The sequence below is a fragment of the Zosterops lateralis genome, assembly GCF_965231275.1.
Source record: "Zosterops lateralis genome assembly, chromosome: 13".
NCBI lineage: Eukaryota > Metazoa > Chordata > Aves > Passeriformes > Zosteropidae > Zosterops > Zosterops lateralis.
In genome coordinates this window covers 7,508,485-7,627,167 of record NC_139773.1, presented here as the reverse complement: position 1 = coordinate 7,627,167, position 118,683 = coordinate 7,508,485, and the positions used below count along the sequence as shown (strand labels likewise).

The 118,683-nt window shown below is 39.9% G+C and overlaps 2 protein-coding genes across 3 annotated transcripts; both read right to left on the bottom strand.

Moving 5' to 3' along the window:
* Positions 1 to 2,337: 2,337 nt before the first annotated feature.
* On the bottom strand, positions 2,338 to 25,365 carry LOC310914711 (pygopus homolog 1-like). Of its 2 annotated transcripts, XM_083871067.1 has the most exons (10): positions 25,266 to 25,365; positions 20,845 to 20,930; positions 8,470 to 8,617; positions 7,974 to 8,107; positions 7,146 to 7,386; positions 6,242 to 6,393; positions 5,535 to 5,644; positions 4,680 to 4,833; positions 3,499 to 3,604; positions 2,338 to 2,472 (listed from the first exon to the last, which is right to left on the bottom strand). In XM_083871067.1, exons 1-10 carry the CDS (start codon positions 25,312 to 25,314, stop codon positions 2,363 to 2,365), a joined length of 1,290 nt encoding a protein of 429 aa, XP_083727193.1. In that variant the 5' UTR covers positions 25,315 to 25,365; the 3' UTR covers positions 2,338 to 2,362. The 2 variants fall into 2 exon arrangements, with proteins under 2 accessions (XP_083727193.1, XP_083727192.1); XM_083871066.1 differs by lacking the exons at positions 2,338 to 2,472; positions 3,499 to 3,604; positions 4,680 to 4,833; ... (3 more) ...; positions 7,974 to 8,107; positions 8,470 to 8,617 and adding an exon at positions 14,962 to 19,075.
* A 15,425-nt stretch (positions 25,366 to 40,790) lies between these two features.
* PRTG (protogenin) lies at positions 40,791 to 116,679 on the bottom strand (the record flags this gene model as incomplete). The annotated part of the gene is made up of 21 exons (XM_083870652.1): positions 40,791 to 41,075; positions 42,162 to 42,266; positions 43,213 to 43,378; positions 44,332 to 44,452; positions 45,017 to 45,199; positions 48,890 to 49,060; positions 49,828 to 49,955; positions 51,617 to 51,803; positions 52,346 to 52,441; positions 76,789 to 76,977; positions 77,875 to 78,180; positions 79,223 to 79,387; positions 83,316 to 83,563; positions 84,173 to 84,332; positions 84,906 to 85,064; positions 86,199 to 86,336; positions 86,629 to 86,762; positions 87,761 to 87,905; positions 115,093 to 115,431; positions 115,803 to 115,956; positions 116,149 to 116,679. The coding sequence occupies 21 exons, from the start codon at positions 116,677 to 116,679 to the stop codon at positions 40,791 to 40,793; spliced, it is 4,110 nt and encodes a 1,369-aa protein (XP_083726778.1).
* Between the last annotated feature and the right edge of the window lie 2,004 nt (positions 116,680 to 118,683).

Below are 118,683 nucleotides of genomic sequence, written 5' to 3'. Positions count from 1 at the left end.
GTCCAACCCAAAGGTTCTGTATTAAAAACAAATCTTTGATTCATCTAGCCTCAGGTGGAAAAACGATGACTGGGAATTAACAAATTTGGAAATTCTCCTCAAAGTGCAGGCCCTGCTGCTTCAGGGCAAACTGTCCCAAAGAGCCTCTCAGGCTGGGGACAAGGCAGCTCTCAACCCCCACCCCTGCTCCTGGACCACATCTCAGCAACAGGCACTGTACAAACAGAGCAGATCCAAAATAACAGAGCTTTAGACCCCAACAGTGCTCTGATACTGGAACAAAAAATTAATGCCAGATGACAACAACAGGCCTCAGTAATAAAGTCAATGTCTTACTCAAGTTTTATCTAAGATAGCGACTTAAAGTGTTGGCTTCATGTCTTATATGACTGAGAAAGAAAAAAGCCTTCACTGCACTTCTGAACAGCAGGCTGTAACTGGCTTGTTCAGCAGCACTAGGGAGGTACCTTAGAGAAGTTTTACATCAGGCTTATCAATACAGCGCTAGAGCACGTTCCATTAACACACCAAGAAGTATTTGTCATATGATAATTCACTCTGTACAGAGAAAAAAAATAAAATAAAAAATAAAAATACATGCATGTGAACATGAGGGAGGAAGCACTGTCACTTGTACTTTTCGCTAGGGCTCTATTTTTCATATTCCTGTATCTTAGAGAAAAGGTCAGAACTAAATCAAATCACCCACAGTCTCACTCTATTCCTACTCTCGTCCATATTTTTATTACCCATACTAACTATTTCTGCCACACATATTAAGATATTGTCTATGCTCAAGATTATCATTAAAGCAGAAATTGACATAAACCTCAAATCTTACTATCTTCCATAGTCATTATGAGTCAAATTACCACCGTCCACAGTTTACTAAATAAGGTCAAAGTGTTAAGTTCCTCACTCTCCACCATGCATGTTTCAATACACATCTTGAGCAATATTTGTTCTGACCACAAACAGTTAACAAATTTGAAATGCTTTGCCCTGCGAGTTGAAAGGCTGACTAACATGGGTTGAATAAGATGTATCTTTTCTCCTACTGCCAGTGTCTCTCCTCCTTAGCCCTCACTTCCCCTCAGTAATTATAACAAGAAAACAGCAACATCTCTAAGTATAGCATTACACTCAACTGAGGCACTCAAACTGCTGCACTGTCCTCCTTCCAGCTGTTACTTAAAAAGTATTTTCATCTCCTTCCAGTGCAATGCAGCAGTTTTCTGTAGGAGAGCAGGGGCAGCAGCTACCCCAGATGTTTCTGACTGAGCACTCCTCTCAAGGCTCTAAGTAAAACAGCTGGAAACAAGGCCTGCCACCTTCTCCCTAATACAATACTATAAAATTTGCACACGTCATGGTTTGAAAGCAAAACGAGTGAGAGGCTCCAAGTCAGAAATACAATTTAATAAGAAGAAAGGTAAAAAGGTAAAGTAAAATAAAATAAAGTAAAATAAATGCAATAATACAAAAGACCACTGACAGAGTCAGAATACAACCTGAGCAGGATGGTGGAAGCAGTCCAGGTGAGGTGCTCTTCCTGAAGCAGTGATCCCACAGAAAGGTCTGGTAGCTCTGCTCCTCTGGGAATCCAGTGGGAAAGAGCTGCCTGTACTGTCCCAAATCCCAGATTATATCCAAGTGAGAATGCTTGATTCCTGCCCCTGGGCAGAGCATCTCACAATGGGATGATGAGCTGTGAAGTGGGTCCTTGGTGGCCCATTAAACAGAGATAACTCCTGGAGGGAGTTACCTGTGAGTCCTGGGCAAGGCATTGATGGGCCATGAGCAGAAGAGCCCAAAGGAGGGGCCTGGGAAACACTGCCCCACCTGGTTTCAACAGTTCATGAAGATGGTGATAAAATAAATACTTTGTGTACATCCTACACTACAACCCAGGACAACACAATAATATATATCTGCATGCTAAATACTTTATTATAAAGACAGAAATCAGTCATAAATGGTATTTAGGAAAGAGATTGATGCAGAAAATTCAGAAGTCTGCTAAAACTGCTACTGAAAGGAGTGTAGTTGAAATGGTCCCAGTTTGGAAAGAACACTTAACAAAAAGGAACCGCTTCAAGTCCAGGGTTTCAGACTGTCAGAGTAATACAGAATGCTACCAAAAAGCAAAAATATTACAACTTTGTATCAAAATAATATAAAATAGATCTAATCATGTTTATAATACTCTACTTTCCAATAATATATCCAATCTTTTACCAATTTTCTAAGTGTTCTGAATGAAGCAGAAAAATGTCCAGGTAACACACACTGAAGAGAAATAAAACTCCTTCTGATGTCCTCAAAGGCATCAAAGAGTTTCCTTTTTATAATTTTTTTTAAATTAAGAGCTTTGCATTGTTCCTTGAATTAGATGTCGAATCTTCTCAGCATCTTTTTCTATATTTTTATTTCTAGGATCAATCTTGAGAGCTGCTTCATAATCCTGAAGACCTAAAATAGACACATTAATAAGAATATCAATCGATAATGCAAGAACATCCTCTTCAGCAACTAACTGGAAATAAGTACTCCCCAGTCATATGCATAAAGTATTGGTCTTGAGGTTTGTCCTTAGGTAAGATGGCATCAGAATGACATTAGTTAAGCTTCCATCAGTAAATAAATTTCTGTTTTGTTTATCTTATTTTGCAAAGCATTTTAGTGGAAACACTCTACCACATAAACATTTTCAAGTCTTGAAACATGAAAATACAACCTCTTCATTCACATATACACCTATATATGTGTGTGTGCATGAGGGGACTGTCCTAAAGTGTTCTGCTGAAGAGAGGAAATGATCCTGTGTGAAAATAAGACCAAAAAAAGATTGTGAAAACTAGAGCTTGTGGGGAAAACACCAAATCATGAGTACAGGAAGTAAAATCTTGCCTACATTAGTCTTTTTTATAAGGTTTCAAAGTGCGAATGAAGCTGTAAGGGAATAAGCAAGTGATGCCTAAGTAGATAGTCAAACGATGCGCAAAGCTTAGTACTTCAAGAATATTCTTCAATTTCTGTTATCAGCTTTTCACTTGTAAATTTGCTTTACAAAACTAATCTGGATACTCCTGAGGAACTGATTAAGGACACTGCAAATTCAGGTATTTTCACTCAAATCAATTGCACTTGATTAACCATTTTACTCATGTGGGTTTCCTACCTCATTTTATAAAGACGTTACTAAGCACTTCACAAATATTTTAGAAATATTTTATGTTATTTTAATATCTTCAATGGAAAAACTCCTTAAATTAGGAATGTAATCTATTTCCTCAAACTTGTAGAGATTTTTCAAGTATCCGGTGAATAAAAAAAAAAAAAAATAGAGAATGTGGTATAAAGGTTTTTAACAAACAGACATAGATTGTATAGACCTCCTGAAAACATGAAGGTGTGAGCAGCCCCACTGGGCTAAACAGAGTTACCTGCATGTCAGTATAAAATCCTGTGCATGTTCTCATAAAAGCAAGGCCTCACCTTCAGTGTATAACTCCAGCTGACAAAATGCTGTTCCACGTCTCACATGGGCTTTCACTCGAGCGTTCTCATTATCAGGAACAGGCGGTGTCAACAGTTCCAGGGCCTTTACAAATGACAACACACAAAGTATTTATAAGTAGATTTTCCATAGTTTGGGGTTCTTTTCTAATTTACAAACACTTCTCTCACCTGATTACTATTATTATTCAGTGACATAATAACTATTCAAACAGGAATAGAAAATAGCTATTCAAATTTAACTCTAAATGGCTTGTGAATCTAGTCATTAAGATTTGTATCCACCATCCCAGTTTGCCAACCCCAGTTACGTTGCCATGGCTAAAGACTGACAAATACCATGTTAAATGTTTATTGCAGTCAAATAATGTGTTCTGGTTTTATACATCATATAACCTATCATGCTATCAAAAAAAAAAAAAAAAGGTAGCACTAAAAAGGCACACGTGTTTTAGTAGTAGTTACTAGGAAAAACAAAACAAAACAAAACAAAACAAAACAAAAAAAAACAAACAAAAAAAAAAAAAAAAAGACCAAAAACCCACAAGTTGCAAGAATCAAGCACTTATTAGTTCAAAACATATTAATCCTTGCTTGGAAAACTTTTTCACATTGTTCAGGTGCCATTTGAGATCATTCCTCTTGTTGTGCAAATAACAGCTGCTAAAACATCAGGACAATACAGCCCTTCTTTAAAAATGTTTGGCTTGTTGGAAGTTTTTTAAGCTATCCTGCTCATCACCACCACATTTTTTTCCTTCCAACTGAATGAAGCACACCACAACACAATAGATAACATACGAGTATACTTTCGTTTTGTTTTTCTTTGCTCCAAGTTGTGGGCTTTTTCAAGTGTATATATTATTACAACATTTTTTATCTGTAAAGAAACATACTGGACAATATAGGGCCATTTGTCACAAATATGTGGAAGCCTGGTTTAGAGTTTACTTTATTGTTATTTTGTTTTAAATTTCTGAAAGTTTATTAATCACTATCAAATTTTAATATTTCACCATTGCTTCATTATATCAATTTTGAATTTTAAAACTTTGAATTGCACTAATATGTATTTTACAGATCTGCTTAGAACAGAACCATGACAGTAACAAATCACATTAATGTAAAAGATGACAGCCTGAGCTCCTGGATTTTTATACCTTAGAGGAATCTTCAATAGCTTTGTGTAAATTTCTCAGTTTAAGGTGGCAAGCAGCTCGGTTCAGGTACAGCAGGGGAAGTTTATTGTTCAGCCTCACTGCAAGGTTATAGGCATTTACAGCCCCAAGGTAGTCTCCCATTGCAAACATTTTGCTAAATATTAAACAAAAAGTGAAACATGCACTTTAAAGAAGGGAATAAATACAAAACAAACACCTCCTTATTGTTAACTCATTTTCAAAAAATCTTTTCCTTTGAAATGCCCCTTTATAGCCTTTTCTGAGAACAACATAGCTGAAGTTCAGTGCACCTTGATGCTGACAATATAGCTTAGAGATACGTGACAAAAATAGTCACTGCTTACAAGCAATGAAGAATTGTAAGAGTGAACACCCTTATGTAGACACAGGACTCATTTTGAAAGCTTTGTATATCTGATTATGATTGCCTAATCAAAGCTTTCTGTATAACATAGCTATATAAATAAACCAATATTCGTATCAAGTTCCTAAAGTTTATTTTATGCAGGTGTTTAACCTCTCACTAAAAAAGTACAAGTGAAATTAAATCCACTTGGGTGTAATAAGTGCACTGCCTCAACTTTCTTCAAATAAGACTATGCATAATGTGTTTACAACGATTTTGTGCATCATGAGCTTCAACAATTGCATCTCATGATTTATCAGATTCTAAGTCCATAAGTTACTAATAAAATCTCTAATACAACTACCATGACTACTCTAGACATTCACCAACTCTGTCTAGAATAAATAAAATATACCAAAACTGAACAGTAGACAAACACCATAAAGCTAATTAATTTTTAATACATCTTCAAGTGGAATGTAACTTACTTTCCTTTGTCCTTTAACCAATCTGGATTCTTCTCCTCTTCTTTCAAGTCTTCCAGCTCAGATAAATCAGAATTTATTATTCTTCGAGCTTCTGCTTGTTTATGTAGCCACTGTAAATACAAAATGTGCCAGTATTATTTCTGAAGCAAAAATTCAAATCCAAACCAGGATTTTACTTTCATCTCTTCACTCATACTTATCAAAAGAATTCTATTAATCACATATTTTGGACAGAGGAAAACATTTCATAGTGTCCAATATGAAAAACTTCAACATTTCCCCAAATATTTTATTACCAGGAGAAGTCAGGTTACCACATCCCTAATACATTTTTGTTTACTTGTCTGTTTTCATCTTTCAAAATTATTTTGTGTTCATTGAATGGAGCTCAAAAGAGCTGTGAGCTTCTTTTAAGACAGGACTGAAAGCATCTTAAATATAAGACTTAGGACATTTCAAATTTTGTACTTCAACGAATTAAATGAATATTGCTGCCTTTTCTCCCCCTCCTAAAAAAGGAACCTGTTATTTGTTAATCTGCACAACCACATAGTGAAAAGAATTTTTACAGAAAATTGTTTCTTTATATCCTAATTTAAATAAGACTGCTTTCCTTGGAAGATAAGGAAATTGCATATGTAACATTCCTTGGCACAGACATTATTTTTGTATTGACTGAATACACAATAAATAATTCCCCACCTTACCTCCTCCTCTTCTGCAACACGAGATTCTCGCAGAGCTGTGGGAAAAACTCGTGGGGTAAAGTTGACTTTAATTGTAGCAGCAGCTCGGGGGGCTGGTAACTGCTCTTCCTTTAAATTCTCTGAAAATATACTAGAGGAACCATGTACAGGACCTATGAAAAGAGTTAGAGCACTGGAAATGAAAAATGAAGCAACAGATTTTTCTGGTTTTCTACCTAAGTCCAAAGTACATCTGACTTAGAAATGCGGCACATTAGAATTAAACCTCTAATTGCTCGGAAAAAGTTTAGACTTCTTCTTTTGAAGAGAAGGTTCAAACAATTTTTCTTCCTAATGTAGCAAGTAAATGAATGGAATTATACAGCATCTGTCACAAATGAACTTAAACTCCTCTTACACCTCTCTCTTTGTTGTTTGCATGATGCTGTAACAAGGCAACAATAAGAGCTAAAACTAACCTATCAAATTAAAAAAAAAAAAAAAAAAAAAATTAAATGTCTTCTGCTAGTTGAGTTCCCTGAATTGGCTCTCCATGGAGCCAAGACACAGGACAGAGAGCACAAAAGGAGACTGAATATTTCTATGAAATCCAGCAGCTAGGTAACTTTGGGTAACAGAAACCCCCAGGAAGTCTGCATTACACTGCCAGAAAGGCTTTCTGATTTACTTTCCTAAAGCTTAGCACAAAACCCACCCTTGTATTCCCAAAGACTTCAACAAGAGCTAAGAACTCATGTGCTTTAGCTCAATAAATTGCCTGAAAATAACAATTTTAAAATAACTGTGAGCTAAAAGAACTGGTTCTATATAGTGGAGACAAAGATAAGTGATGAATTAGAAACATCTAGGAATAAAGTTATACCCACACTTTAAAGAATTATAAAGCACAGTTCAATCATACAACCTTTTGTGGATTTGAGTCTGGCCTTAGAAGTTCCTTCATTAGGAATCCTAGTTTTGTTCATTTTTTCACTTTTTCTCTCTTTTAATGGCTCAGTTTCTTGATGCAATTTTCCCTTTTTTTGTATGCTCTTGTATTTATCACCATCTTTTTGTTGGTTTTTCCATAACTCCAACTCTTTAGCGACCTTCTGCCTCTCCTTTTCTTTCAGATCTTCAATTCTTTTTCTTTCTTCTTCCTCTAGCTATTTGAACAAAAAAACCCCTATGAGACACATAAAATCTGGTAATACTGACTTGACTAAGTTAAAGTTACCATTATTTTCCCAGTTTCATATCCCAAGCATAGTGTAACCAATAATGTGACCATACAAGCAGAGTTAATTAAGATGCTTAAAAATTACCGTGAGAGTGAAGATTTCTGATTAGTTTTGAGAGGTCTCATCTTTAAACTCTAAAGCAAGTCTGATATCAAATACCACAAAGAATAAATGAGAACTTTTTTAAATCAGTATTTTTCAGTGTTAAAGGACTAAACACCTGCAAAGGCCAAAACAGACTACGGTTTTGCCACATGACTGTACTCTCCTTTCAAGAGACAAAAATCTGAGCTTGTCACCAAAAACTGTCATTAGTATTACTCACAGAAATGGCAAATCCTAAGTACTTTTTCAGTAACATTTTTGTATTTGGTAATAAATGTTTTTGATTAAAGAAAGAAATAATAAGGTTCACCACACTATAATAAAAGTTGGTACTTTTAGCAAAGCATCAGCCAGATTAGTTGGTAGCTGTTTACATGTATGTCTTGTAGAGCTCTTTCCAAACCTACCTTCATTGTGGCCTCCAAAGCATATTTTTTGTGTTCCTGTTTTGTAATTTTTTTTGCTTCTGTCTCCTCTTTTGCCTTTTCATGGGCTTTAAGAACAGCATTCTCTCTCAGATATTGTAGTTTCTCCTTGTCAGCTTGAAAAAATGAACTATTTTAGTCATTTAAGCCTGGAGTTCTACTGGTATGTACCATGTTAATGAAAACACCAATTTCTTCTGCTACTTTGGCAAATGCAATGTGGTTACAATTTGACTAACTAGTGTCTACCAAGCCCATGTCTAAAAGAGAAAAATTAAGATTTGCTTACACACAAAAAGTTTTACAAGAAATTTTGGGTTTTTTCATGCACACCAGAACCAGTAAATGTTATTTGTTTGCTCATACTTTCTATTTTTAATAGTGAACAACCAGGTTGAACTGAGCAGGTATCTACCAGCAGCAGTTTCACAGTGTTGGTTCCTTACACGTAATCTAATTTTCAGAGTAGAGAACTTACCATTTGCTAGAGTAAGGGAATCCCACATGGCCGGTTCTTTTTTATACAAAGTGAAGAAAATGTTTCCATTTCCAATCTTTGCTGTGCTATTTGTGTCATCAATAGGAGCATATAAAATGGCCTCAAATAAAAAGGGAGGGATGCTTACCTACAAAAATACAATTTGTACTAATATTTATTATTTTAAATTAACTCTCACATATTCAAAACACAGCACAAGCATACAGCAAACCTCAAGAAATAGATACTACTGACAGAACTAATTGGCTTTTTATCCACTGTGGAGGTTTATAGAAGCCTAGAGAAGGTGCTTCCTTCCCCTTAAGGGTGGGTCATCACAAGGCTATGTATTTTATTAATGGGATTGAAAAAGTCGGTTCTTCAGCACTGCAACAGAAGCCGTGGCTTTCAAATTTAGGATTATTATTCACAGTATAACAAATGTATGAACTCGGTCCATTTATGAGAGTAAAGGCAGCTGGCACCTGTTGCGTAGGGAATGAGCAGTGGTAAAGCCATTATCTGCCGCAGGACGGGCGTTTAACAGCCTGCGGCACACAGAGAGAGCGATAATAAAAGATAAAGGGTAGAAGAGATAAGATGCACTCGGCGTGTTGCCATGGCGCCCGGCGCGCGTGCCTCTGAGCGGGGTTAGACCAGCCCCGCGGCCGCGGCCCGGCGCCGCAGGAGGCCCGGGAGGCCAGCGGGGCGGCCGCCCACCTTCAGGTACCGCTCGCTGCAGAAGATGTTGGCGGGGGTGGCCCGGGCGCCGCGCAAGGGCAGCGAGAGGTACACGGCGGAGAGGGTCTGGCGCCAGCTGTGCTCTCGCAGCCACACCGGCATCGCCGCCGCCGGGCCGGCCCCGAGCCCCTCTCGCCTCGGCGCCCCGCCCGCCCCGCGGAGCACGCCGGGAGATGTAGTCCCCGGGGGCCCGAGGGCCAAGCCTCCGGCACGGCGGGAAGGAATGCAGCTCCTATCATCCACATACATTTCTAAAGAGACGAACTGCTGGTAGTGTAGAATTTCTGACAAAAAAAATTATCAAAAGCCCGAGGATGTATTTGACTGATACACAGAACCTCAGAATGGGTCGGGTTGGAAGGAGCCACAGCGGGTCCATCTGGTCCGGCCTCCCTGCTCAAGTAGGGCCATCCCAGAGCACATGGCATAGGGTTGTGTCCAGGTGGTTCTGGAATATCTCCGGCGAGGAAGATACCACAGCCTCCCTGGGCAGCCTGTACCCACACAGAAGTTCTTCCTCAGTTCAGGCAGAACTTGCTGAGCATCAGTTTCTGCCTGCTGCCTCTTGTTCTATCGCCCAGAACCACTTAGAACAGCCCGGCTCCATCCCCTGGCACCTCCCTTCAGACGTTTATACACATCGCTGAGGTCCCCTCCCACTCACCTCTTCTTAAGGCTAAACAGGCCCAATTCCTTCAGCCTGTCCTTGTAAGAGAGACTCTCCAGAGCCCTGAATCCACTGGGTAGCTCTGTGCTGGACCTGCTGCAGGAGCTCCATGTCTCCGGCACTGAGGAGCCCAGAACTGCACACAACACTCCAAGTGCGGCCTCATCCTGGCTCAGCAGAGGGCAGGATCACCTTCTTTGACCTACTCTGGCAATGCTGGCACTGAAACTTCCACAGGTCCCCTAAAAATAACTGGGTCATAGAGGCAGCCCCATGCTATTGCCAAGCAATATTGTCTGCTGCAGTGTCTCTGCCAAAAACTCAGGAGGTAATTTGCACATTAGCACTCCCCATTTCTCAAACAAACTGTAACACTGTATCTGCCAAAATAAAGTCTGGTATATTGAAAGCAACTGCTTCTGGAGAATACGGCCTGAAAGATGAGCCAAACACAGCTGGATAAAAATTCAGGTATGTTTAAGTTCCTCAAAAGTATACAATTACCTAGAACTATGAGGAAAAATCTAGAAACAAAGTCTAGTTTTCCCTCTTTCTTTTAAAGTGAGACCAAGAATAATGGAGTCTAACATGGCTCACATTAGCTAGTATTTCTGATATGTATCACTCAAGATTTAATTTTTATGTTAAGATTTAATTTTTATGTTTTATTACCTATAATAGACAGCAATATTCAAATAGTAGAGGCTACTTTTAAGTACTGTATATATACATAAAAGTAGGAATCACAGAGATTTAAAACTTTTTCAGAGCAAGAAATTTCTGGGTTATTCTCCACCCTCACTCAACTACATCAATATCATCTGGAAGAATCCTTGCATGGACTGGAATCTGAGAATTGAACTAAATTCCTCTTTCCAAGAACATTCAAAGTACACAGCAGCAGCAGCAGGTAGAATGATTATAATGTAGTAACTCCAAATCTCCTACCACTCCAGGTGTGGTCATGCAGAAAGCATCCTGCAGTTACAGAGTTCATTCACAGCCAGTGAGTCAGAGGTTTTGAGTGCAGGTCTTCTGCCTTGGTCACCCAGGTGTCATTTTTAGTTTAATCACAGAGAATATACTGAAATGAAGCAGGTTATAATTTATTCCTGCTAGAAGAACTGTATTATGCATGCATGCTTTACAAGACAAGACATAGTTATGGTTACCAATATTTGGTCTTCTCAAATGACACAAAAGAGCTCCAACACATCAACCAAAATGTCTATTTACTTAAAACCTAGACCTGCAATACAAAGCTCGTAGGAGATACAGTAAATATCACTTATGTTTTTATGTCAAAGTAGCAGATTTAGGTGCTAAAGGACACAAAAGGGATTCAGCAAGGTCTTGGATCAACCTTAAAAGTTTTGAATTGATGTGTATGTGCAGATGCACCACCTCTGTCCCACCCACTCCACAGCCTTACCTGGACAAGCTGCTGTGCTCTCGCTGTGACACACTTGCAGAATAAACAAGAGACAGCCATGCAGCGTGGTTCTTCTGCTGGCACTAACTTTATCAGTCAAAAGTCTGCAGTGAAAAGTTTGCAGTGAAAGAAGATAATTCTTTCCATTGAAAATCTGATTCCTAAGTTCCCATCTTCTGTGCTATGAAGGATGCAGATTTATGTACCAGACAAACCTTAATAACATTATTAATATTCTGGACCTTCCAGCTGCCTATACATACATATATCTTTTCTGGGGTTATTTCACTTCTAATGGCTTCAGAAGTTTTAATATATGGGAGAAAAAAAAATTCCTTTAAATAGTTTACATTTTCTTATCTTTATTTATTAACCTTTTTTCCTCCCATCCTTTCTAAATTCTCTCTCATCCCTCCACATTGTTAAGAAAAAGCAGAAACATTTTATGAGACTCTTTTTATTCCAATAAACTGTTTTGTATATGTGGTTTGGGACCTATATCAGTTACTTTTAAAAATTATTGGTAAAACAGTGATTTGGTATGTGTTAGTTCTGGCATTTTAACTAACAGGTAGAGCTTAGTAATAATTTTATAAACTGGAATAAATAATTCTTTGTATAATCATTTTCCAAGTGCAGAAAGTTATTTTAAAAAATCTGCTTGGACAAATGGTGCTTGAACCTTCCCTCTCATCCTGTGAGGAAAGAAATGGGGCTGAAGGCACAAAACCTTTTCCCATCTGCTTTGAAGTTACTGCAGATTAACACCTTTACAGAACAGTGGAGCTCTCTAGGAGAGGCAGGAGCTGTATTTTCTGATCCATATGATGACCTCATGCTGCTTCTTGCAGGATTACACCTAATCCAAATGTGTTCTCACAGGCAGAACATTACAAGAGTCCATCTAGGCATTGCATCATCTTCAGAAAGTCAACAGGCAACTTCCCCACAAAAATTATCTTTATTTTAAAAGAAATTGAAACCAGACAACAGAAAGCAAGTTACATACAGTGCTGGACAAAGTCTACCATATACATTTTCCAAGAACACTTGAATCAGATTCTGATACATGTTCTTCTAAAAGGTAAAAATATCACATCATTATAAAAAAAAAATTAAATGTCAGCAATCTTAATCAGCTTATATTTTGCATTGTTTGGATGGCAGTAGATTGGTAACTTGCCTTTTTCTACTCACTTTTAACTCTAAAAGGAGAATGTGGACAAAAAATTCCAAGTGAGAAGGCCCTAAAGACCACAGTGCCTGCTCTAAAGGCTACAAACACAAGCTTGGAGGAAAGATCACATTTTAAATAAAAATCCCTAACAACTTTGTATTATTTCACATTTCAGAAAAAAAAATTCAAGAAAGAAAAATAAAAAGAAAAAATAATATAATAAGAGCTTGCCCTCCTTAAGTTATATGTAAGTTCAGATTTAGACCATTCTGTAGAGGAAAAGATGAGTGTCTAGGAAGAGACAACTCTCATAACTTCAATCCAAAAATGTCTCCTGTACAGCAATTCCTGAAATACAGTGCACAAATCTCCAAGTAAAAAGGTGGGGTTGGATCAAAAAATTATTTTGAGACAGCTTCTTTGAACGTGAAAAGGAAAATTATGTATGGTAAACAATGCAGAAATAGTTATTCCCTATGGTGCTGGGATAAGCCATTTCTAAACCAGGAGACACGGGGTGACACTGAAAACTGCTGGCTCGAGGCAGCACCTCTGAGGGCCTGAACACCACTCAGAACTAATCACCCCAGAACTGATGGCACACAGCACTAGGCCACTAAAGGGACCTTTCTTGTCTTCTATATAAAGCAGAAGTTATCACTTCCACATAAAGAATGTGCCTAACTCAAGATGTAGTGTAGGATAGTTATATTGCCTTAAAGAGTTCTGCTAAGTACACTTAGTTTCCAATTTTAGGGAAGAGTCTATTCTAATATAGAAAGCTTCTGCCAAAACCTAGCAACTGCAGAATAACTTTAAAATACATCCAGTTCTACATCCTCCTGCATATATCTAGTCACATCCAATAGACAAAAAAATTACATGCCTTCTAAACAAACAAAAAATGTTTTGTAAAACAAGTAAAGAGTGCTAGAATTGAATTTTCACACTCAAGAGCTGACTACCCATTTATCAGTGGATAATAGTAAGAAATTCATGTTAAGTAATGGCAACAAGATGATAATGCATATCAGTGCTGTGTGTTCTGAAAGGTTCTCAGTTTTAATTATCATTAATTGCTACCATCTATCATACCTCATTCTAAGCAAGATACCTCACCAGCTACCAATCCATAAACAATAACGTTTCACATACTTCATAGAGTAGCTTAAAACACATCATGGTATGAAATAATTTGTATTACATAGTAATTTAATCCCTGGCCACAGGGTTAATGTTGGACAAAGTCTGGAAACTTTTCCAATTTGAATTACATACATTAACTTTGTCATACACCACAGCACTAATGCATGTATTACATCAGACATGCTCTAATTTAAAATCAAAACAAAAAAGTTGTTGCAAAAATACATGTCACCAATGTGGAACACATTCAAGATTGTATAAAAAGTACTGAACTGATATCCCAAAACAGGTATATTTAAGCAGTACATAAGGGAAGATTAGTTTTAATATGAAACAGTCATTTAAGTCACACACAACATGATAAGAAGCATGACTTCCTTTTTTAAAAATGTTACACCAATACTTTTACTGACAGGCAATGTTTATTTATAAAATGAAAGGAATATATTTAATGCAGATGTGTTACTGTATTAAGTTGGAATAAAGACAAATATTAAAAAGGTGCTACATTTTAACACCACTGATTTTGTAAAAATCTCAAACCATAAAAGGATTTCACTTGCAAATATCACAGGCCCCAAACTGCAAACACTTTAAAACATTCTTAGATTGTTTGCATGCAGTTTCACTGACTTTGTTAATTCTCACATGCTTGAAATTAAGCCTGAAAAATGTGATTACAAAACTGGTTCTTAGATTAAAAACTTCAGAGGTCACAAAGTATAATCTTCTTTGAGCAGCCCCCAAAATAATATTTTTGTTTTAAGTAGAGCAAACTTCATTACTTTTCTCTAGCTTCTTTCATCTGAAGATCTCAAATAATAACTAGGCCTCTAAACAACCTTTGGAAGTAAGCATCAGTCCCATCTTCTTTCAGAAGAGACAGGCACAAACAGTTAACCTGCTAGTTTCAAGTTGTAGAAGGAATGAGTAAAACAGGAAGAAACAGGATTTTTGCTACCTGCCCTCTAGTCTGTACCCAGCACTATCACTTACATGTTTTCTCATTTAGAACTGGTCACTAGCAAAAAAGTATGGAGGACAGAACAATCCAATTTATACCTGTTTATTTCAGCCTGGAGGGAAAAAAGATTTGGAGCAATATAAGGCTGCATTTCTGATCATGACCAGAAACTATTTAAAAAGGACACAGGCATTTCCCATAAAAATGTTAAGGTTTGCAAGATTTACAAAATCTTTGCAATATTTTTGGTGTGCAGCACCAGTACAGTCTAAATCACCAGTAATGAAAGAAGCACATGAGAGTTCAATACAAGTTGTTTCATGTATTACAAAAAACCTCTTCTATTCTAGTCAACCCTCCCACCCTCCCTCCCACCCACCATTCTAGAACTAACTTCTAGTGCTAACCAGCTGACATTTTCCTAGTACCTTACTAATTAAACATGATTGCTGTTTTTCCTGTGCATACTTGAACTACTACTTAGTCAACACATGCAGAGAAAACCAAAATATAACTGCTTTCTAGATAAAGAGTTCAAGTATGCCAAGAGCATATCAGTAGGGCAAGCATATGGACTGGATGACTTGTGGAGATCCTTGTCAGTCCTGTCTCTAGGATCAGTGTGCTAACAAGTGTGGGGTTGGTTGTTCATTTCTTTTTATTTGATATCATTGACATCTGCTAATGCCATGAACTTACAGGTTAATAAAGGCAGAAAATTTACTGGGTTACAAGCCCAATATAATACCAGTTTAGAAAAATCTAAAATAAATTGATAGAATAAGTTTCACAAATACACAATTTAAGGCCTTATGAAATGATATTCCAGTTGATTTTAAGAACACTATATTTAAATACTAATGTCCCAACAGCTAATCTAGAAAATAGTTGCCTAACTTCATGTTGGGTTGAGGAAAAGATTAAGAAATCCATGGCTATTTTAAATATAATGTCTGCTCCAAAATGTTAAAACATGAACTGGACTTCTGAGAACAAATGCCCCAAAATATTCTCACAGGATGCACGGGAAGTGGGAGTGGGAAAAGTAACAATATCATCATTGGAGCTTTGGTTGAATTTTCACTGAGCAAAATTTTTATTTCATTTACATTACTGTAGGTGTGAACCAGCTCCATTATGTTCACAGTGCTAATTGTTGCAGAGATTAAACTGATTCCCAGAGGAACAAATCCATCTAAACAAGGTTTGGTTTAATTGCTACTTCAGGTACCAAAAGCGAATTCAAACAGTCTGTTAGTCATTAGGAAAACTACTGAAGAATAAATCTCTCTAACAGAGGTTGTGGCTTGTTTGTTTTTTTTTGTTGGTGGTTTTGAAATCACACCTTTAAAAAAAATGAGATTAAGTCTAGTTAATGTAGTAAATTAAAGCAACTAGTGATGAAAACAGAAGCTCTGGATCGATCTATCTCACACTTTACATCTCCATACAGGAAAATTCTCAAGATATGAAATATGTCACTTACACTTTAGACATTTTCTTTTTCCTGATGAGAGGCAAAACTTTTCACTTTTAAAATAAAACAAGTTGTATAGATTTGCACAGTATCTTCCATGAATGTACACAGTAAAGCCTATTTAAAATCAAACATAATGGTGAACTATCAAATAGGCCTTACTTTCACTCATTAGCATGGCTTACCATAAAAACTATCTCTTTATTAGATGACTGTGTATTCTCTATAAATTTCTATATCACTCATCATCACAGACCTGAAAAATGTATCACATGAAGGAACACGACTAGTACCTGTAAGCTTGACATATGATTTAATTGCTGTTTAAAGACTGTTGCCAGCACAGTGGTACATATTCCAAGCAGAATCTGCCATCACAGTGCCTCCTTTTATTAATTCAAAAGGACATTTCTCTCAAAAGAAACTTTTTCAGTTGCACATGCAACTCCATCACACTGCTAAGGCTGAACTGTTCAAGGCTAGATGCTTCCTGACATTCAAAAAAGAAGAGGAGCTATTTCTGAGATTAAGAATAAAATCAAATTATCCTTATTAAAATAGAATTTCTTAGCATCATACATGAAGTTCCAGTGCCATTCATACTTATCAGTAGGATATCAGGTTTAGGAAAGGAGCTAAACTTCTGACTACTTAGTTCTGATGTGAGCTAAACTCACCTGATATGACAGCTGTAATTTTCTTTCTTCACCATAGATTTCTCATCCCCTCACTGCAAAACTGGCTGAGGCAGTGGTGGGAATTTAGTTTTAAGACTTTGCTAACCAAATTATCATGCAATGCAGAGCCTGAGAAGAGCACACTCCATTGCCTTGTCCCCTCCTTCATGCCAAGTGGACTGTGTAAGCTCAGGGTGACTGAGCAGGCTGGAGCTGACAGCCCTAGAAGCTGGGCAGGATTTTCTGTGCACTATTTCATCCACAATTCTCAGGCAGCACTGAGGCAGGAGACTGGAACCATCAGTGAGAAAGAATAAGAGAGAGGTGCATGACTGCACAACCGTGACAGATGCAAAGACTTTATCCCAAGGTATGTCCTCAAGATAAATGAATTAAGGTTACATGTGCAACCCCAGTTTTGGCATTCTCTAGATTTAAAGCAGTGGACTCCATAAACTCAATGTGTTCTTTTTCCAATTTAATCCTATTTCACAACAATTTCCAAATAATGCAAGACCTAGCAAGAGCCTTCAGCAAGTAATTGCTGAGAAGTCAAGAGATTATTGCCTTTTCAAGGAAACAGAAATGTGTAATAGTTAGTGGGTTTCATTGTGTTACTAAGCATGAATTCATGATTTTTGAATAGCACATTAATGCTTTACTTCAAAAATAGGAAAAAGCACATACAAAATTCTCTGTATTTACCCTAAAATAACAACTATTAGTACTGCACATTCCTCCATGTCATCTCTACTATATTCAAAGAAAGGCTATTAAGAACATCAGTAACAGACATTCGCGCCAAAAGAAAAAAACAAAGTAATGAGTACTTGCAAATATAGTACCATTAAAACCAAGCACTAAATGCTAGTGTTAGTTAACACATTAATACACACCAGCAAATTAGGGCTATTCATACAGGCACATTTTTTCTTTCAATAATATTGTCAATGTTCATCCTACTTCCGATCAATTGTCAGTTACAGTTCAATCAGAAACAAAAAATATTCCATCCTGTAAAACATTTGCACACATAAAACTAAGGGTACAAAAGCTGAGATGGAAATCTATGAATGAAAACAGATTAGGGAAAGAAAGATTATAGCAATCAAACACATCTGATTGTCTGCAGAAAGTGAAGTACCCAATTTGTAACCGGATTTTCATAGCAAGTATTTGCTCCACCAGCAGGCAGTGAGGCTGTCAGCCCTCTGTGTTCAGCGCAGGTGGCCCTGCAGCCTCCCTGGTGCGCATTAACTGCACATCCTTGTCAGCCATGCAAGTGTCACAGCCCCACACTGCCGACGCCTCCGCCGTCAGGAGCCCATAGGCCGACTCTGTCATGCCCGTACAGATCCGGTGGAACCATTTCTGACAAGAGGCCTCACACAGGATGGCGTCCTGGTCATCATTGACTTCATGTGTACAAATTCCACACGGGTAGACAGGTTCAGAGGATGAGTGTCCGTGACGACTGGGATGGAGGGGTGTTTTGCTGCTCTTTTCAGAGTTGCATCCTTCAGCAGTACCTCGAGGCTGGCGGGACTTGCTCTGAGTCCCATTTTCGTGGCCAGCACTGGTGTTATCAGCACTGTTAGAATGGCTGTTATCCTGATTTACCACATTGTTTCGAGTAACATTTTTCAGGTCACTATTACCTTGACTCACAACGTCCTCTGTCCTGTGATGATGCTGATGAGCAGCAGTGTTCTGGCTGGATGCTTTGCTTGCACCTTGACTAAAGTCTTGCTTTTGTACTGATGATTTTGTCTGGTTATATGTGTTTGGTGGAGGAACAAAAGAATGGTTTGACTCTAGCTGAGAATTTGGAAAATTTGGATTGTTTCCAGGACCAAAGTTAGGTGGTACATCAGGGTGAGGTATCTGACCAGAATGGCCAAAGTTCTCCCCAGGATTTGGCCTGAAATGCTGAGCAGGCATATTGACATTCTGATTTATCTGACCACTGCCATAAGGTGGTTGATTCCCAAAACCTGGGTTATCATGTGGACCAAAGCTGAAAGAGTGGGGCCGACTAAAACCCATGCCAACAGGGTTTTGAGGAAGAGGATGTGGTTGGTTTCTGAGGGGGTAAGAACCACCATATGGTGAGGACACTCTGGGCAGCATGTGAGGTGGCATTCTGAAAGTGTTATAGCCTCCAAAGCCAGGATAACCAGGATTACTAAAATACGGATTTCCTGAAGGAAGTGGTTTATAAGACACAGTATTATAGTTGTCATCAAATGGATTTGCAGCTACAAGGTGGTCAGAGCTTGGGTTCGGTGGTGGAGCATATTCAGATGGAGGAGGAAATGACGACCCCTACAAATATTTTAAATACAACACTTTAATTAGTTTTAGTATTCTCCTGCAACACAGACCAACCACAAAGGTTTTGGATTAGCAATATAACTGCTGAAAGAACTGTTCAGCTGTTGTGTAAAATTCACCCACTGTACCCTGCCAGGCTGTCTGAAATTTCAGTACAGAGGCAGGAGAGGAGCTTGGGCTCCAGATAATGTGGTGATTTATAGTAGTCTCAGTGTTTTAAAAAGTTCACTGTTGAAAGTACTACTTGATATGTGACTTCTATTTCATAATCTTTTACAAAAGACAAGCAACAATACAGAAATCCAACTGTCACAAACACATACACAAAGTATTTCCAAATGTTGAAGAGTAGATTTGAAGCATTTCCTTAATTTCCTTTTGGGTTCATGTTACTGAATATACATCTCTTAAGACACCCCACTTCTATGAGGATATACAAACCTAATGGTACTGTAACCCTAAAAAAGGCATTTAGAATACAGGAGTCAGCAGACTGGTATTTTCTGTAGTCTGTGGAATATTCCATGCTGTACATTTCTATACCAAACAGAGCATTCAGTGATTGTGGACAGTCAGTAGGTACCAAAGCATAGTCAGTAGGTACAAAATATGAGAATTATGCTCTGGTTACAGAGCATAATCAAGTGCTTAATAGAGCCCAGAGTCTGTTTAAATGTCACCAGTGCAGTCATACAATTGAAATTCATTCTAGACTAGCCTGTAGGAAACATCTGCTGGGTTCACACACTCACACTAACTGTGCTCACAGAAAGCACTTCCTCCTAAGTACTAATAAACTAAGACTGAAAATTTATAAAAAAAAAAAAAAAAATTGTTGCAGTGCAAATTTTAACCTGGTCAGAAGGAGCACAAACTAATCTGAATGTCTTCTAGTTATTACTATTCCAGAAGACAAGGAAACTTCACTAAGAAAGAGGTGTGAAACCTTATAAAATAACTGAAAATTTCTCAGAGCAGGTTTCAGTATGACTACTTTAAAACAAAACAAAAATGAAGAAAACAGATCCACATCCCAATGGACTCTGCATAGGCCTAACAGAAAGTGATTGTTTTACCTACATAAATAAAGGTCTTCCCACTGGGCAGTACCAAATTAACAGATACTCTCACTCAAAAGTGAATGAACACACAAAGGAAAACTCGGCACTATAGCTATCCAATTGCTTAAGGTATTCTGTATTGAGGCTTTCTTTTCTGGAAAGAAAAACTGGCTAGAAATGTCACATTGCAGGGATTCAATGGAAAGGAGCTGTACCTGCCTTAGCTTTTGCTTGAAAATCACCCAGGGAGTATGCCAAGCTTGGTCAAAGCATTAACAAACTGTACTGATTTATTAGCCCACAAACCTACACATACAGGAATGAAAATAAAGAGAGAAGTAGTCTCACTACTCACAGCAACCAGTCACGCTGTACAGACTTACACCAATGGCTACAAAGTCATTAAAAAAAGTCTGTCCCAGAATCAAATCCCTATGGTAAAAATACAAGTTGTTGCAGTCTCACTGTGCTCTTTTCTTTATATGTCTTTGACAACTTACAGGGATTTAAGAAAAACTTCAGCACAAATAACTAGTATTTAGGAAGATTTCAACTTCAAAGTAAAACTGAAATATCTGGTATGTAGTTGCTATTTGTGACAACAAACTGATATTCTGAACAATGAGAGATAGTCATACCAGCAAACCACCTGTGAGTGCACTGTTTATTAAGAATTCAACAGAAGGAAAGGGAATTTACCTGTGTATTTGCTTTGCGTTTTTTCTTATCAGGGCTTCCAAGCTGAACTCCTGGTCCTCCTAACCCATCCAATCCACTGTCACCACCTACAAGATGTCAATCAGTGCAATAGTGCATTAATTTTATTGCAGACTGTTTGATAAATTTGCCTGTAACTACCATAGCCTCAGATATCTGTTACAAATACTGAACTTGCATTGACTCTGGTGCCTTATGTTACAAGTGCTAAGGGAGCACACATCTGAAGGTAAGCTAACATCCCTCCTATACCTCTGTCTACTGTCACTTTCACATCCCATTCATGCTCATTCTAATTGAAATAAACATTTCCATTTATTTTATTTTTATCCTACCCTTGGTTCTTAACATCTCCACATCACCAGTTAGGAGTATGTCTTGTTTGCATAAATCATAAAACTTTCAAAATAACTGCAGAAAGCCAAGTCTAAGACTCACCTCTTATTTAACTCACATAGACACAGCATTTATCAAACTCAGTGCAGCAATATACAACAGTGTTACAATCCACCATGAAGGAAAAGCAAACAGTAGCAGATCCATTAACAAGAACCACTGAAAACTTGCCATGTTGTTTAGACAAATCTCCAGTGTATCAAACCTAAATTTCACTAAATGCAAGATTTGATCAATAATTAAGTGAACCAGCCCACCTCTGCAGAAACCTCACAGAATAACTGAGCAAGGCCATCCTGGCACAAAAAGAAGTAAGGAATGTTCATTTCACTGGTTGCTCAATCAGACTTGACTCTGAGCATTACAAAGAGATATCTGTACTTCACCTGGGATTCTTCACTTCCCCAACAGTAGGACAAGCTCTCAAATTTGTATAAATTTTAAAACCCTACTTAGACCATAGATGAAAAATAGATCTAGCACACTCATTATTATCCCAGACAGTCTGTCTTCATGGGGCTCAAGTGAAATTGCCACAATATGGGAATGCAAAGAAAACCCTGAGCTGAAGTATGAAAAGCATTTTCAGGTGATATAAGAGCAACACATGTTGAAGTACTGACATCATTATATTAAGAAACTATATTAATTTTTTCCCCAGGCCTATTAAGATAATAGCTTATTTGCTCTTTAATATAAATATATAGTAACAGCACAGAACAGTAACCAGGCAATCCAACCTAAAAATTTTACTGTTGTTTGTTTAAAATTGATATTCAGAATACGAGTCAAACTGCATCAAGATGCAAACATCCAGCTGAACACACAGGTCTTCATTACCAAAGACAACCTGGAGATAACTGTGAATTATCAACAATATTATGCAAAGCAGCACAATGTATGACATTACAGTGCTCTGTTAGACAAGTGCTCCCAGCAGACAGGCAAACCAGCTTTAGGAACATTCAGCACTTCTCACAGGGAAGCTGCAGTCCTACTGTACACAGACCAAAATATCCCAAGTTATGTGAAATACTCCTGATCCAAGGAGGCCTGACAAATTTTCACTCCAAGCACTTCCTTCCTCCCCACCTTTTTTTTTTTTTAGGTTTCAGTGAATTTACCAGTTCTACTTCAAGTAAGAATCCAGTTCTCCCTCTGCTTTAATAAGTTCCTTTTGGCTCTAGCTGTCACCGTTGAAATTTGATTTTATTTTTCATTACACATAAGGAAGATACATGGATATCCCAGATCAACACCCATCAAATTTTAAGTCTGAATTTCAAAGACAAAGGCATGATGTCACAATCAAATTTTCGAAATAAATGTATGTTTGCAAAGAGCATATTGTGGTCTAGGATACCATCAGAGAAACTAGGGATTACTCTTTAAAGAGAGACTTTTTTGTCTTCATTTAGAACACAAAATCCTGCATATACTTAGTGTGTGATGAAGCACTGCCACTGCATCACCTGTAGACACTAAATGATTACAGCATCAAGTTTGACATAAAGAATTATGGCAAATTTCCCCTAAATTTCAACTTTTTGAATCATCTTCTTTATAATATTTTATAATATTTTTTCAAAACTGTAACTGCACTATCAACTTCTTCTTCAGTGTTCCTATAAGTTTATACTAAATTTAGTGTAAGATTGCACTGTGAACACTAATTCTCACAACTGCATAAATCACACTCCTGTTCATGTTCCTGTACTCTTAAAGCATAAATGACATTAACCACTGATAGCAAAATATTCGAAATTTCCAGATTTCTTTTAATAAATTCAACAAGTAGCAGCACAGACATCAGTAAATTTGTGATCAAGTAGAATAGTGAGGGTAATATGCAAATGCTGGGTTACAGTAGCTGAAGTTAAAACTTTATAAAACTAGATATAAATTCCCTCTCTGGGATATCATTCCTTCAAAGCATAAACACATTAACATCAGGATTCCAGTGACAAGTTCCATCAATTTCTACCTGAGTTGCTTTCATCAGCATGGCCATTCACATGCCTCAGTTTACAGAAGGGAGTCCTGTGTCTGGAAAGGCACAAAGCTTTTGTATTTTCAGTTCTCACTGTGTGAGGTCAATGATTTAATTCAGCCCTAAGAATTTTTATTTTCCCTGTGGGTTCTATAATGATTTAATTTATACATGAAAGGAAACAGAATGTTAGTCCTAGCATACCTCCAGAAAAGAGTGAATAAGGCTCATTTTCATGAAGCCAAAATAAACTTTCCACAAAGTCGCTTTTGGTACCTACCACACAGACTTTCGTTAAAGGTGTACCAAGCATTTTGGAACTCTGTTCTAATGAAAATTATTAATTGTCCAAGACTAATTTTTCAGGCAAAAATACAATTCTTTTGACTGGGACATCATCTAGCTCATGGATCTGAAGATATAAATACATATCTGATAACTATTCCCCTATTAAACTACAGATAAAATTCATTTCAGCCATTCACACTTGGGCAAAGGAGAAGAGATAAGCCTCATATTCTCTTTTACTTCATGCATACCTAAGACAGACATCTTCAGTTTTAGTTAGGAGAATTGCAAGTTGCAGTTTTGTTTACACATTAAGGGATTTTGACTTTGCATGTAATTTATGCCATACTTAACATACTGCAAATACAGTATGGAATATTTTCATATTTACTGACAAATCTCTGTCTAGGTTTTTAGAGGATGGATGCCAGAGTCTTTTTAAACAGTGCTTCATCTCAGTAAGGACATTTTCCCAAGAAACATAAATGGCTGGATAAACTTTTCATTATAGACAGAAAACTAAAAATAGTCTAATTTCAACCAGATTTGGTGAGCCTATTCTGTGGCCCTGAGACTGTAAACAGTTTTGATATTAAGCTGTAATTGGGTGGAACTTGGTGGGTAACTCTGGCATGTGAAACCATATATGCTTAAATATTTGCAGAATCAGGGCTTGAGAGCAGAGGAGTCTAATGAATCCCAGTCTCCTTTGTAACACTACTGTGTGTTTTCATTCTCTCATTTTCAAGCTTGCAATCCAGCTGTTACTCTAACAGTTCTAGAAAAGCAAACTGTAAATCAATGACAACATGCACCGTGGAATCTGCACCTTTTCCCACTTATCCAACTAGAAAAAAAGCTTAAAACATCAAGAACAATAGAATTCCAGGGGCAAAACAGGAGGTAAAAAAAATGAGAAGCACTAAATTGCAAATCTTATAATTTTGCCATGATTTTCACCAAACTCAGCCACCCATCCTGCTTTCTTTGATTATTTCATTCAGAAAAGCATTTCTGTGTCTAAGGACTGTAAGGACACAACTATCACCAGGCAGGCTGATGTGCCACTGCCATTAAACTCAGCTGCACTGCCCAAGTCAGAGGAGACCCTGCATTTCTGCCCTTCTCCCTACACCTTTGAAAGAAACGCGTTCTTCAAGCCTCACCAGAGTCATACACCAGTGCTAATAGTAAAGAATAATATTTCGATTTTTTTTTTCCCGAAAAGAGAAAGACAAAACCCCAACTAGAGTCGAGCACAGAAGCCACGACTGGGGGCAGAAGAGCGAACACTCAAGTGTAATTTATGGGCTCTGCATCAGCACGAACTCGGACATGTGGCAGTGGCGCCGTATTCCCTTGCACCAGCAGTATGCTCGCTGCATACTAATGTGCCGCACATCCCCAGACACAGCCGAGCCCGGAGCGCACGCCGGCCTCCCCCGCGGGGCACACCTGCGCGCACGGCGAGCCCCGGGGCGGCTGCTCAAGGCCCGCAGCCTGCGGGAGCCTCCGGGAGCCCGCGGGGCTCGGCCGGGCCCCACCGACCAAACTTGGAGCGGCCCCCGCCCCGCCGGCCCCGCGGGAGGGAGCGCGCCGGGGGCGGCCCGGGCCGCGCTGGGCGAGCGGAGCCGGGGGCGGTGCGCGCATCCCGCGGCTCGGCCGGCGCCCCGCACGGAGCCAGGCCCCGCCGCCGGCCGCCCCCGGCCCGGCCCAGCCCCCGCCGTACCTCGGGATCTCTTCAGCGCGATGGGGTCCTTCTCCTGTTCCGCTGACATTACAGACAGCAGCGCATGGCTCCCAGGGCGGCGAGAATCGGGGCTCTTTGATGCTGCTGCCGCCGCCGCCGCCGGCCCGCACCCCGCCCCCTCCGCCCCCGCCTCCTCCGCCGCCGCCCCCGCCCGCCGCTGCCGTAGCCGCCGCCGCCCCGGCAGCGGAGCTACGAGACTTTGTAAAGTTTGGGAGCGGGAGGGCTGAGCCGCAGCCCGCGGCGGGGGCCAGGCCCGGCGGGGTCCGGCGAGCGGAGCGGCGCTGCCCCGAGGCCGCCCGGGGGTCCGCGGAGCGCCGATCCGCGCCGGGCAGGGCCCCCGCGGGCTGCGGGCTCCCGCCTCGCCCGGCCCCAGCCCCGGGACCGCCGGGCCCCGCGCAGCGCCCCCGCCGGACACTCAGCGCGCCGATTCCCCGCCGCCCGCCGGCTCCGGGGCGCGCAGGGCCGGCCGTGCCCGCGGGGCTCCCCCCGCGCCCGCCATGAGCGCCGCGGGACCGCCCGCCCCGGCCCCGGGCCCGGCCCCGGCCCTGCCGCCGCTCCGAACAAAGGCGCCGCGCCGGGGCGGCTCCGCCGGCGCCACCACCCTCCCCTCAGCCCCCGCCGGGGCTCGGTCCGGCCGCGGGACACACACGGGGCGGGCCGGGGCCGGCAGCGCTCGTCAGTGAGCGCGGGGGCCGCGGCGGGAGCGGGGCAGGGGCCGCCTCTGCCGCCCTGAGGGGGAATCGCCGGCCGGGACCGGCTCTGGGACCGTTTCTGGGCCCGCACCGGGGCCGGCAGCGGTTCCGCGGTGCCGCACGTGCCTCACGGCCGCTCCCCGCCCCGGGCCGCGGCCCCCGCTCTCCCCACAGGCGGGCGGGTCTCTGAGGCGTTGGGGCACCGCCATCGGCGGGCCCGGGCAGGGCAGGGGGGACATTCCGCAGGGACCGTCCCCACACACAGGTGTCACCCGCCAGCCTGGGGGTACCGCACGAAGCCCCGGGCCCAGCCGGTGCCCTCACAGCCTCGGTAAACCCTGCGGGACCCTTGAAAACACACGGGGACAGATAAATCGCTGCCAGTGTCGGTGTAATTTTGTGCAAACGCGTTCTGCCTCAGTTTCCCGTCTGAGGAAGTGGCTGCGTTTTAGCGGCGTTACCGTTACCATACCAGGAACATACGGAGTTCTAGATCTAGATCAACATTGTTAACTGCATTGAAAGTACCATTTCCATAAAGATTTGTTCTTATAAGGATAAAAAATGCCCAGCTGTACAGTATGGGGTTTGCTCACATGCCTGACTTCAAAATACTTGGCAGTGCTGTTTCTCCATGTACCTTTATGTTAGAGGGATAGTTGAGTGTTTTCCAGCATTTGGAGCACTTTTTCTGAGGGGAAAAAAGTTACGTTCCTGTAAAGGTTAAGATATTGGTATGGCTATTACTTAGACATGCAAAATGCAAAAGTAAAGTGGAGAAAGTAATTCAATTTATGTTGATTTCTTTCCTTCCCTAGACATCACTTTTATTTGTCCACAATCTCTTACTTTGAAGATCCCAGATGCACGTACCTCAAAGTACAGCACAGCACCAGTATTCTCAGGAGATGTGCTGCTTGATTTTGTGTAATCTTACTGAAAAGAGCCTGTTATTAGCAAGGTGGGTGTGAGCTTGTCTATATTTGGAGGAAGATGTGCCTTATCTGTGAAGAGATTTGCATTTTCTGTGGCAGAGCTTGCTGCAGGCCGGGCTGATTCTCCCAGGGCTGCAGAGCTTTGTGCAGGGCTGCCGTGTAATGGCATGTAGACTGTAATTATGGATGCGCAGATTGATGTCACTGAGTCTATAAAGATTCCTACGGGGAGATTGTCTGCATCACAAATGGGAGCTGGGAATTCAGAGTTAACCCAGTGCTCTAGTTGCAAAAAATTATGTCTGTTTTGCTGTTCGTCCAAATTCAGCTTTTAACTGGCTCAGGTCTTTTGTGAGCAGTCTGTGAGAATCCTGTTGGACTCACTTCTAAACTCTCATTGGAAATAGCTGATGTGGTGTCTGAAAGGAGATAATTCACTGGCTCAGGTGCCTGCTACACCAGCATCCCAAATATTTCCCAAAAAATCTACAGAAGTTCTCATTATGACACACTGTTCACCACCTGATAAGCCTCAGTCATTGTTTGTCCTTAAAATTACTCCAACATTTCTTCCCCTCAAAAGCTGGCATTAATTAAGAAGGCTTAGGGGTAGCTAGTTAGCAAGCTTCCAACACCTAAGTGGAAGTTACCAAGAAAAGAGAGACAAAGCTCTTCACAGAAGAGTGTGACAGAAAAATTAGACCCATAATTTGAAGTGAGCTTCCAATGGGGCAAAACCCAGAATAGCCTGGTCCAAATTCAGCGTTAGACTTGCTTTGTGCAAGAGGCTGGACTCAAAGTCAAGACCTCTGAAGTCCTTTTGAACTTTAATGATGCTGTCGTTCTGAAATAATTTTTTTCTTTTTCTTTTTTAACAATACCAACCACACAGAAAGCACGTCCTCCCTGCCAGAGTACTCAATTGTGAACAAACACTGTTGTTCACTATAACCAATCCTGACTGTGAAAAGGGTGGCTTTGGTGAGATAACAGTAACTTCAACCATTCATCAGACCTAAAAATACTATTAAGTATAGAGGAGCTGGTTTGATAACTTCTAGGTTCTTTTCCATCTGAATGCAGGTTAAAAAGAAAGAGTCTTTTTGTGCAAAATACCAGAAGGCAGAGGAACTTTTTTTACTAATTGTTGTCATAGCATCTGGATGATCAACACTGTCTAACATTTCAGGAGACAAATATCAATTAGACTTGGATCCATAATAGATTTTTATTGCATTTTTTTCACATGTATCTACTGCATATCTCAGGAGCAGGGAGTAGCAGAGCACAGAAGCCCATTTTGACAACATATGAATGTATGCAGAAGTGCTAGTGGAAAAAATATAACCTTAGAGAAATTTAGTGATGTTTAAGGAATTCAGAAAAGGAAAAAATGAAAGATTTGTTCTGTTTGATTTTATGGAGGCCATTATCTCAGAGGAACAAAATTAGGAAATAAAAAAGAAAGTATGACATCAGAAGAAAAAAACCAGAAACTGGCTAAACTGTAAACTGTGCCACTTCCAGTAACAGGGCAAAATCCAGATGTTTTCCTCTCATGTAAGCAATATATATTTGAAAATACAGAAAATTCTCAGCTACAGAGCTTTATTCTAATTTCCCAACTCATTGAAGAATTCCTACAGAGAGAGAAATCAAGCCCTGTGCAATGGACATGGAGCTGGGAGAGCATCAGCCCCTGCAGAAGGGCAGTGCCAAGGTACAGCGTCCAGCAGCACCTGGGCAGCTTTGCTGGCATATGGACACACAAGTTGAGCAGCCAGGAGTCTCTCCCACCTGGATAGAAAGTGTTGAGCTGGAAAAAAAAGGACATGTTTAAGGAAATTAGGATTGCAATAGTCTTAGCTTGTAGCAGTATTCCAGCGTCAATAGATTCGATTCCCTCACTTTCTATGAGGGAAAAAATACAATAATTCATTTCTCTAAAAGGCCTCTTTTCATGTTGTTCAAATTTAAGTGCTAATTCTGCAACCTTGTCCATGTTTCACAGCACCAGTGTGATAAAAAGGACTGTTTATCAAGGCTGGGGAGAGTTTCTGACAGGCCTGAGACAACACTAAAAATCTGGGTTTGTTGTTCTGCTGGAGTTACACCGCTGCTCCAGACACATTTGTTCTCCTCCTCCACACCTCCCTTTGTTGGTAGTAGAACTGAACACGTGTATGTTTATAAGTTACACTGAGATGTGCTTTTTATGCTTTTTTAGCCTGGCTGGTTGTGTAGCTGATACTACTCTGGGAAAAAGGGTTCAGCAGGTCCTTTAGGTCCTCTCTGGGTCTCTCAGATCCAGAGCATCTCTGCCGACCTGAGGAGTTGTGGCTGTGACTGAAACACTTCCGGCATGAGCCATTGGAGCCATTTCAGTGCAAACTGCTCTTCCTGCTGGTGAATGCTACATCTGTTGTGGTGATGTAAACCAGGCCTCACCAGCACACGTCTGTTTCGTTTCTGCTTTTAATCAGCAAAAATTAGGACTGTCTAAACTTCTGCACTAGCCACTTAGCCACGTAATATAAAGTACAAAATACAAAACAGAATATAATTAATTGTTTATTTATGTTTTAACTTCAGTCTGAAATGGAAACAAAGCTGTTTGTAAGGAAAAAAGTGCAAAATATATTGGCTTATGAATCAATCCATGAAAGAATGTAGGTTTTTATTTTATATTAGCCCATTATATTAGTTTTCTTCCATATGACACCAGTCTGAGAAAGATCATGCATTTGTCTAATCACATTGCAAAGTCATTGGCTGATGAAATACATTTTTCTAAGCTTTGCAAGACAAGTTATTAGTAAACTGATCAAAAATGTCTTGGCTGTGCAGAGGCCACTCTAGTGTCATATCTGTACTAGAACAAAATTTTTAAAGTTCAAAGCAAGCTCTTAGTTATGAAACCTAGTGAGACACTGGGTTTTTTTTAAGTGCACATTTATTTTTTCAGCTTACACCTAAAATATGTATATGCTAAGTATCTCAGAAAAAAGCAGCTTTCATGCACTCAGATACTCTTGTCAACAACACTCGACTTAGGAAGTTAAAACCTACAATTTTCCAATAGTTTTAAACTATAAAATTTTGTATCCAATATATAAAACTTAATTAGTACCTAAGGAATTAAAATATAAAGATGATATTGATTATCTAGGAACTTAAGTTTAATTATTTTATTTAGATCTATATATACATCAAAACCCAAAAGCTTTGACAAGAAATCCAGTGTGTGTGTATGTGCATTAAAAAACCTCATTTGATCTTCAAGTGACCAAGATAGATAAAACCTCTATGATAAGTAAAAGGGAACTTTCAGTTTTCCTTGTTGACTGCAATAAAATACATTTTAGAGAGGGACAAACACATGTTTAAGTAACCTTTGTAGGCTTCTCTGCAAAAAGGATTTCTGCCTACTCAGAGGTGGTTGTCTGTTGAGCAACGAACAGTGAAATGGGGACACTCTGTGGGGAAAGGAAAGAAATGCAATTTCTTGCTCTTTCTGGATCATTGTCTTGAATCCTTTGCATTTTCCTCTTTATCGTGGTCTGATGAGAAGAGAGAGAAGCATTTAATTCCTGCACTTCATTGCTTACAAAATGCAAAATGGAAAAAAAAATATCACAAACATTGTTAGAAAATGCAGCAAAAAACCTCCACTATGAAATCTCTTCTGCCATCCTTTGAGAGAAGATAACAAATCCAACTTCATTCCCTCTTTTGTTTATTGTGCCACTAAAATAGGGAAGAACACAAGAACAGATAACTAAATATGCCTAAGTACACCATGACCTAGTTACATAGATGCAGCACTCACCCATTACATCTGAGAGGAGCCTCCCTAATCCCCAGGCTAAAATTCACATGAAATCCAGGATTTCAAGAAAAGAATGTAGAATTATTTAGAAGATATGCACTATCTATCTGCAAACACCAAACTGGATTGAATTACTTGGCATGTATTATGTTTAGTGGGGACAATTCCAAATCTGAAATTCAGAGGCAGAGGTTTTAGGATGCTACACAGCTGTTTTTCTGGGGGTCCTGTCATTTTCTTACTTGCAACTGCAGGGTTGGGCTCTAAGTTTTGGCCCAGCTGAGCTACAGAAAAGAAACATCATCATAACCTCTTAAAACCTTGTTGAATGCTAAACCAAGTTGCAGAGTGCTCCTATTAAAGGCTGTTTCCAGTCATCTCCACTAGAAATGGCAACCTCCTCCTTTGGGCTGAGAGCTCTGTGTCCCAGGCTGTGGCAGCAGCCAGCACTGCATTGCTGGGTGCCAGGGTCCCACCCCTGGCCAGTGCTCAGCAGCCCAGCCTGGAGGTGACCTGTGAGCCTTTCCAGCACAGGTGAACTCCTGGGGACTGGCTGGGAATGTCAGCTGTGCTATAGTGGCTTCTCGCACTCTGACATTCTTCACTGATTTTATCCTACCCTGGGTACATCACGAAAGCAGAGAAGCAGCTTATAAAAAGTGAGAGCGCTTTCCTCTTTAATACATCCATTTTTCTGTAAAGTGTTTTAAAAGCCAGAATTCTTCCTATTATGAACTAGAGGTTGTCTTGCTTTTGATTTATCAGAAGAATTTTAATTGAAATACTTAGAAACTCAAGCCTGGGGTTTACTTTTCCTTTGAAGCTGGAAATCTTGATCTCAAGGGATTCATTCTGCCTTGACTGTGGGTTTTGTGTAAAGCAAAGCCAGATTGTTTTATTTGGTAGAGACTAAGCAAGCTGTTACTGACTTTTAAATATTCAGGATCTATTCCAAAGCAGGATGGTGGCTAACATGAATAATTTTAACGGAATTTTTTAATTATTATTATTTTACAGTCTGTGCTGTAAACTATCTTACTTCCAACTTCAGTTGCATAACCTATCATAAGGAAGACTACAAGCAAGTAGTTCAATGGGATTGTTTTATGCTATTGTGTCTGTAAACTGCAAAAAGTGAGGAGGCAACATAGATTGAGGTCTGTCACTCATCCCCTGGTGATATTTTTCAGCAAACCAGAGGGGTTAATCTCCTAGACCAGCACACCAAACTGCAAATTGTTAAAAGGCTGTAACAAGCTGCAGTGTATGCAACATTTTTCCTGCTTTCATGTGGTGCAGTAGCCTGGCAGCCTACCCAAAAAGCTGCTGCTTTACTCATGAAAATCTTTTTCTCCCAGTGTATTGCTATGCAGATAAAAGGAAATTCAAAACCATTCTATTAACAGGAGCTCTGGGGAGTCCCCACTTTATTTCCAGCTAAAGTAGAATCCAGTGTTTTAGGCAGTGATTTAAAATGTCCCACAGAGTATAATAGGAAACATTATCTTCAATTGCTCATAAAAATTTACTTTCACCCTTCAAAACCGTGGATAATTACAGTACCCAGCACCCCCTGAACCCACCTGGAATTTTGGTCAACTTCCAGTCATCTGTCAAGAGAAACCCTGAGGAACTTGGGGCACTTGGCAGCACTGCCAGAAAACCAGCTCAGCTGATTCCAAAAGGGAACTCACAGCCACCAGGATGGGCAGGAGTCTCCCAAAGGTCAGAGCCCAGGACTCCACTGGCAGCCAAGGGTGATCCTGTGGACCAGGAATATCCATGCACAGCATCTCTGCCACTGAGCACAGCTAGATCCTGAATTATTTATAGTTCCTGCATGTCTTAATGGTGCATTCCTGTGTAAATAGGATTTAAATTATAGGATTTAAATAAAGCTTACACTCCTCTTTCAGGTGGAAACAATTTGATCTCTCCTTGTCAAATCCGAATGTATTTACCTGGGGCTCTAACATGCAGGTATGTGAAAAGAGAGGGGTTCAAATCCCATCTTCTTTGCTGTGTTGGGAGGAAAAGGTGAAGCCAAGACTTAATACATCAGTTATAGAAAGAGTAGGACCCTGCAACATGGGCAGCAGCAACATTAGCCCTACAGCTTCTCTCTTGCTGACAGAGGATATGCTTTACTGTCCAGCAACCAATGCTGAGCCATGACTGCAGATGAAGGAAGAAGGGAAAACAGGCCGGGCTGCACAGTGCCAACATGCATCAGAAATAAGTTAAGGCATAGTTTAATCCTACAGGTAACAAATGTTTATGCATCTCCAAACAGAAAACCCAACTGGATTTACTTGTAAATATTCAGAGTAGTAACTTAAATAAATGAAAGGAAAGCAGAGCTCTTTTTTCATATATAACAAGATATGAAGTCTGGCTTTAGGTGCAAAGGAGATTCTTGGCTCAGATGGCCTTCATATTCCAAGGTATTGATCCTTTTATCCAAAAAGCAGATAAGCTAAGACTGTAAATTGTTGTCACTGATAAACTAAACAAAGAAACAGCAATGCTGTCACCTCAATGAATGTGGCCATTCAGTGTAAGTGGCCCACAGCACTCACCTGTCCGTAGCTCAGACATTCAGATGGGTGGCAGACTGCAGGCAGGTAGCACAGTATCACATCCCAAACTGAGGCTGTTTCTAAACTTTCCTTTGCAACAGTAACTCCTTGGATGATGGCGCTTTACCGTTTAGTTACTGCTACTGAGAACAAGGATCCTGGACTGTAAAATGAACCTGTACTAACCAGCAGTAACATAACTGTAAGTTGGTTCTTCTTCTCTCTTAGAGAAAGAGCAACAGCTCTGGTGGATTGCACTGGTTGAGCTTTTATATCACTGCACAGTCCAAGACTGACTGTTTCCTAGCTATTTGAAATTGTTATATTTTAAAATGTAATTTGTGTATAAGTCTATTTAGAATTTATTAATTTTTTACAAATACTCTCTTAAAATACTTGATCATATTTTCAGCATTGGTCTAATTTTCTCAATTATCTCTCGATAACTATATTTCAGTGTTCTTATATTTGAACATAAGTAATAAAGAATTTTGGATTAGAGTTGGTTTTATAAATAATCTCCACAGCTGGTGCTCTAAAACTCCCAGGGATAAATGTCATATAAGCTAGGAAGAGCTGGTCTATAAGCAGACTGCAGGTAGGAACAGCTGTGATTCATAAAGGAGCATGATGAGGCTTTTGGGATTTCCTTTGTCTTCTAAGAATTCAAAAGGAAAGAGACTTCATGGTTCTACTGCAGAGTTCAGTCATCCCAAGTGATCAGCAGGAGATGCTGAGAAAGCAGAAGAGCTCTGACTCCTAGGGGTGTTCACAGTGTCCCCTCCCTTGGGGGCACCCAAAAGTGACAGGGCCCATGCCTCTTACAGATGGTCAGAATAAGAAGTACCTGTATTCAGAAACAGTCATTTCCTGGACATGGAAAAAAATCAGTGGACATTTATTTCAAATCTTCAATTCCCAATACTGTGATTTCAAAGCTTTGAAGTATCTGTGATTAATCTTTCCTTTTCCATTAAGTACATCCAGTGCCAGTAAAGAAGAGTTCAAATCTTTTAGGGAACATAGACAAATACTGAAGTAAAATCTACCAAGTATTGCAAGATTCCGCTTCCCCTGATGTTGTGATTTTAGTCTCCCTAGAGACCCTGTAAATGACAGCAGTCAGTTCTGTGGTTTGCATGGGCACCGTTACTCTAATTCCAGCTCTGAACCCAACTCTATAACCTGCCCAGCCAAGTTTTCATTGCTCTCAGGCGGCACTCAGTGATCAACCTGCTAGAACAGAAACCATTTAATCCCTCCAGAACATGACTTCCTCACTAACTGAACTTGATTGACTTCCATCTAGAAGGCAGGCCTTTGTAAGAGCAGCAGTTTGCCTTCTGACCAACAGCACTGGCATTTTCAGTGAACTGAACATTTCATACACTGAACATTGGGTTCAACAGGTGTGAATGTGCTGGGGAAACTCAGCAGTGCAGCTTTGTCAGCAGCTTTCCAGGCCTTCAAGAGCAACTGCACTGAGAACCACGTGCAGTTGTTTTTTCTTCACACCCCATGAAAATAAAGCAGAACAGAGATCTTGCATGGGTGTTCAGCAGTGGGACACAGAGATTTAGGTGGGAAATAATTCCAGGTACACAAGCGATAAATGAATACATGGTTGGGAAAGTTCTATGAAATTCAATTATAAGTTCCATTTACTGTCTACCTCTTTTTATGACTTCATGATATGCCAACAATATCCCTATCTGCTCAGCCTGAAATGAGGTGCTGCAGTTTTTATCCTCCTCATTTTGAGCCACTCCTCAGAGACACTGAAAATAAAGTATCAAGTAACACTTTTACTAAGGAAAACTTTTATTTCAACTGTGCAATCAATCAGTATTTAGACAGCAGTTTCATAAACATTTGGCATTTAAACTTCTATTATTTTTTGGCATGACCTTGGGGTAGTATATAAACAACCCTGGAGGGGAAAAATGAACCAACACACTAGGTAACATTTACTAGAATGCTAGAAAAAGAAAAACAAATCCACATTATTAAACAAAATAGTTTTTAAAAGACATTAAAAAGTTACATTCAAATCAGGGCGAACATTAGCTTCCCTCATGCAATGGAATTCATGGAGCTGATCCCCTGAGACAAATATAAAATTAATACAATTCAGCTCCATCCTCCATTAGCCAGTCAGCCATTGCTGCCCTTAGAAGAAAATGGCACACGGAGTGAAAGGATCCAGACCACCACAATGTCAGATACACACCTGGCTCCTACACTGGCAAGTCATTCACAATTTTAAAATAAAAATTTAAAAAAAAAAAAAAAAAAAAAAAAAAAAAAAAAAAAAAAAAGCAACATTTGTATAAATCAGTTTTTCATATACAGTCAGTCTTCACTGAAAACACACCAGGCAGATGCAGTGTGAGTATGTGCAACCATAAAAAGCTGAAAACTTTTTTAAGGAGTCCTATGGAACCAGAGGGGCCAACACAGCAAAGCCTTAAGCATGTTTCATGTTCTTATATCCCTTTTGAGTCAGTCAGGAGTGGGCTCAGCATAAATCTAGAGGAATTTCAAAGAAATAAACTTACATTTGAGCCAAACTGAATTTGTGGTCTTTTCTCTGTTAACAGCAAGTGATTTGGGTTTGCACTTGTATTGAAGAACTGTGGTTTTTGAAACACATATTCCAAAATATTACACAGTGTTATTGCAGAAAGGTGCTCAGTGTTTCCTGCAGGCCGGAATCTTCTGCTTTAGAGATTGCCTGCATTAGAAGAGCCGCAGCTGCAGCAACTGGCAAGTGTGGAACAATTGTTCAAGCTAAGAACTACCACTTTAGCAATTACTTAGTGTAATTCTGTTTTCAATTTTATGACAATAATGTCAGTAAATTGGTTTCTGTGAAATACCACCAGCATTACATTTGTGCAGCTCTCTCTGGTTGTTATGAATGGGATTTTTGGCTAAACATGGAGTGCCCTGCAAAGCCTAACAACGTTCCCCACGCTAGGAGATGGACTTTTCCCTGCATGAACTGCATTAAATGAACAAAAATGTATAAAATGAACAAAAGCTCAGTTTGCTCAGAGTAGCATTTTACTGTGAGCTAGCAGTAACTATGCTTGTGTACACCCAGGCTGCAGCAAATGAGAATTCATTCAACTTGACTTGATTTTCAATGAAAAAGAGGTAAACTGACTTGAAATACTCAGTGTTTACTACAGGCTAATACTGGATTCATGGAGAGTTACAGAGGATCTCTGATGAATGATGACTTACTTTACAAAAATTCATTTGCCAGTGGGAGTTTCAACCATCTAAGATTTCTGTCCTTTTAAAATAATAGTACTATGAAGAGTTAAAAAACAAACAAAAGCTTATTTTGTTTGTCCAGACTATGCAAACTGAAATACAAATTAATTCTCTCATTGGCTTAAAAAGAAATGGGATGAGAACCCTGACATGAATAAGGCAAACAAGATGAAGCTCGGATCTAAAGCGTGGGATTAAACCCAGAGAGAGAATTAACTATAAGAATAATTAAAAACAGGCAAAGCAATCTCTTGATACTCTTTTCAGTTTAAAATATCATCAGTTATCCAAAAAATGGAGAGCTAATATAGGAAATTCCTGCAAGTGATATGTAGATTTTTCAGGTTTCTCTTACAATAGCAGAGCTGTTAAAAAGTAACCAAGTGATGTGCCCTGTCCTGCACAGCACAAACAGTCACAATCTTGGATAACTCCTGAAAGATGACAGTACTTTGTATTTGTTAAACATGAAGAAAGCACACAGGTGTAGCTGTGGGCAGACTGAGCAGTTAGTTTTGGCTCCAGGCCTTGCTGTGGCACCGAAGGGCAGATCTTCTCTTACAAACACCATCACCATGGTAAGTCAGTTTTGAAGTTTCCTCTGTAAGTTTTGATGCTTTTTAAGTCTCATCAACGGTAACATGTTTGCTTTTTTTTTTAAACACAAGGGTTGCACATACACTCATTACACCAGCCATGGCCCCTTAGTTCTTACTACACTTAAACAAAATCAATTCACATAGTGTAACACTAAATTCCACATTTATGTTCATCTTCCAGAACATATTTCATAAAGCCATAATTAAGAAATCATATATTTTTCTCCAGGACCCAGTTTCTACAGACATAACCTAGAAGAAAAACCTGGAAAACCTGAAACCAGTCTGCCTGCTCTGTTCTGCCAGCTCTTTCTAGGCAAATGGAATGAACAAAGTGAAAAACTCATTCCCTTAGACAGCCACAGGTATAAACTTTGAAAAAAAATTATCATCTCTAAGATCATATTTATAATTACATGCACTGGCTTCAAGGCTATGAAGCATTTGAACTTTTAAATTTTGCACTGTTACAATTATGAAGGATTGATTCTGCTATTAAGTTCAACAGAGACATTATCAATTTCTACAATTTTTGAGGATATTCCTTTGCTTACCTTGTTGGCATTTTCAATTATAAGACAAATTTTCTCATACAAAATTTTGTGATATATTAACACTAGGCCATGAATTCTGAAGAGAGCATTTTTGTTCTGTAGAAATCATGACTGGGCCAAAGGGAAGCACATGAATGTAGACTGGGTTCTGGAGAAGTGTTTTATATTTGGTTAACATAAAAATAAAGAAAAAGAATAATTAATGCCTAACTAAGCTTGCCTATATGCTGAGGTAACCTTAAATATCTTTGGTTTTCTTTATTTGCTGATAAAAAGTACCTTGATAAAACATTAAGTTCTGGATGTGCTGCTCTCTAATACACTGAGTACTTTCAACTCTTTGGCTATTGAACTTGAAGCATCTATATAAAATTAGCAGATTTTATATGAACTCTTTTTCTCTCAGATTATCCATAGGTTAAACTACAGGATGGGTCTTTGGAAGGAAGAGTTTAGGATTATAGTATTTACCTGTAACAAGGATCATAAAATTATTCCCCATTGCCAGTACTTACAGCAAACAAGTCTTTGGAGAAGCAGTTACCATCTGCATATCAGCTCTTTCTGAATGCAACTAACACAAGAGGCTACTCTGAAAGATGAAGTGTGAAACTTCATGCTACAGTTACACATTCTTACTCTAGATCTGATTAATTCACACTTTACCTAACTAAAAACAGTACTTTGCTGTACACTACACATTCTGCCTGACAAGACCAAAAATAAATCTTTGGTGAAAAGGTTTTCTTTTTCTTCAGCACATAGATAAAAAACTGTTAAAAAATATTTTTTCTTAATACTGTACTGTTCATCAACTACATGCTGGAGAAAAAAATTACACTTGGAATTCTTTGGAGATATCTGCTGGCATTATAACTTTCTTTAAAGGCTCTCGTAACAACAAGGTAGTTAAAATTGTTGAAGCATACAACTCACCTATGCAATCGGCTACTACAATCCAGAAGCCCTACTGGTTTTTGTTAGTAACTACTTATACAATAAAACGTATTCAGCTCTTCAAACCTATAGCTTTTTAACTAGTTCAATTCCTTTTGGACAATATGTGGCTTCCTTCTCTTCCACAGAAAAGTCTTTGGTACAAGATCATTCTTCAAGCATTTGAATGACCAAATCTGTTAGGGAGGGGTGAATGTGTACTGTGTGCTTCAGACTGGCAACAGCTCCAAGGGCAAGAGCTCCAGGAAGCGGAGCCTGATTCCTCAGCACACTCCAACCACGAGAGCAGGGCTCACCCACAGCTTCTGATCACCTACCCAGGAGTCAGCCTGGCACTCCTGGAGGTGACATCTCAGCCCCAGTAAAGTCAGTGGGAGTTCTGACAGACTTAAATAGAGCCAGGAGTTCCTATGGTTGATTTCTCACAACATTATATTTTAAACTTTTTTTTTTTTTTTTTTTAAGTAAAAACATATGCCTAATTTTTTTCTTCTTTTTCTTTCTTTCATTTTTTTAAAGTAGAACAGGGAAAGAGGAGGAGTGAGAAGAGGACTGGACATAGATACAGGCAAGTTTATAACATTGGATGATTCCAGCCTCCTCCCTGTCTCGCTGTCTCCCATTAAAACACAAAATGATACCCTGTCAGTTTGCTCCACGTTTCCGTGAGGCAGCTCAAAAGTAACAAACTGTTCCCTGAGTACAGGAAAAAACAACAACAACAAAATCCAAAAAAACACTAGAATCATTTTTAAAGGAGGTAGTATAAAACAGGAATTGCATGGGTTCGAGGCAGTAGCACCTCTTTCAACAGACTCTTCAACTAAAGCTCTGGCTTTTTTATTTCTCATGGTAGCCTAATCAGAGTTTTAGATTGGCATATAGGTAAAGTCACTCCCTGAGCTAAAATTCCTGGCTAATAGCACACTAGGTGAAGGCAAGGAGCAGGTTTGCATCCTAACAACAGTTCTGAGACATACTACAACGCTAGCACTGCTTATCAGCACTCAAAGATGGGTAAAAATGAACTATAAACTCATGTTACAGTTTACTTAAAATATCTAAGAAGCATTTAAGGCATCTTTCTGTACTCCAAAGGAACTTTATGAATACTAAAAAGGAATAAGGCAAATCAGTAATTTCATAATATATAATGCAAGGCACCACTGCTAAGAAGTACTGTGATACTGGAACACTCAGCATTGTTATCTATTCCTTAACTCTCAGGCAGAGCCAAGCTGTTTGAGAATGCTGAGCAGTTCTTCATTTTGCTATGACTTTTAGCCTTAACTGTGAATACAGGGGCAATATTTGTCACACTGTGGGGGATCCAGCAGGTCCCAGAGCCCCAGGAATACAGCACAGGCTACTGAGGAAAGGCACTGTCCTAGGCTTACTGAGGGTCTAAGGAATAAAGGGGTACAAAAGATTTCATGTGGCTGTGTATGTGGAAGTTCCAGTTCTCCCAGTTTTTAACATACTCTGTGTCAACCACATGAAATCAGAACATTTTATACTCTGAGGTTTCCTTCTTTTTAAAGACAGAGCTTCAGCTAAACAATCTTGTCCACCAACCTATACAACTCCCTGATCACTGAGTACACACACATACACACACTCTCTCTCTCTCTCTCTACACACAACTGGGGGGAGCAGGGGATGAAAATAAAAAACCCCAAAATAAAACAACACTACTAGGAAGTATCATCAGTTCCATAGCTGAGACCAACTAGAACACAGATGAGGTAAAGCAGTCATCATTCAGAGTTCACCTCTCGGCAAACTGAGGTAGATAGTCAGCAAAAGGGCCAACAGCCTTCCCTTTGCTCCAGTGACGTATTTTTAACTTTAGTCAGAAATCTTCACTCCTTTCACATTTTTTGACCACTGAACATTCAAAAATGAGTGAGCTTTAAGAAAGAAACCAAACCAAAAATATAGGAAAAAAAAAAAAAAAAAAACAACCCCAACATTCAACAGAAGTGTGGATCACCTGCTTGGTTAGCCAGGCTTTCCACAATGAAACTTTGGCTCCCTGTTCATTGTCCTTCGAACAGACGCGGGGAAAGCCCCGGGCTCAGTTGTGCCCCTTGGGGAGCAGCCCCGGGGGCTCTGCAGGGCTCGGGGCCGGGCCCCCCGGGCCGGGGTCACCGCTGCCCAAAGGGGACACCCCCGCCTCGGGACAGGACAGGAGCATCTCCTCGTTGGACTCGTGGGAAAACCTGCCCGAGTCGCCGGTCTCGTGGCTGCCCTCGCTGTTGGCAGAATGCTCCGTGTCGCCGAAGGGCGCCGGGAACGGGGAGGGCGGGCCGGGGGAGCCCGCCCGGTACAGACACACCGCCCGCGGGAACCGCCGCGCCGCCTGCGGGGGGGACAGAGAGGAGAGCCTCAGAACAGCCCGGGCATCCTTTGAGTTGCTACTGCATTTCCTGTCCCCTACTCCACCAGAATGATTTTTTTTAAACTCCTCTAGGAAAGCCCTGAGAGAAGCAATCTCTAGTCTTGCTCATACTTTTTTCTTCCACAGTAGATTAAATAATTTTTCCAGATAAGCATGGCTGATAACAAATTATTTCACTGGAGAGACGTGAAGAGTATTTTAAAAACACACTTGATAGAGCTCCCTCCTATCCCCTCATGCATATTCTTAAAGCATGATAGAAAATATTTTTTTACATAGAGGCATCAGAAATGCACAGCTGCTTGTAGAAATATTTTTCAATACTATTTTACGAAATAGATATCAAGACTTTCTAATTCTTAAACACACAAGAGCACAATACAAGTTAAAATGCAATGAAGAATGGCTATGTGCTCCATAGGTGTGAATTTGCATAGTAATGTTCCAGATTTGGTTTAACACTTCAGTTTTAAACTGCTCTTCTTCTCAGCCAAACAGCAAGTATGTCCAGACCAACAATTTCAGAAGCCAAATAGTTTTATTCAGGCTCTCAATTTTCTCAGTACTTTGAGTATATAATCTAGTTTCCCTCATTTGTTTCTCTTCAGCCAACAAAAATTTTAGCTGCCAGGGTAAGAAAGGATTCTATTTTAATATTATTTTTATTTGTAAATACATTTTTAATTTGTATTTATATGTATATAGGGTGTCTGAGAAGTAGTTCATGCAATGCCATGTCCACAGAAATCATTCTGCTCACAGATGAAAAGGCAAAGGCAAGTAATAGGTCATTTAATGGTAGAGTTACAGTGTCTGCCAACTGTAAAGAGTCACAGTGTTCTGACAACAATATCTGTGAGAAAATGAAATTTCTGTAAGACTTTACTATGGTGAGACAGAACAGCATCAGCCTTACACAGCTGAAACTATCCAATTAATACTAAGCCCACTAAATATGTTTTTCCATAAACAGAAAACTATATATCTTCCTTTGCAAAGAGGGTAATACAGTAAAGATTGTGCATCTCTGCCCATTAGAGCAATTACCTCCTCGGTCTTTGCCTTCTTAGTGTCTTGGAAGAACAGCCACCTCTTCTTCCTATTAGTCTTTGTGACAGGCCCATAGCTGTTAATAATCAGATCAGATCCTCCCTGCAACAGTGGAAGATGCAGACATTTATTTTAATAAAGTAAATTTCTAAGATGCTTGAAAATATTTTTCTATTCCTACCTATTGGTTCCACACTGAAAATGAAGACAAATGAAGCCTCAGTAGTGAGTCATGTATTTGTGGTCTGGTACCCATCTGCTCAAGACAAGTCAAGAACAGACCCACTAAACCTGGCAAGCTTTCTGTCCAGACCCAAAGCTGCAATACTGCAGGCACACAGCAAAATATTCCAGCTACGGCACTTGCTCTAGTACTTAAAATGTGCCATTCATAGGCAGTGTCTGTGCCTCTGCTGGGTCCATTTCCATTTCTCAGCTCTCACACATATCCTCAGGGAGCAGCTGCACTCAAGTTTGCAGCGTGAACAGAACAAGCCTGAACTCAGAATGTCTGCAGGTGAAAGGCCACTGTGGTGTTGTCACACTGGACTGAAGGTTCTGCACATCCAACTGGTACATCCTGTCATCATCATTTATAATTTGACTGAGTATGAGTTTATAAACTGCAACGCTGTCATACCAGTAAATATATGGAAATATAATACTTTTCTTAACACCTGCTTAGTGCCATGCTTGACTGGACTGTGCACAGGCACTGACTGAGCTGGTGCTGACAAGGACTCACTTATCTCCTGGGACCAGCCCCAGGTCTATGGAGCCTTTATCCTTGGATGCTGTGCCAGGGCCAAACTCTGCAATCTGCAGAGTACAGTCAAAGACAAATGTACTCAACCGGATCTCCAGCTGAACTTTCAGATAAATCTTGAAAATGTGAGCTTGGATTGCCAACTTTGTGCTTGTCTCATTAATAAAACAGCCTCCTCGAGGTTTTAGGATGTATATTTTACTTTTGATAAGGACCCTGATGTTATAACAATGAATTCTAAAGAAAGATTTCTGACCTGGGAATTAATAAAACTCACAGTACCTTAGCATCAATGAAGTTGTTTCCCACTATCATTGGCAATAAGGATTCTTCATTCTCTGCAATTCCTTCAATATTCTTCTCCACCTCATTAGGACTGGCTAATGAGATGCTGGTCCGTGACAGCTGGTCAGTGCTTTGCTGCACAGGCTTAGGAGCAGATGCTTTCCTACACAATGTTAAGGAGGAATAAAGTTGTCCCACAGGAATACAATACAAAACAAATCAAGGATAAACTTCAAAGCTATTATTAATCAAGTAATCCTGGTATATTCTTGGCATTTACATTTTGTTACATGATACTCCTAACTCACTTGGAATTTAAATGTTATTGCTTGTGATAAAAATAACATCTGCTTCCAGTTAATCATACACAGTAGGCTACAAGCTTATGTGCAGACAGGAATTGTCATGATTAGTAATATTACTTGGAGGAAGTAACCACTAATGACATTAAGACCTTTCTACCACACTCTACAGAGACTGTTTCCCAATCCATTTTTTTTCCTGCATGTAAGCTAAAAAGCCCTTGTTACTGAAAAACACTTTCAGAGAGTTTTTAAATTTATTATTTCAAGTGACTTATATTTGTTCTGATCCCAAACTTCTGGGCAGAACCACTGGGCCAGTTTACACCCTCTAGCAGCTGATGACAGACACAGACTGTGGCTTGCACCACTGCAAAGAAACTGCATTATAAATTTGCTTTAAAATCTGCATCATGGAACTCCTTTATGACAGAGTTCCTCTTGTCCTTCCAGCAGCACCTGGGGGGTTAAAGCCTTGCAAGCCAGGTGTGGACAGGCTGGAGGGTTCAGCAGGAGGAGCAGAGGATGAACAGCAGCATGCTTATCTGACCCAAAACGGGGGTTCAGCTGGGAACATGCCTCATACTGCGTTGTCAAAGCACCATCACTGACTCACTCTGCAAGTTCTTCCTCCTTTTCATTGAAGAAGGGGCTCAGGTAGAGCAGGAAGAGCCAACAAGGTGCTTTGTTTCCAACACAGGTAGAAACAGGTGAAGAGAGAGTACTTCAGAGAACTTAGCACTCTTGGAGGAGAAGGCACATCCAGGAGTGAATGCATTGAAAAAGAGCTCAATCTTCAAGAACAAAAACATACCTGGCTTTACTGCGATAAATTAGGATCAGGATGCAGATAAGGATGCAGGTCAAGGCTATGCAAACCCCAACAACAATGCCGGTCATTGATTTCTGGTCCAGATGGTAATAGTCAGAATAAGCTGTATCAAAAAGGAACATAGAAAGGCTCAGTAAATAACAAGAGTTAACCCCTGCTCCCTGTCAGGAAATTAATAGGGTTACAGTTACAACCACAGAGACAAATGCTCCCTTCTAATGAGATTTCCAGGCCTTCTCTGTCATACATTTTTATACTTTTGAAAATAAAACTTGTAGACCAGAGGAGTGTCTGGTCAGTGCAGTCCTGGGAGGGGAGGAAGAGGACAGACCAGTGCTGCTGGTATCTCAAAGCCAGAAAAAGGATTTAAAGGAAATGCCTTAGAAAATTGGCTGCAAAGCTACTGAAGTAAAATTCAAACCAGTTATGTATTCTCATTTGAAAGGCAAACTTCCCATTTCTGAGCAAGAAAATTAGACCAGTTCTGAGTTGAACTGAGATTAAAATTCCAAAACTGTTTCATTTTTAGAAGAAGAAGAAAATGCTACAGTGTTAGGACTGCCCCACATAAAACAATGGTTTACTCAGAAAGAGGTTACAGCTAAAACAAACAGGAATCTTTTCTCCCCAGTGCTTGTGACAGAGTAATCAAAACATTGCTACTGACTTGTGGAATCTGCAGAATCCAAGCGTTTAGGTCTCTGGTTAGACTCTGATGTCTCCTTTGGCAGGACAGCAAATTCCACTGCATTTGAGAAGGGTCCTTCTCCCACTTCATTGGAGGCTGCTATTTTAACCAAGTAGATGTTTCCTGCTACAAGGTTCTCCAGCAAAGCCATGGTCATTGCTCCTATGAAAAGATACAATAAACAGATCCAGTTTGACAAAATTCTGGGAAAAGACTCAGATTTAGACATTGGAACCTACACTTCTTTCCCAATAGCATCTCTATTCTTGCTTGAGGATTGTGATCACTTTGATACATTTTACCCTCCATATACAAGCAACAAAATGAACACTGGGCTTGCCTTCTCATCATCCCTTGTTTCCTTTCTCTCCATTCTATTTGAACACAGGACACTGTGAAGTGCCAATATAGTTCAGATCCAAGATTCAAGTATTGGCTATGACACACAGCACACCAACCCTAAATCCAGCACAGCTGCCTTTCAGTGTGACAGCCTTTATGTTGTGATCACATCTGTGGAGGAGATGCACCCAGCATTAACCAGACTCTCAGGCAGAGAAACCAGAACATTAAACCTTTCTCATATAGAACATGTGTGCCTCTCCACCTCCTGTACCATGAATATGTGAATGAAAATTGACATAACAAAAGAATCCAGATTCAGTTTGTCAAATTTCAGGTCTAGTTAAATGAACAGAACAGCTCTGCAAGAGTACCTTATATTATACCATGATTTGAAAATAAAATTAAACTTATTTAGACCTGTGTAGGCTCCCTTGATTACTGTGCATCTAAGCTGTGCTGCTAAGAATATTGCAGAAAATGTCTTTTTCATGTGCTAGGGATTCATTTCCTAAAGTCCCTGAAGGCAGAAAAAAAGATTAAGAACATAAATAGGATTCACAAGTATTGTCCTTAGACAGGCAAAACTCCTATCAAAGTCAATGAAAGCTTTGCCTGTCCAGGGACTGCAGCTACTGCTTAGAATTCCAATTTATTTCTAAAATGCCTGTGTTTCTTGCTACCATAGAAATATGCTGCTTTTATTTCCCTATCAGTGGCATTTAATTTAAATTAAATTTAGTTACAGCACTAAAATTAAATAAATTAAAATAAAGAAATTAAAATTAAATTTAGTTACAGCACTAAATCTATCTCTTTGCTTTCACATATTCCATTTACTTTCTCAGACTTAAGTCAAAATTTTAATTTTTTTATCAGTTTGAGAAGTCAAAATTTATAGTATCATGGGAGCCTATAAAATATAAGGTTATTTTGTTGACAGAAAAGATTATACATTTGGCAAAAAGAAAGCTACTTCAAAAGCTATTTCAGTTCTTCCATTAAAAAAACATTAGCTGAAAGCATTTGAAGTAAAATGTGAGGTATCTGTAACCAAAGGAGCTGTAATATTTAGCACCAGCAGGGGTGAAAGGTCACATTTCAATATCACAGGCTCCTTGCCACCAGCTCCTTTCCAATCTGCTGCATGGCTAAAGCAAGAGAGCACTTGGCACTGATTTACTGCACACCAAGTGTGCAAGGGCTGTAACTTCTGATCCACTTGAAGACACCTGGGGAAGAAGGGGGAGGTGGCTGGAAGATAATTCACATCATCAATCAGCACCAAAATGCCGTTACATTTTCTGGTTTTGCCAGGCCTAACACAAGCTCAGTCAAATTAGGGGGTGGACTGGGAGAAAATCTCCTGCATAAACTGAAGCCCATGCTGAGACTTTTATAGGTTGCAGGTTTGGTTTGTGGTATTTTGGTTTGGTGGATTTTTTAAATTTTTTTTTATTATTATTTGAGGGGATTTCTCTGGAGGTATGAAAATGGAACAGAGTCAAGATTTCATAAATCTTTTGCAGAACAGGTTTAGCATCAAGACAAAACAATGCTATTTATTGCATAGGGTTAACTGATCTAAAAAGAATAAATGCATTAAAAACCCCAAGCCCTGCTTCTACCTCAAATTACCTATGAAAGGACTGTCACAGGACTGATCATGGTATTTGCCCAGTTCTACCTCTACATACTAATTTCCTTTCACAGACTTTTTCATCTATACTTTAACTAAAACCATACTAGATTGTCATAGTGTGTCAAGATGTCTGAATTCCACACCATGCCTCAAACCCTAATATATCTGTCAAAATGCAAAATTTGTGGCTCCAACATTGATGGGCACAGTAATACACTGAGATTTATAGCTCTCCATTTGCTCATTCCCTCCAACACTTTCAGCATGGGAATACATGAAAATGTTTACTGTTATTGCCATCCTGTCATCCGAAATCTCTGGTGAAATACTATCAGAGATGCTGCTCAGTTTCACAGGCATGACTGAGCTGAACGATGGATCTGAAAGCAATTCAGCCACTTTGCTGCATGCGGCAAATACAGTGTATCATCAACAGAATGACAAGATTTAGTCTTCAAATATAAGCGCTCCATGAATTTAAATCTGCTGGGTTTTTTATTGAGTAAAAATTAACAGTCAATTTGTCCTTCAATATAACTATATTACTGTTCCTTCCAACAATTTAGTTGGGCAACTTTATTTAAATTACTGTTTCATTGAATAATTTTAACAGTGAAAACCCATGGGCTCTATCTTCCCCTGTAGTTAGACATGACTGATATTTCAGAGACTAGTTTTTTTCAAAAATTTAGTTTAATAGTCATTTCCCTGTTACTCTTCACAGCTGCCCATTCTCTTTGAGCCAGCCTGACAAACACCCCTGTGCTGCAGCAAAGTGGCACTGCCATCTTTCAGAGGGGCTGTTGGTCCTTTGTCCTCTCTTTAGGAGCAGCATGAACAACAGCTCTGAACTAGAACAGCTCACTCTCCATGATGGTGAAATGAATTCTCCTCTGTGACAGCATATTCATTAAGTTTTTAGAATTATCTCCACAGAAAATTTACAGCCTCACTCTCTGCTGACAACTAAGCTTCCAGTCAAGTAACAAAACAGAACAAGAAAACAGTAATTCTTCCAGGGCAATCCTCTTAAATAGGCTACTGTAGCACATGACTTTACTCTGTAACACTGGGCTTTCTCCTCTGGTTTAAGACATCATTAGAAAATTATCTGTTCTGAACTACTTCTGTCTATTTTGACTATCAATGGAACAATAAATGCCTTTTACTTTTTTTTTTCTGGCTATGGTAGAAATCTATTCTTGATTCAGCTCTTCAATTCCCAGTAATTATTCAGAAAAGTGGCTACAAAAATTCATACTATCTCTACATTTAATCACAGAGATGTGACTGCAGTTCCCATAAGCATACCCAAGGTACTGTGAGATTAGCTCTGGGCTCAGCAGTAGAATAGAGCCAGGGAGTTAAATTGAATTTGCAGAGTGATTTGCTGGGAGTAGGAGAAAGTTCATTAAGCAAACTGAGCTAACTGGATTGGCAGTGATCAAGAGAAATATATAAACCCACACAGCCACATTTAAACATTTATTTCTGGAGAGCAAGGCATCTCAGAGACTTCAGATTTGAAAGAGTGCATTTACAAAATGAAACCATCACAATCATGGTTACAAAGGAACTAAGATGGATGTAATTGGATTTACAAGACATTTTGGTTTACATGCACACACTGAGCTCCAAAGTAACACAGAGAGCCCTTTCTCCCCTCACTTTCTGAGTATGAACTTGTTTTTTAATACATCTTCCCATGGCAAGAATTCTAAACTAACTGGAACTTTCATGTGAACATTTATATGAATTTATTTCATGATTCATAGTAGTGGTGTAGTCCAAGGTTGCTGAAAGCAACAAAGCATCTTATAAATAGCATCATTGTTTGTCCAGCTCATAGGTTCATGATTTTAGTTTACCTTCTCTGTGCAACACTTGCCATTCCCCGGCAATCCAAGACTTCCTGGATGCATAGAGGATGGTGTACCGTGTAACAACTGTCTCAGGACCGTCAGGTGGCTTCCAGGAAACCAAAGCAGTATTATCCTCTATCAAAGTCACCTTCACTCCTACTGGAGGGCCAGATGGTGCTGTGAGAACAGTAACACAATGCTATTAGGCTAACCCAATTTACATGCAATTAAATTGCTCAGAAAGGAACTGATGTGCAGCCGTAATGGCCACTGCTCCATCCCAGAAACCACATTGAAACAAACTCATACTGCTCCTCAGAGACACCTCCCTGTTAACTTTGAGCCAGTCAATAGCTTAGATTCTGTAAAAGCAAGTTTTGTATTTCTCCCTCAACTCCAGAAAGAAACTGGAGTTGCTGACAAACTCCCACTTCATTATCCTGTGAACAAGTACCTCCCAAACATTGCTTTGGTGGGAACATGAAACTGCAGGCGTAGATTTTCCCCTACCAAGCTGACAGTAAATCAAACCAGCAGCTAAGGCAGTAGATGTGTAATATTCTTACAGTTTCCAAAACTTCCGGTGTTTAAAATATGTTTTCATAAATGGCTATGAATCAGACATGCCTCTTCAATACATACATATTTTAAAATATTTATTCAAGTTACTTCTATTCAGTGGCTGGCAGTAGTGAAAGCATCACACTTTATACAAAAATGAATGCTGATTTAGGATGGATTTTGAAAAAGAAATTCACAGTTCCAAACCAGGGATTTCCCTGGTAGCATTTTTCTATCTCTCACCAAGAAGAGCACTATCTGTGTCTCAGAGGAAAGGATTTCCCTCTCCTACACACAGCTTAAAATTAATAAGCACTTTTTCAGGCCATTTAGTTTACAGAACATTCTTTTTAGACCATGAGGTCCCTCTCCTGGTTCCTTACCTTCAGGGAGGGTAGTGTGGTAGACTACAGGACTCCAAGGACTGGAGAGCTGGTCCACGTGCAATCGAACTGCAAATTCATACATGGTTTTTGGCTCAAGACCTTGAACTAACATGTGAGTTTCTGACCTGGACAGATGAAGGAATAAAATACATTAAACAGCTGCAGTTGACTTGAAGATTCCCAAATCAGATGTCTCAGTCACATGAGCAGATTCCCACTGTCAGTTCAACACAAAACAAACCAGTCCAAGTCCAGACCTGTGGCACGTCTGTGCTGCCTTCCTGGAAATGCAGTTGTACCAGCCCTGGAGCTCTCAGGAGAATGTCATGTCTGCTGTCAATTGATGTGAGCTCAGGTTTTTATAAATGTTGTTTGAACAGCTGATGCACAAATAATATTATTGTCTAGATCACCAGCAGGTATCCCAAACTCAGCTCTTCTCACACTTGTCCATAGGACACTGTGCTTCAAGCTGGAGTAACAAACTGCAGCCAGTGTCACAGCTGACAAGGCACGTGGTATTGGCTCTTGGATCTGCTTCCAAGACATACACACAGAGACTACATGGGCAATGTCCCCTTCCACTTATGGCCTCCACACCTCATGTTTAGGGGAAGAATGTGAATGCTCCTTGCTCATCTGGTAGCAATAGTTATAAATATATTAATTGCAGAATTGATTCTATTAATTATAATACTGCAGCTTACAATTTGATCACTAAGTCAATTGTAGACATTTCACTTTACTTTGATTCTGGGGTAGAGGGAAATCTTTCATATATGCCAGGATTAATTCTGGATGATAATATCCCAATCTAGATTAAATCTCTATTTAAAATGGTCTTACTCTACAGATATTGCTTTATTAAATCTCATTTAGTATTTTCATCTTCTGTGCTGCAGGGGCAGTAACCAGTGCTTGCAACAGCCTCATCCTATCACAAAAAACAGCACTCATTGCTATGCTCCACATTGCACACTAAGAACTTTACATGGTGATTATACTGTGTCTAATCGTTAAGCCGGGAGTTATACAGCAGCAGATGTGTTCTTGGAAGAGAAAACCATGAATATAAGGATGGAAACTATTTATCCTTTAAGACAGCATTTTTCTTATTTAGAGGCTCTAGCAAACTGAAGTTTTGAGGGAGCTACACACATGTATTCCTTAACCAGCCCCGTGGCCTCCAGCATGGAGCAAAGTGTTCTGCTCCCACACCACCCGGGCAGAGGCTGAACAGCAGCCCAGGACAGGCTCCCTTCCCTGTCCAGCCATCCTGTGCCTCATGCATTGCTTCTCTGCAAAGCAAGCAATCCTATTCAGCCTTCCCCTGGCAGGGTGTCACACATACACACAGGAACATGGCATTCCTACAATGAAATGCTCAACCCCTCAAAAATTCTTATTTTCAGTCTTAAAATCAGACACTGGACTAACTCCGATCTTTGCCCAGACAAGCTATCTATAAAATAGGTATTGTCTTTTGTATAGTTGAAAAACAGCTTAAAATTTAATTCAAGCTAGACAGCTAAAAAGACATTAAAAAATCAAAGCTGGCCTGATGATCCAACACAAGGACCACTGGTAGAGAATGAAGCCATTCTATGAATATATCCTAAAATCCCAAGAAACTTAACTAGCGGCCAATGGGCAGAACACACACTCCTCTGAGGGAAACAAAAGTTGTTGCTAGTAGAAGAAAATTAAAAGAGAGCAGGAAGAGCAGAAGCTGAGTGGGAAGGATGTGGCACTGGCAATCCAAGGTGCCCAGCAGCGCTGCACTCACGTTTGGAGGTAGAGCACCAGGGAAGCGTTCTGCAGCCCCACGGGGTTGCAGCGCACGGTGTAGTTGATGAGCTGAGCAGAGGTGAAGGCAGGCTTTCCCCAGTGAAGGTAGATGGAGGAGGAGGTGTTGGCTTTGGCATACAGGTGGTGAGGAGGTGGTGGTGGTGGCACCATGCGATCACGGACAGCTGATTAAAACAAAACAGGAGCAGGAATGATTTAGTGCACTGTATACAGATGCTGGTCACATTAAGAGGTCTGAGCTCACAGTTTAGATACAAATCTGCCCTAACCTAGCCCTACCTGGTATTCAGACCCAGGAATCTAGTGAAAGCTATTAGAGATCCCTCCTAACCCAACACATGTCCCATATTATTTCTGCAATCCCACTTGTTTATTCAAAAATGAAGTCAAAACTATGAGCAGAGACAAGGAAAAGAGATAAATCTCTCATAAGATACAGGATACATCATGTTAGATGAAACAGATACAGTTCAGCAAGGGAGGAGAATGCGCTTGGGGTGTCTTGTTTCTTCAACTGCACTTCATGAACACAGGACACTGTCACAGTTGCAGGATGACTAAGGCAGTATTTGTCACTGATATGATCTTTCTTGTTCTTTGTTTTACACTGAATTAACTGATTATTTAAAAGTTAAAAACACAGAGCTGCTGGGACCATGAACCACCTCAACTCTCAATAAATTCTTCATGCATCTACAACACTTACAGACACATCCTGGAGTGCTGACTGTTTGGTCAGCCTGATAACCTTCTTCCATATTGTTATATGCCAGCAGCCTTACATGATACTTTCTTCTAGGATCTGCAGAAAGAGCAAAGGAATAATTAAGCTCAAGGATAATTTTTTTTTTTTTTTTTTTTAAGAAAGGATATTTGGACTTATACAGATAGTGAGACAAATTGATGCTCCTGAAAGTTTGTTCCAAAGTTTGTTTGCTACAAGCAGTGGACTGATGGACAGGCTGGATGCCTGGAAGTCTGTCTTTTCTCCAGCCCTCTGAATTCCCCCAGTTCTTTGCCCAGAAGCAGTCAGTCATCTCCCAGTCTCACAATAGTCTATAGCAAAGGTTTGTAACAGAATCAGTGGGAGTAGGACAAATACCACATTTCTATCTGTAACAAAGCCACACCTTCATGGCTACAGAGCTAGATTTAATAGTACAAGTCAGTATATTGGAAGTGTTTTTAGAGCTTTTATAAAGATTTGTTAAAACAAACAGCAGGAGGTCCATAGAGACCAACATTTGTTTCTGGATACACGAGCTGCAAGGAAGCAGGGCAGTCAAAGCAATGGCAAGGCAGCACCCAGAAAAGAAATAGGAAATGTTTTGGTTCCAGGCTTTGAAGGAGATAAACTGTGAAACAACAGGAATTGTTAATAATGCTTTGACTACAAAACTCTGCCTCCATATGTTTTCTTGACAGCTGGTTCTGGCACTCCTAGAGGGTCACCATTCCAAGCTGTGGGATCTCCCCATAGCCTTTCTCTGCCCACACCTTTGGGTGGCCACATTTCAGTTTGCTGCTTCTCTGTTCTGCTGGTGATATACTGCCCTTGATCCAGCTGAAAAATTGCTCCAGAGAAATGAGTTAGGAAGGGGCCTGGAGCTCTCTAAGTGATGATGGTGTGGGACACCCACAGGAGGCCAAGGCAGGCACCAGCCTGGCTGCTCTGCTCCCTGCAGCTGCTCCCTTGCTACTGCATTTCCAACCAACCCCTTGCACACAACACTGAGTCACAGGGTGGCAGAGTTTGCTACCAATTCATATGAGCTAAACTTCACCCCAGTGATGCAGGTACTGGGATATTCTCCTCTTCTAAGGACATGAACCTATTTCTTTTAATTAAGATTTTCAGAAGGTTCAGATGTATAACTGCGCTGATCTTGTTCATGTCTTTTTTACTTGCCCAAGGATATCATAATATTATCTCTTCTCAAAATAAGTTCTTTCCTTTTTCCTTTTAGCTGAGATTTGACGTGGCCTCTCATAAAATAACCAGGAACACAAAGTCCTAACATTTCTTGACCAGGAACAGGACTGTTGTTTCCATCAGATCGTTGGCTCCCTCTGCAGTCACTGCACCAGCAACACCATCTATACAAAATGATTGGCTGTTTCTGTAAAGGTGGCAGAGTAATTTCCTAATAACGTCCTTTGTAAAATCTTTCAGTATTTGTTTTGAAATAGACGCTCTTTTTGTGCTGCAGTTACCCATATCAGCTGTAAATGAGATATCACTAGGTAGAGTTAACATCTCTATGGATTTTATATTTATTTTTGAAAGGTTATTTCGCCAAAATCTAAATACAGGTGCAAAAGGGCTCCTGTATTTGAATTATTATATTTGAAGTATTTCTTTGATGCGTTTGACCTAAATGGTAGAATAGACAAGAGGAAGCCATTCCCATATTTTGAAGACTTCAACATCACAAGCAGACAATGTAAATATCAAAATGTAGAAGAAATAAAAAAAAATAAAAAAAACCCCATGTTTTTTCAAACTAGAGTAGAATTCTCATTTGCTTTGAAGGTTTTTTCCACTTTACAATAGCACTTTTACAACAGATGACATCAGTTACTCCTAGGCAACAAATTACAAATCAGAAAAAAAGGAGATGGAAACGAACATACAGAATAATCTAAAGCATGTGATAAAAGAAAAAACAGAATTTTAATATTGAAAATTCAGAAAAATAGTAGAGATGTTATATGTAAAAATTTGCAATCTTTTTAAAAAATCGTAAAAATGCAAGGTGAATTGAGAAACACTGGGCCCAACCAAAAGGATAAGTGATAAAAAATTTTCAAAAGTCCCAAGTGATTTGAATACATCACAATCAAGCCACGGTGCCTTGTTGAGGAATATTACAGAATATAATATAATATACAGCATGTATCTCAGAAAAGCAGAAACAAACACCTTCCCAGGCCTCTTAACCCATGGTAGGAACACACACATTCACAAAGTGTTCAAAACCAAAGGCAAAATTTACAAGAGAGCTGATCAAGACACCTTTAGCACCTCCCCAGGCCTGTGCTCTGGAGGCTGTTGCTCAGGAGTCCCTGTGCAGTCCCTGTGAACCCCGAGTGGTGCCCGGCTGGCCCCGTGTCCCGGCTCTTCCCCAGGACACAACAGGCACAGCCATCCATCATCCTGCCCAGCACCTTCAAAAACTGCCTGCCCTTTGAAAGTGCTCACCCAGAACTGATCATCTCCACTGTGAAATGAAGGGTAGCTGAGCTCTAGTGCCCTGCTGAGCTGAATGAGGAGCCTGGGAGGTCTGTTTATACTCACCGCATTTTTTTTTAACTGAATTCCTCATTAACACTTGATTGAGGAAAAAAAGGAAGAATAATGGGATGTGGAAGAAAGGCAAAAAAAAAAAAAATCTAACTCCCACAAAAAAATTCAAATGTCTTGGAGAAAAGCACGTTTTTAAAATCTTACTTTAAGTATCCTTAACAGTTTACATGTAGAAGGACAATGTTGAATGCTATTCTTCTTACTCCTGTATAACACAAGAAGTTTCAGGCAGAGTTATCTTTATATAGAGAAAACTTTTAAAAAGTAAAGTCTCCCAACTAGTCCTTAGCATCTGAAAAAGAGGGTTATTTCCACTTCATGATATCATGGATTAATTGGTAGCTGGATGAGTTCAAGCCAAAAGCAATGTCAGAATTTTTAAGCTGTCACACATTAGGGCATCTATGGTTAAACCCATCTGCTGGTTTCTATAATTGAAATAGCAACTGGGGAGAGAGGAGTATGTTATGTACTGGCCTAGGAAAGCCTAAATGCTACAGTCATCTACAAAGGAGAACAGAAAAGAATTAAAGACAGTGTACTGAGCAGCAATAGAAATTGATGTGAAACTTGCTTCACAGAGTACACACGTAACCTCAGGAAAGACCAGTTCAAAACACCACCAAGATGCAGATCCATGTGGATAATTTTTTTCACCATGTGCCAAACACATCACCCAAAGCTCTGCCAAAGACCTGCCTCAGTTCCAACAGTTATTTGCTCACTATTTATTTTATGAGGTAGTAGGAAACGTTTTTTTGTCTGAAGTAGCCTTTGTTTAGAATATTTTTTACAATTTTGCATTTCATTTATATGACGATACAATTTACTCCTCAATGACAGTCCCAATACACACCTGGCACAAACACTTTCATCTCACAGTTCTTTAGCTGGATCAAACACTCAAAGCCAGACATATCCATAGAGAGAAAACAAACTTCAGGAGCTCTATCTTTAACTATCACAGGTATCTGGAGTAGTTTACACATAAATCATTGATAAAAGACTGGGGGTAGCATGGCCACATGGGGACTGACAGCCTCAGATCCAGTGTGTACTATCCATGCACAGGAGGCTTGGAGGAAACAGAGCCAGGGGTAACACATCTCTCCACAGAAAATCCCTGCTCTTCAGAAATATACCAAGTGCAGTGATTTACTCAGCCCACTCAACATAAATTCAGCTTGAGTAAAAAAACAACACATCAAGATTTCAGCTCTGCATTTTCAAAATTTCTCTGAATAACTGAATTGTTTCAGTAACACTGAATTGTCTCAATTAATTCTCATGCCATTGCCAGCATTTGTGTAGAGGTTGAAGGCTTGTTCCCAGCCCTAAGGTGAACAGGAACAATTCTTTAGCCTATTTACCAACTGGCAGAATTTTTTAAAGTTAATTTGTTTCTGTTAAATGTAATTTGGGGAGTTTTATGCTATTTGTATTAGATTGTTTTAAAATTATGACAGTACCTACAGGTCTTTAATAGGCATTTTTATTGTTATTGCTTAGATCAGCTGGGAAAGGACAAAAAATCTACACTGTTTGTACAATTCAGGGGGTTGGTAGTGATGCTGATAGTACCACACTAAAGCTAATTAATAAATTTTATTACAAGAGTGCCTCTGGAACACACAGAGATTGTCTTAAAAGACATTACAGAGTGGATGTGATAAGTTGGAGTGGCTTCACACAGTTCAAGGGACCTGCTGCACACTTTTATGTAACTAAAACCTATCAGCCTTATGTAACTTATCAGCCTTTATGTAACTAAAACCTATCTGTTAAGAATACATGAATAACAGTTCCATCAGAGGCATAAATTTTGCTTCTGGTAACAATGCTCCTATAAAATAAGAGTAAGAAAAAGTATCTTATGTTGTCTGTTTATGCCTTATTTTGATTAACTTCAAATATCAAAATAGATACTGTCCCAAAAAAACCCCAACCCACTGGTTTGCAATTAATGTCAGATCAGCCTCATCTTCCTATGGCAGGTTTTGTAGGTAGGTCACTGCTCCCTGGTGATATTTCTCTGGAATCCCACATCCTGTCATCCACTCTCCCATAAAAATTTGCAGTCAGTCCTGCAGATCCAGCAGTGGTAGGTCTTTCAGCAGAGAGACACATGGGGGAGCCTTGTCTTCATTTTGTGAGTCTATGAATGGGTTCTACAGCTCAGAGTAAAACTAGAGCAAAGTTAAATACTGCAAGTATGAGGAAAAAAATTAAGGTGAACTATAATATAAAACATGGATTGTAATTTGGAAAAACATAAAACGTTACAGTAGCTGAATTTTAGTAAGAATTCAGATGACAATGATTTATTGGTGTATTTTACTGTCTTACTGCATCCCTGAGATATCATCTTAGAGATTGTATTTAGCTTGTCAGAAAGTAGACAGGAAGGTCACAGCAGATATAGATTCTTCAAGAAAAATACTACAGTGCACTCAGAGATTCCTGGTCCTACAGTTCACCACCAACCTGGTTTGTGACAACTCCATTTCATTTCCCAGCATGGAGGGAAAACCACAGCTGTTTATCTGTCTGGATGTGAGAAACAGAGAAACTGCAAAATATCATAAAGAATCCAGGCTTGTCTTATTAGCAGTTCTGTTGGTCTACACTTCATTGGAATATCTACATTTTATTGCACCACCTCGAAATTATTCAGTATTCTTTACTCCTGCCATCAGCCTTGCTTTTATGTAAATCTTCCAGTTCTCTTTCAGGAAGGGGGAAACTTGCAACTACAAAACAGCTGTCAGTCAGAAATATTCATATTCAGATACTCCCATTTTCTTTTCCAACACTTTTGATTTCAGTCTGTTCAAATCATGTCTGTTTATTGGTTAAACAGGGATTAAACATTCAGAGCCTTGTTTACAAAGCCTGGGATAAAATAAATGGTCTGGTAAATATATACACAGTGGCAGGCAGAAGCAACTCGAGGTTCTTTGCTTTGAAGCCCCTTCCCAAGTGATAAAGGTGGCAGGGGGAGAGAGAGGAAGGTTCATTCCATCTGGTAGAGTTATACCCCACGGCAGCCAGGTGGTGTCCTCATGCACTCCCCATGGACACAGCTGGAAAAACGGGAGGCATCAAAGATTAAATGCCTGTATTTGCAGTTAAACAACTAAAAACAGAAATGTGCTTCTAATCACTTTGCAGCTGCTGAAGCACTTTATAATGCAGCTACCTCATTCTTAAATTACCAAGATTGCACAGAGCAAACTTTTAGAAAAAGTCACTAAGAAAATAAAGTCACTTCCACATTGTATTACATTATTAAAACTCTCTAAGGGTAAAGCAGCATGACACTAACAACACAGCCAAGGAAAAATCCTAATCAATGTATAATTCCAAACTGCCTTCTTGAAAGAATAGAGAAATGCAAATGTCCTGATTACATATTAACACTATCTTCAAATCAGTTTATCCCATTCAGATTTTGATAATTTGTCTTCATACAATTTTATCTATTGTACACACGAGACACACTCTGGGGAACTGCTCATTCAGCTGAAACTCATACTGAATAAAAAATCAGGAGTCCTAAACCAAAAGTGTCAAAAAGTGTTTGCCGATATCAACACAGCCAAAATTTTGGCTTTCTGGCAAATGCTTCAGAGAAAGCATCTGTTTACAGGCTACTTAGCCAAGGTTACAAGAGAGTGTAATATTGCAACCCCTAAAAGCCCTGTCATTGTTTCTTTCAGCTGCTGCATGTTTGTGAAGCTCTGAAGGCCTTGAAAGGAGCCAGAGCAGAGCCAACAGGTCAGGGCTAGATAAAATTAAGAAAGAATCCGAGGTCAGACCATGAAAGAACTACTTTTTTTTTTTCCACCCCTCCAGAACAGTGAGTCCACCTCCAGCAGCCTTTCATTCAGTCCTGATAAGAAGAGACAGCACCCCACAATCTGGATTTCAGACATTTTAAATCCTCTTTGGGGGGAGGAAAAGATAGGGAAGATGAAAGAAAATGGACATTTTACTATCATTTACTGTTGGAACACACTTTTGTGCCTGTGTTGAACATCCCTGTTTTCAGCAATTTAAAAGGAAAATACTGATAGAAATTAAATTACTGAGAGCTTTGCTCTTGTTTCTAAAATAATTGGTACAGCACTAAATTTCTAGAGGAAAAAAAAAAGGTTTGGTGTCAATATTTTGAGCCAAGCTCAGTGACAAAAGACCTAGAAATAACTTCCTAAGCTACAGCCAGTATGGTAATTCTAACAATTGGGGAAGGAGATAAGAAAAATATTTCAACTTTATTTCTAGCTTACATACAAAATTACATATTTCTAGCTTACATACAAAATTTAAAATAATCCTTTTTTCCTTTTAGTTAAAAGTATTGAACCCACAGTAGGCTGAAAAAATAGTTGTTCTAAGGACAAAACTTCTGCGCCCAAATGTCCATTTTTAATTTAATCTTTTGTGCTGCTGGATTTTTTTGTGTAACCTACAGGTCCATTGTTGGGCAGTGGTCTGGCTGGAGAGCTCATCGGTCTGGTTTGCCAGGGTGACTGTGCTGCCCCCAAGCCCATCCCTCCAACACAATAAACTCCAGATAATTATTCAGAGAAGAGGCCAGCAGCATGGGCTGCTCTGACATCGGGTCACGGCCTTTGACACCGAATCTGGGGCTAGCCAAAGTCTGCTCCAAGCAACAGAGGTCCAGGGGAATTATTAAGGGGGAAGGGTGGGAAAGGAAGAGCACTGAGAAATACTATCCTTAAAAATGTACTTTTGAAGCAAAGTAATGTAAATACAGCAGAAACTTATTAGGAAAATAAGCAAATACATTTCAAATGTAGCAGAGGAAAAGGACAGAGAGAAGTGCATCAAACCAAACAGAAACATAAAGCTGGGAGGCAGGAGGATGACACAGACTCAGGTCTGTTCCTCTCCAAAGCAGGTATTCCCTCTCAGATTTTCAGTACTGGATTTAATTTCACTTTCCTAAAAAAGGCCCTTTTACCTTATTTATACATATCATAAAACAATTAAACACAGTTAAGCAACCCTGTTCTATTACAGTTTTTAAAAACTTGTTGAAGTTCTGGATATGCAATTTCTAAGCATTATTACTAGCTTCAAATAATAATATTTACCTTATTTTAAATGAGGTAGAATTGCAATTGGTTGGACAACTGAATTGATCAAATTTTCAATAACAACCTTTTAATATCACATTAAAATAGTTTGAGTAGTTACAAATCACCAGTATTTTATATCTCATGAGTTCTTTTTCAAATTAAAGGTAACTTTAAACATTTAGATGGAACAAAGACTGTCTGTGATACTCATGTTTTCCTTTGCAGACTAAATAACTGAAGTAGAAACGAAGCAATTTGTTCTTTGTACAACATTGTAAAAGTTTATTTTGGTAGAAAGTGGAACATGTGAGACATGAATTGATCCAGCTAAACAGTCTGGCTCTGCAGGGCTTTGGATGGCTCTGGCTTATTTGTCTAAATCTGAAAAGAGTCTGTATCCCTTTTGTAGCTTTGTGCTGTCCCCTTAGAGGGCCCCAGGACAAACAACCCCTCACACCCCCTTGCAGTAAAAACATCACCTCTCCTACTGCCCACCATCAGCAAGAGCAGCTCCACACACACCAGTGCTGGGGGAGGGCTGGCAGGGCAGGGTGAATTCCCAGGACACACCATTTCAGCCTTCTGGAGCCCACGGAAATAAGAAATAGCTAAAGGTCTCTATCCTTTTTAAAATAAGTGAAATAAATCTCAAGGATTTTAAGTTTTCTCGATATCCCCACGAGTGCAGGACACTCCCACCACGCCTGTAAGGTCTGCCATCAGTCCCTGTGTTTCTCCTGCATTGCAGAGAACTGTTCAATTGCACGAGCAAAAAGCTCTCTTCCAATATTATTCTAAGAACGCTCTCTAAACCAGCAGACACTCTCATGTTAACTAGCCTGGCTCACCGTTTTCAAAGCGAGCCCTCAAAAGCTAACTTGAAAGCAATACCAGAGGCCTGGACAAACACCTAATTTTGATCTTTTGTGCTCGTCCTTTCTTCTGAGAGACCTTTTCTTTTGTTGCTGCCCAGTGGAAAGCACATAGCTCATTGGTCCTGCTTTGAAAGATGAGAGCACTGCCCCTCAGTCCACCCCTCCAAGCACAATCACTTTAATGGAATTATGTAGAGAGGCCATCTCTGGAAGAAGAAAGGGAGGGCGAGGGGGGAGGGAGAGTGTCCGAAGGAGCCAGCAGGGCTGTAATTACCCCAGTTACTAACACACACATGTCCACTGAGAATTCATGCCGCGATCCAAACAGGATGTGCCACCCCACACAACAGGTTCCCTTACATACAGCACTGAGCTGTGCACGAGTGACAGAGCTCTGATAGTGAATCAAACGTTACAACAGTGGCTCTGGAAAAGGGAAAGAAATAAGCCACACAGAAATGCTGCCACAAACACGCCTTGGAGCAGGAGCATGCTATTAAAGCTCTTTTCTGTAAGATGCAAGAGGCTGAAAAGATGATCTCCCCAGTGGAGAAAAACATTTCTGGGTTGCAGACAGGAAAAAAGTTTAGACAATTTGCCTGGCCTTCATGCTAACAGGAATGCTTCCAGAAAATACACCTAACACAATGCAACAAGCACTTTACCAAATTTGGTTTAACATTTGTTTAGGTACCAAGCTCTATCATACATATGCACTGACTGCCTGACATCCAGCATCACCTTACAAACAACACATTTGCACACAATGACAAAGGCAATCTGTTCACAGCACCTAAACTTTCCCCTGGAGCTATGATATAAATTTTCTTTCAGAACCAACATTTTCTGCTGGTCTGTCATGGACTCCCTGTGCCATTTTGACCCTTTTGTGCAGCAAAATGAAAACACTATCTATCATTACTTGCACCACAGTGACTTTGTAGGAGGTGCACGGTTTCATTGCAAAAACATCTGTGGTCTGGTGACTCAGATGTCAGGCTTTGAGATCTGTGCTGCTGCAAGCATGACTGCAAGATGCAAAGGTTTTAGGCAGGGCAACAAAAAATCAGTCTGGCTCTTTCCTCCTTCGGAAGGTAACAAGGAATTGCACAAAAACACATTCAACTTGTTGTCAAAGAAGTCAATCATGACAGGAAAACAAACAAAATACAAGTGAGGGGAAACCACCACTGCATTTTTCTTAAGGCAAATATTGGCTGCATGGGCTCTGTCCAGCTGCATTGATAATTGGGGCCCAAACTTCAGGGGGATGTTCTGTTATTGCAGGTGTCACAGGCCCTGTGCTGCTCACACAGGGCTCCCTCTCACTGCAGGACAGACAGACACCCACCTGCACCCGTGTCCATGGCCTTGGGGGCATGCACAGTTGTGTGGGCACTGAATTATTATCATACGGACTGTCTGCAGATGTAAATAAAGCAGCCTCTTAAGGGAGCTCAGAATTTGGCACTCATTGGTTGAATACGGGGCAAGGGGGGCAAGCTAACCCAGACAGCTGACAAGTTTTATAGTGAAATTGCTAAACTGACCCATTTGTCATGAGCTGTCAGCTAGACTGATACATTTACTGCTAATATTACCACTCTCATACTTCAATAGCTGAAGGTAAATCCAGATGCATTAAAAAAAAAAAATGCTGGCATTGAGCTTTCTCTTCTACACTACTTTTAATATAAATTATTCATTGAAAATCCATCATACAATGCTAAATATTTTCCAATTACACATGTTAGTAAACAAAAAGCAGAGAAGACAGCTAACAGTACCTGTAAAGAGCTCATCTCAAACACCTCAGCTCAGCAGGTAATTTCACCTGAAGTCTGATGGCATGAGGATACAGGGCTCTGTTTCCTCAGCCATGAAATGCATTGCAGAATTTCTCCCATACATGAACATGGCTGTTACTTTACCCTCCTTATCTTCTTAGAGGCCTCATTCCCTTCAGTGTCTCTGACTGGTTGCACATCTTTGACATTTAGTAAGAGTATTAATTTTAATTACATTTAGATTATGCTGAACTACCTCCCTAATGGTTTGGTGCAGCAGTGTTATTTTTAGCCTTTACCTTTTCATACAGCACATCCCAAACTTCTAAAACATGCCCTAAAGAAAATTTTCATTTGTAATGACAATAGAAATATCCAGGACCCTACAACATCCTTGGCTCTAATATTCACCACTGTTATATCCAATGGCACATTGGCAGGAGCTATTTATAATGAGTTTTGTGATATGAATTTGCACAGAAACGTTTATTAAAAGAACATAGTAAGTGACAGCTTGTCACCAGGCAATGAAGCCTGATATACTACATACTTAAAATCATTTTTGAGTGCTTTTGGTATGCTGAAATTTGCTGAAAATACCCATCTAGAAGGCCAGGACAACCTGCTTCTCTGTAAAAATAACAACTTTTCATCTCCACATTGATTCCTCCCAAAACAGTACTTCAATGACATCCTGTGTTCATCTCTTACCAGGCCAAGACTCTGCTCCTCTAAGATAATTTATCAGGAGGATTACTCAGTCTGTATTAGTGGCAGCAGCTGTGCAAGTTAATGATGTTGTTGCTTTTAGTTAAATAGATGTTAATGGTTTATTTGAAGACTATTTAATTAAGACCAAGTTTCTGAAACACCAACTCTTGAAAGCACTACAGACAAATCTTGCAGGTGGTGTAAAAGAGGTCAACATGTGCAATCTGAATTTGGACCTAAAACTCTCAGGAGCTCAAATCCTTTACTCAGTAAATTGTGGGCTGAGTACCCTTCTACAAAGATGCTTAATGTCCACACAAAGAAGTGTCTAAACAAGAAGAGTAGCCTGAAAGATTTCAGGCTTCCTCAAACTTTTAAAAATCCTTTGCACTTCTGGCTGACAACAGAGCTTCTACTATTTATTTTATACTTTGTGTTATTTTATAAAGACAAAAGTGTATCTTTCCCCACATGGAAATGGGTTACAATATTACATGGCTTTAATATAGAAAGTATTTACTGCAGGTAAAAACTATTGTACTTTAAAGGATTCTCAGAAAAACAATAACAACGTGGAAAAGAAAATATACCTCTGCAGAAACTGCAGCAGAATTTTAATGATTGTGTTCTTTTCTTCAAGAATGTTTCTTATATCTGTAAAGTATTTTCCATAATTTTATACATGGGATATTTGTTCTGGTTTAAATTTTTCCTTCAAAATGTTTAACTTTGTAATAAGCAAAATCACTTTTCATAGGAAGCAATGCTACTGTTGTCCAGATGTTTGACCACAGACAAGTTACAATTTAAATTTTCTGCCTTACCTACTGTATTATTTAATAGTTTTGTAAAGAACAAGCATTTAACACATGTCAAACATTGTATTAACAGACTGAAAGGATACAGAGCAAAAGAGTGGGATACGATTAATAATGAAAGTTATTTTTGTTAACTTTTCTAATGCATTCAAGATTTAAATTTAACCTACATCAATATCTAGATTGAAAAAAAGGAAAAGAAAATTATCTTTATGTAATCTCTCTGCATATGAAGTTTATACAACACTTAGAAAGTGGAAAGCAGTCTGACTGATTGATTGCTTAAGTAAAATAAACACACAGCTACTTAACTCTTAGCTAGCTGTCTCCCTCTGTACAATTAAAAGGGTTTCCCATCATCAATTCAGTTTTACAAATGCTCCATGGAGCCTGCAGCTTGACGAGCATTTTAAAGCAGCATTAGCTGTGCTGCTGCTGAAAGAAGCCAGCCTGCTCCCCCCAGCCTTCAGCCACTCACTCACTCCTGCCACTGCCTCCCTCTGCCACTTCCCACCACGTCCCTGTGCCTCGACACAAGTGTCAGAAGTGTGCAAGCACAGAGAGCAGCAGCACAAATCCACAGAGACAGGTACACAAGGAATGGGGGGTGTTTTCTTCCAAAAGAGCCAGGTCTTGCTACTTTATTGTGCTCTAAGTTGCATTTGAATGAATTCTGAGAGCTAAACAACATCCCAAAGCAGCAGAGGGAGCCCTGGCAGCTGGTCAGGACTCACAGCCACCATGAGCCCACTTTGTTTTATACAGCCTGGTGAAACTGTGACCCTCAAACCTACCCAAAAAACTCCACTGGTCCCAGAGCTGTGTTATGAGTTTATTAACAAAAGACATTTCCCTCAAGGGGGAGCTGTTATCTTTGTTATCTTTTTTGACTGAATGCAAAGCTGGAGAGCTAGATATTTACAGCTCAGTTCTGCCCCTGACTGCAGGGATATCATTATCACACCCAGCTTAAACCATCAGTACCTGAGCAGTCCATGGAAATGGCCCTTCTCTTCTTGTGTTCCAGGTACCCAGTGCGTAACATGGGACAGTGAATGCTCAGTCACCTGTGAAACTCCTGGGAATGTTACAAACTGCTGGAAGAACACAGCATGTGTTCTTAGCACAGACAGATGAACACCTGTTACTGGAAAAGTGGAAATAAGTGCCCGAAGTAGATGCTCCAGGCAGAGTGTTTCTGCTGCCCTGCACAGGGGCACAAGAGACAACACAGGCTCTGACAACACTGCCAAACTCCTCCAGGCTCCAGCAAGAGGGAAGATGACCCTTGAGAGACAGATCTTCCATCAGGGAGGCTCAATGGAAAGAGGGAGGTGTGAGCACTGCTGGGTCAGCTGGAGTACCCTGGACTCCTGTCTGCAATGTGAATCACACCAAGCAGTGTGTGATTTCATTTTCTGTCCTACAACTTGACTGTGCTTTGGTGCTTTTCTTCAGGTATTTGATTGGGTTGTCTGGAAGCAAGATCTGGCTGTCAGTTCTGAAGGAGAAGGATGAACATCACTGCCCATTTGACAGTGATACCAAACACAGCCCATGTGTGCCTGTCTGCCCTGTTTGGATAACACACAGACTTTATACATCCAAGCCACCTCGGGAAAAGTTTTCCAGCACCAACTGGTAGGGAGTGCTACAGACAGAGATTTCCAAGGCAAGTGATTGTCACCAAGGCAACAAGGGCTGATGGGAAACCATGACAGATTAAATAAAGGCAGGTGAGAAGCTGTAAGAAGGCAGCCAGGACATGACAAGAGAAAAAAGGCCAAATAAAGCCATTAGCAATTATGAAAGCAACAATGAATACAAAGTTCTAACAGTAAGAGATACACTTATGAGGATCAAAAGGCTATCCTATTTTTCTCCCAACAGCGTCTATATACACATGCAAATACAGACACACACATGAGCTGGGCAGCAGGCTGTGAGCACAGCCCTCCCTGCACCTGGAATATACAAGGGAGAAAGTTGGTAAAGGGACACAAGGCACAGAACTGCAACATCTACCCATCTGTGTCTCTTCTCCCACATACAGCATCCTACCTACCACCCCAAAACATCTCTAGTTCAACTACCTTTAAAAAATTCCACATTTTCCAGGTGTATTTGCATACAGGATTTTGTATAGTTCTCCTTTGTCTGAGTATACAAAAGTGGCAGTTGTACAAAGAGCCCCGGCACGCACAACTGGATGCCACAAGAGGCACAAAACTCAAGTCTTTCACAGAACTACCAAAGAGGATCAGAATGATCTTCCTGCCCAGCTTCTACAAGCACTTGCAGTAACAAGTGGTTTTGTTTTGTAATGATAACCAGCTTGAGCAGGGGTACAATATTCAGCTGTGATAAAGATAAAAAAACACTGTGAAAGTGAGTATAAATTTTTATGCAAATCTTATTCATACTAAACCTTTTTCCTAGATTAGAAGACAAAAGAAAACAAAAACCCACAAACAAACAAAACCCCAAAACAAAACAAAACAAACAAACAAGCAAAAAAAAAAAAAAAAAAAAAAAAAAAACCAAAAAACCCAAAAAACCCCCACCAAAACCAACCAAACAACAACCCCAAAACCCCCAAACCCAACAAAAAACACCACAACCACCTCAAAATCCCAGGTTTGGAAAAGACATTTTACAGCAAGAGGGGCTTCTTCCAACACAAGATTGTTTTTTTTCCCCACTTCCTGCACCCCCCCTTCATTTGCCACAGAAGTGCGACTGCAGGAAGCATGGAAAAAACAAACATACACTTTTTCACAGTTGCATCTTTCCCCAAAACTGAAAAAATGCTTCTGTTAGCAATAATACCTTCATGGCAAATATATAACCAAGGTGTTACTCAAGGCAGAGAAGCTACGAGAAAACATGTGAGCTTAGCTTTAGAAGTGCATTTACTTATCACTAAGACAGAAATTACAAAGCTCCCCTATTATTACCTTTCCCAGACAACTACAACTGGTAACGTGACCCCCTCAAAAAAAGGTAATTTAAAAAAAGCTTCAGGATGAATTAAATTAACATTTGGATCACAACATCTGGATTGTTGTTTAACAACGGAAGAAAATAATAAATAAAAAAGGGAAAAAATTATAAAATGTAACTAGCCCTGTACAGCAAATGTTTTCTTCTGTCCACTCTGAAGTCTCTTTCATGTGCTAATGGTGGCATTTTTTTAAACTCTTCCCCTTTGACTTACTCAGACCTTTAAGGACCTCACACATCTAATGGTTCCTCACATTCACCAAGAACAATCAAGAGAGGTCTGGGGGTTGACATGCAGTATGATTAATGGACAATGTTGATTTAATTTCCTATAACAGGAGTTTTCTCTAAGCTTTCTCCAAGGAGCAGTTTCTTTGCAATCCAGGACTTAAGTATTTTACTAATGAAGTCCAATAAATAGCAAATTAAATAATGCTGTCTCCCAGAAACAAATCCTCTCATTCCAGGAAAAAAAGGAGGAAAAAAACCCCCATCCACCATATTTAAAGTTCTGTTTAAATCTAAAAAGGATTGTACAGCAGGAATGTACATAGTAGTTCAGATTCCTGGGGTTCTTTTGTTTGGTTTATTTTGTTGTTTTGTTTAAGAAACTTTTTCACTTATCTGGTCATTCCTGCCATCATCTGCTTGCTCATTTTTAGCTTTAAACAGGAGGTTTACATTTAACTTAATTTCTAGTTTCATGAAATTAGGTCTTTATTTAGTGGTGACTTTTACTTTACAGCTATCAAAACGTATTTGCTACATATCCACTGTAATACTTTAAAACATTTTGGAGGTTCTTAATTTAAAGTTATTTACTACTTTCTTATTGTAAGGAGTGATCACTATGTCCTTTCACAAAGCAAATTTTAACCTTCAGCTCCAGCAAATGAACAATGCAACACTATTTGCATGCATCCTAACTGTTACTCAATCAACATGACACAATCTCCCAGCTGAATTCCCACACAGGTTTAGCCCTAAATGGAATTCCTACCCCAGGAACAGAGCAGCAGAGAGCATTTCCTGCAAGATTCTAATCGTTTTCCCACCATCAAAAAGTTTACCTTAAATACCCTGAAGACAACACATTTTCCTTCACTACAGGCTGGCAAGTTCTTTTTCCAGAGCGCAAAAAAAACCAAAAAAAACAAACAAAAAAAAACCTCCTCCTCCTGCTTTGAAGGCTTTGAAGCACTCTTGATTCCAGTTCTTTGAGTTATGACAGAATTAATCTGATCCCCTGAGAAAAACATGCATCGAACTCAGTTATGGGGACAGTTTATAAAGAGATAGAAGTCTCAAAAACAGGCAAAATCTCTCCATGCTACTGGAGTGGGTCCATGGAATATAAACTCTCCTGTTGCCTCAGCAAAGCCCATATCTTTACATTATTACCTTTAACAGTGCTACAAGGCATTGTCCCAAACAATGACACTTCCCTCATCCTGACAGCTCACAGTATCTCTTCAGAGAAGGGCTTAACTTCTCTTAGCACTCTTGATTTTTGATTTTTTCAAGTACAGTACACTCAATCTTTATTCTGCACTAAGGATCTATTTCCTTGCCATGTCCTGCCCCTTTAAAGAGACACTAGCTTGGGAAATTAAAAGTCAAGGCATGTTTAAATGAGAATGTCACAACTATTTTCTCAGATAACTGAGTTCAAACAGGACCAGAGCATGTTCCAGAAGGTTACATAAAGATATATTAGACATAAAAATCCTTCCAAAACACAATCTACCTGTGCATGAAGGATCTTAACTAAGAGAGCAAGGATGCGTCTTTCTGACCCAAGATTAGGTGTTTATCATGCAGACAAATTAATAAATTTCCATGAGTCTTAGAGCCATTCCATGACTCTGCAGTCAATTCAAAGAAAGCACAGGGATTCCCCTTCATAAGGGTCTGTCATACATAATATCTTAATCAACACCAAAACAAGTTCTGTTGCTAATGCAGATGTTACAAATGTCAGTATTCCAGTGCCTACTGAAGTTGATTACTGGCCGAATTGGTAACCTAGAGAGGCTTGATAGTGTAATTTAAAATTGGCAAATACATTAAAAATTATTTAAAGCTTTCCACTAGAAATGAACTGTATGAAAGCAACGTTTACTTTCAAAAAGCAAAAAAACATGGGCAGAAGTAACTGGGAGGTGATTTGAAAAAAACATAAATCCAATTTCTTTAATAGAGGTAAACACAAATTCTGACAGAAAACAGAGGACAAAACAATTTATTTTTTTTAGAAGAAAAATTAAAGTGAAAATATGCAATAATGATAGAAATCTGCAATATTGCACAATGCAAAATAAATAATGGCAGAACAACACAGGAAGGCATTGCAGTTTTTTTACAGATGTGTCACTCGAACTACATAGAAGGTATGAGACATTAGCAGCTGAGAGTCAACTGGCTGCTCCCCAGCAAATCTGCTCAGGACAAGCTGATATTTATCTGGAATTCCCCACTCAGTCATGTGCAAGAGTGCATAAATAAAGCTTTGCCCAAGACACAACTGATGTAATAGATGCCAAGCCAACAAGCTCCAACAAAGGGCCACAGAGCTCAGTACCAGCTTCAGTTTTGCCCACTAAGAATCCAATTTCCAACCCTGGTGAATCAATTTTTCACCTAAACAGAGCAGTGTAGCATTTTCCTTCCATAAGGAAGGCATGAACCAAGTGAGTGAGTCTGGAATCAGTGTCTGGTCACCTCAAATGCACGAGTTCAGTGTATTTGCACTGTCCCCCAGTACAACCCAGCTGCACATGGACCAACAAGTACACGAGCAGAAATGCCACACAGGACAGAGACTGGATAACTTCCCGCCACTCAGTCTGGTCTTCCACAAGCATGGATGGTAAATGTGAGCCTAAAGGGAGCTCTCTGCTACAAACAGACCTAGAGAAATTACTAGCACTGACATACACTGGAAACAAAACATGATGCGGCAGTTTGTAAATCACAACAGAACACAAAACCCAATTTGAGCCCTGTTTACATTTACAGCCTGTAAAATGCAATAGGGTTCCTTATATAAAAGAGGTAAAAGCTTATCAAAGCAGCATTTGCTTTGATATCTTACAGGTAAAAAAGTTACAGGGTAATAAAGCTCCCTCCATTCTCTCTTGTAATCTATAATTTAACTTTCAAAACCTGAAAGAAAAAAAAAAAAAAAAACAAAAAACAAACAAAAAACAGAAAAAATTATTTGCAGATATGGCATGTCTGCATTTGGAAGACAGACTCATTTAGAGTGGTGACAGGTCTGTCTTTCATGATTATGGAGCAAGGAATGTGTGTCTCTTGTTTATTGAAGTGCCATAGAAGCACTATGATTGCAGAACTTAGGTTTGTTAACTACAAATGTACATAATCTGCCATGGCTGGGAAAGAGAAAGGGGCCACAGTTAGCTGATTTTAAACATACCCAGTTTACTTCCAGGGCTTTTGGTTTTATTCCTGTGCAATTTGACCAATTCCTCCTCCTCTCTCAGCAAATCCCCTATGTTTTAGCTGATAAGTAGTAGTAGCAAGGCTGTTACACACAATCAGGAGAATTGACAGATAAGAGGTTTAGTTTAAGGATGTAATCAGCATGAGTAAACACTAGACTGACCCAGCTGTAAACAGTGGAAATAAATGGTAATATTTGTCCTGGTCACCTACTGAGCTATTACACACTTTCCACTATGTAACAATGTAAATATAACGACTACAGTATATACAGCAGGCAGTGCAATCATCTGGTTTTCCAAGCAAGAAAACTGAGCTTTTAGTTGATCCTTTTTAAGAACTAAAGCAATTTCCGATTATTTTTTAAACAGAGCTGTTTTTTGTTCAAATCAGCATTTCATGAACTGTGGATGCCTGATCTTATGTAAAATACCTCAAACAGAAAGAAGTATATCTATTATACTAAATTATATTTTCTTTAATGCCATTTGAGAACAGTTAACAATGAAATTAATAATAATTAAAAAAAAGAGTATTTCCCAAGAAAGTCCTGTGTTTCTTTCACATCACTTCATTAAAGTAGGAATGCCTGGCTCCTTGAATTTGTATGGGAATTCCAAGCTAAATTTCCACAGTAACTTATAAGCAGAAAGAAATATCAATTCCCATATACATAATTTTCAATATTCCAGAACTGTCAGATACAAGCATGTAAGACTATCTTTTGACACCAACAAAACATGGGATAAAATTGAAATTATAGCCCTAGCTTTCAGAACTAACTACATTAACACATGAAATGCACTTACAGTGTTCCTTCTCAATACTTCAGCATTTGCAGTCCTTAAGAAAGATAACATCAACACTGTCAGAGATGCCATGAAGTTTTTAAAACTTACATTTTCCAGTGCAAATGAAACTGCTGTGAGCTATCTGACCATCCTATCAACTGCTTTATGAAACTTTAAAGCACTTTAACAGAATCATTACAAGAGATGCTTAGGTGATGTGCATCAGGCAGCTTAATTGGAGGAATTCTTTGCACTGACTCTTCTTACACACCCTTATTCAATTTCTATAGACTGTTGAATGACCTTGTCATTTTTGCTGCCCTAGACTAAAGCTTAGCTACAGTCATGGCTGTAACACAATATAAATAGATCCCAGGGAAATTAAACAACTGAAGGCCAAGTCTCTGGGGGAATCCTAAGTGTAGTAGGTAGCTGGCTTATTCTTCAGCAGAAGCTCCCTTTCCAAAGGGGAGTGCCATACAGGGTCACAAAATGTACCTTTGTGTCATTCAGACTTTGGCAAATTCTTCACTTGGAAACATTGTCCAAGTCAAGAAGGAACATGGGAAATGCACTTTGTTTTATTTCTCCTCTCTGTCACTGGGAAGAGGCAGAACATAGAAGAGCTTTTGGATGGGGAAGCTTTTCTGATTAAGAGCAAACTTTTTAGAGTACATCACACTTGAATCTGACAAAATCTAATTATTTTTCCAAAACTACTAGATAGGGGCAGGGGAAAAAAGCAAACAGGTAACAGGAGAAGTACCAGGGTTATTATGCACCTCATGTTAAACAGTTTAGATGACCCCATCAGCACAGGAGAAACTTTCCCAGAGAGAAAGCTTGCAGTGTCTCCAAGTCTCTCAGGAATCATCAACCAATTTATTAGTGTAATGGTTTATTTTATAAAACACTCCATTTCATGGCCATTCAGCACTTGGCAGCTTCTGCCCCTGCAGCCCCAGGCCCTGGGGACAGCACAGGACACCCCTCTCCACAGGCTCTCCTGGGGAGGGGCTTCTCCAGGGAAAGGCCAAGGGATGTGGGTTTCCATGCTCAAGGCACTTTCACCAAAGCAAACAGACTAGTTTTTCCATCCCCTAAGGCGTCTGTGTGCATCATTGTGCAGCAAAAACAAAAGAGCACCTACAGAAGTGTGCACAGCTCTGCCAGCACCTCCTGGCCTCAGGGTTTTGGGTGCATTTACTGAGACCCAATGTCTGCCTTGTCACCAGAGTGCAACTTCCTGAAACCCTCGTGTAACTGCCAGCACCGAGGGTGGTACAGGTCCCACAGGTACATCAGCCAGGGAAAAATGAATTAGCAGAGTGAATTTCTGCTTTCCTCTCTCCTTCTGAGTAGAGAAAGCTTGGAGGCTAAAGGCAAATGAACATGTTGCAACCCCTCATCACCAGTGGCATTCATTTAATTAATTACCAGCCTGATAAGAACTGAACAATGAAGTTCAGAGATTAAGATTTCCAAGCAGCTTGAAAAACAGTTCTGGTGTCACAGCATCAGAACAGATCATGCTTTCTTGAGTTTGCTAGCCAAGAAGTTGAATTTGATTTTATCCTCCCAGATAAGCTTCAGATGGGTTCTTCTGAGTCACTGCCATCCTTGTCCACTTTCCTACCAATGATACAGCTGCAAGTACAGTGAGCTCTGACAGGCTAACACTACACTTAGCCCAGCAGTGATACGAACTTCATGGAGGCACAGATGCACATCCACATGAATGCTCTTTGAAAAAAAAAATAATCTGAACACACTTAAAGGGGGAGCTGAGCTTCTCTGGACACTGTCTTTGTTTTAGCTTTCAAGTTTTGCCAATCCCTCTCCTGTTGCACAGTGAGAAGGTTCCCCAACAAACTCTTCCACCAGCAAAACTCACTTCAGCTTCTGAACACACATCCTGAACCATTACCTGTACCAGCAGACTTATCAAGGCTCACAATGGAGGACTTTCTGTGAGGGAAAAATTTCTAGACCAGGAGGAAGTAATGGAGGAATTGAAAGCAGAGGCAAAAATGCCTGGTATGCACCCAAGGGTCTGCTCCTGTGGCAAAGTCAAGTAATAATGGAACTTTACACTGGACTAGGAAATGGCCTGCTATTGAAAAATAAATGCAAAGACCTTTAACACAAACAAATGTCTGTGTGAAACTGTGGATATTTATTTTGAGAATAAACTATCAGATCATTTAATTCTATTTACGAGGTGACTATCATGGTAAATAATCCAGTTTAAAAACACACAGAAGTAACTGGGTAGACCTACAGTGAAGAAAGAGAGGTCACTTCTCAGAAAACAACGTAGGAACCAACAAGAGACTAAAAATATGCAGCATAATATTCATATTGCTACATTCTATGTTTAATCATTGTCATCTATTTCACACTAGCATTGCTGATTCTGCTTTATCTATCATAATTATTTTTCCATCAAGAGTCCTGTAGACATTTGCAATCATTTACAGCAGTTATATCAAAGCTATCAACAACCAAGCAATCAACAGTGCTTGCAATAACAATGCTAATGTTCTCTCTGATTAGAGACAATCATGAACTCTCATTTTGTGATGCACTTTAATTGCCACAGGCTAAGTGAAATGTCTTCTTTAAATACACATATCTTGCACAACTGGCATTTGTACCAACATCTGCAGAAAGTTCCATGGACAGAAGTATTGACATGCTCTGAATGTCACTACAAGTCTATCTGCAGTTCATTAACTATGCAAAAGAACAGGGAATGGTAGGGCAGCCATAGGTCACAACAAAGACATGAAGAGGGAGAGTTTGGAAGCCACATAAATTCAGTGGCAACAGATAATGCATGAGAAACTGCTCCTTCTTTGCCACTGGGAAGCACCTAGGACTGTGAGCATATTCTTTCAAATTAGGAATAACCTTTCCTTTTGACCATATAACTCAACATATATTATACCAAAATCTTAACACACACCTTTCCCCTTCAAGTTTCACACTTGCAGTATTCTAATTCCTGTAGCTCATAATGAAGACATTTATTTTAAAGACTCTGTCAATAAATCAGTAGTTTAGTGTCCTCAGGAGAGGCAAATGGATGACAGAACATCAGTCCTCAAAGCCTCTGTCCAGTTCATGAAAAATCAGTTTACCATAGTCACAAAACCCAGTGTGGTGGCTTGCCTTGTTTCACCTCAAATTGTACCAGCTAGGACCACTTCCTAATAACTAATATTTTTAATTTTTAAATGCATAAATAAATAAATGTACTAGTCCAAATTACTTCAATTATTCACATGAAATAAAAAGATGAACAAATCACCTTCTTAACATGTGGATGTGGCTACAGTCTGTGGATTTATAAATTGCATACAATTCTACCTGCTATAATCTCCATGTGTGCAGCTGCCAGAGGAAGAAGATTGGCTGTGCACTGTTCTCTAAGAAATAATTTGGCATGCACAAGTATTTCAAGCAGGCAGTTTGGCAAAGGGCAAACACAGTAGTCAGACAGGCACTATCACTATGAGAAGTCTCTGTGAACTTTCCAAGCTGCAGTATAAGTAATCACCTCAGAAGTGTAAAATCATGACCTAACCAATTTTCCTGAGCTGAGTCTTTTGTAGCTGTAGTGATGAACATCTTTTACTGTAAATGCTATAAAGAAATAAAAAATTAAAAACTGCAAAGAAACTTAGGAAAACTCATATTTGATATACATTTCAAATAACTCAATACATCCCATTAAAAAAAAAAAAACAACCAACTACTCTTCAGTGAAATTAGCCTATAGCAGTACAAATTATGTAGAAGTTAAAAATATAAATTACAGCAATCAGAGTATATGAAATGTATCATGTTTTGGTCACCATATTTAGATACTGAGAATTATGATAAAGAATAAACACTCAACACAACACATGCATCATGGCTGAATGTAACTCAAGCACATGAATTCTTCCTTCTTGCATCAACTGTGACCACGTGAAAGTAATTCCCAGACTCACTTTTCTTTCATTTTCTCATCTGTCTACACACTTACTGAAAACAAAATCCAACAAAAACACACAGATAATACACATTTTAATATAATTCTGTAAAACAGTATTTTCATCTGAGGAGTGTTAGTGTACTGAGAAAATCCATATCATGCAGATGACATTGTTAATAACTTTGCACATGTTTGAAATTAGAGTTTTTTATTGCATAATAAGAAAAAGATTTATGCATTTCTGTCCTAGGACACCCAGACACCACATCCTTTCTGTGCTCTCAGAAGTGCTCTTTTGTCTCGCAGCCCTGTTAAACAGTCAGCCACTGCCAGATGCTCTGGCTAGAAATGGTCACAGATGGTCAGTTGTCCAGTTAACAGACCAGAATACTCTTCTCAAATCTCCCCTAAAATTGTATCTCAGCTGAATGCAGCAGATGAGAATATTTGAGCATGGTCAAGAATGTATTTGACCTAGTTAAGACTGCAGATCAACTTTGGTAACTTAGGCGAGATTAATTCTCCACAATACCACCAAGTATACTAATTCAACACATTTCAAACAGCAAGTGTCAAGTCCAATATTGCTTTTACTGATTATGTGATAGAAAGAAACTCTCAGTTCTGCATGTAAACGAAGTACCTTCTACCTGGGGATGATCCCAACACATCTGTATTAACACACATTGCAAGAGCTACAGGAAGAAAGGGTGAGGCAATGAGTGGAAAGACTCTAGTGGTACTCAGCAAGCTCTGTGCCCTAATCTTTGTGCTCAGTCCTGCAAATATTTACCAGTACTCCTTAAAAATATTAACAGGATTATAACATGCACAAGAGCTACTTGTTTCTATGTTGAACAAGCAGGGCTTGTCATGCAGTGTACCTGCAACACAGGCTGCAAGACAGAAATAGGCTAAAAATAGCAGAGAAAAATCTTTGGTTTTGTATTATTCTTTCACTGTTCCTAGATAAGGCATAAAGACCAAAAATATGAAAAACGTGCATATTAATGTAAATATTAAAAATATATGTAATTTACTAGCAGTATTTACTAACTAAGTTCTGTATCTTGTGATAAGTAGTTGGGCGTCCTAACTTATACAAGATTTACAAGATCTGGTTATTTAAGTGTTATGTAACACATATTTTATGTGAGGATTATTTCCTCAGCAGCCTAACTCAAGTCTGCAAAGCTTATTGCTGAGAAAATAGGTGGCCAAACCTAACTCTGTTGCCTTACAGGCCTGTAAGTGATTTAAGCTCTCTTAGATGTCACTGTCTTCCAAAAGAGTTTGTGCACTCACCCAAACCACTGACAGTATACTCCAGGTCACTGGCATCCAACAGAATGGGTCCATTCTCCTGCTGCCCCTCTTCTTTGTAGTAGAGTTTGTACCCCTGGACAGCTGCAGTGTCCTCAGAGTCCTGCTGCCACTGCACTGCAATGGTCGTGCAGTTCATGGGCTCCAAACGCAGCTCGGGGGACTTTGGTGCTGGGGTTACAGAAATATATATATACATATATATATACACACACATACAAACATACATATATATATATACACACAGACTTGTATTCTAGAAACAGCTATTTTCCATGCCAAAGTCTGGAGGTCCATCAGTCCAAACTTCACTCCAGACTTTGACTCTAACTCATCTATGTATTCACATAATTATTTCTTCCTTATGATGTCTGACTCCTTATAACCTGAATCTAACAACTTAATTTAGAATACAACAGAATAGAAACAGCCTTTAATTCTGCATCTGAATAAATAAAAATGAAAATGAGCAAAAATGAAAACATTCCAAAGATAATTACAAAGTTACTTCCTGTTTTAAAGTGAGCAAGAGCAAATATGATTAACAATACCATCACACTTCATCAAGTGTTAATAATTCACTATAGTAGTCAAAACTCAATTAAATCCAAAGCAGAAGGATGTGGACTACAGCTAAGGAATAAAGTGAAAAATTCAAATCTGCACAGTTTTCAAGCTATCTGGCAAAGTTGAATGCTCTTCTGCATTATGTTACTAAATAATAATAAAATCCAAAGCTCAATTGTAACAAATTAGACTTCACATATCAAGTCAATTTGCAATTTAAAAGATACATGCATTTTTTACAATACAGACATACACACATCAGCTCAGATCCTTTATTAGCACATTACACTGCTAATGTGTGGTGTTCCAGCTTGCAGAAATGTATTTTACACTGAACAAAATGGTACAGAAAACTCTAGTTCATGTTTGTGAGCTGCTCAGATGTTTTGGCTTCTAGAGTCATTTTCTTCTATTCTATATAATTTGAAATGAAAAGAAAACTTAAAAACCCAACAACCCCAGAAGGCATTGTTGTTCAGGGCACAGCCTGTTGAGAATTACCTTTCACACTTGTAGCTTTGGGAGTTCTGTGCGAGGTCCACAAAGAGGCCTCTCCCCAGCCAATCCTGGTTGCAGCAGTGATACGAACCAAGTAGACACTGTCAGGCCTCAGCCCCTCGAGGAGATATTCATCTGAGGAGCCTGGGAGCTCCAGCACCTGCACTTTGGTCTCTGTGCTGAGGCGGAACGACAGACGGTACAGGACGACCTGGCCCCTCCTGTACTTGGCAGGAATTGGCAGCCAGGATATGAGAATGTCTGTAGGGCTCCTGCTCGTCAAACTGATTTCAGGAGCTCTCAAGGGAACTAAAAAGGCAAAGACAAAGTTTTTGAGCTCAGGGAAAAGACTGAAAATTCCTGCCTGATACATCAGCCCACAATGAGATGCCAGCAACGTAAGACTAAATAATCCCATCAGTTGTGTAGATTCTTGTTTAAGGATAATTTGACACTTCTCACACTTCTCACCTCCTGCACGCACCACAGCTTAAGCAAACTTTTTTCTGTAAGGCCCTCAACATTTGCTTCTGTTATTGCTGCCAGCAGTAATCAAAGGCAATCAGCATCTGACTGGTCTGACACACTGCCTGCCAAGGTTAGATGCAGCAGCTCCAACTGAGAGCCCAGACAACAACCAGCACAGTTGAACACTTGGTGCATGTTTTCTTCCACTTACCATGTAATGAGGGTTCTGACAAAAGAGACAGGCAGACAACTAGAAATGGCAATGTTCCATGCTGCCAAAGCTTAACCCTGTCAGAATTTATTAATCAGATCTAATGATCTACACTAAACAGTTTGTTGTTGCCATGATGTTCAGATTAATTAAATCATTGCACAGAAATTAGTCAGCGGGGTCTTTTACAAAATTCTGATTCTACTAAAAAAGGCACATAGACACAAAAGACTCCAAAACAAAACAACAGGTCGAATTCTTTTCCATACAGCAAATTAGTATTTCAAATTTTCCTACAAAATCTGCAAAAGATGCGGTAGGTGTGCAGTTAGATCCACATTTCAGATGTCCAAGAGAGTATCACAGAGACTAAATCCTCAGCTAGTGTCAAAATCTCATCATGAAAGGAGTTCTTAAAGATCTGGAATTATTGACATGATTTAATGAAATGTATCTCAACATAGAAAGAGACTGTGTATGTGTAATACACAACTGTTGTTCTGTCACGATATTATTTTATTCTCATTCCTTTAATGAGTTGCAGTCTCGTACTGTGGTATCCAGAAGTCCCATTGGTATCAGCAGAAACTCAAGACCCTCAAGAACTGTTACCACTGGATTGCACAGTTCGACTCAGGGCAGAGAAAAATGTTCACCAAAATAATTTCTTACCATCTTCAAGGGTGTGCTGAGTGACATGGTCTGACATCTGACTGGCTCCCAAAGGCATGTAAGCTACAATGTAGAAGGTGTAGTTGCTGGCTGGCTCCAAGTCATCAATAATGTAATGGGTTGTATCATTCCCAATGACCACTTGGTACTCTTCGTTATTTAAACCTGGCATAAAGCAAGGGTTAGACAAACAAAAATTCCTGAAAATCCTCGAGCATCACCGTATCTTGGATTTAAGCTCTTACAAAGTTAATTTCATGTTCTTCCCCAGCCTACTTCTATTTTTTCAACCCTATTAAGCAAAAGCTCTTTTATGCACAGGAGTAACTGTGTCTTGCTGTAGTATAGGTTGTGGTGTTTCAGGATTTTCCTCAATAAGGGATGCTGAATGCAACTCTAAACCCTATTTAGCATTAGTCACAACAAACCATGCCCAGTGTACAGTAACACAAGGGACAAGCTCTAATAGCCTTATCATTCCTACCCAGCTTCTACATCTATTTGTTTAGAGTCAGGGCTTTTTTTTCCAAACCTATTTACAGAGCCTTTCTATAGCAGACTGTGAGGAATGTGAGGGCTCCACTCCATCAAAAACAAAACAAACACCCTCATGCCCCCCAAAAGAAACAAACAAAAGGAATTTATTCAGCAAAAGGATCTCATTTTAGCCCTGCATCTTCTATTACATTTGATTGACGCGTTTTTTACTTTAATTTGGAGAAAGGCCAATAAGAACAGACCAGAATAATCTTCAAAAATGTTTGGCTCCTTAGCAAGTTGTCAAAAAAGAAAAAAAAAAAAAAGGGAAAAAAATTGTCAGCAATTCACACTAAAATATGCATAGCAATGCATGCAGCAGTCCTTGCCTTTGTTGGGCTTTATTCCTATAGAGGAAGTCTATAAAGTGGAGCAAGTGTGGTGAAAGCTGCTGTGTTAACGAACAATTCACACCAAGTGCATGTCAACTTAATCAAAACTCTCTAAGAGCCAGCTCCTCCTCTCCACAACTGAATTTATAAACAAAACGAAAGGCAAATTCCACCATTAAGTTTTCCCACATTTATGAATTAACTTGATAGCATTTTAATTAGACAAGATTACGAGCATCTCACAACAGACTAGTTAATGGCTTGTTAATTAGGAATTGCGAGGCACGATTTCTGACCTGCTAAACAAGATCCTTGAGCCCAAATTAAAAGGACTTGTTCTCTCATTGAATGGATTGCTAGGCCTCATGCAGAGGCCCTAATGAAACAGCCATAATAGAGAACAAGGCTTGCCTTCCACCACAATCAGTGTTCCCTTTGTGCCTTTTCTAAATCACTAACAAGGAATTAACACACTCCAACATGCATGCTCATCAGACCCTTATTCTTCTTGCTACTATGACCCCAATTTGAATGCAAAATATTCTGCTAAAAGAAACAAAAAACAAACACACAAAACCCACACCTGTTAGTTTTTTCAACTAGCTTGATTAACACACTAACTTTTTGTATACAGGGAAGAGAACCTGAACTTGTTTTTACAGTGAAACATCGGAATATGTGAGTTGTGAAATGTAACAATAAGTGATGGTATCTTTTGTATTCAAAGCACCTACCACATTGTGATGTCTACAAAAAAACCTCTTTAAAACTGCATACAATTCATGCATTATCCAGCTTTGCTTTCTTTTTAAAGTTTATGGAATTGCAAACATCAGTACAACTTAGGAGACTTGGCAAGCACTGTTTTCTTTTGGCCAAACTATGTTCTTTACTCACACTTGCAAAGGAGGCTCCTAACTAAAACAGGAGACCAATATGTCCATAACTTTTTTGTTTATACATTTATGTTCATAAGAAGCTTCAAGCAAAGATAAAACCTAGTCAAGTCAGATGTATTTGAGATAATTTTTAACCTGCATTAGAGTCAGAAACAGGGTGTGAGGGTGGAATGGGAAAAGACAAGCTGAAAGGAATAATGAAAGCAATACATTCGTACATAATATTTACATTAATGCATAATTATCTAGAATTCTTAGAGAGTAAATAAGATGCTGACAATGTCAACAGTGTATGTTAGACCCTCTATGAGCTGGTACAGTGTGAATCTCATCAAAAGATTTTCCTTAATATTTAATTTGCATTTCTTTAAATGTAGTTTTTTCTAAATTTACATTAGAGAGATGGTTGATGTGATAATTTTTCATAAAGGCATTTTATAGACTTTCAATAATCTCTCTGATAAGAGAGCAAGATCCTCAGAAAGGTTTACGGGGTATCACTATCACTTGGAAAGCTATTATACAGAGGTGCAGACCATTAGCCCTTGAAGCTCAACATTTTTCTATAAAATAAGACAAAAGTGAGGTTTAAGTTCTGATGCAAACTTCTGATACTGTACAACCATGCTACAAATTTAAAAATGCATGCAGATAACCTACATTTTGAATCCCACCACTGTAATTACTCCTCTTTACACAGCCCTCTCCACTCTCCTTGTGTGGATTTTTTCACTAATGTGAAAGGATGCACAACAACATTATATTAAATAAAATAAATACCAAAAGACAGTCAGGAAACATGAAAAAATGGGTATTTGAGAAAGTACGTTCAAATAACTCAGAGGTTTCTGCTTGGCTGCTTGCTTTTGTTTGAAGTTTGGGGCTTTTTTAAAACAAGACAAGCTATTATCTCTTTTCACAAAACATAACCTTTGGATAAGCAAGCAAATAAGGCAGGGACAGCAAAATGGTTTTCCAAAAATCATATTCCAGAAGACACCTTCTTTCACTACTGCACAAGATTATTTCCTGCACAAATACAGACTTCCCTAAGGACACTTTCCCAGTTTTCTTTGAAGTTATCTGGTCTCTGCTCTCTACAATTATCCAGATAACTTATCCAGCGTGACTTTATACATATTAGCTGTAAGAGGGGATTGTGAGCACAATACCTCAGTGACTGAAAGAGTAGGGGGTAACTTCCCACACCTCTTGTTCTCATTATCTTTTAAAACTCTTTCCTTCCTTCCTTCCTCCAGACAAAATTCTCCTGTGTCCTGAAATATCCCACTTGCAAAAGCAAATGTGCCTATTCCTGCATCAGTATTAGAGTAATTAAGCTGTTCTTCCTGTCCTCTGCTTAGCAGATGGCAGGCTGGTATTCCACACAGAGCTGAGCATCTGCAGTCCTGTCCTTGAATAAACCACTTACTGAATAGAAATGGAAACAGAAATCACTCTGAGAAAGCAGGGCTGCAATGCAGCTTACTTGAAGCCATGCACTTAACAATTTTTCAAGTCATTAAGCCATCACCTCCTGCTTTTGAAAAATGGCTGTTTCCTACCATCTTAAATTACCTTAACTCAAAGCAATTACATAATACTAAGGGATTTTAAAATGTCTAGTTGCTCATTTTTATTCCAACTATCTATTCCATTCTGTACAGGAACTTATACATCATTTCAGAGATTGGATAAGCCACTCGTGGCCATTCAGCATTTGAATAGACTTTTCTCATCACAGGAGACCAATGGGTGAAAAAAAAAAAAAAAAGATTTTACCATTTGGCCAATATTCCTTTTAAGAGAAGGTAATGAAGACAAAGTATCAACTATTCTTACTCCAAAATATATGAAAGCCACTAAAGTCACAAGAATTTGGGGATCTAGACAAAAGAGCAGTCTGCAGTAAGAAGTTCAGCTCTGTAAACCTCCAGGACTCTGTTCTTCCCTGCCATGCACACCAAGAAGAGAATAGGCAGAAATTCCTGCTGAGGACAGAGGGAAATCCAGTGAGCACTATGGAGGGCCCAGGTTCCAAAGCCCTCTCCTAACTTCAGAATCTGCTCACTGGAGCCATCAAACACAGATAAATTGGAAGAACCCTCAGTGCCACTATTGAGATGATGTGGGAAAAGCATTTTTCCCCAAGCTTGCCTGTTGATTACAGTATACATTTATATGTTGATTACAGTATACATTTATATGCTGGAATCTCTGACACAGCCCTAAATATGAACCATTCAAACCTGACAGTCTGTGCAAGGACATTCAAGTCCTTGTCACATTCAAACCATTAGATAGCATTTAAATCAAACTGCTTACCTTCTGCTTTCATGTAATGCACAGAGTATGCAATCACTTTGTCTGAGTTATAGAGTGGCCTCTCCCAGGCCAGCAGGATTGCTGAGCTGGACATGGTTTCAGCGTGGACATTGTAAGGTGCACTGGGCCTGTCTTCTGACATAACCACAGTGAGCCTGGCCCTGGAGAGAATGGAGCCCTGGCTGTTCTCAGCCATGCACTGGTAAATGGCATCATCTTCAGGAATGATCTGGTTAATCACCAATTTACTGCATCCAAAAGGAAGAAAAAGGTGGAAAAGAAGGTCACATCTTGGATAAACTTAGCTCCACATAATGAAACAACGGTTATGTCTGCCTCTGCTTCCTAAGTTTAGTATAATTGACTTACATGCCACAAATTCTTCTATTACAAATGAATGGTCAGCAGTGAAATTTAGCACCCTGAAGCATTCTGCAAAACCTGCCATGTTTCTGTTTGTGCCTGCAAAGTCAGGCACAGTGAAAACAAAACTGTACATCTATTCCCTCCCTGCAGAAAGCAGACCCTTAAAGCTTGTAATTCCTTAACCAACTCTTTAATACAAACTGCTCACTCAACAGAAGTAGTAGCAAGATTCTGCTACCCTAAAGTAAATCTAAAGTAACTTTGTGGTGAAACTCAGTTCAGTCCTGCCCACCCCTCCTTCCCAGGTAAGGCACTTACCATATAAGCTTTACTGACTTTAGTAATTGATTTATATGCATCCATCACTACATTTAATGTCCCATTTGAGGTTGAATTGAGCTCTGTCTTGATTGTCTATAGCTAGCTACTGTAATGTCATCTTTTGGTAGCACATCACTAGCACAGCTCTCCTACAGCAATTGCATTCTTACCTGTTGTACATTTTTATTCTGCCATTGGAGTGTATTCTCCTTCCATTTTTTAACCATGAAATTTTGGGGGCAGGATTTCCTTCTGCTTGACAAGCAAAACGAGCAGTACCAGCTCGAGGCCTTGTTAAGCTTTCTGGCCATTCCACAAATGAAGGTGGAGCTATAAGTTACAAGAGGAAAAAACAGTTAAAAAATCAAGCCTCTACAAATGCAAATAATAACAGTAATAATACTTAGTTTTCTAAATAAATCCTCTCTCCTCAAGCCACTCAAACACACACACACAAGCAGAAGGCACATTCCTTGTAAACAAAGCACATTTGTTTAAAGATACACTATCTGCACAGATAGTATTTTTGTTCATGCATTTATGAATACAAACAAATCAAACTCCAGACTATGACAAACTGTTCTCTCATAGATACATGTTACATATTTCTGCTTGGTTACAGGGTCCTTTTCTATGTTGAAAGCCTGTCCTCCCAGAGCAAACATTGCACCTGGGTATCTCCAAGTGCTAGTTCACAACTCAAATCTTGACTATATGACACTTCTCATCTAAGTCAACAGACAGAAGAAGGCAGCCTCAGTTCTGTGATCTGTTCAATCTCTGCAGTCTCCCTACAGCCCTTGGCACACGATGTTTGAGACAAAATGTCAGCCCAGCACAGAGCAGAGCTCCAAAGGACAGACACAAGGTGTTCACACACACTGGAGATGGGAGGGGACTCACCCAGCACAGTGAGAGTTGCCATTGCCACGGTGAAGTTGCGAGTGCCCGGGATGGTGGCCCGGCAGACGTAGACCCCTGCGTGCTGCACCTTCACATCAGAGATCATCAGGTTCCCATTCCCCAGGACTCGGGTGTTGAAGACATCAATGGACTTATGGTCTGTTGGAGAGAAGAGCAGAAGTGGGTTACATGGCTGTTCACCAAAATAACTTACCTACATTGGGTTGTCTACGCAGTAATGGCTTAGATTGGAGTATAAAAGACAAAAAATGCAGAGGAAATCACAGCTGACCTTTCAGAGGTGTCCATTTTGCATTTACTTTGCTCTTCATTAACTACCTGATCATTCAGATAGTTGGCCCTCACCACTGCTTAAGTGGTTTATATCTTGGAATTCACCATCTCAGCTAGAAGTTAGCCTCCCATCTGCCTAGCACTGTGATTCAGTTCATCGTTACCAACATCCACATCTTTACAGTGATCAACCACCTCCTGAATTATGTTGCAGATGAAATTAGTATATTTGATTACCATGTATTTTCTCCTATTTTCACAGCAAGTGCTCTATGACTATTATATTAACTTTTTTCCTATTTGCTTGTCTATAAGAGCCACTGAATCAACCAGGAAAGATACATTTACTTTTTACACTTTAAGAACTAGAAATGGAGGAAAAATTTCCACAGTTTCCTCCTACACGTACAGCCCTGTACATGTTGGCACATTTAGGTAACTGCTGGAATGAAAACAGAAAGCAGTTTTTATGAAAAAGATGTGATGCACTGCTCAATGTTATATTCTTACTGCATTCCTTCTTCTCCCCTTCCAGGCTGACTGTCCTGGGTTTGCCTGTACTATTCATAGTCCAAAAGGCCCATTAGCACAAGGTGCAAATCACATTCTCATAGGGCTTCTAAGAAGAAGAGTGGAAGGAACCCTTACAGGTCTGTTTCATGGATGCAGCCACTACAACATGCCCCCACCACCGATTTTTCTCCAGTCATGGATCCCTGGAGGTCACCACCCTGCCTGTCCCTGTGCCCCACCCTGTGCCCGGGGCAGTGCTGGATTGACTGCAGAAGCAGAGAGCCCAAAGCTTCAGAAAACCTCGGGGCTCCTTGGCATCACTACTGAGGCAGGGATCTGAGTGTTTCACTCATCCTACCTTAACCTGCTAATCGTTCCCTACTACACAAAGCCTCAGAACAGAAACCTAATTGCTCAAATCCTTTCTTTCCAGTTTTACTTCCTCTCCACAGGCTGAAGGTTGCATGCTGTAATTTTAAGACCTACCTAACCGGCTCCATGAGATGATTGGCTTTGGATTCCCTGTGGCTACACACTCCAGGATGACAGTTTGATGAAGAGATGCTGTAATGTTTTGAGGACCAGCTATTATAGACGGCTTGTGAAAAGGCTTCAAGTCTGAGGCTTTGCAGAGATAAAAAAAAAAAGATAAAAAGTGAGCATAGTTGAATAAAAACCTCAATTAAATATGAAATAAAACAATTCTTTTTAGGGACACCAAAAGTTATATTTACACCAAAGCCTTATTTCAGTTATTGAGGAAACTTATATTGAACAACATTTTAGCAGAAGATAAAAACAAGCAAAATTATTTGGACAAGTGGTTCACCTATAGCTTTTCAAAACTTTTAAGTGTTTTTGCTATACTGTAAGAAAGAATATAGTGCCACTGAAAAAAATCTGCCATGGTAAATACCTGGAATAACAGTCAGCACTGCCTCAGTGCTTTTACGTCTGTTGGCTGCAGTTGTGGCAACACATCGGTAACTCCCAGCATCCTTCTGCTCAACACCATAGATCTGAAGCACTCCTGTAGGCAGAGCAGTTATCCTGCCACAGAAACCAAAAATAAGAAATGCAGATAAACATTCAGCCAGTGAACACCATGGTGGAATTAACTCCTTGATTTACAAACAGCCATTGCTACACTGACCTGGGAGCAGCAGGCTGGAGACTCAAAAACATTCCCAATACATGACTCACCTTCCTGCCTTTCTGAACTACAGGCAAAATTCCCCCCAGCACCACGATGAGAGCAGAGGAATTTACTTTCAACAAGCAGATCTTTCTCACCCTCAGAATCAACCATCCCAGTCTTCTTTAGTCTGCTACTACATTCATACTGTTCAGGGTGGCTGATTTTTCACAGCAGTTTCTGATATATGGGCATAACAGGCATATAGTTCCCAGAAACCCACCTATGGTTTCAATTTTTAGTTTCTCCTTTTTCCTTCCTTTGCATGTGAGTATCTTAGACACTTTCAAATGGAGTTACAGGTCAAAAAGCACAGGAGTCAGTTCAATGAACACAAACTGGACATGGAAAATAATCTAGCAGAGAGCAGACCATATTCTTCAAGTTAATCAGTTCATGAGAAGATCCCTTGCATAGAATTTCCTCGGTATCAAGTGTTTTAACTCAAATTTCTGTCTACATAATTTTTTATTGTTCCTCTAAATAAAAATAAATTCAGCATCAATTCTTCAGTGTAAGCAATCCCAGTAGTTCAAACCACTCCCAGAGCCAAAGTTCACCCATTCCATCCCCACTGCAATGTCTGTTCCTGAGGATGACTTGCACACAAAATTCACCAATAAGAATTCAAAGATCAGTGATTACTGTGCAGACAACAGTGAGTGACTCTGATCGGCACTTATAACACTTATTGAAAATTCATTAGCAACATACCAATGACCAGCTATTTCAACAGTTGACATGCAAGCTTTCTAATGTAATGACATTGCAAGTATTCAGATTTTCTTCTTGTGGCAGCATCAAAATGACAGCAAAGAATAAAATACATTCTAAAATGTGTAACCCCACATACCTGTCCATGACTAAGGGTAAAGTTGTTCTGTTCACTTCCCATGTCACAGTGGCAGGAGGGTTTGCTGTAATTTTACAGGCAAATCGAGCTACTCCACCTTCTTGGACTTCAGTTGAAAGTGGCTGGACTTCAAATGCAGAGATGGCTAAAAACAAGAGAAAATCAATTTTAAGGGACTAAAGTGAGAAAAAATTCCTGGTTAAATCAAACTCTAGTTCATAGATCAACTTGTGAAAATACCCAGAAATACTCCACATAGTCCTTTTATTGTATGCAAAGAAAGATGGATCTAACTGCCTTGTCAACTTAGCTCAATAGAATGTTTTCACTGGTGGAAGGTTTGCTTAAAATAACTTTGCTTTAACCTAATTCAGTAAAAAAATGTTTCAATGAAAATAAATATGACACACTCAAATAGAATTAAGCATACAAATTGACTGGCATGTAGCTGGAAACCATATCAATTATTAGACTAACAAAGTTCAAGTCAATTCAACTAGTTTGGGACAGCCTTAAAAATTTTGACTGCAATAAGAAATTTCCAAAACAACTTTGGGTTCCTGACTCACTTTAATAAAACACAGCATCTGCAGAGTTGTACAAGTTCATGTGTGGTAAGAAAAAGAAACCAAAAGCAAAAAAAAGATCTCAAAACAAGCTTAAGCAGGTGAGAACACTCTTATCCCAACAATCTGAGCAGTCACCAAGCTGATGTCTGATGCACAGAGCATCAACATCATTTTGAGCATCTACAACTTGAGGAGTTCACAATATTGAGCCAAGTGAAGCAGCAGATCAATAGATACTCTTCAGCTAATAGCTAAGAAATCAATCTGTTGTTGGATTTCCTTGCTCAAGAAAAAAGGAAAGTAATACAAAACCTGCTAATTAATTGCTTATTTACTGCTACTTACAACTAACAGAGCAATTCTTCAGAAGCAACTCCTTTTGGATAACTCAACACAAATAATTTCACACATTTCCACCCCCTGTAACTTCAGAGGGAATAATCTCTGTAAACTTAATGGTTCTTCTTTTGTTTTTTAAAAAATCAGATTCCAATTAAATTTCTATGTATAAATGGTACAGAAACATGGTCACAACAGATAAACCAACAGTAAAAAGCTACCCATCTTTTAATATTCAAGTTTTGTGTTTAAATAACTTCTTTATTTTACTTGTTTATCAATGGAAACGGTTTTTCATCCTCAGAAATTCCATGGAGGATAGAGACAGCACTGATGCCCACCAGGCTCCCATGAGTGCTCCCCCTCCCTGTCATTTTAATGGTACAGCACAGAGAGATGAATACTGGGGTGTGAAGGAAACATCAACTCACCTGGTTGCTTCCCAACCCCACACAAATTAACCTCCAGCACAGGCCTGACTACACAACAGAAAGATTCCTATTACTCACATGCCTATTTCACTTTCCAAGTGTCAATAAATGCCCTTTTTTTGGCACTGCATTCCTGTAGCTGCATCAGCACTTCAGGAATGAGCATTCCTAATCACACCAGTAGTCAAAGTGTTGCAGCTCTGTGAACAGACCCTCCCAAAGACTGTAGGTAACAAGACCACAGAACCACTTTGTACAGCAAAACCACCTGAAAGCAGCTGGAGCCACAGGATGCAAACACCGTGGCCACTGTAAACCAGGTGTGGCACCTCCAGTGTGGTTCCACCTGCCCAGACACAGGGAGCAGAGATGTAACCCATTGTTACAGCCAAACCTGGAATTTTGGCAGCAGGTCTACACAACCCCAGACACTCTATGAGGCTGTTCCCTCCCCACCCTCACTGCAGACAGAACTATCCCCTGTCACCAACAGAACTAGGTTCCACTTCTTGCTCCTTCTTTCACCTTTTAACAGTACCAGGTTCAAGAACACATAAAACCACCCACAACATTAATAATATAGCAGAACTCTCACATTCAAAGCCTCTTGGGGGACACACAAAAGCAGTTCTTGCCTTAAACAGATTCTCTTTTGATTGCAAAGGAATCAGGAGTTTAAAAGAGACTTAGTTTTTTGACTATTTACAAAAGTTCAGCTTCACAAAACAGCCTCAGTACAAGGCAAATAACCTGCACATAGAGCAGGTTGTTCCCATATCTAAACTTTCTGGATTTGCTTTGTGCTGGATTTGATGCTGTCCAGCTCTTCTATAGTCTTCCACCACAAAATAGAGAGGTTGGAAAAAAGAAGAAGAAACAGGAATAAAAGAAATCCAAGTCTGTCTTATTTCCTTCCCTTCTTCTTAGTTCTAATTTCTCCCTACACACTTGTACTCACCTGGACTCAGAATTCTACTTCCCTAGTGCCATTCTTAACAGATTTTCTTTCTTAACAGAAAATACAATGCTTTGCATTCTTCATTTATTTACTGAAAGTATGATGCAGTAAACTAGACAAGCCTGCTTACATGTCAAAATATAATCTCAAGAAATGTAATAAAGGCATAAACGACATGAACAACCAAACCAATGCAATGTGAGTTTCAGAGCCATCCTGTAGCACGGCTGCCCCACAGCCAGTGGCATGAGAAAGGATCATTGCAGCAAGGCAGAAAGGTAATCATACAGGATTACTGAAGCAAAGCTCTTTCACACCTTTAAAGTTTCATCTCCATTGGAACTATAAAATTGCATCCAGAATTTTCTTATATTGGCACAGTTACCTGAAGAGACAATTTAAACACAATTTAGGTTTTCCTTTATGTATATAAAAAGAATTCTTTACTTCCATGCACTCGGTACATTACAGCTATAGATTAAAGACAGAAGTGAGACTCTCAAGAACTAAAAGCAAAATGAGGACAATTAGTATTTCACAGACCACAAAATGCCATCACAACAGCAGGCAAGAACAGGTTCAGCTACACTGTACAGGAAGTCCAGTGCAAGTTGTTAACTGAAGCTGATATGCAAAGAACATTCTTCCACCTGAGCAGGAACTACATATTTCTCCTGAAAATTCATCTTTAAAGACAGCAAAAACCACGACTATGAAGAACTGCACAAATCTTAAAAAAACCAAAACTTATTAATGCTACTAAACATAGTTTTTAGAAACAAAAAATCCCTGCTTACCTCTTATCAAAGTTTATACATTGTCTAGCAGTTTAGCTCAATACCTGCTCCATCTGTATCAATCTTTACGCACATCTCTGGGTTGTTTTTTTTAATTCTGACTTTATTTGTTCCAGTAAAATCTGTTTTTACAAGTCTATTGCTGTCTCATGAAATCTGACCTCTTTGTAACAGCTTGTTTTCCTGGCAAGCACTGATTCCAACTCAGAACCCCAAGAAAAAGTCATTAAAGCAGTGCTGTTAAGAGGCCAGAGCTCTATAAAATGGATAAGAAACAAAGTCTCAAGAGACATACCCTGCTCCCAAAAACAACTCTGCAACGCAATAAATGTAAGTGCCTTTTTATTTGAGTTTCCCCCCCTCTTCTCCAGTCTATTTAATCATTTTGTTCTCAGATTTACAGCCAAAAGAAAATGATTAATGCTGCTCTGAGAAGCTGACGCTCCCACCCTTTTTAACTTGCAAGATACCAAACACTGCTTACAGAAGCAGAAGACAATAACTAGAAACTGCATTTGCTTGTCTAAATTCCTGAAATTTATGTGATAGGTGCACGTGCTTGTATGGTTACTTCTGAGAATGAAGATCTTTACTGGGCAGAGCTGTGTGATTTATGCCATCACTATGTAGAGAGAAATCAGACTTCAGTTCTGGTACTTCCTTTACCATTGAGGCAAATATCCTCAGGTTCAAAACCCAAATGATTGCTTTCTGCACATGCTAATGAAGTATTAGAGAACTGCTGCTGATGTACATGGATTGAATGCTATCCTGCATCACATAAAAACTTTCTGTGTAAACCTAAGCAAGTTTACACATTTAACTATTAAGGTACGAAAAAGTCAAACTTAAGAAGCTCATGCCTCACTCCTTTTATTTGTCTGCATGCAGCAGCAGTCCTTCATCGACTTTAATTATGAAAAAGACCAAACAAACAAGCAAAAAAGAAGCACAACACACATCCATTTAATTCACTCCTGCAATGAAGTCCTGAAGCTTGCTGCAACACAAATCCAGTGACCTGTTCCCTTACACACTGCACTTTCTACTTACACACTTCATGTCGTTATGAACTCATTTTCTGAATCAGTTTTCTTAAGAAGCAAAAGAAATACCAAAAACCTACATGTTGATTACTGTTTCATCACAGCTGACTCCAGCCCAAGACCAGACTTCAACTGTGAAATAAAAAACCTCTAAGAATGAAAGATAAACCCAGAATTGAAACTGCAGCAGTTTTCAAGAAACCAGAATGCATCAAATATTTGAGAAACTCTGCAGCACATGATGGCGATGCTGAAGTATTTCTCGAGAGATAATGGCCACTCAGAGAGATGAACTGCTCAGGTGGAAAGAACAAAAGTGCACAATTCCTTTTGTACAAGGCATCTGTTAATGCTATTGAGAGTTTCACAATAGTCCTAACCCTTCAAGTGAAAACAAGAATCTTTCCATTTTTTTAAACTCTCTGGTAAAGAGATTTCATTTGAGAAAAATAAACTTGTGTGTTAAAAAGAAGCCATGGCTTTTCCCAAATAAATAGATTTCAGGGAAGCACATGGCAGCTCTTGTCTTCTTGATCTAGTTTTTGTGATGCACTCTCTCTGAAACAGTGTTGAAAAAATCCAACAAATATACATGTGTATTATATTTTAACACCAAAGCCAATTTGCACATACTTTTTTGGAGCTTTTGCAGTTTCTTAGTTCTTGTAGGAATGAGGCTTAAAAGAGATTATGAAAAGAGTTCTGCCATGCCCTTTGGCTATATAAACACACGTTTCCAATGATTTGCTGCTCAAATGGCACACTTTGGTCTGGATCTGGAATAAACTTTGTATGAGTATATACTTACAGATCCAGACACTTGGCAAGGCTGCAGACACACAGCTCTTCTCATTTCTGAACAAGCATGTGGAGTACACAGAGCTGGGGCTGTCATCAAGTGATACAATGGGTGAATCTTCCCTGAGTTTCCCAAGAGAGGCCAGTAAAAATTAAGCTTTTTGGAGTCCAAGTTCTGCTTATTACATACAGTTCAGAGATGAATGTCACACAAATACAGCAATATGGGTAAAGATTTTCATAACTGTAAGTGAAAAGGGATTACTGGGAAAGGGCATCCTGTATGTGCTACCACAAGCAGAGTGATTTCTTGCACTCACCCTTAAAACTTTCATCAAGTATTGTTTGTTCTAGAATTACTATTTTTAAAATGTGAGGCATAAAAATGAGAGATTTCAAGAGAAAAAGAACCTGACCTGTACTGAAAGATTAAAAGAGCCAGGATCTGATTAGCTCTGGGAAAGGAATCTCAAGAGAGAAGTGATAGTCTTACTGATTAATGACAGTCATTGCTCCCTGTTTTCCCTAATACCCCTTTGTATGTTTGTAAGACCAGAAAAAGTCAGAAGAGGTTTTTAGCTCCAGCATGAGAAGTCCAGGTGAGTTTGCTGAATGGAAATGTATTGGCATGGAGCAGGCAAATAAGGGAGGCAACTGCATCTGCAAAGACTTAATCTCACTCATTGTCTGCACAGGCATCTCCCTCTGCTAATGGCCATTATTTAAGGCAAACAACTGAGCTGAGATGGAGCTGAGTTCCATCTGTAAGAGGAAGTGATATCATCCAGAACACATTTGGCCCTTTCAGGCACAAAGGAAAAGTGTCAGTTCATTCTGACTGTTATAAAAGACTGTAATTCAAACAACATACTGGTAATGGCATTCTGATAAATTACCAGAGATTTAACTCTTCTGATAAATTGCAAAGTGTGGCTTTTTCACCAAAGTCAGCTGTTATTTTTAATTTCCGCCAGAATGGTTGGAAAAATAAGCATAAGTAAAATTCACCTTTTCTATAACCTTGCATTTTAGAGATATTCTGTAATTGCATGGTTTTGTGCTACTTTGGCTAAAACTTTAGTTTAATATACTTAGTTTTTATTAATAACCAAACCATACTGGAAGCGTGATACTTAAATTTAATTGGAACAAAATTAGTTGCTTTTCCCCAAAAAAATCAGATGTGGCACTAAATAAATAAACAATCAGATAAATCACACAGGCTGCTGACATCACTGCCCACACGTTAAGAACTCAGTGAAAATTCTGGAGAATCCTATATCAGGTGCTTAACTTATGAGAATTTTCAAACTGTATTTTTCTGTCTCTGTATTAACAATCCCTGGCAGTAAATGTTATCACACATTGCTATGCTAATGAGTTGGGCTAGCCTAACAAAAAACAACTGATAGCAATAAAACAACTAAACAACTGTTCTCTCCTTCTCCCAAAAATCTAAAACCAGGGAGGGGATTGTAGGCCTTTTCTCAGATATAACTTAAGGCTCTCAGGATGGTTTTTCTTCTCACTTGCATGCTGAGAAACACCTGTAGGAGGGAAAAAGGGGAGGAGAATAATGACCCATCCTGTTCCAACCCCTGTGTAGCTGCAGGAGAGGACAGCAGGATACTGCATGTTATCCTTATCTAAAGCACAAGGAAGTCTTGATCACAGATTGAACCTCCAACACCAGGACCCACAGATTTTAATGTCCTTGAAACTAACCCAGGCCAAACCACACCTTCAGTGCCTTTCCAACTCCAGCTGCCTTTCTTTACACTCCAAACAAGCTTTTCCACACAATTTCACTTCCAAAGGTAGCATACATTTTACAGGATTAATGAAGCAGTTCACCACAGTTTTAAAATCCATACACGTGTGTGTATAGCATAACTGCAATAGTTAGAGAAAACCACAGTCCTTAAGCTATCTCACTTCACCTCACTGATATCTTGGGAAAAGCTTTGCTAGAGTGGCTTGTACCCACTAATCCCAAATTAAACTAAATCCTTTTAATGTGTAACAAGGAGATTGCTGCTATTAATCCCTGGATTTTAATGAGGTACTAACACTAAACTGTTAGACATGACTTTAAAATCAGTATGCGCTTGAATTGCCTGGAAATGTGGTCATCCTGCTAAAGGGCATTCATTTTACCTTTCTGTTTTGTTTCCCAGCTTCCTATTTTAGCTTTAATTCCTGCCTTCCCTTGAGTCTTTCAAGCTGCTTACTACAAACTCACTCTTAGAAAGAAGGCAAGATAGACAGACCTAAGACGAGACATGACAGAAACACATTGGTTTGCCATTACTATAACATGTAATTTCTCAATATGAAAAAGAAAATAACTTTCCCGGGAAATCTAGAGGTTGCACATAAAAAGTGTGGAGAGAAATGACACCCAATTCAGATATTATATAACAGAAGAGAAATATTTAGAGGAAGGAAGAAAGAGAAACACGAGAGAGACTAAATCAAAAAGCTGGTATTAAATCTGAGGAAGAAAATCCTTCCCTTCAGTATGAACACTGTAGCTGCAGTTTAAAGGATGATGGTTCAGAAGTGCATTGAAAAAGGAGTCCATACTCAAACTCTTACCTTACAATTAAATAATAGAGAGGGTAAATGAGACTGAAACTGCCACATTGATTTGACACTATCAATAATTGATATGGGAAACCTAGTAATCTCTCTATCCCACAACTGTTTTAACCATTTGCCATTTAGAAAATCCTAGCAGACTTTTTAACATTTTAGAGAAGGTGGATCAGAATTACACTTTGTACAGAATACAGTGATATTCTACAGCAATCATTCTGATGCTTTGGAAAACCCTGCAGAATTACGGAACTGCATTTTTATGAGCTGCTAGCTCAGCCCTACAACTTTGGGTTCCTGAAAACACAAACCTAAACAACAATAATAATAGTAAAAAGAAAGAAAAAGGCCCACATGTTGCAAAAAGCTAACAATATTAGAAACTCCATTTCTACCAGTGTGAAAGACAGAAGCACAGAATATGAGCCAGGTTTGGCCATGAAAATTGACATTGTGAGAATTGACATTCCCTTTAGACAAAACTGATCCTTCACACCGTGTGCTCCTCACGTTTCAGTTCACAGAACAGTACTGTTGTATCTAAAGAGGAAATTTTTCTGAGCATTAGCCTGCAAAACCCTTTCAAAATCACATTCTGAGTTTTGGAGGGACCAGAAAATGCTCTGCACATAGGGGTAATTACAGAAAGCTTTCACTGATAAATACCAAGAAGATCCCAGATGAGGTGATGAGTGAGGATTTGGGCCATCTGCCCTTTCTGCTATTCTCAATTCATTACCTCTGCTCTGGACAAATCTTCTCCAAGGCCCTGACTGCTCAGCTAAAAGCTGAGCTCCTTTGCACAGCTCACTGCACTTTGCCTCCAACATAGTGCCAGACAGTCTTGGAAACTGCTCTGCTAAAACTTACAGTCATCTTATTGCAAAAACAATTACTCCAAGCCTACCACACACTAACTTCCACACTAAAGTAATCAACGGGAGAGAAATGCAATAGAGAAAGTAGTGCAAAAAGTAAGAAACAAAGGTATGGTCTCACTTTTCCTTTCCTCTCTCACACTCTTACCAACTTGCACAGATATCTAAGAAGTGCAATGTTTAGAGCCAATGAATTTCAATCTAAGATGCAGATCACCAGGAATTGCTCTCCAATCTCTGATAAGAAGTGAGAAAATAAATCATTAGCCTCATATGCAAAACCCATACTTGTAAAATACGAAGCAAAACTGATTCTTTGTGCATTAAAATCTTTGTACAGCAATGTCCAGTATCTCTGCTTTAAAAAACCCAAAACTTTAAAATTTCCCATCCACAGACTACCCACTACTTTTCTGGTATTGAAGAATGCTATAATCTAAAGGCAATGAAATGGAGAAGCAAAGAGGTCAACAGCCTGAGCACCCTCGAACAAAAGTTCCCTTGGAGATGTCAGCTGCAATCTCATTTGTTTCCTCTAACACTTTCAGGTCCCCCTGCTCCTTTCTTTAAAGCTCCTAATTCAGTGGCTGACAAATGATCATTTTAAAAATCCCTGTACAGGAATAACCAAGTCTGAATTTGTTCACTGAAGATCACTCAGCTCTCCATCATTTGGGCTGGGACTAGATTCTATAAAAGTGCTTATGGCCACACACAGGCAGGTTTCACCACCAGCTTCTCAAAGTTGAGACCAGGCTGAAGTTTCACATACAGTATTTTCTCTTCCTGAAATCCTGGAAGTCAGCTAGGCTATCCTAGACCCAGTTTTTAGCGAAATGTACTCATTTATCCTTTCTTTGCTACATCATATCTTTATTCCTTCATTCTTACAGTATCCTCAGAAAGCAGAAAAATATCTTGTTTTCTCCACTGTCCTGGTTTCAGCTTAAAACCACAATATCCACATACAGAATTGATGTTTTGTGAGCAAACTTCTGATCTATTCTAGTGCAGAAAATCAAGAGGAGAGGATTCAAGTGGATGCATCTTGAAGACAGCTCAAAAGAAAGGAGGAAAACCTTGAAAAGTTAAGAAAAAAATACCTCAATACTATCACAATACATCAGGAATCTCTGTGATACTGATCAATTTTTTCAAGGATAAAAGCAATCATTTCTTCTCAGGATATATTGTACTATAAGAAAGAAGCTCTTTTCTTTTGCTAAACAGGAAGCACTGAATTTTGCAGTGTTAACCTTATCAACAGAAAGAGCTCATAATTACCATGTCCACTCATGTTATGGAAAAAAATCTCAAAACAGTTGAAGAAAACTGCCTCCTCAGAAGTGGAGTATCACTCATCAAAAGTTCTCTTCAATGCAGAAACACATGCAGGAATAGAAAGGCACAATTTGACAAGGTGACCATTAGAGAATGTTCTGTTCCTCCCTCACTTCTCCAAACCACTTGAACAGACACAGAGCCTGTTCTCCATAGCAAATTAACATAATTGTGACAATAAACGGGATCCTGGGCAGCAGCAATGGGCCAGAGAAAATAACAGGAGGATCCTCACTGACACACTACCAACCCCTGAATGCCTCATTTTACACTTTGTTCTCCTGCCCATCAGGTGCTCTTAGAGCCACGCTGAGATGAGAATCCAATATTGCAATGCAAGGGCATGTATCAGAATTCTCAGTCTGTGAGGGAAGAGAGTACAGGGTAATACACTCAGGTCTTGCTATTTTACTTTGGTGGAAGCAGCTACTGATAGTGTAAAAATGCCACTCCTGCAGGGACATGCAAGCTACTCACATATTGCCTTACTACTCCTGAATCATTGAATAGGAGGAAACAAACATACCACTACCACCCCTCCCAATGAAAACAGACAAACATATCACCTCAGGAGTTATCACTAGCACTGTTTTAAAGGAATTAAAAGCTTGAGGCTTTGAAATGTGTGGCTCTATATATTTAACAGTTTATTGATGGTGTGACTGACATTCCTTACCAAACCATGTAAACAAGCATGAGAGATTTGATCTTTTCACTTCTGAAGGCATCCCAGCCGGGGTTTTCCCTTCTCAGTCTATCTATCATCCAGGCAACAGTGTGTGGCCACAGAAGGCACAATAAATGCTAATGCACTTATCAAGGAATTCCCCTCTGCTCTTCTGCAGACAAGAAGCATAGGAAATAGGAGAGAAAAGGCACACAGTAAGCCACATTAACCAGCTTCAAAGCTGTTCTACTTGTGTGGCTGCATGCATTCAAGGGAAAGAACACACCACTTTCTCCCTTGCAAGGACTGATTTCCTTCAGCAGTTTGCCCAGTGATTGCCTTCTAGTATCTATGCTTAATCCCACAGATGCCTTTCTTTGGAGTTGCTGCCATTCTGTGAAGAATTAGTTCTGCTTAATAGCCCAACTGTTGCATGGGGAACATCCAGCACAGTTTTGCACTTTACAACATAAAGACAAGGATCAGAACACAAGCCGGATTTTGCAACAAAAGACATGTCCCTTCACAACTAACCTAATCGGGCATCCAAAAAGAAAAACCAAAAAAAACCCCACAAAGCCAAAAAAACCAAAATAAACACACAAATCAAAATTGAACACGAAAGATTTAAGATTGACTGCTATGATTTAAATTTCCTCAAAGAACAAGAAAAAATTAATAATTGCTCAGTGCAACACAGAAAAGAGAATTTCAGCACTTTGCAACGAAAGTCTGCAGCACTGGAAGCATAAATCTGCCCCATTCTGACCAATGAATTTCACTGCAGATGCCAGCAGGAGGGTAAGACCTCTATTTATCAGTCTTGTATCTCTAAAAATAAATAAATGCTATTCCTGGCTAAAATAAAGCTAGACCCTAAGCAGAATGCAAAAGCCACTCTTCACCTCACCCTGCCTCGCTCATCAATCAGAGGAAGCACCAGAGAGCACATCCCAGGCCAGGAGTGGGGCCCCACACATTCCTGTGCTGCACCACCCACCCTGAGCCTTCCCTCACATCTGGGGGAAGGCAGAGGAAGGGGTTTCATTTCATACAGTGGCAAACTGACACCGTCCCCATATGAATGAGTGTAAGTTGATATGGTGGTGCTGTTAAGTCTCCAGACTGTCAGAAATGCTATTCCTGAGAGATAGGAGCACTCTTCGTTTTTTGCTTACAGTGTTTCAGAATCGGCATCCCAGGATGAAAGACCATTTCAATGCAAAGCGCAGAGCAGGGGTGCTGGGAATTCAAGCCCTTCAGCCCCCTCTCCAAATGTCAACATTTCCTCATTCCCACGGGGAAAGGAAAGAAGAAATGCCTCCACTCTCAAGGGCCAAATGCCTGCAGCTCATTTCCCTGTCACCAAATGCCCCTCTACTGCATTACACAGCCCAGAGATCTCACCCAAGAACAGTCTTCTGAATGTCCTAAACTTTGAGAGCAGCAGGGAAAAAATCAGAAACAAATCACACAAAAAACCCCAAACAACAAAAGACACTGTCAGTACTACCTATTTATTGAAGCTACTTAAATTCTTTCATTAGATGTTTGCCTGAAAAATTCTGGAGGTGTGGGAGGGGGAAGTGTTTACACCTCTTGCAATTTTCACATTGAACAAATCAGAAGTGCAGCTTTCAGATAGAAATTATTTTGTCTTCAATGCCTTTAGAGGAAGTCACCTTGCTATGGCTATTGACTGCTTGGATGGGAGGCAATTGTTGGACTCCTGGATTTCCAGTTTGCCCGGTCATAGCACAGCCATGTCCTACTAAGTAGGTAATACATCTGGTTATTAGATTATTTATATTTTCCAATACACCATAACAAGCCATTTTTCCTTTCCATGATTTTTAAAAGCTCATTGTTTGTCTCCAACTCAAAGCCATGAATCAAAGCCACCAGGGAAGCACTGAGGGAAGTGTTCTCAGGAGCCCAGAGAGGCTGGTATCTCCATCTCAGGCATCCTACTCCAGCCTGAAACAAGCAAGTCCCAAGCAAGGGGACTGATCCCTGGGAAATGCAGCTGCTGGCAGGAGAGGAATACCCCCAGGCCTCCATGAAAGAAGGCTGCCTATTCAACAGGTACCTATTCAGGTGTTATACTTATCCCAGATTTTTGACACATATGCAAAGGTATATAACAGAGAAGTGTTAGCAAGGTTAGATTATATCAGACTTCCATCTTCCCTTGTGCTCTTAAGGTAGTTAAGCCATTCATTTATCTTGACAAATACAAAGTTCTCCTTTTCCCCCAAAAAAAGAGGGAGAGAAAAGGACACAACAGACCAAGCTTCACTGTGTTTTCCTCTAAATTATGCACTTGCACTTCCATCGGCAGAGGTAAAATACCTTGGCCTGGAGCCAATCAGAAATCCCTCATAATACGTTCAATAAGCCAAATCAAAACAATACATAGCTTAGGAGAGTGGGGAAAAGAAACTTGAAGGTCGTATTTCATCTGCTGCAGCTCATCGTGCTCATTCAAACGGAGGCAGAAGGTTAACTGGCAGGATCTGCTCTCTAATGCCTGTTATTTCCAGTGGAAGGAGCTAAGAACGCCGTGCTTTGCTCACAACTTCGTGAAGAGGAGCAGCAAGGAAATCCTAATGCTAAGGAAACACAACACAGCTGGAGGGCAAATGGAAAGAGGGGCCTGGCAACACACTGAAGCTGAAACACATCTCCCTAGCACAACTCAAAGTTGTTTTTTTGGATGTATTAGTTGTAAAACTGAAAAAATTATTCAAGTTTCACAATGCATGGAAACACCTTCCTAGTTTTACAAAAAAAGGGCATTCTAAACCAGTAGAAGGAAACAGCTCTCCTGAGCATTTAGAAAGTGCTGAGTTTGTACAACAAACTAGTGTTTCAGGTGAACACAGGTACTAGATAGAAAACATGAAGTTCTCTCCTCAGCTTTACCATCGCTGTATTGTCTGGAGGAATGTAATTTATTAGTTTGATCCTGTCTAATTTATTTTCTTCTCACTTTTCTCTTCATCCAAAACAGAGTAACACACCGATCTTTTACTTGCTTGGCACTTTCCTGGATTGCTCAAAACCATATATGAGAGGTAGTAGAAACATCAATACTCATATAAAACACACATTAAATCTAAGAGTGAGATTAATACTAATTAATATTCTTAACTCTGTCATACCAACCAATCACAAAAATCTATGGATTTTTTGGCAGAAACATAGTGGAGTGGACAAATCACAGAAAGGACGGGGAAAACAACAAAAAAACAAAACACAACCCTATTGCACTGATGGAATTGAAATTATCTGTCCCTCTATGAGCACCACACTGCACTGATAAACTAAATCTCTCTTTGATTGAAGGCCGAATTAAAACGGAGCAATGCAGGAACTCTTCTGACCCAAAAGTAATCCACTCAATCATATAATGCATCCCCTTCCTTTTAGTAAAATGAATAGCCCTCCATAGAACCTTTTTCTTCCTTGACAAGTCCTTGACAGAAGAATGTGAATCTGGACAGTTAAATGAATCAATCACCAGCTGCTAGTCTAGGGCCAAGATGGTGAGCCGAGGGGCCTGCCAGAGTTCACTGACCACTGGTCAAAGCAGGACAAAGGCTCTGCCTCTATGAATAGTCTACTCCTGGGATCCAAAGGTCACTTAGCTGCCTTGGAAACAGTCCCCTTTGGTTATTTAAAGTTCTCAGGCTATTCTGCCACAGATATTATTGTTTCAGGTGGTCACCATCTTTCCCCATCACAAGTTTGTGAAAGGCCAGGCAACCATTATTTAGATAAACAGGAGACAATGGTGAACACGGCAGCAACTAAATAGTGAGGAAAAGAACAATTAAAATAGATAAAAATAATGCTTTACACTTCCCCATAATTCTAGCTTCTGAACAGCCTGTGAAAAGCATCCTCAGAGAAAGGAGGTCCCAGCACCCAAAAGTACAGATCCCCAAGAAGATCCAAGTGTACACGTTGCATTGAAGGCATGAGGTCTTGGATGCTCCGCTGCCTTTGAGATTCTTTACATAAATGTACCAGGAAAAGAAAAAAAAAAAAAAAAAACCCAAAACACAAAACCAAACCAAACCAACCAAACGAACAAAATAAATCAACAACAACAAACCAAACCAAACAGGTATTGGAGCTTTTTTCTAGTTGTGACTGCAGGGCTGTATGTCCAAAAATCTGCCCTATGGCTCAACATAAGACCTGTAGCCTAAAAAGCAGTTGATAGTCTAGGCTATGTGGGGGAGTAAATATTTGAGAGAAGAGACAGAGCAGATGAAAGAGCAAGTCAAGCCCACAGGTGCCAACTCCTCCACAGCACTAGAGTCCACAGTCCTGCCAGGCACCTCAAAAGAGGTCCTCTCCTCTGCCTCACAGTACACCTGATATTTCATCTCAGTCAGATGACAGAAAGAGTAGATTTTGTACTGACAAACACCACAGAGTGCATAGATGAGTATATGTATATGTAATATACACACACACATATATATATATATTTAAAAAATATTATCTGAGGACTATTATTATCAAGTTTAAGTTATTGCTAAATATATGCTCAGATAACAGCCCATGTTTTGGTTGACAAACTTACTTGTTTAAGTTCTGACAAACTTACTTGTTTAAGAAGTTGCCACAAGACCCTCTGTTACAAATCTTTTCTTCATGACATCCTGCCCATATAAAACTAATACTTTCAAGCACATTTATTTCATTTTTTAAATTACACACATCATTAGATAAATGAAGCTAATCCCTAAACTTTCCCACTCACACATTCAATGTATCTCTTACATGTGTGTATACAGACATGATGAAAATTTCCCAGATGCTCAGAAGTTGGAAAACTGAAGAAATGATGCTGTTTATGTAACTGATTTGCTCTGTTTATATACGTGCTTTAGGAAACAATACAAGTGCACACTTGCACTTCCTCCACTATTCACAGCACCAAATGAATGGTGGTCACATAATGAGCATCTATTCAATATTTTGTTTTCTCCTCTCTGTTCAGTGTGTGGCCTCACTCCTTGTATTACACTGTGTTATGCACTGCCCTGAACAGAGTTACCAACTTCCTTCTGGCCTTCCCTGCAGGGCTCTGCACTACAAATGTTCCTGCATCCACTTTCACAACACCTTGAGATTACATTATATTATTGTTTTAATTTTACTGTTGGGTGTGGACAAGTTTTGAATGGGGGACTGAAATATTCACTAAATTTAGACATCCAAGACACAACACTGATCTTTCACAGCACGCCCTGTATTGCAATCATGGACAGCTCAGCTCCCCCAACTTGTTGCAGCCCCAACTGACCAGACCTCAGAACCTCATATCAAATATTGAGGCCATAAGAAATACGTAATCAAAGATTTCCCATGAAAAGTCGGGACAAAGGGACTCATGCCACACACTGCAGAAGCTTCTGGCTGAAGCAGAAATGCATTTTTAATGCTCTAAAGATCCCCATACTAGGAGGTTATTCTCAGTCTTTCTGAAGTTCCCAAGGGAAGCCCAGGCCTCCTGGGTCCATATTCAATGTCCTGAAAGCTCAGCTGCTCTGATGAGCACCTCTTGAGTCAGTCTCTGCCAGATCCCCAGTCCTCTTTCCACTCTGAACTTGTACCCATGGCAATCTGCAAAGGAGCCAAGCCCAGGTCCCCTCACTCCAAAGATCCTCCTCAGCACTCCCCTGTTCCCACCAATATCCCTTCTGACCTCTAGACACATGAGAGCACTCACACCTCCACCTCACCCCCTTCCCCTCCCAAACTTCCTCTCCAGGTAATTAGAGCATTGTTTCCAGCTTTCGATGCCAGCTGGTTTCTCCAGGCAGTGTTAGATCACACTTCAGCTCCTCATTAATGCAGAACAGGAAAAAAAAGCAAGTCTACATCTGTCCAGGACTGCTTAGAGGGAAAGCCCAGCTCAGTGTTCACGAGCAACAGGCTCAGCACAAACAACACCTCCTGTCTTGAGCTCGTCAAGCAGAGTAAAGATGGGTGAACATATGTCAAAAAACAAAAAAAGTTTGAGATTTTTCCTCAGAACTTACAGGACAACCAATTCTAGTCACAGCAACAACAAAAGCTACTTCCAGACACAAAGACCTCAAAATAAGTTCTGTGTCTCTGTTCCTTAAATAGACATTTCCAGGCTGTCCTAGTGGAAAAAAAAATACAGATAAAACAGTGCCATCTTCAATTTGCTCTACTTCCAGGATCTCCCCTGGTGCACAAAGTATACACAACTCTAAAAGGAAAGAGATACTGTTTCTAAACTATAGCTAATAAAATTCTTCATAAAAAATATTTATTCTGTTCTAAAAAGTGGCCATTTTCAATAAAATCTCTACCCATAAAGGAGTCTAATATACTACCATGTGCTCCATATTGATACCTATTAGTAGATTAGATATGTTGGCTTTTATGTAAAGAGTTTCCTGCAGCTATTTTATGATTGATAATATAGGTGTTACTTTAGTAGGTACAGCTTTTTATTAATATTGTGTATTTATCTTAAATAAATCCATGCAAAACCAGTAATTATATTGAGGGGGGAAGGGAGGATAAAGCCCTGTTTAGATTTCAGGGATTCACCATCTGAAAGCTTTTATTCTTCCACAGTGAAGGAAAGTTATGACCTTTGACATGTGGCCATGGTGCCAAAGAAACTGCTCATAAATGTGTGTCAGTAAAGAAGCAGAAATCAATAAATTCATTTAATCCAGTGAACTATTATGTAGTGAGACACAATATATTTTTCAAGAGCCAACTGCTCTACTCTCTCTCAAAAGACAAAAATTTTATGTAATGGATTTTTTTGATGTTCAATTTTTAGATTGTGTCTTAGATCCTTTAATAAGTATTTTGGTCAGTTATGGCACAATTTGTTAGTCCATTCATTTTGGTTTGAAAGATCCCCAATACAGCTGGATTCAGGTAGCACAACAGGAACACTAGAAGGCAGGCAGATATCCTATTAACAACCTCTACCACTACCAGAGATAAGTATCCCACAGGAATCAAACACTGGCAGGTGTTAAAAGTGTGTCTTTTTTTCCACACTGGGTGCTCAAGAGCAGAAAAAAATGAAATATTGTTCATCATTCCAAACAAAGTACTTTCAGAAGACCACACAAAGCACTATTTATAAAGGCTTTCAGCAATGCATTTGGTCACCTACCAAACACTGTAAGAATCAGCAGTAAGCAACACTGGGTAAAGATTATGACCACTAAAAACAAGTACTGACTGCCACGTGCTGGGAATGTCACAAAACTCCCATCAATGCTCCCAAGAATTCCACAGTTCATTTCTTGTAGGCTGTGGGATAAAACTGAGCTGCCTTCCTGGCACAGACTGGCTGAACTAATAAAAGCAGGATCCACTTTCAACCTCTATTGAAGATCAATGATAAATCTGCTTGCAAACCGTGGGCTACAGGGCTGTTTGCATAAATAAGCATTAAGGCAAGAGGGGAAAAAAGAGCTGGTCATATGCTCACTTAGGCTTTCAGAGAGGAGGTGGGGGAAGGAAGTTTCACCCTTGTAATTTGGGACATGCTAGGTACAAAGTTTCTCCTCGGGCAAAATGACAGAGTCGTGCCAGAACTCCCAGAGAATATTTCCAGTTAACATCAATTTACCGGATGTCACAGACAAGTTTAATGAACAAAATGATAAATGTCTGTCAATGGCTTCATAAAGTCAACGAATTCTCGTTACAAAGAACATACATAATGCACAGCTCTGCCTGAGGCACATGTTACAGTTATTAGAGGTTTACTAGAGATCTTGATGTGGACAGTGAAATGGTAATTTAATAATTTACCCTAGTTAATTTGCTGATAAGTCATCTAAGCAATTTATTAATATGTTCAAGATTGTACAAGCAGGAGTAAGCATTTAAAATTCTTCTGCATGTTCAAAGACTTTAATTTTAAGGTTTCTTTGAAAAGATAACGGGTTATTTGAAAACTTCCAGTTGTAACAAGTTGTAGAGCAAAAAACACTACTGTGTAATACTGATCTGGTTTTATTGTACATTATTGCAATGACTATTAAAACAGCTTTTTCTTAATTATAATTATTATTTGATTTTAAGTGACAGGCAGAGCACCTGAGACAAGATATTATACTTCTGTGGAATCATTTTTACCTCATCTAAATTTGGGGTTAAAACTGACCTCAAAGTATCTTATGACACTTCCCTCCTCTGTCACAGCTGTGAAAATAAGCTCCACTGGAAAACAGCACCTCCTTCCAGATAGGAATAAGGAAGGAGGGTCCCCAGAAGCAGTTTTGCAGATCCAAAGCAATGATGTAGCACATGTGACAATTTATAAAAGAAAAGGAAAAAAACAAAAACTAACTAAATGGAGGAAAATCAGCCTGCACCTGATGTGAGAAAGAAGCAATAGTGGAAACATGGGAGAGGACACAAATGATGAGAAAATTTTCAACATTAGAACAGATCAGCAAATAAATGAAAAGCTTTGCTATTTGATATGTTTTCCTCTCCATTTTAGGGTGTACAGAAGATGTCTCAATACAGCTTAAAAGAGCTGACAAACCTACTTTGTAAATATGGTGATATGGACACAGTGATAGACAACTTCTATAATTTTAAAGGGAGAAGATGGAGCATTGCTACTTCATATGAGAAACTCATACTACAAAGGCTAAGATGTAAGCTGGTTTTCTAAACTTATTTTAACTTGTTTGGACATTAATCTAAAATGGCTCAAAGTAGAGCTAAGAAAACCCCAGAAACCATTAAGGTTTTACACAAGAAATTGTGACCTACTGGAATGAGAATAAACAACGTAATCAATCAATGTGATGGGGATTGTTATCTGAAGACGCTAAAAATCAAATTTGAAAATATAAAATTGCTTCTGTTCACGGGATCCTCTCTGGTTTCCAACTTTCATTCATCACTATATACAAGATGCACACCACAAGCTGTAAAGATTTCGTTTAACTTCCCCCCAGCTATGTATTACAAGAACACCAGATGACATGTTTAATGCTTGTAATAACTTGTCTCTTGTTACCTCGTGTAATAAAGTACCTCTTATGCCTGGTCAATCAGTATTTCTTTTAAAATTCTCACTCATAATAATTTCAAATAATTTCAAAATTAAACTACTGCAGCTCAGAACTAAAGAACAAATTTCTAACACATTTCTAAGCCAAAGAAAATTGTTGCTATTTTTAAATTCTAAATCATAATTTTAGCATGTTCTGAGGCTAGAGGACTAGGACAAGGTACATTTTGCTGTTCTGTCATCAGTACACCACTCAGAGTATCTTGCAGGTAAGACAGACTTTCCTCACTGTCCAGGAGAATTGTGCCAGGACTCTGAGGGCTGACACTGCTTTCAAACACAGTTTTTCTCCAAGGCTGGAGGTGTCATTTGCTCAGCAGTATTCTACCATTTAAAAAATTGGTAAAATACAAGTGAAAATGTAGCTGTGAGATCTTCTTGTAAGAGGAAGAAAGTAGATTGTTGTTGTCTGGTTTGTGTTCCAGGAGTCATTCATATAAACTTTGGATATAAAGCTTGTTGTCAGCATTCCTATGTCTTTTATAACAAGTTCATTTTCAGTATTTCATTTCTCACGTTGCATTCTACTGCTCTGAATCCAGCAAACAAGCAGTAATTTACTGAATACTCTTGCTACAATGTTCAGGCTAGAACCAAACTTGCTCAAGCTTAGCTACCAAAAAAATTTACAGTTTTCTCATCAGCCAAAGTCAGAAAAGACCCTGCCGAAGTGGGAATTTTAAAGTTGTTTAGTGTAATACTGGCACAGAAAGACTCAGGACTCCTGACATTTTTACTCTATTAAATACAAAGATTACACGTTCTGTCATTCTTGGGTTTTGAAAATAAGAATCTAAGTGAACTTCAGGAGCAGACCTGTCTGCCTCTGGGGGAAATGATACCTAGATTTTATTTACATTGCAGATGCTCTGATGTGTCAGAAACTTCTACCAGAACAACAAGAGATGGGCACTTGAGAAACCAGCACTTTGAACAGAGCCTTAAGATGCTAATTGTATTATCCAGATGCCACTTAATTTATTTTGTCTTTGAGGGCATTTATGTTGAAAAACAAACAAACAAACAAAAACTTCTCACCTAAGACCAAATTTGATTTTATTGAAAAAAAACTCCAACAAAACCAATAGAATTATTATTAAGACTTTAGAAACAAAGTAAAAGCAGCAGGGAAAAAAAAATCTGTCTAGTAATGCTTATTTATATTTCCCTCTAATAAATTAGGAAGGCCATCTCCCTCCAAAGTTATTACATAGGGAAAAAAAAAAAAAAAAAAAAAAAAAAACAAGGAGGAGTTTACAAAAGTTCCATACACTAAGTCATAACCAAACTGTCTGTACTCAGGTGGTTTCACAGACACCTCTTCCCGAAGTCTTCTGTTTATGTCTTTTTAAAGTAACTATTTAATCCATACGATCAAAAATTGTTTCCACTACAGATGCAGGTTTTGGAAGGCTGCCAGATGGATTTCTAACTCCCAACACAAATGATCTACTGCGATTTTTTTTCCACCTCTAACTCAATTGCTGAGACAATCAGCTTTAAAATGTAGACACTGCTTAAAATGCTGCTGCTTAAAAGCTACCTAGAGGTTGACCCTAGTAACTAATGTTGACCACACAACCCACACTTACTCAACAAAATGTGGAGTCTTGACATTGTTGATTACTTTTTCACTTAGGTGGTGATTACCAGTTATAAAGACTGGAAGTAATCAATCCCAATTTAACAGCTGGGCCTATTGATGAAACAAAACCAAAACAAAATAAAAAGCAAAACTAAATAAAGATTATGTCCACAATTTTGGAGATAAAGTGTGGAAAAAATACAAAATGCTGAGGAAAACAAACAAATACTAAGCACGAGTTTGTCCAACAACGGGCATGACCATATTTCTGTAGGAAAACGCTTAGTAACTTCTAAATTCTTCCTCCAAGATTCTCTTTTGTCATTGTCTTAAATTGTTCTGCACACCATCAATAGCCACAGCTGTTAAATTGTGAAGACGTGACAACAAGTCTCTAGGCAAACAACTGCTCAGAGTGAGATCCTTTTCTTTAGGATAATCAGAGCTGGCTGACAAAAGGGGGCCTTACTGAATGCCCTTTCAACAATTTCTACACCAAGAAATGCAGAGAAAAAGCGAGGGGAAAGAAAGGGAGCAGTGGGGGGGGAGCACCACACTGCAGGAACAGAACAGCATCTTTTGCTGCCATACATTGCTTTGCAAGTAGGAAAGGAATCTCCACAGTTTTGTGCACAGAGCTTGCACCAGGTAAAGGCATGAAGTTCTTTTGGCCAGAGCTCTGAACAACATCCAGCACAGCACCATGTTTTCCTTCAACGTTTCTCACGTATGTGAGGGTTTTATTAGCTACAGAGTGCACTGCCAAAAAGATTGAGCATTCTTTTAAAAAAAAAGAAGCTAGCAAAAAATTTATACATTGTAAAGTTACAATGATAAAAACTAGTAAATAAACCCTAACAGCTTTGGTGTGACTACCTAGGAAGAAAAGCAAGGGCATGGAAGGCCTGGCATTAGGCTTGAGACAAATTTGAAACTGAGGTGTTGAGGAAACTCATAAAAAGCTCACCTCTCAAGTGACATAGTAGTGGAAACAAACACTGTTCATGTACACTAAGTTAAGTTTTATACATTTTTAATCTTAGTAACAATATAAAAGCCCATTCCTTATTCTGTGGAAGAGCTCTTACAAGTGCAGCCCAGCCATTGTTGAAAAAGGAGGGAATGCCCTGGTACCAACAATAACAAAAAAGTAACTAATAGTTATGTCTTTAAAGGATGCTGATAATTGCCTTCTGTCAAGGTGCTGCAGGACTTCAGGTCAAAAGATGCCTGGGGAGTTGTAGAGGAAAATACCATAATAAAAAGGGTTAAGAAAGATAGTATTTCCCAGTTTTCTTACTTCTTCGGGATATCTCAGTTAAAGAACAAAAATCTTACTGTTCTTCATTGTTATCAACTGTCATTGCTGACTAAGCCATTGGAACCTCACCCTCCTGCCTAAAAATACTGGAATTTAAATGCACTAAGGATCAGCCATGTGGACTCTCAGCTTAGAAACAAATTTTCTTCTCAGGATACTCAAATGAACTAATCAAAGCAACAGCAGTGGGGCAGCAGTTGTCCAAACCAGACCACCAGGTTCCTCGAGCTGTCTGTAACCACACCAGTTCTACAGCATTAAGACTTTGCTCTCCTTCAATACACAACTATTGCCTACAGCTGCCATTTGCCATTTCACTTCCACCTCAGTCCAAAACCACTTCTGTCCCCTAACACCACCCTTCTTTCTCACAATTTGTACCTCTCTCATTACTATTTAAAATAACTAAACATAACTTTGAGTTCTACATCCATTTGGAAGACACCTGAAATGACAGATTTCATAGAAAGCAAAAACTATATTGATAGACCATAGCTATTAATCCTGTTATTTTAAAGCGAGATACAAAATTATTTTTTAAAAAATCAGTAGCAGAGGGGCAAAATTTAGCCTACGTGTTTCACAAAGGCCATAGTTTGATGAGTGTAAGTTTCATTAACCTTCCCCTGTCCCCACTAAGTCTTCCCACCTCCACTTCAGTCCTCTCAGTTACACCAGTGCAATCACTGAGTGGCTCCAAGACAAACCATATCAGGGAACTCATCTGGGTTAAACACCATCTTTTGTTTTAATTCTATTATTTTAACCCAGAGCAGTTCTCTACACGTGCAGCTGTGCCCACACAAGGAACTGCACAATGCCAAAGTGGGAACAAACAGCTGGAGCTGCTGAGGAAACAGGATTGTCACAGTACAGAAAGAGGCTCAGCTGGATGCACTCCTCAGTGCAAACATTTAAAAGCAGAGGAAAAGATGCTGTTAGGCTATAAAAACATAAATATGGCCAGTTATTGGCAGGACAGTGGGACCTGAAGTCACATCACTGCCTCAGCAGGTAAGCAAAATTATGAACTTCCCACCAAGTATAGCCTGCTATGTGCAAAGGGCCCAGCATTCCACAAGCTGCAGTGCAGGGGGCACACACAGAGTTTCCCTCCAGGAGCACTGGAGGGTGCTTCCCAGAAACCTTCTTGCATAACACCTCACTCTTGTGAAATGTAGAAACCTGTACAAGGAGAATTAGGCATACATTTCTTCTAATTCACAAACATTAAAATCAATTCAGCCAAGTTACAACAGGATAAAGGGTTATCTGGGAATGCTGTTTATTTACCATCCAACTATCTCAAGAGTTCAATTTCTACTTTTTATGAAAAGGACAGTGAGCAACCTATCCAATCACTGCCCAAAGCCCATGTTACCAGCTTCAGAATATGATCCACCCTCTCCATTGTTCCTGAATAATATTTTATTGGAAGTCTAGCTTTATTTTTAGACAGAATCTTAATTAACTGTGGTTGAATAATCAAAATTTTAAAATGCAGGAAAACAAAAATCTCAGCTTATTTTGGATGATTTAAAGTTGTACCAAAGGGACTTTCTCTGAAGTCTGCATTCCCTTTATATTCTGTTAAAAGAGATCTCTCTCAGTAGCAGTGGCAAAAATTGAATTTTGAGTAAGTCATGCTCTTAAGCAGTACCATTATCCCCCCACATGTTGCCTCACAAAGAAGCAGACAGGACCTCCTCCTCTGCCCCCACATCAATCAGCCAGCTTTGGAAGTAACTACAAGCATGTACTGAAACTAATATTTAGCTTTACCTAAGCACTACCTCAGCACCAGAGTTTCCTTTTAAAAAAGTAGGGGGATCTCACCAAAAAAAAAGCCCTAAATTAGTCAAATTCTTTTGTGCATGGATGAACAACAGGAAAGCAAAGCCTTGGGGCCTCTGGGGAGGAACCCTGTCCCTGCAGACCTACTCTGATGTGCTCGGGAGATAAGGCTCCATAGTGACACTTAAGGAAAGGCTTGCTCACATTTGAATTTCTGCATTCCTCAAGAACAATTCATGGCAATCACTAACTTTGCAGAGGAGCTACATGAAAGCTTTGGCCAATGAATGAGGGTCATCTGCTCTTTATCACAAGGGTAAACCTCATCCTGGCCAGTTTCTAACCTTTTAACCCTGTGAATTCTTAATTTGCACATGAATAATGGAATTCTTGCCAAGAGTGCAACCTTCAGCTTCCAGTTTCTAACTTTAGAAACCAAGACCTGATCTCCTTGTGTGTTCAGATCTTAAACTCTTGGACAGATTAAAGTTTTTGATTTCCAAATGCAACACTAAACATTACAATTCTGAAGCAAAAGATAAGCTTATTGGCAAAACCTCTGACCAGGCAAAGTAAAAGAACATCCTCACACCCTGCTGCTACCAGTAACTGAAGAGAGCATTTGCTTTTTTCCTCCAAAGAAAGAATGCCCATTTAATGCCTATTCTCCACCTGTTTAATATGTATAGTTCCTTCTGTACCCTGACCACAAAGTAATTTGCCTTTGCAGCAATTGACAACTGCTTCTAAAAAGAAAAATTGTAAGGCTACAAAATCCCCCCACAAGACTTTCATTTATTTCACTTAAAATGTCTGCAAAGTTCAATCAGCTCATGAGAGCAGGCAGGAGCACTGTGAAAATGAGAGAGAAAACTAATTTTGCACGTGTTTTATGGGCTCCAAATTATCACAATACAAATTACTGCCCAATTTCACAGCTTTACTGTAAAGATGACATTCTGAAACGGGTCTGATTGGTGCATGACTAAAGAGAAGAGACTGCTACATCGGATAACTTCATGTTTGGCCACTAGTTAACCACTTAATCACTAAGTCAACAGCACCTACTGTGATCATTATGGATCCGCTATCTCTTCCAGTTTTCTCCAACAGCCATAGAAAGCCTTTCAAGTATTCAAAGAAGAAAAAGAAACCTTTTGTCACAGTCTTACAGAGAAGGGGAGGAAGGGAAAAAAAAAGGGCTGCAAAACAAGAATCTCACTTCACAGCACACAATCAATTGGTTCACAAAACTTTCTTGGTGAAAATCAGCAAAATTAAACCACCTTTCTGGTGAAATAATGTGTATGCAAGAAACAAACATTTACAGAAGTTCAGTACTGTCTGAATAAAACCAAACACCATGCTATTCTAATAGTGCTCTGTACTATTCCAGAAGTTCTCTGGTATTAAGCATAGAGCTCATCCTGCAATGTCTCCAATTTAAAGTGGCCCTGAAGTTACCAGTCCTACCCACAGAATCCATTAGCCACTGCTTAGCTTTATGTTAGTTAACAACAACAAAAATGTCCTATCCTCTTTAGAAGGGTTTTCTTGTCTAAGTTTTAATCATGCTGACACTCTGAAACTTGGTGAGGTGAATTGAAATGTCAAAAATTGTAATACTTCATTTTTCCAAAAGCACCTACAAATTACTTAGTCTATCCATCCTGTATATAAGCAAGATAAAAAGTAATAGGTAGGCAGGTTTTTTGAAATGGAAAGTTCAGAGTTTCACATTCTTACAGCATGTAAAAACTCAGCACTCACATGGAGCCACCTGCTTCTAGGATGGTTTTGAAGCACCCAGTTTTCTGGCTCACTGAACAAGACTTTTCACACCTTCCTGGGGGATCTCGTGGACAGTTTTTGCAATCAGGTCAGAAGCACACAGGAAAAAGCTAACAAACTTTAGCATTCACACATGTTTAAATGTAAGCTAATATACTAAAAATTCATTAACTAGTTTCAGATTGAATTTAGTAAAAGCTGCAACTTAGAACTAATGTCTAGTTTTCACAGAGGTACCAGCACTAGTTTTAGTCAACTTGCTACTAAGAACAGGGTCAAAGAGGTCAAAGGAAGTCTTTTCCTATTAGATTAAGTTCATCAGTTAAGTCCTATTATAGAGGGAACATGAGAAGACTACATAAACTGTGTACTCTCTGTGTTATACTTGCTTTGAAATGAAAGTTTTCTTTACTTTACCAAAATTTACTTTTCTTTGAAAAGCACATTCCCATGTACTTTTGAGAAGCAAAAGAAGATCATGTTGTAGAAGCAGTCTATGGCAAAGCCCTGCACTGCCATGGAAGAAGGCACAGCATTCCGTTCCTCACACGTATCTCTTGCTCAATGTTTAAAGATGATAGGAAAATGGAGGGCAACAAACACCCGGGGTCACTGTTAAAGTCATAAAGGCACTTAGACACAACTATTTCCTTCACCCAGCAGTAGGGAGCCCCTCCAGAAATGTGACTCTCCCTCGCCAGTGGAACCACACAACAGGCCCTGCTGGGAGGTTCCAGAGGAACCAAAAGGGACAGCACCCACTTGGCTTGGCTGAACATGTGTAGGAAAGCAAGGCCTTACAGCTGACCAGAAAACCTCTTTTCTCTCCCAGAGATAAACATCTACATTAATCATTCCACCCAAGATGGCACAATGCAACATCAACCTACTGAACAAGGATTTTTTTTTTTTTTTTTAATCAGATCTGTAGATAACCCTTGTAAGGCTGCTAGGACAGCACCTGGGAAAAAAAGACCCAGGACTTCTGTAGCCTGCATGACCCTGCACCACCACCTGTTCCAGAGACCAGTGACACACATAAGCCACCCACACAAGGCACCAGAGGTCTCACAGGTGCCTGCACCACTTCTGCCACATCAGGAACTGAAAAAGGGACCACCGTAAGTTTTCCCCATAATCTTTAAACACTTAAAAAGAAATAAAAGTTCTCTAGAATTACTCTATAATTTTGCATTTTAACTTTTCAGGTACACAATCAGAACGATAAGTTGTTGCATGTTGTTCAGGGAATTGCTGTCACAAACTCAGGAGCAGGTTAATAAACAGGAGCTGGGACTTACTTGCTAGTGTGAGGTGACTTTTTTGGCTGAGAATGGCCCCATACTTGTTCAGAGCTAAGCACTGGTAAAATCCTTCATCAGAGAGCTCTCCCTTCTTTCCTTCCACCTCACTGATGTACAACGAGCCATTGGATAAAGTGTAGATCCGTTCGTTTTCAGACACTTTGCCTCCATTTTTCAGCCAGGTGATAGTTATAGGAGCTTCCCCGCGGGCCTGGCAGTCTAAAACCACCGGCTCCTTCCTCGGCACAGTAACGTCCTGAGGCTCCTTCACAAAGAACAGTTCGCTAAAGCACCACACTCCTAAGGGAGAAGGGAAAATAACAGAAAACACGTTGCCTGTGAGGACAGACGTGCAAAGAGAGACGGGCAGTCCCCGAGCGCCGCAGAGAGTTGGGATCACCCGCGGGACGCGCAGCACGAGGTGAGGCCACCGCTGCCACACGCTCCGAACTCGGACAACTCCGGGAAAACTCGGTACAGACCCCAAGCGGCGCGGAGCCCCGAGGCGGTAAAAAGCCAAGGACCCGGAGAAGCAGCGCCTTCCCCCCCGGCCCGGACACCACACAGGTGCGACCGCCCCGCCCGGCCCCGCTCGCTAATTTTACAAGCCTGCCAAAGCAGCCGGAGCGGGGCGCGTCGTAAAAAGGCTGATTTTACAAGGAATCGTTAGGGAAAACCCCTGGCCAGAGCGCGGAGGGGCCGCGCACCGCTCACTCCCCCCTCCCGCCCCGTCGCGGCGCGAACAAAGCGCGGAGCCGCCGCCGGTTCCCGCTCCCGTCCCCGCTCCCTCCGGCCGGTCCCGGGTAAATAACGCCACGTGCGGCGGGGCCGGGCCGGGCGGACAATGGGCGCGGGACTCACCTGGCAGCAGCAGCGGGAGCAGCAGCAGCGGGAGCAGCAGCAGCAGCAGCGGCGGGCGGCGGAGCGGCGCCATTCAGCGGGACGCGGCGGGCTCACACCCGGCCCCGCCGGCCGCTCCTGCTCCGGTCAGCGGGCGGGGGGAGGAGACTGCGGGCGGACGGAGCGGCCCTGGCGCGCCCGTCCCGGCCCTACTCTCGGCATCTCGTCTCCATTGGCCTTTGGGGAGAAGAGGGGCGAGGGGCAGGGCCGGCCGGAGGAGGGAGGGAGGGAGGGACGCGGCTGGACGGGGCGGGCGCAGGGCGGGGGGTCGCGGCGGACAATGCGGGGGGCGGCGGGGCCGCACGAGGGGCCGCGGGCTCCGGCGCCATCGGGGCCGAGCACAGCCCCGGGGACGCGGCTCCTCCCGAACAGCACCGGGAGCCGACGGCAGCTCCGCCGGGCCCCGAGCCGGCACTTTGGACCGCGGTACTTTGGCGGGCGGGCTGAGCCTTCCAGCCGTGCCATTCCCCGGGCCGCCGGGCTCCCCCGGGCTCCCCCGGGCCCCGCAGGGCTCACGGGCACGGCGAGCACCGGCAACACGTGCCCCGGACCCGGTGCGATGTTACCGAAGGGCTGTGCCAGAGCCAGAGCTCCCGCCCGGAGCCCCGGACCGGGGGAGACGCTGAGCGCCGGGCCCTGCGCTGCTCGGGGCAGGTGCAGCACCGTCTGCGTGTGCCAGAGCATCCCCACACCCGGATAAAACTGCCCTTCCTACACATGCAGGCAAATGTTTGACTCGAGGATGGGCATTGATCAGAAATAAAAAGCCAGATTTTGTTAGTGGTTCTCACTGAGCCCATCCCACAGCACCAACAGAGCCGCTTCCAGCTGGTCACACAGGACAGCCCTGTGCTGTCGAGGATCAGCTGCTCTTTACTTACATCCTCAGAAAACAGCCCTAGGTTTACATCTGTCTGTTAGCTTGCAAAAATGCAACCTAAACAGCAAACGTGGCTTGAGAATTTATGCCATCAGCACTCTCTGGATAATGTGTGTGGGAGATACCATCAAATGCTGCTGTATCATTTAAGCTTTCAGTTCCACCCCGATGTTACTCCATGCTTGCAGCCAGCAATTTCTAGTCTCTTTTTTTGTCTGTTCAGATTTCTAGTTTCTAAAGTTACCGTGTAGGAAGGCATCTTCTTACTCAGCAGATTTGCCCTATGTTTGCATTCATTGTGAGAGCTGCTGACTTCAGTGACAGGCAAGTTTTTACTGCTTTTTGTTCCTGCCAGCACTGCAAAGCTCACAGAGCTGAGAGCTGGCAGCCAAACGAGTCCCTTCTGCTGCATCATCACCGGGACTGGCTACAGCCTGAGTCAGTGACTCCTCTGAGAGTCTTCGTGAGAAAATCAGAACTACCAAAATGTGATGTAAGCCACAGGTTGACCTACATCACCTTCCTCACTTGTCAAAAATACACAAGCAGAATTTTCAGGGAGGATAATCAGGAAACATTTACTTTACATGCAAATCACTTACTGAAAAAGTGTCCAGACAGTTTCACAGTCACTTTGCAGAGCAGAACTGCACATGCACTGCTTTGGTGTCCAAATACAGCAACAGGATCCACTTGACCCAATATTTTTCAACTATCCTCAGTATTTTAATTTATCTAATCAGAAAAGTGTGAACTATGAAAAAAATTTCTCAGTTTTTTTATATTATTTTTGAGCATTAATGACTAAATATTCATTCTTTCTCATGGTAAACTCACAACTTTCATCTGCAGCTCATGCTGGCACTGTACTCTCTCCTGCTAAACTGTGGTTCATCAGTGTGACTTGGATTTGAGATTTACTAGAGGAGCTCAGCACATCTAGAAGAAAAACACAATAGAGAATGTAATATGCAGTAAGATTTCTATGCCAGATGCTTTGGTCAGTTGGTGGAGTGGCTGGAGCTGCCCCTGGGAGATGTAAGGTCATTTCCCTGCAGACCTTGGCACTGCTTCCTGCAGGCAATGAGTACGTGGCTGAGCTGTACTGGCCAGCACTGGACACTATCCCACCTGTTCCAGGGGGAACACCTCCTTGCCCAATTCAGGAGCCCTTTTTGAAAGAGGAGTTGGTGTGAGTTGACCAGGGCACAAAAAAAAAAAAAAAAAAAAAAAAAAAAAAAAGCCAACAGAGAGTGAGCAAGTTGTAAAGTTGTAGTTCTGTCCTATTTGTGGGTTTGCCTTAGCTGTGTCATCTGTGCTCACTGCTGTATTCTGCTGTGATGAGGAAACTGCTTTACCATCTCCTTGAACTACACTGGGCCAGCAGGAGATTTTGACTAATGAGATCAAATGCAATATTTATCTTACAGGGCTTCACAAAGAAAGTGCTTCCCTCTGGAATGCTCCTTCTGCCTGTGTCTGGGCAGCTACAAACCCACTATTTTCATTTTCACATTTCTGTTTAACAAAATCAGTAATACAATTCTAACTAGAACTAAGCAGTTCAATAGCTAGATGAGTATAAACTCTCCCTGTTTAATTTGTCAGGATTCATTATTTTAACACATTTCCCAGTAATTAATTGGGTAAGGGATTGTGCAGACTTGCGATAACATATCTAAACTCATACATAACTGATAAACTCACTGAACCACAGTTTAAAGGCACTGCCAGTTGTAACTTTGTCAAATACACTGTATTTGTAAATATGCAGCCAATGAACACAATTATCTACTTGGCCAACCATT

What these genes read in the sequence shown, in the direction of transcription:
- LOC310914711 (XM_083871067.1), bottom strand. Translation starts at nt 25,314, where the DNA reads ATGTCAGCGGAACAGGAGAAGGACCCCATCGCGCTGAAGAGATCCCGA. An exon ending in TTCCCTTACTCTAGCAAATG is followed by an intron (nt 8,108 to 8,469) that starts GTAAGTTCTCTA and finishes CATTTTTTCAAG; the next exon opens with CTGACAAGGAGAAACTACAA. An exon ending in CTATTGAAGATTCCTCTAAG is followed by an intron (nt 3,605 to 4,679) that starts GTATAAAAATCC and finishes TCATTTGTAAAG; the next exon opens with GCCCTGGAACTGTTGACACC.